The 106,767-nt window shown below is 39.9% G+C and overlaps 9 protein-coding genes across 15 annotated transcripts; 6 read left to right on the top strand and 3 right to left on the bottom strand.

The window, feature by feature from the left end:
• The first annotated feature begins 4,778 nt into the window (after positions 1-4,778).
• Positions 4,779-37,458, top strand: LOC141908190 (spectrin alpha chain-like). Its single transcript, XM_074798091.1, has 34 exons — positions 4,779-4,872; positions 9,337-9,609; positions 10,379-10,645; positions 11,304-11,492; positions 12,188-12,424; positions 13,483-13,773; positions 14,266-14,505; positions 15,615-15,803; positions 16,251-16,549; positions 16,900-17,387; positions 17,761-17,951; positions 18,308-18,457; positions 18,540-18,632; positions 18,719-18,853; positions 19,537-19,682; positions 20,972-21,086; positions 23,379-23,662; positions 24,600-24,861; positions 25,387-25,551; positions 27,643-27,791; positions 28,252-28,545; positions 29,073-29,320; positions 30,014-30,413; positions 30,560-30,658; positions 30,877-31,252; positions 32,095-32,193; positions 32,946-33,105; positions 33,636-33,849; positions 34,012-34,201; positions 34,714-35,156; positions 35,300-35,455; positions 35,768-35,914; positions 36,015-36,162; positions 36,811-37,458. The coding sequence occupies exons 2-34, from the start codon at positions 9,364-9,366 to the stop codon at positions 36,934-36,936; spliced, it is 7,236 nt and encodes a 2,411-aa protein (XP_074654192.1). The 5' UTR covers positions 4,779-4,872; positions 9,337-9,363; the 3' UTR covers positions 36,937-37,458.
• A 117-nt stretch (positions 37,459-37,575) lies between these two features.
• On the bottom strand, positions 37,576-41,311 carry LOC141908191 (uncharacterized). Of its 2 annotated transcripts, none has more exons than XM_074798092.1 (11): positions 41,195-41,311; positions 40,915-41,013; positions 40,690-40,808; positions 40,340-40,491; positions 40,104-40,262; positions 39,598-39,727; positions 38,996-39,121; positions 38,690-38,804; positions 38,530-38,601; positions 38,340-38,443; positions 37,576-38,263 (listed from the first exon to the last, which is right to left on the bottom strand). In XM_074798092.1, the coding sequence occupies exons 1-11, from the start codon at positions 41,297-41,299 to the stop codon at positions 38,140-38,142; spliced, it is 1,305 nt and encodes a 434-aa protein (XP_074654193.1). In that variant the 5' UTR covers positions 41,300-41,311; the 3' UTR covers positions 37,576-38,139. The 2 variants fall into 2 exon arrangements, with proteins under 2 accessions (XP_074654193.1, XP_074654194.1); XM_074798093.1 differs by having other exon boundaries at positions 38,180-38,279.
• A 74-nt stretch (positions 41,312-41,385) lies between these two features.
• Positions 41,386-46,060, top strand: LOC141908940 (uncharacterized). Of its 4 annotated transcripts, none has more exons than XM_074799238.1 (12): positions 41,418-41,478; positions 41,921-42,097; positions 42,553-42,672; positions 42,800-42,918; positions 43,109-43,260; positions 43,680-43,838; positions 43,925-44,054; positions 44,678-44,803; positions 44,902-45,016; positions 45,105-45,176; positions 45,270-45,373; positions 45,723-46,060. In XM_074799238.1, exons 3-12 carry the CDS (start codon positions 42,565-42,567, stop codon positions 45,844-45,846), a joined length of 1,209 nt encoding a protein of 402 aa, XP_074655339.1. In that variant the 5' UTR covers positions 41,418-41,478; positions 41,921-42,097; positions 42,553-42,564; the 3' UTR covers positions 45,847-46,060. The 4 variants fall into 4 exon arrangements, with proteins under 4 accessions (XP_074655340.1, XP_074655339.1, XP_074655341.1 ...); XM_074799240.1 differs by having other exon boundaries at positions 41,420-41,478; positions 41,940-42,097; XM_074799239.1 differs by lacking the exon at positions 41,921-42,097 and having other exon boundaries at positions 41,386-41,478.
• A 372-nt stretch (positions 46,061-46,432) lies between these two features.
• LOC141908941 (uncharacterized) lies at positions 46,433-50,151 on the top strand. Of its 2 annotated transcripts, none has more exons than XM_074799242.1 (11): positions 46,433-46,579; positions 46,892-47,002; positions 47,281-47,399; positions 47,632-47,783; positions 47,879-48,037; positions 48,320-48,449; positions 48,652-48,777; positions 48,871-48,985; positions 49,069-49,140; positions 49,302-49,405; positions 49,496-50,146. In XM_074799242.1, exons 2-11 carry the CDS (start codon positions 46,916-46,918, stop codon positions 49,620-49,622), a joined length of 1,191 nt encoding a protein of 396 aa, XP_074655343.1. In that variant the 5' UTR covers positions 46,433-46,579; positions 46,892-46,915; the 3' UTR covers positions 49,623-50,146. The 2 variants fall into 2 exon arrangements, with proteins under 2 accessions (XP_074655343.1, XP_074655344.1); XM_074799243.1 differs by lacking the exon at positions 46,433-46,579 and adding an exon at positions 46,631-46,753 and having other exon boundaries at positions 49,496-50,151.
• Positions 50,152-61,171: 11,020 nt separating this feature from the next.
• On the top strand, positions 61,172-63,999 carry LOC141908960 (uncharacterized). The gene is made up of 10 exons (XM_074799268.1): positions 61,172-61,338; positions 61,490-61,595; positions 61,679-61,743; positions 61,847-61,970; positions 62,056-62,091; positions 62,461-62,526; positions 62,695-62,787; positions 62,939-62,983; positions 63,060-63,116; positions 63,198-63,999. Exons 1-10 carry the CDS (start codon positions 61,261-61,263, stop codon positions 63,485-63,487), a joined length of 960 nt encoding a protein of 319 aa, XP_074655369.1. The 5' UTR covers positions 61,172-61,260; the 3' UTR covers positions 63,488-63,999.
• Positions 64,000-66,753: 2,754 nt separating this feature from the next.
• LOC141907984 (ciliogenesis and planar polarity effector 2-like) lies at positions 66,754-70,123 on the top strand. 2 transcript variants are annotated; one of them, XM_074797733.1, is made up of 5 exons: positions 66,754-66,945; positions 68,260-68,412; positions 68,871-68,995; positions 69,204-69,340; positions 69,748-70,123. In XM_074797733.1, the coding sequence occupies exons 1-5, from the start codon at positions 66,840-66,842 to the stop codon at positions 70,013-70,015; spliced, it is 789 nt and encodes a 262-aa protein (XP_074653834.1). In that variant the 5' UTR covers positions 66,754-66,839; the 3' UTR covers positions 70,016-70,123. The 2 variants fall into 2 exon arrangements, with proteins under 2 accessions (XP_074653834.1, XP_074653835.1); XM_074797734.1 differs by lacking the exon at positions 68,260-68,412.
• A 144-nt stretch (positions 70,124-70,267) lies between these two features.
• On the bottom strand, positions 70,268-83,046 carry LOC141907983 (nucleolar complex protein 2 homolog). The gene is made up of 16 exons (XM_074797732.1): positions 82,912-83,046; positions 80,867-81,067; positions 79,932-80,175; positions 79,212-79,349; positions 78,628-78,757; positions 77,823-77,992; positions 76,970-77,080; positions 76,769-76,882; positions 75,530-75,718; positions 73,886-74,025; positions 72,742-72,853; positions 72,549-72,662; positions 72,239-72,340; positions 71,274-71,531; positions 70,624-70,841; positions 70,268-70,519 (listed from the first exon to the last, which is right to left on the bottom strand). The coding sequence occupies exons 1-16, from the start codon at positions 82,932-82,934 to the stop codon at positions 70,291-70,293; spliced, it is 2,493 nt and encodes an 830-aa protein (XP_074653833.1). The 5' UTR covers positions 82,935-83,046; the 3' UTR covers positions 70,268-70,290.
• Positions 83,022-86,138, top strand: LOC141907982 (uncharacterized). Its single transcript, XM_074797731.1, has 2 exons — positions 83,022-83,106; positions 83,548-86,138. The coding sequence occupies exon 2, from the start codon at positions 83,557-83,559 to the stop codon at positions 86,080-86,082; it is 2,526 nt and encodes an 841-aa protein (XP_074653832.1). The 5' UTR covers positions 83,022-83,106; positions 83,548-83,556; the 3' UTR covers positions 86,083-86,138.
• A 2,182-nt stretch (positions 86,139-88,320) lies between these two features.
• On the bottom strand, positions 88,321-103,778 carry LOC141909070 (uncharacterized). The gene is made up of 35 exons (XM_074799410.1): positions 103,621-103,778; positions 101,961-102,189; positions 99,553-99,768; positions 98,915-99,131; positions 98,103-98,271; positions 97,638-97,745; positions 97,183-97,380; positions 97,022-97,093; positions 96,490-96,546; positions 96,201-96,416; positions 96,065-96,118; positions 95,876-95,974; positions 95,598-95,795; positions 95,459-95,503; positions 95,269-95,322; positions 95,039-95,191; positions 94,847-94,954; positions 94,665-94,763; positions 94,325-94,477; positions 94,084-94,245; positions 93,699-94,004; positions 93,557-93,610; positions 93,317-93,478; positions 93,066-93,227; positions 92,813-92,974; positions 92,145-92,684; positions 91,955-92,062; positions 91,772-91,825; positions 91,652-91,687; positions 91,528-91,563; positions 91,251-91,433; positions 90,748-90,883; positions 90,194-90,384; positions 89,420-89,626; positions 88,321-88,865 (listed from the first exon to the last, which is right to left on the bottom strand). The coding sequence occupies exons 2-35, from the start codon at positions 102,136-102,138 to the stop codon at positions 88,722-88,724; spliced, it is 5,037 nt and encodes a 1,678-aa protein (XP_074655511.1). The 5' UTR covers positions 102,139-102,189; positions 103,621-103,778; the 3' UTR covers positions 88,321-88,721.
• Between the last annotated feature and the right edge of the window lie 2,989 nt (positions 103,779-106,767).

Genomic DNA, 106,767 nt, shown 5'->3' with positions numbered 1-106,767 from the left:
TCATCCGCGCTAAGATTTATATTTCATTAATGACTTGGTTTATAGAATTGATATAATTCGACCAATAAAAAAGTGAATGTCTCTCCCCACAGTGATTTCCCCATACAGAGTGATTCCCTACAGGGTGATCCCGTATCAAGACCAGACAATTGTAGCAAAATCATCTGGAGACACTATTCACACGGTTATCTCAAGGATAGGACACTAGTAATACAAACGAAAAAATGTCAACATCGTAGAATGTTCGGCCACAACGATCCCACTTTAACCAGTCACGAAGTGTTGAACTCCAATCTGGAGATTTCTCGATAAGAATTGATAATAGAAGGATTACCTGAGGTCATCACTCTCAGCCACCATGGAACGACACCGCGTTACCAACCAGATCACCGCTACCATCGTACCACTGACGCCAACGCCATACCAATACCAACGCGGCGAACATAATTCTAGAAAAAAAAATTAAAACTCTCAATCGCAACGTCAATGACGTGAATTATATCGAAGAGATAAAACTAAAACATAACCGAAAAATTCATAGTACAGTGATACTGAGCACGAGAACCTAGTGTTTGTTCTCCGCAAGCTGCCAACACTTTCATTCTTATATCCAACCATTGAAAATCGGTCGACCCTTGTATAAAATATGCCCTTCAAAAAGCCAGTGTGGAAATTTTTTTCGATATTTGGATACAATTTTCATGTTTTTTTTATTGGAAAATGAAAAGTTATCAATTTTCACATGATTTATTCAGGTACCCAGGCACTTTATGTTTAAGATAGCTGCCCTCTTTAATAAGAAAGTGCCCCTTTTACGGTGAAAAGTGCCCTCATTCTTGAAATAGAATTGCCCCTCAAAAAAGCTTGGCACAGGCCTGAAATATACTGAGCTAATGTGATACACATGAATAAACAATAGATGCAGCCCCTTTAAAATTCCAGCATATGAAGAAGGAACATTGAAACCACATCAACCTACCCAAATCTAATAGCCAAACTTTAGTTAAACTGTGGCATTAGGCTATTTGACTTAGGACTTATTCACGAATTTGTGGGTTTAATTTGACTCTGGACTCAGTTCCACAGTTATACGTGGCCATCATTTGACTTTAGATCATCCAGTTCCACAGTGATGTGGGTTAGATTTGACTCCAAACCCAGTTCCGCAGTTGTGCCGACTTAATTTGAGTATGGATCCAGTTCCAAGGTAAATTGGGTTTAATTTCGCCTCAGCACCCAATTCTGCAGTGTAGGCTTAATTTGACTCTATTTAGATCCAGTTCCACATTTATGTGGGTTTAATTCAACTCTGTACCCAGTTCTACCTTTGAGTGGGTTTGATTTGACGCTAGTTCCAGTTCCACAGTTGTGTTGGTTAGATTTGAATCTGAACTCAGTTCCGCAGTTGTGTGGACTTAATTCGACTCTGGATCCAGTTCCACAGTTGTGTGGGTTTAATTTCGCCTCAGGAACAAGTTCCGCAGTGTAGGCTTTTGACTCTATTTAGATCCAGTTCCACAGTTAAGTGGGTTTATTTGATTTGACTCTGGATCCAGTCCCACTGGGTTTGTTTTGACTCCATAGATCCAGTTACACAGTTGTATGGGTCTAATTTGAAACTGGGTCGACAGTTCCACAGTTGTATGGGTTTAATTTGAATCTGCAGACCGATGAAAATTTCTAACGCTCAATTTCTGGTGGTGAACAATGAGTTCATAATTCCAGCTACTTGCACGTAGCTCCGCATAAAATGCACGCATTATTGAATTATTCAGTTATGACATTATTTAGATGTATATCGGTTAATTCGCTATGACAATTGAATTTAATTCAAATTCAACAGTTAATACTGCTGTGAAACGATTGCCGCAGACAATCAGTAATCTAGCGCGGTATAGATGAAAGCCGAAGCCAGGCCTTGATCGGTGTGCATGCATCAGCTGTCACAGATCATTGATTCACTGAACTAAATCTAGATGGCAGCAGCTACCAGTCAATATTTCTATTTGTATTCGAACTCAGGAACCCAACAGAGCTTCAGACCCCAGGCCCGCAGCCAGGGGGAGTTCGTCTGTTCGAAAAAACGCCCATTAAAAGTGCCATTCGTAATTTCATTGAATGATTTACTTTTATTCAAATCGTGAAATGTTCTGGTAACATTACAAAACGAGCGTCCTATCGCTTCTAGATAGTAATTGAAACACAATACGATGCCATTGACCCAAGTTTGAGTGTGAGTAAAATATTAACTAGATGCTTCCAGGAATAGTTTTTAAAAGATTTTCTGGGGGAGGTCCAAATAGGTCGAAAATACAGAACATGTCAAAAGTTAATTTACGCACGCCCCTTTAATTTACTGAATGACGTTTTTTCTACTTTGAATACCACGTTTTTTAAGAATATAAGTAAATTCGCCGCAGCATTTTTTAGAACCTGTCCAAATCAGTATTTGGCCGCAGAGATCAAAAATTGCTTCCAACGCACCTGCAGAGGGCAGTAGACCTACTCGACCTATCTATAGGCCTGCTAGGTACAGGTACTACGTACAACTTGAACATTTTTAGATAGGGTCTTGCCAACGGGTCGAACACCTCAATTTTCTTTCTACTCCCCTGCCCCCCCCCCCCAGGGGCGGATCTAGGATTTTTCAAAGGGGGGTGGCTGACAAGAATCGTAATGAAGAGACTGTGACCAGCGAGCCACCCAGCGGCGAATTCCTAGCGACTGAAGGTCGCGAGACGGGGGGAGCTCTAGGGGTGTCCCCCCCTCGACATTTAGAAAATTTTGAAAAATCCTCGGGGAAATGGTGCAATTTGACAGCATTTGTGCGATGTTTCAATGAAAATTATGACATCCTGTTGAGCCGTGGCCAGGATAAGGTGTTGATGATTTTAATGAGATTATTGGGGGAAGCATGTCATTTTTCAAGCATTTGTCATCATAATTTACAATTTGTCATGGTACTACTGGTTTTAGGAATTTTTTGACACAGGTTGGGAAAAAAATCAAATAGTTTTGATTGGGAAAATGACCGTTTACCGGATACAAATGGAATGGCTGAAGAGACACTAACTTACGAGCGATCATCTCAATGAGCGTAGCATACGAAGTCGCAACATTCGAGGCAGCTAACGTTAGCATTCTTATTTCATCTTCTTAGATTATTACACGAAATTTACATGAAAAATCCCCCTACAAAATTTTTTGGAAGGCATTTGAGGGGGTGGCTAGCCACCCTATTCACCCCCTAGATCCGCTCCTGCCCCCCTGGCACCAGTCTGGTTCAATAGGCCTAGGCCTATGTATCATTTTAATTTGCATGATCATGCAGCTGAACTCTCAAAATCTATAAGACACGTCCTAACTGAGAGATACAAAATATTTTGGAAACAAAAAATCCTCCAATTTAGCAAATTGAAATGCTACTGCCAAATTAAATCTGAATTCAGCATGGAACACTATCTATCAATGAGCATCAACAAAACCTATAAATCCGAAGTCACAAGAATGCGACTGAGTGCTCACCATCTGTTAATAGAAAGGGGTAGGCATTCTGGCCTCCCAAGGGAAAATAGGTTATGTGCCTCATGTAATATAGGCCTAATTGAAGACGAATTCCATTTTATTATGCAGTGTACCAAATTTGATAGCTACAGAGTTGAACTAATTAAATGTTTTGATACCCATTTTTCCGAACAGAAATTTACAACCCCTGAAAACAAATTTATCACCATTATGTCTTCACCCGGCCCTGATGGCTCATAACCTTGGCAAATATATTTGGCTTAGCAAAACAAACCCGCTGTAAATAAAGAAACAATACTTAACTATGCCAGATATGTATATAATTTCCTATCATGTACAAAATGTAAATACTGTTAAGGAATTTCTCATATTTTATACTGTTTTTCTTTTCTTTTTTTTCTCATCTTTATTGTGCAAAACCAATAATGTAAAGCATTACGGAATAATAAAGATATTTTGAATTGAATTTCATTGCATGATCTATGTTTGTTGTGAAGTAGTCGAGCAGTAGGCTCGGGCCAGGCAGCCCAGGGTCTGGAGAAGGGAATGCCCACCACCAAGGGCCCAAGCCCAAGGCAAGCAGCAGAGAATTCTAAGAATTGACAAGACTAAATCGAATTTTGATTTTCATAAGCTGGGAGCTGGCTGTCTGAAGATCTCCCGTGCTTCAAAATCAAAACCAAAACTTCTCGACTCAGTCCGAGTCAGTTCGCCCGGTGTGACCGGCCTCGGTCGATCGAACGCCGCTCCGGCTCCGGCCCCTCTGTCTCTCCCCCTCCAATTACCAACAACCCCCCATATTGAATATCATTGATGTTGAAATTAACAAGCAAGCAGACCTGACCTGGCGATATCAAATTCTGCGTGACCTTCTACACTCTCCTCGTTGTAGTCTGTGGCGCACGCGATGGGTTCCCAGTCAGTCCGCATCGACAAAATCAAATCATCCACCACATGTGCATGTTCTACACTCAATGACGTCATATATTTACATGTAAACAAATGTATGACCTAGTTAATAGAGGCGGATCACGTGACTCAGTCTACGGCTGTTATGCTGTTCGTTTGACTACTCACCCTCCCGTTCGGACGGCCAGGTTTTCACCCCTAATTGGCTAAAAATTCATATATACCTTAAAATTCACTTTTTTAAAACTTAAGTTAATGCCGATTAATTTCTATTTCATGAAAAAGTTCAAATGTATGTGATAGATTAGAAGTGATTAGCTAATCCGGTGAGCTCATTAGCGGGACGGGTACCTGTTTCGGGAAGCCATTACTGGTGGAGCGAAGTTGGGTGCTAGAAGAAATTCTGTAAATTACGCGTTAAATTAAACACTTTTTAAGGTAATTCAGATTTTGTTTAATACACGATTTTCAAGTCGATTATGCGAAGATTTAATTTCAAAGTTCAAATGGTTTTTAACGCCATGAATTTCAGTGTGAAATCGATATATATTTTATTTCCGGGTTTGATTCTGTTTGAGAGAATGCTCTACGGGGTCGGGTGGTGGGCGTGTCGCTACAAGAATTCCTGAATTTCAAGTATTCCCAAACACCAACAGTTTCTTTTAACGCTGTCAGCTATTTCTATAGATTGTTTTTATGAATGTAACCTATTGAACTATTTGAAGGCAGTGGGACTGGGAGGGATCGAATCTTGTGTGAGTCACAGGTTTGGTATTCTTGTCAAATTCAAATATATTGAATATCATCATGATATACTCATAATCATTCTTCATACCTCGTCTTGGCGTTAAAGTTTTAAAGGCTATGATTCAACAAACGTGCTTTGCTTCGGATCTGGGCAGGCACGAGATAACGGTTTTTTGGGTGCAGAACTAGGCCTACAAAAATTTCTTGTCATCTCGGATGTTGTTGTGAATTTCAGAAATGTGGAAGTAATAGAAAATTCTTTCCAAGTTATTTTCAAAATGTCAATTTCAACGAACGAAAGATAGAAATGTTGGGTTAATTTTATAGATTTCCTCTTGACACTGTTAATAACCTAATGATTTGTTTGACCCAATTAGCTACCAATCAGTCACAGCCATCGTCAGTCTAGAATGTGTAGATACAAGTGACTCATGTATCAGTTATTCAAACAAACCGTCCCTGGTTATGTTATCTGAATGTCTATATAAGGAGGTCAAGTGTTATATGTTTTATTTATGAGTTTGATTCATGAAATTATTGATTCTATTTGTCAAGGACAGACTGAACCTGTACCCTGGTATATTCCAGTACCCTGGGTACAACGATCCAGCGTAACCTGGTATAATCTAGCACCCTGGTACAATCTAGTACCCTGGTCGGTACAATTCAGTATCCTGGCACAATCCAGTGTAGGCCTACCCTTGTGTAATCTGTCAGCACCTTGGTGTAATCCAGTGCGCCTTGGTACAATCCAGTACCCTGTTACTATCTGAATGTACCCTAGTACAATCCAGTAGTTACCCTGTTACTATCTGAATGTACCCTAGAGTACAATCCAGTTCCCTGTTACTATCTGAATGTACCCTAAAGTACAATCCAGTGCACCTTGGTACAATCCAGTACCCTGTTACTATCTGAATATACCCTAGAGTACAATCCAGTACCCTGTTACTATCTGAATGTACCCTAGAGTACAATCCAGTGCACCTTGGTACAATCCAGTACCCTGTTACTATCTGAATGTACCCTAAAGTACAATCCAGTTCCCTGGTACAATCCAGTACCCTGTTACTATCTGAATGTACCCTAGAGTACAATCCAGTAGTTACCCTGTTACTATCTGAATGTACCCTAGAGTACAATCCAATTCCCTGTTACTATCTGAATGTACCCTAGTACAATCCAGTTCCCTGGTACAATCCAGTACCCTGTTACTATCTGAATGTACCCTAGAGTACAATCCAGTTCCCTGTTACTATCTGAATGTACCCTAGAGTACAATCCAGTTCCCTGGTATAATCCGGTACTGGCCTGTTACTATCTTGAGTGTACCCTAGACCTGGTACATTCCAGAACCCTGTTATACAAGTGTACTCAGTTACAATTCAGTGTACCCTTGTGTAATCTGTCAGCACTTTGGTGTAATCCAGTGTACCCTGGTACAATTCAGTGTACCCTGTTACAATCCAGTGTACCCTGGTACAAATCAGTACGCTGTTACAATTCAGTGTACCCTGTTAGAATTCAGTACCCTGTTACAATCCAGTATACCCTGGTACAATCCTGTATACCCTGGTACAATCCTGTATACCCTGGTATAATATATTGTACCCTGGTACAATCCAGGATCTGGTTTTATGAAATATTGAATTTTGAAATGGTCCAAGATTGAATTGTTGTCCTCATTCAAGGTCTAATCCGATGCCAACTAAACCAGACTTTTTCGTGAAACGGATTTGTTTTAGTTAGAAAATTGCGTTCGAAGAAATTTGTCAGTTTTTCGTTGAATTAAAACCCAGCCCGGTGTTGTTGTGCAGTTCACGGACGTTCCGAGTTAAAAACTATTCGAAACGTGAACCAGTCGAAATTTTCAATTTGTTTTAAAAAAAAATATGTTGAGATCTGCATTCTCCCCGATTGCCGCAGCGGTATGTCGTGTTTGATTAATATCGTTCATTGTTGCGTATCGTCACGGCGACTAGGATGAACGATGTTCTAGGCACGTCGGCCGACAGCGACGACTGAATAATCACGGTTGCCATGGTAACTATTATAGAATCGATAGCTGCTGTCTGGTTTATGAGGCGATACTGCGCCGGTGTGCGATGTGTGTATAGGGTACCACACGGTACTGCGGAGACAGTGGCTACAGCTTCGTCTGTCCGTCCGTCTGTCTGTCTATCTGTCCGTCTGCGCGCGTCGTCTCTGGTTTCATTTTACTGCTTCCGATTAGCCGAGTGAAGCCTGGATACTGCGACGATTCGTTGATGGATTAATTTGTTATTCAAGTGTTTCAAAATGAGAACAATAATTACCGATCTGTTGCTGGTTCCAGCGCATGTCGTCACTTGAGATGTTTGACTGTGATGAATGCATTCATCGGATTTAAACTGAACCGACCAATAAAGGGTCGAACCTCTTACAAGACTCCTCAGTTAGCTGTTGTATGTGATATACAGACAGGGACTCCTGAGTCAACACTTCTCACCCGGCTGTTTTATATGCTACACAGACAGGGACTCCTGAGTCAACACTTCTCACCTGGCTGTTTTATATGCTACACAGACAGGGACTCCTGAGTTAAGTCTTCTCTGGCTGTTTTATATGCTACACAGACAGAGACTCCTGAGTCGAGACTTCTTTGGCTGTTTTATATGCTACACAGACAGGGACTCCTGAGTCGAGACTTCTTTGGCTGTTTTATATGCTACACAGACAGGGACTCCTGAGTTAAGACTTCTTTGGCTGTTTTATATGCTACACAGACAGGGACTCCTGAGTCGAGACTTCTTTGGCTGTTTTATATGCTACACAGACAGGGACTCCTGAGTCCAGTCTTCTCTGGCTGTTTTATATGCTACATAGACAGGGACTCCTGAGTTAAGACTTCTTTGGCTGTTTTATGCTACACAGACAGGGACTCCTGAGTCAAGACTTCTTTGGCTGTTTTATATGCTACACAGACAGGGACTCCTGAGTCGAGACTTCTTTTGCTGTTTTATATGCTACACAGACAGGGACTCTTGAGTTAAGTCTTCTCTGGCTGTTTTATATGCTACACAGACAGGGACTCCTGAGTCGAGACTTCTTTGGCTGTTTTATATGCTACACAGACAGGGACTCCTGAGTCGAGACTTTTTTGGCTGTTTTATATGCTACACAGACAGGGACTCCTGAGTTAAGACTTCTCTGGCTGTTTTATATGCTACTCAGACAGGGACTCCTGAGTTGAGACTGCTGTTACTGTGATGCAGGCTCGCTGTGTCTACGAGCATCGTCTCAGCTCTCAGTACCTGCTGCTGCTGCTACGAGGAGTGAATATATTGATTTCTGATGCAAAGGTGTCCGTTCCTTGCTGATTATCCAGATGTATTCGCGGTTTTCATCCTGTTATTACTGTTCGGATATATCGTATTCTATATAGTCTACTGTGTAGTAGTTTATCTGATAGAGTTCAGTCTAGCAGGTAGGTGCGCTCCCCTTCCCCCTCTCCGGCTAGCGGTTATTATGAACATTAATTAGTCCACCGAGAATGCTAATTTGTTTGCAATAATAATTAGTTAGGTGAGGTTTGGATCTATGTAGGCTATTGCAGTAATGGGGTACCCGCAGTGCTACTGTTGCAAGTGAGGATTCCACGTATGGCAAGCGAGGATCCGCCAGGGTTCGCTAGTAGATAGTTGGTCGTCCGCGTTCAATTTCCTTCTACATTTCAATTAAATCTGAATGAACTTTTCTCTTAAATGAATCAATTATTTATGGAAAAAAAAACTATATCGATTTCTGATTAGAAGAATGAAAGTATTTCATATTTGGTGAGTCCTGTGAAAGTGTATGGATTCAGGATTCTAAAAATCCAGTTCAAAGTTTTTGACAACGAGGTAGCTCGGGATAGCTAGGGATAGCTGGTTTGCGGGTTCCCCATTTAACAGTGGGTTATTTGCAACAATCAGATCATGAAAGATTCTTCTCGAAATGTCTTTTTTTGCAATGTTTTTATTATCTTCTCACGATTTAAGTCTGAAAATCTTTGCGAATAATTTCTTGTTCGTCGGGAGTTAACGATATTGAAAAAATTCTTCTGACGTCGGTAGATTATTTCTATTCGCATTATCCGCCCGGCTGACCTTGAGCGCGTGTTTGTGTCTTTTTCAGTAAGAAGTAAATCTAAACGACGTAAAGATGGTGGAGATTCAGCCGAGAGAGATAAAGATACTGGAGACTCCCGAGGATATCCAGGAGCGACGTGATCAGGTGCTCGGGCGGTATTCGGCGTTCAAGACAGCAACCCACGAGCGACGGGAGAAACTCGAGGATGCTCGACGGTACATGTATTTCAAACGCGACGCCGACGAGTTGGAGAGTTGGATTCTGGAGAAATTGCAGACGGCTTCCGACGAGAGCTTCAGAGATCCGACGAACTTACAGGTAAGCTTAAAACTCTCCGTTGTGGGGGGGGGGGAGATTCAAGCCCTGGTAAAAGAAAATCGACAGTTTAAAATACCATGACACGGTTCCACAGTTCTGTGTTAAGATTTGACTCGGATTTAACTGATTGAAAATGAACTAATTTAACCTCCCCCAGTTACAGTGAACTTTCAATTATTGTCACTATGTCAACTATATCAATTGGTTAACTCCACTCAACTTTTGAGCAACCGCAGCCCCCAGATATTTTAGGAATAATGAAGGAACGAAAATGCGCTGACCCTGTTCCTAATATCAGGGGCGCCTTTTCCTCGAAAGTTGATACAAAGAAGATAACCAGCGGATAGATGTCGTAGTGATATTGAACTTCTAATTATCTATGTCACCTATCCACTGGTTGACTCTAACCAACTTTCAAGCAACTGCAGCCCCTGGTTCTACATTACAGTTACTCAGTTCCACAGTTATGAGTAAAGATTTGACTGCAACAGTTTGAGTTAACTAATTAAAAATGAACTCATTTCATCAAATAAAGAGTTTTAAACTTAGTTACGTTAGTAGAAACTGAGTGCTGAACTGTGGATGCGTCATACCTTCAGATTCATAATGATAATTCATTTTTCATTTAACTTACATTTGCATGAATATTGAAGCTCTGTTTACATAAATGCAACTTAAAATTTAAGTCTCAAAATCTACATGAATTGGATTTGTACTGAGAGTGAATATAGATGTCTCTCTACTATTAGATTGTGACGTTCTATTTCAGGCTAAGATCCAGAAGCACCAGGCGTTCGAAGCCGAAGTGCAGGCTCACGCCAACGCCATTGTCGAGTTGGACAACATCGGCTACGAGATGATCAACGAACAGCATTACGCGTCGGAGACCATTCAGAAAACGCTGGATGAGTTGCACCGATTGTGGGATCTGTTGATGTTGAAGCTCGGAGAGAAAGGACAGCGATTACAACAGGCTTTGAAACTAGTCCAGTTCCTGCGAGAATGCGAGGAGGTCATGTTCTGGATTAGAGACAAGGTATTTACTTCTGTTTCTGATTCGGTTACTCTTTGACTCGAAGCATTCGAAATGAACTGAGTTTAACTCGGAATCAACAACTGTAGAACTCACTGGGTCGTGATGCAAACTAAACTCATGGGTCTAGATTAAGAGTTAGGATTTTGTCATCGTAGTTAAACAAGCAGCATGAATGTTTCTCTATGAAAATAGTCAGTGTTAATTGTGTCACTGATTTATAAAACATAAATTGCTGATATTAAACTGAAATCTTTCTTGCAACATATTTACCGTGATTCATACTGTAGATATTACTTCACTGGAAGATACAAAGTTAACCGTGAAATTAGGTCCACACTGAAACAACTATTCCTGATCGATTCTAAATTTTAGGATTTCATCTCAGTTATAAACTAGAGGCATGAATGTTACTCTATGAAAATAGTCAGTGTTAATTGTGTTACTGATTTATAAAACATGAAATGCTGAAATTAGACTGAAATCTTTCTTGCAACATATTTACCGTGATTCATACTGTAGATATTACTTCACTGGAAGATACATGTAGAAATTGATAAAATAAGTTAGTAGGTAATTTGGTAAAATTTATCAAACAGTTTTCTGTGGTATTGTCGCGTCCGATTTCTGATCAGAGTTGTCTGCGGTTTTTCCGTTGCAGGAAGCTTTCGTAACGTCTGAAGAGCTAGGCCACGACCTCGAACACGTGGAGCTGTTGCAGAAGAAGTACGACGAGTTTCAGAAGGATTTATTGAGCCACGAGGAACGAGTGACCGAGGTGAACGAGTTGGGAGACAAACTGATCGGCGAGGAACATCCCGAAACTGAAACCATCGAGAAAAAGAAAGAGGTCAGTTTCATATGATATCGTAACCTTTTCGTTCCCAGGTAATTGTACATTGCCCTGTACCCAATAGCATTAGCTCAACCCTGTCAGTGCTGACGAATTAATACCCCATAGTGTGCTGAATAACGGAAATACCACTGTAGTGCGTCTACACCACAGCGCAATGTATCGTTATTTACTAGTATTTCACTATGTTTGACAGGTGCTGCCAACCTAAGACCAAATTAAGAATGAGATTTTACTATTAACTGAGAACTGATGGAAAACCATTCATAAAACACTACATCCGTGTTGTAACGATGAAAAAAAAGAGAATCCCACAATAATAACGAAAAAATATATAAACTTCGAAAATGTTTCCTCGAGCTAGTACCAGTAGTTTATTCGATGTTTCGACTTTCCTGATAGTCATCTTCAGGAATACTGAGTAGAGTAACAACGGAAAGATATACAGAATCCAGAATAAAAGACTAAACAAGTTACCAGAAGTAATACAAACTAAGGGTTGAAACTGAATCCTGAATAAAGGACTAAACAAGTTATCAGAAGTCATACAAACTAAGGGTTGAAACTGAATCCTCACTAAAACAGAGTCTATGTATCGGCCAACTTTGATATCGATCTCAAATCAGACAAGATTTAGAGCATCGCGTTGATAAATTGTGATTAAAGGGTTTATTTGTTTCCGTGCGTTGCAGGAATTAAACGAAGCTTGGATGCGATTGAAATCGTTGGCTCAACAGAGACAAGAGAAACTGTTCGGCGCTCGCGAAATACAACATTTCAACCGCGACTGCGACGAAACGATCGCTTGGATCAACGAGAAAGACGTCACTCTGTCCAGCGACGACTACGGCAGAGATTTACAGAGCGTTCAAGCTTTGCAGCGAAAACACGAGGTTATCGAACGAGATTTGGCCGCGCTCGGGGAAAAGGTACGTAGCATTGGGGTCAGGGTTAGTATGCTGGGCCTTGTCTACCTTCAACTTTAGGTTCCTCCGATCAACTACTTTCCTTGTGGTAGAATTGATTAGGGTTAGGGTTCTAATCAATCGATAACTTCGCGTAGAATGTTCAACAGTCTTTACTGTAAGCCGAGACTAAGAAAAGACAGAAAAAGTAAACTCAGGGGCCGGTTGCATAGTTATGGCTTAGACTTAAGACCAGTCTAAGACCAACTTAGTTCTATGGCTAATCTAACAACTTAAGACCAGTCTTAAGATATAAGGTCACTTTTGGACTTAAGTCACGACTGTGCAACTGGGCCCAGTTACTTAGACCATAAACATTAGTATCAAGGCCTCAAGTATCAAGTATCAGTAACCATCTTAATTAGACCATAATCTAATACCTATCTGAGTCAGAGATGGAGTCGAGTACACTGTACGTTCGAGAAACCATTAACTTATTCTAGGAGCCAGGTTATTTGTATGCTAGGTAACCAGCTTTAGCCAATCACGGGCTAGGTTTAGGGTTTGTGTTATGCAGTTTCAGCGACTAAAACTCATTTGTATATGAGGTGACCAGCTCCAGCCAGATCAGAAGCTAGGTTTAGGATTGGTAGAAATGTGCTAACCTTAGGTGGGGCTATTTGTTAGATATTGGGTGACCTGCTTTAAGCCGCTTGGGTTAGGTTTACTGTTATGTAGATTAACTGATCAGCTATAGACTTATTTGCATACTAGGTCACTAGCTTCAGCCAATCACAGGCTGGATTTGTTCACTCAACTACTGACTGATATAGATAAATACAAATGAATGATAATATAAAAAACATGTATCTCTATGATAATATCGTCAATATCAACAAATATGTTTTAATGATGCTGAAATTAACTGGTCTTTACAAATTAGACAGAGACTGAGTCTATTGTACCCTGACCCCTATCTGTATCTCAGGGACCAATTTTAATTAATTTTGGTGTAGAATTCATAAGTGCCTACACTTCCTTTGTATATGAAAAGTGACCGTAGTGCGATGATCTCTCGATAGGTGGAGTCGTTGGATACGGAGGCGGAACGTTTAGAAGACCTTCACCCAGAATGCGGCGATCAGATCCATAACAAGCGCAGCGAGATCGATTCGAATTGGGATAGTTTGAAGCGTAAGGCGGAGTCGCGTAAGGGCCGTCTCGACGCGGCGTACTATCTGCATCGATTCCTCGCCGACTTCCGCGAATTGATCACGTGGATCAATGACATGAAGGCCGTCATCTCGGCGGATGATCTGGCGAAAGACGTCACCGGCGCCGAGGCGTTACTCGAGCGTCACCACGAGCATAAGGTAAGCGCTTGAATACATTGATATAAACCGTAGGAGTCTGAGTGGAAGTTTTTCCGTAGAACTGTAATAATGATCGATGACGAATTGTCTTTAGAACTGAATCCATTGAAGTCTGTCGCTAAAACTGTCTATGGAGAGCTTTGAAATGTTATCTTAAAACTTACCTTTTTAGACAATAAAAATTCGGGGCTGGTTTTATCTACTGGTAATACCTTTAACCGGGGGCTCACTCAAGTGAAAAAGACCCCACCCCCCCTGGTTAAAGTTAATACCAGTCTATAAACCACGGTCCAATTTTATGGACTGGTATTATCTTTGACATGGGGGTTAACTCAATTCAAAATATATTGAGTTAACACCCTGAGTCAAACAAGACCCAGGCCTTGAAGTAAAATTATCTTCATAAGATATCTTAAGATAGAGTAAATCATTGTTGTTAATGGTATATGATTGTGTATATATGATTGTCAGTGATATGATTATTGTCGGCAGGGTGAAATCGACGCTCGTGAAGATAGTTTCCGCGCTACGGCTGAAGCCGGTCAAGCTCTCCTCGAGTCCGATCATTACGCCGTCGACGACGTTAAGGAGAAACTGGTGATGTTGGCGAATGATAAAACAAGTTTACTCGAACTGTGGGAGGAACGTCGAATCCTCTACGAGCAGTGCATGGATTTGCAGTTGTTCTATCGCGATACCGAACAGGCCGATACGTGGATGGGTAAACAAGAGGTATGTCTACTATATCATCCCCCCCTTTCCTATCCCTGTACACGGATGGCTGCACGGTCAATACAGGGATGAAAATCTTCCGACCATAGACGGATTTCCGACCTTTTCTAACATTTTCTTTATTCCTGAGAACAGTGTAAATCACCTCAATCGCGGACGTCACATCGGAGCGCTCCGTAGTTAGGAGTGCTCCTTAAGACGGTTTTCGGCAGTTGTTAGCACAACTGTGGAGTCGGAGAAACCATTATGGCGTCTCATTCAAAAAGCGGCTCTAATTCAGGCCCAACCTATTAACATTTTGACCAAAAGGAAGTAAGTTTTTTGGCTTAAAGTTACTGATTATTGTTCCCCAAAAAAATTCTTTTTTTTTGAAAATATTTTCCGACTTTTTCAATATGGGCCGTTTTCATCCCTGTCAATAGTACCTTCTTTAAGTCATCGCATTACTGACAGTATTCGCGATATGCTGGAATTCTAAGAGCGTTGTAGTCATTGTTAAGTGTGCTGCTGAAGTAACTTGATGCTTTTGGTGTGATCTTCTATTTTTCACATTAGCTCGATATGTTTCAAAGCATGGATAGAATATTGACATCCACTCTGGTAGTGGCTGATTTTTAGAGGGGTGGATGTAAAAATGAAAAAGGGTAGGCAGCCCCTCTAAAACCTGTTGTGGAGAACACTGACTGAAGTCATCTCTAGTTTTGATGCCCAATCTATATTTCAAATTCGATTTACTAAGTGTAAGTTGTATCGACATGGTGCCAAGTTGAGGTTGCGAATAATGGGATATACAGGCAACACCAGATGACGCAACAAAACACCGGGTCATTCGTTGTGAAAATCAGTTAATTTTCGATGAAATTCGAACTTGAATTTTTAGGCTGCCAAATCCAAAATTATCAAACGAGTCATCGAATAGATATAACTGAGTGTATGGTAATGATTTCACTGAAAATTTATTCATTCATCAGAAACGTTGACTCAAATTTAATTGAAATGTAGAAGAAATTTAAGCGCGATAACCCAGTATTATTGCTGAATCCTCACTTCCCTCAGTAGCCTTGCCGGTTTTCCTGTTCTGACGTGCGTTGTTGTTTTATCATTCGAAGGCGTTCCTGACGAACGAAGATTTAGGCGACTCTCTCGACAGCGTGGAAGCGTTGATTAAGAAACACGAGGATTTCGAGAAATCTCTCACCGCCCAGGAGGAGAAAGTTAAAGCTTTAGACGACTTCGCGACGAAGCTGATCGAAAGCGAGCACTACGCGGCCGACGACGTCGCTCAGAGGAGAGACGCTGTAAGAATCGCCAGCGGTTACCGCCGATAATCGTAGCGGTTGAAAATATTTAAATTATTAATTTCGACTTATCCTTAAACTCGACTGCCCGGGTTTCAATAATCACACCAGTTGAAAATGAGTAAAAAATCCCACAATGTGTGAACGAATCTGAAAAGTTTATTTAAGAATTAGGAATATTTTGTGTGTTCACTAACACCCTTCTTCTGTCTAGAATTATTTTAGACTGAAGAAGCGTGGTAGTGACCACGCGAAATATTTCTAATTTTTAAGTAAACTTTTTAGATTCGTTCAAACTTTGTGGGATTTTTTACTCACCGAGTCTTATCATGGATATTGTGTTTCTTAACTGATTCACCAGTTGAAAAAGCGTAACAAATGTATTAAACCGAGGTGAATTTTGAACCGTAATTTATAATGGTTTCAATTGTTATCGATTCTCTTCAGTTGCTACAGCGACGCACCGTCCTGATCGAACGTTCGACGACGAGGAAACACCTGCTGGAGGACTCGTACCGGCTGCAGATGTTCGAGAGAGACTGCGACGAAACTAAAGGATGGATCAACGAGAAACTGAAAGCGGCAACCGACGAGAACTATACCGACCCGACAAATCTCCAGGGTAAAGTTCAGAAACATCAGAATTTCGAGGCTGAAATGACCGCGAACGCGAGTCGCATTGAATCAGTGAACACAACAGGAACTGAGCTTATCGATAATCAACATTACGCAACGGACACTATCCAGTGAGTTACCTCTATCTCTCTCTCTCTGACCTCTCCCTCCCTTGCCTCTGCTTTACCTATTTTTCACCTCTCCTTCCCTTACCTCTTGCCTCGCCTCTCTCCATGACCTGTCCTTTCCTTACCTCTTCCATGACCTCTCCCTGACCTCTCTTCTTCACCTCCGTAACATCTCCCTACCTTACTTCTCCATGACCTCTCGTTACCTCTAACCTCACCTCTCCTGACCTCTCCCTCACCTCCATGACCTCATATCACATTGTTACAGTCAGCTCGTCCTGCCATTCAAATGTTAACTCAGTTTGTTTAGTTCAGTTTTCCATGTTTGTTCATGCGATGTTCGTTGTTTTCAGGGATCGTTTGGATGAGATCGACTCATTGTGGAAACAACTTCTCAATCAGAGCGAAAAGAAAGGAAAGAAATTGAACGAAGCGAGCGGACAACAGCAGTATAACCGAAACGTCGAAGATATCGAGATCTGGCTGTCGGAGGTCGAGGGTCAACTGATGTCCGAAGATTACGGCAAAGATTTATCGAACGTGCAGAACCTGCAGAAGAAGCACGCTCTGCTGGAGACCGACATCGGATCGCATCAGGATCGCATCGACGGTATCGCCGAGCAGGCGAAACAATTCTCCGAGGAGGGTCACTTCGACGTGGAGAACATCACGGCGAAACAGGCCGTCGTTTTAGAGCGGTATCAGACGCTGCAGGCTCCGATGACTAAACGTAGAGACCGGTTACAGGATGCCGTTCTGCTGCAGCAGTTCTACCGGGATGTCGAGGACGAGGAGGACTGGATTAAAGAGAAAGAACCAGTGGCTACATCTACTAATAGAGGTACTTATCACCCCTTCTCACCCCTCCCTTCAGTGGCCACGTCTATTAATAGAGGTACTTCTTCCCCCCTCCCCCTCCCCCTCCCCCCTTCAATAGCTACATCTAATTAAAAAGAAGTACATGTTCATGCCCCCTCTCATGCCCTCCCCGATCACATTTAACAAATCGATCATTCAATCTCTTAGATTAGAAATATGAGCTCTCAAATACAGTTTAACTCTTTTAGTGTCAGACTCGGTTAGTTTTGAACCCTGCTACTTTATGAGGAGGTTTATATATTTAATAAGTTGCAGACTCGATTAGTTTTGAACCCTGCTACTTTATGAGGAGGTTTATATATTTACTCAATAAACATTGGTATTTTTGTGTTTAGGACGTGATTTAATTGGAGTTCAGAACCTGATTAAGAAACACTCCGCTCTACAAGCCGAATTAAACGGTCATGATAACAGAATCGAAGAGGTTTACGACGAAGGAGAGAAAATGATCCTGAACGGACATTACGCATCCGATGATATCAGACGACAAATTGATGATTTGAAGGAAAAATGGAACGGACTCAACGTAAGTATAGCATTCTTTACTCTATCACACACGTAGTTCCACAGTTTCACATCCACCCAGTTCACTGTGGAACCGGGTTCAGTATTCGTACCGATTCTAAATAGCCGATTCAAAACTAGATCCATATCTGGTTAAGTTTTAAACTATTAAAGATTGAGTATGACATTCCTTACTCTATCTAGTTCCACACCCATCCAGTTCACCGTGGAACCGGGTTCAGTATTCGTACCGATTCTAAATAACCGATTCAAAACTGGATCGGCTTAGGGTTTTAAATAGTAAACTGTTAAAGATTTGAGTACGACTTACTTCACAGAACTATTTGCTTCATGTTAGTACGTTTGTCGTAATTACAGGATAAAGCTAATCAGCGTACGCAGGATTTGGACGACTCGATGCAGGCTCAGCAGTATTTCGCAGACGCCAACGAAGCCGAATCTTGGATGAAAGAGAAAGAGCCGATCGTCGGTAGTACGGATTACGGTAAAGACGAGGATTCTAGCGAGGTAAGCGTCTCACTCACCCCCTTGCTCTACTCCTGTCCCCTGTCACTCGTAATTCGGTAGCGTGTTATTGCGTGTATTTCAGGCGTTGTTGAAGAAACACGAAGCTCTAATGGCCGATATCGACGCGTATCGAGCTAGTATCGACGCGTTGCGAAATGAAGCCGAAAACTGTCGGGTAAGTATAATCTCTCGATTTCATCGATCGAACCCTTCCACGCTCCTGTCGAATAACTTAACGGATTTGTTAATTGACGATTTCAGCAACAGGAGGCGCCGCTGTTAGACGATCAGGGTAAAGAATACGTGTTCGCCCTGTACGATTACCAAGAGAAAAGCCCGCGTGAAGTTTCCATGAAGAAAGGAGACGTATTGGTTTTGCTGAACAGTGCGAACAAGGTACGTCGTCAACCGTTGAGTCGCACAGTCTCCCTTATTGAGGCTCCATCTATTGGTAAAACACCTTAAACTCCACCCTAAGGGGTTCAGTTATCAAAATTCCCAAGAAAAGGCTTTCAATACAGGCGCGTTGGAAGCAATTGCCAATTTTTGACAAGTTCTGATATGTAACCGCAGCCAATTCACCGGCACTTCAATTTCGTCAAAAATGTGATATTAAAAAAAAATGTCATTCAGTAAGTAATTGCCAAGGCCTTTGTCGCTGCACTTCCAGCACCGCTGCAGTGTTCTCCATATGCTGGAATTTTAAAGGGGCTACATTCATTGATAAGTGTATGACATCGGGGCTGCTGAAGTAGCAAGGCTTCCAATCCCCTAAAAAAAAAAACCCAGAAAATTAAGCTTAATTTTGGTGTGATATTTTGCACAATTAGCTCAATGTATTTCAAAGCATTTGTAGGCATCGATAGAATATTGATTTCCGCTCTGGTACGGGCAGCCGATATTTTATAAGGGGTGGCTGATTTTCAGAGGGGTGGATGTAAATATGAAAGGGGTGGCAGCCTTCAAAAAAACTGTTGTGGAGAACACTGCACTGCGATATTTGCCCATGAATGCCACTAACTCTGTTGACTCCCTCCCGTTTGTAGGCGTGCCCTGTATTGTATGTATATGTATTGTAGGATTGGTGGAAAGTGGAAGTAAACGACAGACAAGGTTTCGTACCGGCGGCTTACGTCAGACGTACAGAGGGCGCCCTTTCATCGAGTCAATCCAATCTCGCCGATGAGTACACCGTATCGACGAGACAGCGACAAATCGAAAATCAGTAAGTTTAAAATCGTCTTCGAATCGGGTTAACTGGGGAGATAGGAGCCCCTATAGCCCCCATATTGCCCGAACTGTCCAGGCTTCATTAGACCTGTCTGGGGCAGTAACTGAAACTGACCAGTAGCATGTATATTTCTATATATAAATAGTCAGTGTTAATTGTGTCACTGATTTATAAAACATAAAATGCTGATATTAAACTGAAATCTTTCTTGCAACATATTTACCGTGATTCATACTGTGAATATTACTTCACTGGAAGATACATGTAGAAATTGATGAAATTACAGTTAGCAGTAGGTCTAGATCAAGATACAATAAACAGATCGACTCCACAGTTATTTTGAGTCTAAACATTTGAAAATAACCAATTTGATCCCAAATCAACTACTGTAGAACTCACTGGGTCCTGATGGTCACCAAACTCTAAATCAAGAGTATGGATTTTGTCATCTCAGTAATAAACTGGAGGCATCAATGTTTCTATATGAAAATAGTCAGTGTTAATTGTGTCACTGATTTATAAAACATAAAATGCTGAAATTAAACTGAAATCTTTCTTGCAACATATTTACCGTGATTCATACTGTGAATATTACTTCATTGGAAGATACATATGAAAATTGATGAAATTACAGTTAGTAGTAGGCATGAATTAAGATCTGACAACATAACATACAGGTCCACAGTTATTTTGAGTCATAACATTTGAAATAAACTGATCGTATCTGCAAATGATGCTCACCAAACTCAAAATCAAGAGTACGGATTTTGTCATCTCAGTTATAAACTTGAAGCATCAATGTTTCTATATGAAAATAGTTAGTGTTAATTGTGTCACTGATTTATAAAACATAAAATGCTGAAATTAAACTGAAATCTTTCTTGCAACATATTTACCGTGATTCATACTGTAGATGTTACTTCATTGGAAGATACATGTAGAAATTGATAAAATTACAGTTTATAGTAGTTCGAAATTAGAGTATGTTATATTTCTGACAAAAAAATATACAGGTCCACAGGTTTAGAGTATGGATTTTGGGATTTCGTCATCTCAGTTATAAAGTAGAGGCATGAATGTTTCTAGAAATGGTTAGTGTTAATTGTGTCACTGATTTATAAAACATGAAATGCCGAAATTAAACTCAAAAATCTCTCTTGCAACATATTTACCGTGATTCATACTGTAAATGTTACTTCACTGGAAGATACAAAGTAAACCGTGAAATTAGGTGCATTCTGAAACAACGATCAAACCTATAGATTGTAATCGATTATTTGCAGATATGAGAATTTGCTCGATCTCGGTCAGCAGAGAACGAACAAATTGAAAGAGTCGAATCGTGCGTTCCAGTTAGTGCGTGAGGCTAGCGAATTAACTCAATGGATCTCAGAGAAGGTAAACTCTCTCTTCCTCTGTATCTCTCTCTCTCTCTGTCTCTTCTTATCTCGGCGCCGCAAGCTTTTATCATAAATGTTTTACATCGTAGTAGATTTTCTGTAGATTTTTGTCGTACGTAGAGCTTAAAAAAAAGTATCGATCGATCGTTCATTCATTCGCTCACCAGGTGTCGCTACGTGTCGCCGTGAATATTGTCTGTATTTAACACTAGGTCGTCCGCCCCTTCCCCGCCCGCGGGTCGGCCTGACCCCGGTTTTCATAATCGGTTATATTTTGTTGCGACCGCAGATTAACAGTTACGAGGACGAGTCGTACGATTGGTCGATTCTGTCGCCCTCGGTAACCATGGAACTGCATCCGACTCGACATTACGTTTCCGATAACGAGTATTACGTTACATATCATCGATCGACACCAGGTGTCGCCGGTGGTGAACTAACACCAGGTGTTGCCGGTGCGGAAGTAACACCAGGTGTCGCCGGTGGTGAACTAACACCAGGTGTCGCCGGTGCTGAAGTAATACCAGGTGTCGCCAGTGCAGAAGTAACACCAGGTGTCGCCGGTGCTGAAGTAACACCAGGTGTCGCCGGTGCCGAAGTAACACCAGGTGTCGCCGGTGGTATCGTCTCGTACAGTAGGATCATGTCGATCTCCGAACAGGTCGTGTGCGTTTATTACATCAGAGCTTGACGCCGATTGGTCGGATTTCGAATGCGTTCGACCAATCGGAAATCGTCCTCACAGCGATTTCACTCGTTACGAAGATTGTCAGTTCCCTCACTCCTCACCGGCAGTGACTCCGAGAGTCATTTGACTCTGTTTTCACACCACACACTGTTATTGTTTGTTGTTCATTGTTTTTAAATGTTTGATTTGTTTATTTATTTGCAGGAAGTTCAGGTCTCTAGTTGTTTTTATATTCTGTGTAGAAGTATTCATTACTATTTACGTTGTTGTCATTCTAGCTTTAGAAGAAAAAACTGTGTCAGATTTCCACGAATTTTGAGGGGAAAAAATCTAAAAAAATCGACTGAGATTTTGTTCTAATTTTTGATGGAAAATCTGGTGCGGTTTTTAGCTTATATTTAACAGAACTTTAGTAGTTGAAATAGACAAAAAAGAACCTGATTTTATCCCCAAAAAAAAATCTCGTCAAAATTGTCTATTTTTCGCGAAAAAAACTCGGTAGATTTCGACGTTTGTGCGAATTCAAATAACAGAAGAATTTTCACAATTGTTCGTATTTCTATCGAGTTTTTTCTGTGATGGAGTAATAAAAATCCTGTAGAATTTGTGTCCTATAGCTGCGCATCTTAAACTAAACATTACTACTGTGCTCTCTCTCTCTCTCTCTCTGCTCTCTCCCTCTCTCTCTCTCTTCTCTGAAAACATAAAGAAACGTGTGTGTTTCATGTTTATACATGTATCTGCTGAAATTACGGAAGCAACTATTGTTTTTCTGTGGATGTCTATAAAATCACTAGCTTCCAAAACTTTCAATATCAGATATGTATATATATCTATATATATGTTTATAAATACACATGTATGTATTACCTGAGAATCTTAAAAAGACAAAAAAAAAATTAACCCAAAGAGCTGACCGTTCAAATGACCATAAAACGGGTCTAAAATGACCCCTAAGTATTTTAAGATGCTTCTCCCTGAGTTGCACACGCTTACGTGATCTCTGAATCACTCAATAACAAATCACCGCAAACTGATTATATTATTGTTATCATTGTTTTAGACGTTTGAAATAGCTTTTATTTTGCACGCGCTCTAAGCATGAGATACATATTAATTATCGACGGTTATTTTTACCGAAGTTTATTACGAGAAATTTCCATCGTTTCAGGGTCTGGTTCTCTTCTTTTTTTTTTTTCGTTTAACGATCCCCTGCACAAATTCATCCGAATCAAATCGAAAATGATCATGATCGAATTAAATTACCCGCGGAGTTTAGTGCACATAGAATAGATTAGACCAATCAGAATTAATCGTTCCGTAAACTGCCCGGAATTGAGTTGATTTTTAGATTCATGGTTACCGGTTACTGTATGGTTATTTAGAATTGGATGATTGAATCCTTCGATTTGAATGGCGTGTTTATTCCGACTAAACGCATGGTTTTCGTGCAAAAAGATATTTTCGATAAAAACGAATTAGTAAATCTAAATGGAAAAGATTCCTTCGTAAAATCTTGATATTAAGTAAACGATATTTTGGGGTGCGTTTGAAATTCGAATTAGTAACTGATTTCGTGTTGTTATCGTCGCGGTATTTCAGGAGACGATCGCCGTTACCGAGGTCGTGCCGACCGATCTGGAGCACGTCGAACACCAGCAGCGCAAATTCGAAGATTTCCAGAAGGACCTGAAAACGAACGAAGCGCGATTGATGGAGATGAACACGATCGCCGAGACGCTGGAAGCCCTCGGTCAGGTCGAGTCGGCCGACAAGATGAGAGTGCACGTGCAGAACCTGAACGAACGTTGGACCGCGTTGGAACAGGTGACGCAAGAGAAAGCCGATAATCTGATGAGCTCGCACGAAGTACAACGATATCTCAGGTTCGTTTAGATGATGTCGTAGGGGGATTCAAGAACCGCCATTATTCTACTTACATGACTCGACTGTTTGATGATGTCATAGGGGGATTTTAAAGCGCCCACCATCTTAAATGGGAGGATAATCATTCGAGTTTGTGGTTAAGGACATCTTTTGTCCTCTAAAACAGCGTTATTTGATTGATGATGTCATAGGGGGATTCAAGAATGGCCGTTATTCTACTTAAATGACTCGGCGCTTTAATGATGTCATTTGGGGATTTTATAGCGGCCACCAACGGGAGGATAATCTATTGAGTTCATGGTTAAGGCCTTGTTTTATCCTCTAAAACAGCGCTATTTGATTAAGGATGTCATTGGGGGTTTCAAGAACGACCATTATTCTACTTCTAAATGATTCACCAGACTGGTTTCTTACAGATCGGAAAATCAGGGAATTTCAGAATTATTTTTCCTTGCAGGGAAAATCAGGGAATTCTGACTCCTGTAAAGTTAGGGAATTTTGATCCAGTTTCATCTATTTATCAGGGATGAGAATTTCCTGCTTTTAGGCGGTTCCCGCTTTTTTGTGATGAGAAACAAGCTTTCCAAATTGTCCAGATCCGTTGAGAAATTGATGGGGGAGGGGGGTGGAAGCTTTGCTGTGTCTAGCATTGTGTTTCGGCTCACAAGAATATTTAGCATGCGACGGTACTTCGCCCAAAGATTTTCGTTAGGTGCTGCCATCTGGTATCGCTAATATAAACTACTGTGAAAAAATAACCAGTTCGTGCTGCCATCTAGAATTGAAATGGGGCTGTTGAGGAAATCATGCTGGGAACCCCCACTTTGAGCTTAGTGCCTAATTAACAGAAACTTTCATCAAAAGTCCTGCTTTTTTCATAATCCCTGGTTCTCGTCCCTGATTTATTTATAGTATCAAATTTTGTTTTGATTGTAGAGACGTCGATGAAACGTTGGATTGGATCGAAGAGAAAGACCACGCGTTGAACACCGATAACGTCGGTAACGATCTGTCAACCGTGCAGCGTCTGCAGCGTAAACACGAGGGCGTCGAACGAGACCTCGCCGCGCTCGGCGATAAAGTACGCGTCCTCGACGAGACCGCTAACCGTCTGATGCAAACGCATCCCGATCAGGCCGAACAGATTTACCATCATCAAACTGATCTCAATGAGAAATGGAACAGTCTTACTGGCAAGGTGAGTACTACAACTACCCAGTTCCGCAGTTCACTACCCAGTTCTATAGTTTGTGGGCCAGTTCCGTAGTTCACAACCCAGTTCCGCAGTTTTTGGACCCAGTTCCACAGTTAGTAGGCCAGTTCCACAGTTAGTAGGCCAGTTCCACTGTTCACAACCCAGTCCCACAGTTTCTGGTCCATTTCCGCTGTTCGTGACCCAGTTCCATATTTTCTGATCCAGTTCCACTGTTCACAACCCAGTTGCACAGTTTCTGGTCCAGTTCCACTGTTCGCAACCCATTCTTCAACTATCGGGTAGTTGAAATATTTTGAAATTAAGCTTATTTTACGGCTAGAGTCAAACTTCAACAGTTAAGTTCGACTCTTGAGCCAAAATCAGTTCATTTCTGATGTTTCAACCCTAAAAATAAATCAAATTTTATGCATGAATTGTGGAACTGAGTTCAAGCAGTTGACTGTATTTCTCGATATTTTACTCAAACTGGACGTAGAGAATTTGAAGCCGTTAATGTTTTAATTTTAGGCCGATGCGAGGAAATCAAAGTTATTGGATTCGTACGATCTTCAACGATTCCTCAGCGATTTCAGAGATTTGATGTCGTGGATTAACAGCATGATGTCCGTCGTCTCCTCGGACGAACTCGCTAAAGACGTCACGGGAGCCGAGGCTCTGCTAGAGCGCCACCAGGTGAGCAAATCGCGTACATCGACTTTCCTCAAGATGAACTGAAAAATACTAACATTTAACATGTACCTACCTCTAGTAATTATACTAACTTTAGGAATTGTAATCGAAGAATTAATATCGAATTAACATCAATGAAACAATATTGATTTTAACGGCGAAATAAAATACTTCAATTTGAAATACGATGTGCTAAAATGACTCTCGGGCTAAAAAAACATGAAAAATGATCTTAATGAAGCATAATCTTTGGTAAAAGATTTAAATGTTGCTTTCGATGTTGTAAATGGAGAGACCTCTAATGGACTGTGCGATGAACTAGTTGACAGACAGAGTTGACCTATTTGCACCGGTGCCGTTTTAACCTCACGTTATTAAATGTTGAAAATATTTTTGCAGAATTTCTCTGTCGATCTCGACAGTCGTTCAATATTGGGTCAGGTAGAGATAATTGATTATAACGAGAAGCGTGGCATGATTCAGTTCATTAAACCCTACCCCCCTCCTCCCTCCCTCCCTTTCTCCGCCTTCCTTTACAGAATCATCGATCCGTGATAAAGATGGCTGCTCGTATCGATACCCAGGGTTTCCATGGGGCTGTTTTTTTTTCACCGTTGAACGTACATTTTGCCCCAGCCAAAAGTGGTCCCATTAACCCCAGATGCTGAAAAATTACTCCGAAGATTTGTGAAATGATTTTTTAACCATCACGGAAACCCTGGATATCCGAAATATACCTTTCGATTATTTACTCATTTCGATGATGTCATCAGGAGATATGGTAGTAGCAGCCTTCTTAATAATCGGCATCGTTTACGATTACGATCGTCACTGAATAGCCGCGAATGTTTCATTCGGAGAATGGACCGTTTCTCGACGCGAGGAATTCATCGGATTGAATTCATCATTTAAAATATTTTAAAGAAATATTTAGTTTTAAAATCGTGTTTCGTGTTAGATGTGTGTTATAAGATGCCACTGACTCTCGTTCTCTCGATCGACGCGTGTTGTTGTACGTTCATTTGTCGTGTCCTTTACTTTCTTGAAAAATCGAAAAATTATCGATCGTTGTTTTTGAGTTGCTGGTGTAATTAATTTGTGATGATGAATTAGTTAATGACAAACAGAAAAAACCACAGATAATGAAATTCCTTCTCAATACGAATTACCCTCGTCCCCGTTAAATAATAGATTTCAATGTTGTTCGTTTTCGTCGTCAGAAATACTAGAAATATTTAAACGTAACCTCAAAGTTTTTAAGATGAATGAAAATAAAATTGAAAATATAAAAAAAAGACTTGTAAATATCAGTACCAAGTTTCAGTTAAAGTTTAACTCTTAAATCAACTTAAATCGAATCAGATGTATGTAGAAATTAAATACCTAAAATACATTTAAATAGAATTAATGAGTCCGGGACCCAGTTGCACAGTTTCGAGTTAGATTAAGAGTCATTAACATTGGATATGAACAAATATCAACTCAAGAGTTAAATCTAAAGCTAAGCTCAGGTTGACTTACGAACTTTTAGTTAGGAACTGTTAGTAATAAACACGTGATTGCCGATTGGTTTGTCGCATCGTTGTAGGAGCACTCAGGTCAACTACAACTCGATCATCACACAGTTTAACCCTTTCAGTGCTAAGTAGTGCAGTGCTTAGTAACTAACGATACACTGCACCGCGGTGTAGACGCACTATACTGGTATTCCTGTTATTCAATACACTAGGGTGGAATTCTTTAAAATTTTCAAATTATCTTCTGCACTATAGGGTATTGATTAGTCAGCACTGAAAGGGTTAAGGTCATGTGACGCATTAATTGTCGCTGATTGGCTATGACGATCTGATTGGGTCGTAGAAAATAGTACTTGTTCTATCCTAGCGATTTGGCTTACGACGGGTCTGCGATCTATTCGTCGCGGTTGTAAGTAAACTCGTCGAAAAGTTTCCCGACGAGATGATCAGGTCTAAAGTCAACCTGAGCTTAGCATTACTCGAAACGGTGGAATTGGATCCAGTATCATACAGCTGGCCAGTTAGATGAGCTGAGATTGAGTCACGACTATAACGATGAATCGATGTTATATTTCAGGAGCACCGAACAGAGATTGACGCTCGCGCCGGAACGTTCCAGGCATTCGAGATGTTCGGTAATCAACTATTACAGAATAATCACTACGCCAGCGACGAGGTGAAAGATAAACTCGACGAACTCGCAAACGCTAGAGAGGACCTCGAAAAGTACGTTTATAAACATCGACGATTCATATAATCAACCCCTCAATTCGTTAGTTCCTAAGCCTAAATTGTAGTTATCAAAGCTACCGTAGCCTCCTAGTTTATAAACTTGGCTGAGTAAAGCTGATCTCAGGAGTTAAGCCAGGCTAGGGTAGTAAGAAGCTGTCCTCAGGGCCCAGTTTTATAGACTGGTATTGACTTAAACCCGGGGGTTTAACTCAATTGACAATCAATTGAGTTAGCCTCGGGTTGAAGTTGATACCAGTCTATAAAACCAGTCCCAGGAGCTAAGGGTAGTCTGGGGTAGTAAAAAGCTGACCTCAGGGGCCAGTTTTATAGACTGGTATCAACTTTAACCTGAGGATTAACTCAATTGGCTATGAATTGAGTTAGCCCCCAGGTTCAAGTTGATACCATTCTATGAATCCAGTTACAGGCAATTGATGTATCGATATATTTTCAGAGCGTGGGTCGCGCGTCGCGCTAAACTCGACCAGTGTTTAGAGATGCAGTTGTTCCTGAGAGATTGCGAACAGGCCGAGTTGTGGATGGCGACTCGCGAGACGTCGTTGAGCGGTGATAACACCGACGGCGAAAACGTGGATAGCATGATTAAGAAACACGAAGATTTCGACCGAGCGATCAACGTTCAGGAAGAGAAAATATCGGCGCTTCAGAATTTCGCCGATCAGCTTACCGCCGCCGATCACTACGACGGCGATAAGATTGACGCCAAGAAAGCAGAGGTTCTTGACAGGTAAGAGAAAGTAGGAGAGAAGGGTGGAGTGAGGCATGGGAATGGAGAGAGAGGTGAAGGAAAGAAGAGAGGTTAAAGGGCGGAAAGAGGAAGGAAGACTGAGACTGAGGGAGAAGGCAGAGAGACATATTGGGAGAGAGGGAAAGTGAGGGAAGGAGAGAGGGAGGTTAGGGAGAGAGGGACAGAGAAAGTTAGGGTGAGAGAGGGGCCAGATAGGGGGTGACGCAGAGGGAGAGAGGATTTAGGGAGTGGGCAGCAGAGAGAGGGGGGTCAGTCTCATGAAAAAGTTTAAGCTTAATTCAGTTAAGTTTGAATTGTTGTCCTCATTGAAAATATGACGTAACCAAATATAGCAATTACACCAAAAATTTTAGTTTAACATTTTTGTGACACTGGGCCCAGAAAGGGATGGAGGAGACAGAGAGGGAGAGGGATGAAAAAGGAGGGAGAGGGCAGGATGGAAGATAAAAGAAAGTTAAGATGTAAAATAAAACTGACGACCGAGCGTTATATTTATATTTGAATAGATGGAGTAACCTGAAAGAACAATTGATCGAGAACCGTAGCAAACTGAATGAAGCTCAGACGATGCAATCATTCTCTCGCGACGCCGATGAGATGGAAGCTTGGTTAACGGAACGTTTACAGATGGCGACCGAAGAGTCTTATCGAGATCCGACGAACGTCCAATCGAAACATCAAAAACATCAGGCGTTCGAAGCTGAGTTGGCGGCTAATTCCGATCGATTGAAACAAGTTCTGTCGGCCGGAGAAAGTAAGTTTATATTCCCCTCTAGCTTTCTAATAAAAATGATAAAGATGTGTCTTATATAGCGCTAAATCCAGCTAAGCTAGATAAATGAAGAAATCCCTCACTTTGAATTTAAATTTATACGATCCATTCCACCTGATGATGGCTGTTAGTCAACAGCCGAAACGTTGTGGTTTCATAATAATAAATTTGATCGTATAATTTTAAATTCGAAGTGTGGGATTTCTTCATTTATCTACAGTATACACGGATTATAGTGTTTATTCGACAACTAAGCTCTGAGTACTCAACTTTTCAGTAATATTGCCCCCGGCCTATAAACTCTTAACCATTTATCAGTCATCTCTTACTGGGGAGATGTAACATCTGAGCTGCTGCTGCTAGGCGCTCAGGAGTCATCTATCAGACCGGGTACTTATTTACTCGTGGGTGAAGAGAGGCAATGATAAGTGCTGTGCCCGAGGACACTACAGTAGTGTACGGGGTTCGTACCAATGACCTGGCTTCACAGAGTCGAACGCTCTTATCATTCCCCCACACCCCTCACTCTATATTTTCCATAGGTTTTACCGTGATACAACCACTCGATAAAGTTCTAGAAAAGATTGCTACATTTTCATCCTTTGAGATAAACGTGATTTCGCTGAGATCATTGAATCTTTAGTAACTGAGATTGTGTTTGTTTATCGTGTATAGAATTGATAGAACGTCAGCAATGTTTGGGTTCGGAGGACGCCGTGAATTCGCGTATCGTAAACCTGACCGAACAATGGGAGTATCTGATCACTAAATCCCGCGAGAAGAGCGAGAAACTGAAAGAGGCGAATCGTCAAGCCGTTTACAACGCCGCCGTCAAGGATATGGAATTCTGGCTCGGCGAGGCGGAACACATGCTCGAGAGCGAGGACTACGGCAAGGACCTGTCGTCCGTTCAACATCTACTGAAGAAACATCAGATCATTGAAGCCGAGGTCGAGGCGCACGAGGATCGATTGAACGATTTGAATAATCACGCCGATTTATTCATCGAATCCGGGGTCGGCGACGCGGACGCCATTCTCGAACGCAAGAAAACGATTAATGAACGTTACGAGACGTAAGTGTTCATTAATTCATATAGAAACGTTCACTCGGAGTTCATTAATTTCTATAGTAATGTTCACTCGGAGTTCGCGAAGAGTTGCACGTTCACTCAGAGTTCACGACGGGTTGAACTGAACAATGGTGGATTTGTATTTTCAGAGTAAAAGAGAGATGCGAGCACAGAAGAGTCAGATTGAATGAAGCGAATACTTTACATCAATTCTTCCGAGATGTTGATGATGAAGAAGCTTGGATCAGGTAAAGACTGAAAATAATTGATCTTCTACATTTAATGCTTTGCGTTCTGGGGAATCTTGAGTTGTTGATTGTTATTGATTAGATTGACTTACATTGATTAAATATGACTCTTGAACTTTCGAGCCACTGGGATCTAGGTTCTGAATGAAGCCTAGTTTAGATTAGGTTCAGCTTATAAAACAATGATATTGATGATGATATTATTTTAACGTTTGTAGAGAGAAGAAATTACTGGTCGGTTCGGATGATTTCGGTAAAGATTTAACCGGTGTTCAGAATCTACGTAAGAAACACAAACGCCTCGACGCGGAGATCACGAGCCACGAGCCGGCGATCACTCACGTTCAGGAGATGGGCCGCCAGTTGATGGAGGAGACGACACTCGGGTCGGAGGAGATCCAAACGCGTATCGACCAGCTGAGCGCAAACTGGGACGAGTTGAAAGAGATGACGACGACGCGCGGTCAGAAACTGGACGAGTCGCTCGCGTATCAGGAATTCTGTTCTGGTATTGAGGAAGAAGAGTCGTGGATCAACGAGAAACAACATCTGCTCTCCGGCGAAGATTACGGGGATACTCTTGCCGCAGTACAGGTATTCATCATCATCATCTTCAATTGACAGGTTCCAGTTCCACAGTTCTGAGTTAGATTTGATTCTAGAGTTAAAACATTGAAAATGAACTGATTTTAACTCTGATTTAACTTTAACTCACAACTGTGGAACCGGACCCTGATCTTTAGAAGGTTTTTCGAGTCCATTTTCATCTGCTTCGACGTCTCACTTTGTTTAATCTTGAAATATTTGCGTTGAAGAACAATTTTTCCTCGTTCTAAAGTACGTCGGTATAATAAGATAAAAACCCACTATGTACAAATTGAAAGAATTTTAAAATCGAGAATTTATTTATTCAAAAAATCTAAAATGAAGTACACGACGTTTCAATCTTACCCTAAAGATCAACGTTAGGTGTGATTTTATCACTAAAAACGGAGGGTGTATATATACAGAAGATAACATTATAAGAACATTAAACCGTATATATAAGAGCCTTTTCACTTGAACCCAGCTTTCTCGGTTAATCAGCAGGACCAAGTTCCACAGTTCCGTGTTAAGATTCGACTCAAGAATTAAATCATCGAAATGAACTAATCTCAACTCAGAGTTAACTCGAACTCACGACTGTGGAACCGGGTCCTGCACGATTTTAATCTAATTTTCGCTTTACAAAATGAGTGCGTACTTAACGAATAACTTGATCACAATTCTCAGATAGTCGGAATCTAAACTAACTAGCCCGAAGCATATTAAATGATTTTTCGAATATTCATGATTTACGAACCATTCGTTGTATTCCCGGTTTAATCCGTGAGTGAGTAATGAATCGGAATGATTATTTTACTGATGGAATATACATGTGTTTGCGTTTATTTTAGGGGTTGATTAAGAAACACGACGTTTTCGCTACTGATTTCCAAGTTCATCAAGATCGATGCACAGAAATCTACAAGGAAGGAGACAAACTGATCGAAGAGGTAACAAAATACAACGATTCCAACCGTCATAACCATGGCTACCGCGGTTGATCCATTGTTTGTAATATTGATGATGATTTATGTTTCATTAAACACATGAAGAAATACAAATTATAATAGTGAACATACTGTATAGCCGTTAAATAGAGGAGGCCATGAAAGCCTACTGTCTGTCACGCATGCTCTCCGTGCGACGTTTCGGTCCGTAATTTTGTTAATAATTGGTTTATCTCTAAATATTATGCATCAATTTGTTCAGTAAGGAATTTGCATTCAGAAATAAATCATGAAGTGGCATAGATTTGTTTGTATTTTCATCTATCAGCGATAGTTTCCCTAGCAAACGCTCGCATAATGCTTAAAAACGGCTTTTACAGCCCATCACGTGGCGCCACCCACTGTATTTTGATATGCTAATGAGCAGGTGATGACGTCACTGTAACATTTCCGAGCGTCTGCTGAGCGGATTTTTCAGCATTACGCGAGCGTATGCGGAGTAAACTATCACTTATAAATGAAAACAAAAACAACTTTAGTAAAAATTGTTGTTTATTTCTGAATGCAAATTCCACACTGAACAAATTGATGCGTAATAAAGGTAGATAAACTGTTTATTAATGAAATTACGGACCAAAACGTCGCATGGAGAGCAGGTGTGACTGACAGTAGGGGCTTTTGTCATGGCAAAGACAATTACAATACATATTGAAATTGAAAATGATATTAGTAAAGATGAATTGAATTTGTTTTAGGGTAATCATAACGCGGAGAGTATTTCGGCTCGTTGTTCGGCTCTCAGAGAGAAACTCGAGGATTTAATGGCCGCCGCTGACAGACGTAAAGCTAAACTCATCGATAATTCGGCGTTCCTTCAATTCATCTGGAAAACGGACGTAGTTGAAAGTTGGATCGGTAAGAGATAGATTTTACACTTGATTCCACTGTTCTGGGGAAGAATTTGACTTAACACTTTCAGTGCGTATACACCGCAGTGCAGTGTATGAATCAGTGATGGATTTTACTGGTACACCGCACTGCGGTGTATTGGTGTAATTAGTAATTAGTTTTTATCTCTATTGAAAGATGGCAGCACCTGTCAAACATAGTGAAATACTAGTAACTAACGATACACCGCGCCGCGGTGTAGACTCACTATAGTGGTATTCCCCTTATTCAACACACTAGGGGATTTTTCAAAATTTTCAAATTATCCCCAGCACTATAGGGTATTGATTAGTCAGCACTGAAAGGGTTAACACGTTAATCATTGGAAATGAACAAACAACTTTGTGACTAGGTTCACGTGTATTGTTGAATCGGGTTCACCTGTATCGTTGAACCGGTTTCATCTGTATTGTTGAATCGCGGTCACCTGTATTGTTGAATTCACTTATGTTGTTGAATCTCAAAAGATTGATAATGATTTTCTCCAATGTTTATAGCTGATAAGGAAACTCAAGTTCGCTCTGAAGACTATGGCCGCGATCTCTCGTCGGTTCAAACCCTTCTCACTAAACAGGAAACTTTCGACGCCGGTTTACAGGCGTTTGAGAAGGAAGGAATACAGACTATCACCGCTCTTAAAGATCAGCTCGTCGCTGCCGAACACGTTCAAACTGTCGCTATTGAGAAACGATACGATGACGTCATCCGAAGGTAAAACGGCCGCAAGATCTCATTTCTCGGAATTAAATTTTGATTACTATAGGGTATTTCAAAAGATCTTTTGATCTGTGAAGCGCTCTGTGCGAAGCCCGGTCTGAGCCTCATTTTTGTGTGGATCTAAATTAAATTTTCTATTTGAATTCGATTTTTCAGATGGCAGAAATTGTTGGCCGATTCCGAGTCTCGTAAACAGCGTTTACTGCGGTTACAGGATCAGTATCGTCAGGTGGAGGATCTGTATCTGACGTTCGCTAAGAGGGCTTCGGCGTTTAACAGCTGGTTCGAGAACGCCGAGGAAGATTTGACCGATCCAGTTCGTTGTAATTCGATCGAAGAGATCAGAGTGAGTTTATATATCGGGTTTTACCAAACCCGGCGGGGCGGTTACTTTATTTTAGGACCTGGGCCAGTTGCTCGAAAGTTGGTTAAAGTTAACCAGTGGCTAGATGACGCGGAGACAATTGAAAGTTCATTTTTACTATGGTATTTATCCACCGGTTATCTTAAACCAACTTTTGAGCAACTCGCCCCTGGTTTATAATGTAATCGGTGGCTGGTGTCTCAACAATCCACAATGGTTCCCAGGTTTGAATTCTTGTGATAGGAAAGAGTTCCCTTGGCGAATAGGTTCTTCTCTGGCCCCTCTTTCTCGCATAAAAAAGAAATTTTCTACTTAACTCATAATTCCTCTGGCGTGGAATACAGTGGTTTGAGGGATAGGAAAAACTTGGTTACTACTATCTTGAGTCAGTTTTCACAGAAAATGACTTAGAAATTTAATATTTTAAAGATTAACTTACTGCATCTGTATATTCACATAACAATGAACTGATCGATGTGGTTTTCGATTTCAAGGCTCTTCACGAAGCGCACGAACAGTTCAAAGCGTCGCTCGGAACGGCTCAGGCCGATTTCGACCGACTCGCCGAACTCGACAAACAGATCAAGAGTTTCAACGTCGGTCCGAATCCGTATACGTGGTTTACGATGGAAGCGCTCGACGACACGTGGAAAAACCTGCAGAAAATCATCAAAGAACGCGACCAGGAGTTGGAACGCGAGCGCGAGCGACAGGAGGAGAACGATCGTTTGAGGATACAGTTCGCTGACAAAGCCAATCACTTCCACTCGTGGCTGACGGATACGCGTACGGCGATGATGGAAGCGACCGGTTCGCTCGAGGAACAGCTCGAACAAACTAAACGCAAGTCGGCGGAGGTCAGAGCGCAGAAAGGTCAACTGAAACATATCGAGGATTTGGGAGCTTCGCTGGAGGAGAGACTGATCCTGGATAACAGGTACTGACGCCCTCTTCATTGCCCCCCTCTCTCGTCTTTGACACCCCTCCCCATCACTTACCCCTCTAGACCATCTCTGGCTCCGTTTAACCTTCATTGAGTTGTGAATGTAAAACTGATATGTTTGTATTGTTACGTTGTAGGTACACGGAACACAGTACGGTAGGATTAGCTCAACAATGGGATCAACTGGATCAGCTCGGAATGAGAATGCAGCATAACCTCGAACAACAAATACAAGCTAGAAACCAGAGTGGTGTATCGGAGGACTCATTGAAAGAGTTCAGCATGATGTTCAAGTGAGTTTCCTAATGTGGTATCTAAACTGAATGTTTCAACATTCCTACTGGTGTATCTAAACTGAATGTTTCAACATTCCTACTGGTGTATCTAAACTGAATGTTTCAACATTCCTACTGGTGTATCTAAACTAAACGTATCAACATTCCTACTGGGTGTATCTAAACTAAAAGTTTCAACATTCCTACTGGGGGTATCTAAACTAAACATTTCAACATTCCTACTGGTTGTATCTAAACTGAATGTTTCAGCATTCCTACTTGTGGTATCTAAACTGAATGTTACAACATGTAATTATTTGAATGTTTCAGACATTTCGACAAGGATAAATCCGGACGTTTGGACCATCACGAGTTTAAATCATGTCTCCGAGCTCTTGGTTACGATTTACCGATGGTGGAAGAAGGACAGACAGACCCAGAATTCCAGGCCATATTAGACTCAACCGATCCGAACAGGTCAGCATCTAACCCTTGCCCCTCCTCTGTTATTGCGACTTACAGCTGGTCGAGTTGAACGGTCAACGAACTGTAATTTACCGATTTATTTCCGATTCAGGGATGGTTATATATCGTTACAAGAATACATGGCGTTCATGATCAGTCGCGAGACGGAGAACGTACAAACGAGTCAAGAGATCATCGAGGCGTTCCGCGCTCTTACATCCGACGAGAAACCGTATATAACGACGAACGAGCTATACGCCGTAAGTATATGTGGCAAGCGGCGAGTCACCAGGTGTCGCCAGTGTGCCGGATTCCACTTCAGTCGACCTTGAAGGCGACTTTATCGAAACGTACTCGTAGCCGAGTACCCCGTCTGCGCAGTTATCGACGCATGTACTCGTTTTGGTATTCGGCACATTTATCTAAGGGTATACTCAATTTTGGGTACTGTACTTGCCATGCTCAAGAGCATGGTGAGGCTGAGTATACAGTGTGAGTATACAGTGTTTTCAATAAGAGCCAGGTCCCAGGTCCATGTTGTTTGTAAAGGACCCGCCTGTTTTTTCAAACCAGCTTTCATTTCCGGGACTGCGACATATTATGGGACCCTCCTGTTTTTCAAAGGGACCTGGCTTGTTAATTTCTTATTGAAAACACTGGTATACCCGAGAAAAGAAAATGGCGGCCACTCATTTAGTTTGTTGCAACGAAAATCAACAAAACGACTCCACTAAGAATACTCAGAATTGGGTACCCTATACTCGTCAAGTACCGTACCCAGAATTGGGTACGTTTCAATAAATTCGCCTTTGGTCGACATTAATGGGTTTGAAGACTGTAAACTGCGGAACTTGATGTTGAATATTATTTTCAGTTGTTTATACCATTGTCCGTTTCGTGTTTTTCAGAATCTGTCTAAAGAACAGGCCGATTATTGTTTGCGTCATATGAAGCCGTACACGGATAAGTCCGGTCACGAGCTGATGGATGCGTGGGACTACACCGATTTCACAAATTCATTATTCGCTAATTAATATTTATACACGCAATATTGAATAGCGAGTGTTTATCCGTAGATAACACTGCGTAGCTTTGATCTATTCTAGCTGTCTGGTACCGTGGTAGCTATCTAGTAGCTTTCTGGTAATATTTAATCATTGTCTTAGTGTTCGAATAAACCTTGCTATTTATGAAAACCCTAAATTCTCGGAGTTCGTGTGAAATTATTTCATTAAATTTTTAATTCTTCGTCGATGAATGGCGTCAGTAATAATTAGGGCTCACTTTTTGGGGAGCTATTCCACGTTTTGCGAAATTATAACGAATCAATATTATTGATTATTCTCTGTATGATAATCAATGCAATGCTATAGTCACTACCCGTAATTATAAACGGCATGCTTTCGATATATAGGATTCATATATACGCTAAAATGTATCAATAATAATGTGTAGTATCAGCTCTTCGTGAAATGTAACGATATAAAATCTGGATGTATTGGTGATTGGTGATATAATAATAAATTGTGGCTTTGCTTTCATATAACGTCTTATGACTTATGTACGTAGGTAATACGTCTAATGACTTATGTGGATTGCTGGTAAAGCCATTAAGAGGAATTGAAGTCAGAACTGAACCAAGCAATGACGAACGACGAAGATCGGATATAGCTGATAAAAATGGAATATATTTGATAAAGCATTCGTTTATGAAATACATAGAGATATTTTGTAAAATATACTCTTAGCAGTACCAGTAATTATGTAAGATTAACCACGGGGTCATTCATTTATTACGTACGCATGAAATTTAACTTTTTCAACCCTCCCTCCCTTCTGTGTGCAATATCTGCCATTTTTTCATACACATTAAGCACTACAGTACGCAATTTCACTGACCCTTCCCCTAATGCGTACGTAATAAATAAATGATCCTTACTTAAAATTAAAACCAAGTGAGAATCTTTCCTTGAGCAGTAGATCTCGCTTTATTTCGATCATTAGGATCAAGAAAATTCATCCAGTTTATGGGAAATGCAGATTAAAAGTCATTTTGTTGTATATTAATGAACAAATGGACTGGAAATAATATCCGGACCAAAATCCGGATTAAGGAGGTTTGACTGTATAGAGAACATAGCACCAAACAATTATAGATTATTAAAGCCTGTCGTACCGAGCCCGGAGCCAGTTAACCCTGATTTATAAAACGAGGTTCTCGTATTTCGATCGCTGGTTTAAACTTGTAAGAATTGTTTGATAGATTTACATAATCTCGTAGCACCGAGAACCAGATCATCGTAATCTAATTCAGCAATGGAAATTCTTAACTTGTTACTACACGCACCAGTCGACGAGAACCTACAAAAGGACAAAACTGTGGTTCACCGAAATAAGACTTCAGTATCAATGGAATCTAGATATCAATCAATCTTACTTCTTGCCAACGTGGAATGTGACATGAAATTTCTCTTCGGCAAATTTTAATAAATCCTCGGCATTTTTATCGTCTGGCAATTCCAACCAGATAAAATAACCTCCCTATAATTCAATATCGAATATCATTGATCATTCATTAAACATTCTAACACAGCAGACGATATTGAAAGAGCAGAGAATTTACTCACGTTCGGTTTCGTGAATGAAACAGTTTTAGGTACAAGTTCGTCAAGAATTTCTAGAGTTTTCGTCATTTTGCGCTGAAAGTGAAATATCGAATATGAAACTGTAGTTCAGGAGCAGCAGAAGGAGTAGGAGAATGGAGCTGAAAGAGGAAGATTATCAAACCTTGTATTCAACTCGAGCAATTTGAACTTGTTTTTGTACGAGTCCCATTTGTAAAGCACTAGTAATAATTGTCGACGTATATTGACACGTGTTTCCTCCGCTTTGCACCAAAGACCTGTCAAACAGATTCTCAATAATAGAAAAACAATTATCCGTGTTAAATTATCATATTAATTAAGATGTCGTTAGCGTTTTTAAAGACGCTTTAATGGCGCACGCGACTAGCAGTGAGAGGATAAATCGTAATCCACCATCAGAATTTGAGGATGAACATTTAAATCCGTTGTGGGTTGAATAGGTACGTACGAGTTAGAAATGAAATCGACGATTTCTGTTGAGGCTTCGATCCAACCGCATCTCATCGACGGAGCCAATAGTTTAGAAAACGTACAATTTGAGATAACATTTCCTTCTTTATATTCAGCACCGTGACTAGAAAGAGAAACGATTAGAATTGGATACTTCTCATGAGATATGAAATACAAGGGGTAGGAGGGGAGTGGGATACATGGGGAGGTGAGGGATACATGGGAGGGATACACGCAGAGTAGGATACACGGGGAGTAGGGGAATGGGATAAGTGGGGAGGAATACACGGGGAGGATGGGAGTGGGATACTTGGGGAGGATTGGAGTGGGATACATGGGGTGGGATACACGGGGAGGGATACACAGGGAGGAGGGGAGGGATACACGGGGAGGAGAGGAGGGATACATGGGGAGGAGAGGAGGGATACATGGGGAGGGATACACAGTGAGGAGTGGGATACACGGGGAGGATTGGAGTGGGATACATGGGGTGGGATACTAGGGGAGGAGGGGAGTGGGATACAAGGGGAGGGATATGGAGAGGAGGGATACATGGCGATGAGGGAGTTGGACACACTGGGAGGTGGTAAGGGGAATTACCTGGAATCAAATTCTATCAGTCGTTTCGGAGCTTGAGAACGATCATCAAAATAAAGTAAATTATAAACATCGTCTGAGACGATTAAACAATTCTGTTTACGGGTGAGTTGCAACAGTTCCTGACATCGATCTGTAAAATCGTAGCAATTCATAGATATAGACAACGCAAACCGAATTACCTTAAAACTGGATCTAATGAATAACCGTGTCTTCACAAGCTCGTTGAACCCGGGTTTCAATGTACCTCAGTTCGACGAAAACCTGCGTTCACTTTACAGTTAACGCAGTTTCGGTTGTAAGAATCGAGTTCAAGGTCAATTGTGGCACCCGAAACCTGCATTTAAACGTGGGTTTACCATCTACACTAGGGAATATGCAGAGTTTTACGTGAGCGCGGAGTGTCCCCTTTTTCAAAAAGAGTTTCTAAAGCGCGGTTTTTGTGGAAAACTCGTAACAACACATAACCCTGCTACAAGAAGCAAGTGTAGACGTAGCTTTACACTTACCATCCGTATAGGAAAATCCTCCAGGGTTGTTGAACACAGGAATCATGTAAATCATAGATTTAAAAAGTTTCTCCGTGGATTTCTGGAAATTCTGCGGGCAATGTTTGTTGATTAACTTCTCAAGTTCTTCGATGATCATTCCCTGACTGTCGCAGGGAACTGGAAATAATTACGCGTAAATTAAAAAGAGTTCCGATGTTAAATGATTGTATCAGGGCGAGTTACGGAGGTCTTACCCGGAACTGGTTTAAATCCCAGATCTGGAATGACTTGGGTCACGTAAAAATACGTCGGCTCTTCTATGAATACGACATCTCCGGGTCTGAACAGCAGCGACAGTATCAGGTGCAGCCCATGAGTGGCACCTGCACTAGCGAACAGATTATCACTGGAAATAAGGACGATAAATGCAGGGGCTTCGACAGGAGCACGAAGAAATTAAAAGGGCAAGTTAGTTAGCTGTCCATGTATTCAAAACGAGAATCTAGAAATTTCAGAGCATTTTCATACAATTTCTAGACACTTGAGGTATATTTAAGAGAATATAAGCCAGTTCTCTTAATAACAGGAACAGATTTTTACGAACCTCAAAACTTTAGTACCGTATTCAGTAGTCAGGAATTTTGCCAATTCTTCGAGAAATTCCAGATCTCCCTGTGATTCACCGTATTGGAACGACAATGTTTTATTCGCTATATCTCGAGGCTGAAAGTAAAACAGTGAACAGTGTATAAAAGATTTATCGATGAAAACTTTACCGGTAATCGATCTGTTTGTTGATCGAGGTTGAAATACAAAATTCGAACTTTACAATTCTGTGCTGTGTTGCTTTGAGGACGAGTTCAGCAGCTAAACCGCGCAGATAGCTATCGGGACATCCAGCACAAAGAGACAACATCATGATTTTACTCTAAAAGAGAACATTCGAGTGAGATTTTATTATTCGATCAACAACACACTGTCACAGTCAATCTCACTGACTGAGACACTGACGACATTGACAGCGGCCTGCACTTGTTGCAGTTGTGGTATACGAAGCCTGTAGGCTGTTACTAGTTCAAGGTATGAACGATATAAAGAATAACCAATACCTTACTACCACTTTCCACAAACACCTGACACACGATACAATAGATAAAGCTCAACTGACATATGCTTGAGGGTGGGTGAACTGTAAACGTCAAAACTATATTCATATCCGGGTTTTCCGAAATGACGTCATTAAGAGGCTATTGGTACAATACGGATTTAGCCTATTAGACTTATATTTGTAAAATCCGGAATCGGACTCATAGATATGTTATGTTCGAAGCGGGCGGGTCGACAGATCTCCAGATTGCCGACTACACGGAATCATTTCTAACTGTGAATTGAGGTAAGAACAATTGAATGAACATTTGAATAAGCATCATTGAACGTCGTGGCAGGGTCGGAAGTGTGGCCCGAGATAATTCGTGCACACGGCCTGCGCAGGTGACTCTAACGGGCGCCCCGCGGTTTACATAGACGAATTGAGTCTAAGACTAGTGACAGCCGTTCTTATCGGCCTATAAAACTAAGGCAATTGGGGACATTTATTTTCTCCCGTTATTACTGAAATATATTAACGATATATTATAGATACGAAAACATACAAATATGCACAAGTGGGACTATCAGGGGGTAGCATACAATTTCAGACCTTTGAAAACATTTTGCAACATTTGTCATTATTGTCTTATTAGTCTAGTATCCAAGAATAGTTTATAGTGAATAGTGAATAGTGAATTTTATGATGTTATATCTTTGCCAATAAAACTTCTGGGAATAATTCTCAGATCATGTCTGGGCTTACAGCTGAAACTAGGTGAGTTGGTCGGCGCCACTGTTTCTACACGGATTGGTGCCCAACGATCGGACTCTGCGTTTAACTTTATCTAGGCTAATCCAATAACTCGTTGATGGTCCGAAGACATTGAAATTTGGATATTGAACTCTCCGGGCTATTAGTTAAGGTTTGTATCTATCACACTAACACAAGTTCAAGACCAAAATCAATATTCTTATCGCTACAGTCGCGACGGTGCCTTTTAGGCACTGTGGATAAAAAAAATATGCTTACCAGTAGGTTATCAGTATCTAAACAGAAATGCTCTAGCTTGTCGTGTGACAAAACTGCGCCCTGCAAGTCGATCTGTTAATCTCAGGTAAATGAATGTCAATCTACGAAAAATGAATCTCATTCTCAGTTAGACGAATTTCTTCACGATCGGATACTATACGAATGTTATGAATTTTGGTATCACACAGTGTTTCTTGCCTCATATCCCATCGACCCCGTGGTGTCTCAAGTTGACCTACCATGCCTACGTCTTTGCAAACTTGTGGTCGCTCTCGCCAATTTGTTTTAAACGATTATAATTATTTCTATAACTTTTATTTGAAAACTTGTCGATATGACCACATGTAGGCAGTGACGACGATGGCGACCAACAACGATGGAATATTATCACTTTGTGAAGGATGCGCGGATCGTAACCTGCGCTGTCTCACTGCTGATCTTATGCTTAAAGCAACACAACATAGAATTGTAAGTTGCTTTAAGACATCACCGATGCTTTTTGAACAGATTTTGTTCGGGATTTTTCATAAAGCCGTTCATGATTTGAATGTAATCACTGAATATATCTGAGAGTATATAATATTGTGTATTATAGGCTCGTGATAAAGAGAATGGAGCGATCTCGTTTAAATACGGCGAAGATCAAGGAGATCCTGGATTTCTCGAAGAATTAGCAAAATTTCTGACAACTGAATACGGAACTAAAGTTGGCAGGTGCGTTTTATTTAGGGGGTCAGTTTTTAGCCCAGTGATTATATTCAGGGATAAAATCACGATGGGAACTGGATCACTTTAGATATAAAATGTTTATTCTATCATAAACTAAAGACCTATTCACATATGTCCATTTTGGTACAGCATCCTCCCGAAAATAAAAACCCAATTAGATTTTTTTCTATTCTAGTGACAATTTATTCGCTACTGCAGGTGCCACTCATGGGCTGCACCTGATACTGTCGCTGCTGTTCACTCGCGGAGATGTGGTATTTCTAGAAGAGCCGACGTATATACACACGATAAAAATATCACTGGAACTCGGCTTTAAAACGATCCCAGGTGAGTGCGCGCGTTATTTCACCCTCGTCACTTTATTGGTGGAGAATTGATCGCGGCACGTCATCCTGCATGGGCGACAGGATTTAAAATATATCTATACATGAATGATTGTGTAATCATGTTTTATAAATAATGATACAATTGATATAACGAATAATATATGTAATATGTACGCATATAAACGCATACCTGTATAATCACTGGCCAAGTGGACTAGTTCTATTGGTCTACATCGTGGCCCAAGTGGTTGATACTGCATAAAGCCCAGCCACTCAAACACCCGCATTATATTCATACCCGTTCTCGCATTCATAGTTTATTTAAAACATCAACTATACGACGTCTGTTTTAACATTAGTCAGTAAAATCGTGAATTTTATCCTGTTAAGTTGGAGTCTTTTTTGTGTTCACATTTCCAGTTCCCTGCGACAGTCAGGGAATGATCATCGAAGAACTAGAAAAGTTAATCAACGAACATTGTCCGCAGAATTTTCAGAAATCCAACAAAAAACTGTATAAATCGTTGATTTATTTGATTCCGGTATTCAACAATCCAAGAGGATTCATATATTCTGAAGGTGAGGACCAACACTCGCAGTTTCGACCCAGTTAGACACTGGGACAGAGTGACAGAATTCATACTGTTGTCGTATTGATCTCGCAGATCGATGTCAGGAACTGGTAAAACTTGCCCGTAAACAAAACTCGTTATTGATGGCTGATGACGTTTATAATATACTGAATTTTGATGGAAGTTCCCACGCTCCGAAACGACTTATAGAATTCGACTCCAGGTGATTCCAATAATATCAAAACAACCCCCCGAAAGGTCCACGCCTCCATCCAGCAGGATTCTAGCCCCGACCGTTGGATCGCCGACACTTGACCTCGATCCACCGGTATACGGACGGAAAAAATGCCACCGGAAGAAATGCCAGCCGTAAAATATCACTTTTTGCACAGTAGAAAAATTGCCACCAGTAGAAAATCGAGTTATCTCAATACATGGGTTAAACTGCTATAACTATATATCAAACATCTTATTGATGATCTCTTTCTTTTTGATATCTAACTTATATTCCACTGTAACGGTATTGTATTTTTTTGTTGGAAAAAAACATTGGTGGCATGTTTCCTACTGTCATTTTCGCTGTTTTTTCCAGTGGATTTTTTTCCGGTGGCATTTTTTCCTACCGATCCAACTATATCCGTAGAAGAAATAAAGTATGAAAAATGGATTTGTGTCGGGGAATATCTATTTCTGTCGGGACGGTATAAAATGATAGTATTCTTATGCAGTCTCGAGTAATTTCGTTACATTCAAAATTCATAATTCGTTAACCTATATGATTTATATCAAAAACACATAAAGAGGATTTTGTATTTTTGTTTATACTTATAATTGTTATTATTGTAGTGGCGATGTTGAATATACGGAAGGTAATGTAATTTCAAATTGTTCATTCTCTAAACTGTTGACTCCATCGATGAGATGTGGCTGGATCGAAGCGCCATCTGGTCTTATAAAACACCTTTCAAACACGTAAGTCGCGCCAATTCAGCGTCTCAATTACTCTAACAATCTGCAATTGTTTTTCTATGTATCATTAAGAATCCGTTTCCCGTCTATTCATTTGATAGGTCTTTGGTGCACAGTGCAGGAAATACGTGTCAATATACCTCGACAATTATTACTAGTGCTTTACAAATGGGACTCGTACAAAAACAAGTTCAAATTGCTCGAGATGAATACAAGGTTTGATAATCTTCCTCTTTCAGCTCCATTCTCCTACTCCTTCTGCTGCTCCTGAACTACAGTTTCATATTCAATATTTCACTTTCAGCGCAAAATGATGAAAACTCTAGATATTTTTGAGGAACTTTTACCTAAAACTGTTTCATTCACGAAACCAAACGTGAGTAAATCCTGAGTTAATCCTCTGCTCATTCAATATCGTCTGCGGTGTAAGAATGTTTACTGATCAATGATATTCGATATTGAATTATAGGGAGGTTATTTTATCTGGGTGGAATTGCCAAACGATAAGAATGCCGAGGATTTATTGAAATTTTCAAAAGAGAAATTTGGTGTGACATTCTACCTCGGAAACAGGTATAGTCCTGAAATAGATTGAAATTATTAACTGAAAAAAGCAAAACACAGAGCAACTAATATGATTTGATGATCATATTTGTAAGACTTGTTAATTTAAATGTTATGTCAAAGTGACTTGTAAGGCATACATGGCTCGGTACGCTGGATCGCCTTATACGTTAATTTATATGTATGTATACATGTCGTCCAATGTCACTATAATAAAAATAACAATACAACACAATACAAAATTACATTTGAAATCCTGATTTGTTTTGCTTCGCACCAAGTAAGATTGGTTGATATCTAGATTCTATTAATATTTGAATTTCTGTGAACCAGGAGTTTTTCCATTGATATTTTGTAGGTTCTCGTCGACTGGTGCGTGTAGTAACAAGTTAAGAATTTCCATTGCTGAATTAGTTTACGATGACCTGGTAGTTGGTGCTACGAGATTATGTAAATCTATCAAACAATTCTTACAAGTTTAAACTGCAACGATTGAAATGCCAGAGAGAACATGTCCTCTCTGTTTAAACATAGTCACACATTCTTACAGCACGGTTTATTGGATAATCGATATTACTTATCGATCGATATTATCTACCGCAAAATGTTTTCAAAAGTTTTAATACACAAAACTTTATTTAATCTACATTATTTGGTTATATCGAAATAATGAATTTGTGAATTCAAATAAACGAAATCGGTTTCTGGATAGAAAAATACACCCTGGCAGTTTCTGCTAGTCATTTTTTCTTTGCTTCATGTATGATCCGATCTCAATCAAACCACACGTATAAACTATAGTACAATCAAAGCTTGTTATAAAGCCAGCCATTGGAGAGTGGAAATATTGGCGGCAACGAATATGTGAAAATATGGCGGTATAACGAGCTTTGACTGTAGACTTATCCAATGATCAAACAGGATAAATAGAGCTTTTGATTCCAAGGTGCAGTTGCTGATAGGGTACGCGAACTCTGCAGCTAGACCGCGGGTCAATTTGCGATGAAAATTTGTCACACGAGAACGAACTTTGCTCTCTTCACAGCAGCGCCATTATCTAAAGGTTTGACCCTTTTGTACTTTACCCCCTAAATTCGATAAAGAAGTACTCGTGACGTAAAGAGAGAGAGACATACACACACGCGGAGATCGGGGCTGTTGTTGCGAGATCAGTACACAACCAGCCGCGTACAGTATTAGAGCTGTATTAAACAGGTAGGATTTTCATATAATTTATATAAACCAGGGCAAATCTATAATACATACATAGTAGCGAACCAGTACATCGACGTAGGGATATCTGATAACAGGCTTGCAGTGGACGCTGCTAAAAGGTTTCTGGTGACAGGGCATGGTAATCGGGGTCTGTACTAAATTAACTGTGATCTGGTAAGTCGTGCCAGTGACCGAATGCATTATTTCGGTCAGTAACAGTGAAAAATGATGGACTCGACAATAAAGGGTTTCAGTCGCGGTTTGAATTCACGCAGCTCTGATCCGTAAATTCTGTTTCATTATTCCTCATAGGTGTGGAAAACAATCAGCTTCATAATGTTGTCTTTACGAGACGGTTACCCGGACAGTTACCTGCGCACTTTATCAGCTGAAATAATGCTAAAAGCAACCCAACATCGAATCGTAAGTTACATCGACATCCAGAGGCGGATCCCCCAGCTTTGAAGGACTTGTCGGAAAAGGCACTTCGATGTCCATAAAGGCAATATGAAGTATATAATATACTCCTGTACTGAAATGCACCTACTATCTTCGTTGACAAAATGAAAAAGGCACTGAAAAAAAATTTGATGGACAGGTCTCACAAGTACCTCTGGATCCGACCTTGACGTCTCTAAATCTCGTAGCCTCTGCGAATCATCTTTATAATTGACGTCGTTATTGCTTCCGTTTTTTACTAGCCTTTGGATCTAACCAGAAAGGCATTGTCATTCAACTACGGCCCGAATCAGGGAGATCCGGAATTCCTCGAAGAATTGGCGAAATTCTTGACCACCGAATATGGTACTAAAGTTGTCAGGTTCGTGTAGACATTTCTTGCCGCGTCCGTTGAATTTAGAATTTAGAGGACGCCCTTTTTAGAAATCGATTTCAATTGAATGAAACCCAATGAAACTGCTCAAATCGTGGAACATTTTGTAGTAACGATAAATATCTTGACGACTTGCACTTAGTTAGTTGAATTGTTATGATTGCAAATACTCAGAAATAGAGTACTGTTTGACCGTCTTCATATTTTCTCTTTCACGCAGTGATAATTTGTTGGCTACTGCCGGTAGCACTCACGGCATTCACATGCTGTTATCTCTGCTGTTCCGGCAAGATGTACCCATATTTGTAGAAGAACCAACCTATTTTCTGATCATTGAAATGTTGGCCGAATTGGGATACACAGTCATACCGGGTATGATATCCCCACGCCCTCCACGCACCTGCAATTTCTAGAAACTTCGAATTTAAATTTCGTGCATTATTTCATTTGTTGGTTTCTTTTTTCAGTTCCCTGCGACAGCCAGGGAATGATCATTGACGAACTTGAGAAGTTAATCAACAAACATTGTCCGCAGAATTTCCAGAAATCCGCGAAGAAACTTTATAAATCTTTGATTTATATGATTCCCGTGTTTAATAATCCTGCCGGATTCTCATATTCAGAAGGTAAGTATTATGTGCCTACGTCCATCAGTGCATCCAGTTTCGCTAATCTTATAACAATAATCCTGATGACATCATCAATCAATGGCTGCCACCATAGATCACTATGACGTCATATCCAAATTGCCTAACACTTATTCTATCTATGGACTCTGTAGAAAAAACGATGGCCGCCTTCTACCTCTCGTTATGACATCATGAAATCCACTAGTGATTTTTTCTTAGTGCTGTAGGTAATTTGATGACGTCATAGGGGGATTCAACTGTTGTTGTATGATATTTCAGATCGGTGCCGGGAACTGGTAAAACTCGCCCGTAAACAAAACTCTTTGTTACTCGGTGATGATATTTACAATTTGCTATATTTTGATGGCAGTTCGCGGGCTCCGAAACGACTCATAGAATTTGATTCCAGGTAATTTTTTCTTAAAGATATAAAATGAAAAAAGAGTATAAATCAATCATTGCTCGCGTTTACTTTAACCGGGTGACTGAGAGACTGGTTGCTTCGTCAGGACGTCTGCGTCTGCTGGGGAAACAGAACCAGTGATGGCGATGACTGAGGTTCGGTGCTGATATAATCTAATTACTGATATTGATAATGACGTTCATTTCAGTCCGGGAGTTGAATACAGCGAAGGCAACGTTGTCTCGTGCGGTTCGTTTTCTAAACTGTTGGCTCCGTCAGTACGATGCGGCTGGATCGAGGCTCCGACCGAGATCGTTAAATTCATCGCTGCCACGTGTGTTTCGAATCGGAATTTGAATTGAGAGATTTAGTTCAAATTGTTTCAAAACATTCTGATAAATATTGATTCATATTTTCTCTATATAAGGTCTTTATGTTGGAGCGGAGGAAATACGTGTCAATATACGTCGACAATTATTACTAGCGCTTTACAAATGGGACTCGTACAAAAACAAGTTCAAATTGCTCGAGATGAATACAAGGTTTGAATATCTTCCTCCTTCGGCTTCAGTTCATTCTGTTGCTCCTTAACTATATAGTTTTGTATCCAATATTTTATTTTCAGCGCAAAATGGCGAAAACTCTAGAAATTCTTGACGAACTTTTACCTAAAACTGTTTCATATACGAGACCAAACGTGAGTTAATCCTCTGGGTCCAGTTCCGCAGTTCCGAGTTAAGATTTGACTCATCGAAAATGAACTAACCTTAATTCAGAGTTAATTCTACCTCACAACTGTGGAACGGTCTGCTGTGTAAGAATGTTTAATGATCAATGATATTCGATGTTGAATTATAGGGAGGTTATTTTATCTGGTTGGAATTGCCAAAAGACAGAAATGCGGAGGATTTACTGAAATTAGCGAATGAAGAATTCGGTGTGACATTCTACGCTGGTCGCAGGTAATTCTAAAACAGATTATCGTAATTCTTATATAACTGATATTGAGATTTTGTAATGAAATTCGATGAATGATTTGTTTTTTCCGTCAGGTTCTCCTCGACTGGTGTGTGTCTGAATAAATTCCGGATTTCTATCGCTGGTTTGGTTTATGACGAACAAGTTGTGGCTATGAAAAAAATATGCGAATGCGTCCGAAAATTCATGAATGTTGAATAAACGCAACTCGAGTTCTAAAGTACCTAGTCTATTAAACTGACTGACCCCCAGCGAGCTTCTTTAAAACAATTTAACGATGTATTATCATTATGTCATGTGTTGTTTTTGAATATAAAGTTTTTGACTAAGAATCAACCGTGTTGTCTGGTGAACACTAGTCTAGATAAGATACTATTTAACCGACTGATGATAAGATACTGATTGAACTGAAGTGTGCCTCGGTGTACACAAACTAAAATTAAGTGTCAATATTCTTTTCTAGTTACGATAATCATAAAGTGTAGGACTTCTGGCTAACTAGATTTCACCACTGTATGTATTATCATTTACCGAAAATAGTTCATATATGTATAATTGAAAATGATGGACATAAGAAAAAACTATAAAAATTCACTCGTTTATTTACACAAAATATTTCGACAGCTTTTGTGCCGTCAGCCCAAAACTTGCTGCATTTTTGTCTATGGTCCCGGCACCCGCATCCAGCGATGTCTGGTATTGACCGTTCAGTGCTGCGACTAGAAATAACATAAGCGGTGAATATGAACTAACTAATTCCTACTGCGGTATGCGAGCAATACGTTAGTGCACAAATTTACCAATTCAATTCAATAAATGTATTGTTCCTTAATGTTACATAACATCATCGGTAGAAGAAGTACAATAAAGCAATACACAGTACAAAAATATAGAAAGTGTAATAAAAAGAACACAAAACACAAACAAACAAAAACGAGCACAAGAAGAGACCGGTAGGGTATATACATACAATACAATTGGCTCGTCCTCGCTTGCCACAGTCCGACGACCTAGCCGAATGAATGAATGGGCTTCGGCGGGAGAGACGGTCAGGTGAGGATAAGAGGTTAAACGTGGCATACAGTATACGATACAGTCATACGAACACAATCCAAAAAGAAAAAAAAACAAAAACAAAAACAAAGAAAAACCAAATAGAGCAAAAAACAGCCGAATGATAATATCGAATTGATAGACCCGGGAATCTACGTGGATTTCAAAATACAAAATCCCGTTCCGAAATTAAAGAATTTACTAGATCACAAACTATGCTCCCTATTTCGCTGTCGTTTGAATTATATGACGACAGGAAGCTAAATTGTTGCGCAGATGAGAGAGCGTCGAAATCAACAAACTCCCGGATTTTATCATAAAAAAGAACTCTCTCGAATTTAGCGTGGAACAGTCTAAAATAAAGTGTTTTTCTTCCACCTGACCATTAGTACTGGAGACAGATTTACACAGTAAACAGAATCTATTTGACACATGGATTTTGGGTCGTGCATATCTGTATGATTCAATTTGTAGGTGGTGAGAACTGATTCTGAATTTGGTAAATTCTTTCCTCTTAACAAAAGGTACAGAAACGATGTAATTTTCTAAACAAAAACGCTCCTTGAAAAGTTTGTAGGAGCGGAGCTTTGGAATTGATGAGTCATTTATGTGGTCTAACCAATGAATTGAGGATATTGACGCGAAGGGATTTAAGGGACCTGTTTAATTAACGATTCGAGCCTTGGTTAAACCACAGTTTCGTCATATTTAAGTTCTCCAGGATCAGTTACCGCTATGTAAATAAAGAGGGGCAGCACTTGACGGTCAACATCTAGCACTGTGACCGGTACTCTCAGTGGAACCTAGTTATAAATAACTTCAAGGGGCCAAGAAATCTGTTCGTTATAATAAACTAACAGTTGTCTATATCCAGATCATTTAAATCATCCTGGGATGAAATTCTAAGATTTTAAAAACCGATAAATCTTCATTTCCGAGGTCCCACTGTAGACTCACGCCTTTGGTCTCAAATAGGAGGAACCTGCTTTTAGGAGGAGCTAGGGCTTAAGAGAACTTCTGCATGCCAAGTACAAACTGATATATGGGACGATGTCTATTATGAAGTTGCCCTTTCGCAGATCAGGTCTTCTGTGTGGCGGGGATCACTTTTTCTTTTTGGACCCCCATATCCCCGATTTCCCAGTATTCGATCTGGATCCCCAAAACACGACCGAATGCTGTGTACCAAGTCTCTAAAACACCTCCATGCTCGGGTCGATTCCATACCGATTATCGACCCGACACTGTGTACACTGTTTACTCGTTATCGTTGGAATGTGTTTGATTTTTCGAATAAATTGTTTATTTTATAGAAAATACTGTATTTACACTGATAGCTGAAGCGGAATTGATATCGAATATATAAACATCCTATACACAATAGCGAGTCCAGTGAGTTTGATTAGGACAGATAGGAGTAAACTATATCAGGTAAACTACATCATCTATTCAAATCGTCTCCGATCAAAAAAGCAGGCCCTAGTTCTACAGTTCAGGACACAATTCATCCACACATCTGAATTAAGTTTAACTCCGCTAACTGCTAATTTAGGCTCAGTTCTTCGACCAAATCTAGTCAAAGATTCTTGAATTTTAACTCAGAACTGTGGAACTGGGTCCAGAACTGTGGAACTAGGTCCAGAACTGTGGAACTGGTTCCGGAATTGTGGAACTGGGTCCAGAAAGTGTGGAACTGGGTTCCCGAACTGTGGATGTGGATACAGAACTGACTGTGGAACAGACTGGTGGAACTGGATTAAAAACTGTGGAACCTGGCCCCGACACTTATAGAAAACGTTGCCAATTATTTTTACAGAATGATAGGTATCCCGCGTACAGTTATTCTAGTCTGGTTGATGGCGGTGCTGCTGGCCGTCACTGGTACGGCACGAGGTGACGGTGGCTGCAACTACAAAGTAAAAGGAAAAGAGATTTACTATGCGTGCCGACCTGCTGATGGCTGTGATCACGATGAAGTTGTTGTGCCAAACGACAGTTGTCCCGAATTATGCTGCAAATGCGACAAAGAAACGAATCCAGCAACAAAATGCGGGTGAGCAACTTGTTGGAATCATATGCGAAAATTATCAAATTCTATCATAAATTTAATTATCAAACATTATTTAAGAAACTCGAGTAATTTCAACCTAGTTTTAACCTTGTTTAAACCTTGTTATCGACTGTAGATTCGAACCTGGGATTATTCTACTGCACTTGATGGGGCAGTGTTTGTTTGTTTATTTGGCTTTACGTCGTTTGGATCTTGGTTTCCCAGGACTAACCCTGATTAAGCTTTCTCTTTTATTGCAGATATGTAAAACATTTGAAGGAAGCCTAAATATGTTTTATGATTGAATTCAAACTTCTGTGGAATTGATGTTTACCATAAAAATAAATGACCCGATTCTTGCCGTTCGATTTATTGATTATCTCAACGTATCTTCATTATTCGTGTACGAATACGATTACAAATGTTAATCGCATTCCCATAGACGTCCCCAGGAATTTTCATAGGTGGTTCAAATAAGCATCAATCCAGTATCCATGCACAATGTCGGATGTTTGGTGGGTCTCCCCCCAAAAAACTTTTTGAAAATTGGAGTCTTTAGAGACGTTTTCCAGGCTCTGATCTAAATGAATCTTTTAGAGTTAAAAGACTAGTCAAATTGGCAAGAAAAATCTTGAACATTGATTACATAGTAACTTGAGAAGTAAGCTATCTTGAAAAGTTCGCTATCCCTGCGCCCCCTAGGGGACGCCTATGATTCCAACCATTTCCATGGTATGTGGAGGAAAAAGAGTAATTTATGGTTTCTATCAGAATGATTTTCAAGGAACCGCAGTACATCTTTGGTAGTAGCACGTTTCACGTTTGCAATCAACTGAAACTACGAACCAACAGGGCGACCGTGCTCAAATCTACATAGATCGCAAAAAGTCGATTAACTTCGATAACTGATGCTTGACCTGACACCGATCTCTTTGTCCGACTACATTCTGACTGCTGCTGCAGCAGCTGGTAACTCGTAGCCAGTGAACGGTATCATAGAATAATGTCAGATAAAATTGTGCGGCTAACAGTGTGATTCGAAACTAACTGAGAGCATCGATTGGTCCGGTGCCTTAATCCGACACCGCATATCCCCGTGGGTAAAATTACTATTCATAGTGAAAGTGGAGAAATTCCCTGTTTTTAAAAAATTCCGCGATATGACAACACCGCTGAATCAGCCACGAAAAATAAAAGACTTAATACGGCAGCGTTGGAATAAAGTCAATCACGAACAGATGGATTTTCAGCGATCTACTATATGCCTACTGTTGATCGATCGGTACATGTAAATCTGAATCTACATAGTCGTGTGGATTTCACAAACGCTCTGACAGTATTCTAAACTAACTCGGGGTAGTATTTCACTTGTTCCTTCTGAGTATTTGATACCATGCACATGGGCCCGTATTTGAAGTTTGGGAGTGAACTGTAGCTTAGATCATCCAATATCCCTGGTACTATATATATAATAAGAAATATCTTCTTTTTATATATATATAGTACCAGGGATACTGGATGATCTAAGCTACAGTTCACTCCCAAACTTCAAATACGAGCTCCTGTGATAACATGGGGTAGAATTTAATGGGGTAATACGAGCCCCTGTGATACCATGGGGTAGAATTTTACCAGGCTTAACTTGTTGTTACCGCTGTAAAAGACACAGAATCTCTCGCAGAATCTACTGTATTTCACCATGGAGTCCATGATTTCACAAACTCTGTTATTTCACAAGCTCAGTGACACCAATTCGGGGTGAATTTAACAAGTCTCAGCTTTACCGCAGTAAGAGACAGAGTCTAGAGCCGCGTTCACTCGACAACTTGTTAGACCGGTATAAATGGGTCTGTACCTGGTCCGGTCCAAATCTAGACCATCTGCTAAAATAATTAATTGCGCCTGGACGAAGTCTTGCTTCCAGATTCCAAGTAGAGCAAGACATTCTTCATTTGACCAATTCGGTCCTCTGTCCTCGGTCTAATTTGGAACGGCATTTTCCCCGTGTGAACGCTTGGTCCAGTCTAAACTGGACCGGACCAAATTTGGACCGGTCTAAATTTCGTCGTGTGAACGCGCCTTAGGCCTACTGGTTCACAAACTCTTACTCAGTATTTGTACCAACTTGATGATAGCCTGATAGTCTACGGGGCCCAGTTCCACAGTTGGGAGTTCATTTTAAATGAGTTAACTCGCAACAAATCTGAACTCACAAGTGTTGTCAGGCAGCGCATAGATATACATTTCGAATCAATAGTTTTGACGTGACAGAGAGGATCGGATTTTCAACAAGATATCCATTTGATATGCGAAAGCTACCAGCAGGTGTATACGCGCAATTTCGCTTTTGATGCCTCGATTATACAGTGCATACAACAATTAGAATATATCACGTATAAGAGAATGATTTTAATAAAGATCGCGCATAACCCAGTCACTCAGAGCTAGCAAAAGTCTTGAGAGATTTTTTAGTCAAACCAGCCAAACACTCAGGCAAAATAATCATTGATATTCATATGACGGGCCCTCGAAACTCCCCTGACTATATTTTGTTTTTTCTATGTATGGCAAGTCTCCTGCAATGGTTGAAAAACTGAGATCTTTTTTTCATTCATCATGACCAAGTTGGGTGGCAATGACAAACGAAGATAAAAACAAAAAGAGTCAACAGAAGACAATATTCTCCATAACACAGTTACGTGTTTATAGCCGGTTTATGGACTCCCCACCTATTTTCTACCGTTATATCGTGAGATAAGTTGAACACAGTTTATCCATCCTCCCCCGGCAGGGATTCGAACCTGATGGCATCGAGATTGCCACGGCACGAAACCCTGCCATAATCGACCGTGTGCGCAGATACATGCGCAGTTCAGATGATGTGATTTTTAGCCAATCAGATATCCCGTTTTATTTTAGCCCGGGTTTTCCCATTTATAGTTCTTCCCATCTTCACCCGTCAAGGGATTCGAACCCACTACGCTAAAGCTGTTCCCCGAACCCCTTGACCTCACGAGTCGTTGGAGTCGTTACTAGCCGACCAGAATCCGGTCGTTCCAATCACAGTGCTTGTAACAAACCGTCAGTAGACTTCTGTTGGTTTCCCGTTAAATTGACCAATCAGCGAACGTATTACCGAACAAGGAAGTATTTCGCAAATCGATATATGACGTCATGCGCAACAGCGCCAGTATTGAAATCACGCTTCGTGAGGCCAGGTGGCTGGTGGAAGCGAGTTCGGGAGTGATACCGGACCCCTGGCAAGCGAGGATGAGTTCTTCCTTGAAATTTGCCTCAACGATTATACAACGAGCAATCTGATTGGTGCCGCCAGTTTTCGTTCGGAAAGCTGCGCATGTACCTGTGCACCCGGTCTACTGATGCAGGGGTTCGTGCCGTGGCTGAGTGTAGCGATGCCATCAGGTTCGAGTCCCTGCAGAGGGAGGATGGGTTTATCAAGCTCACCCGCCCTTCAACCGATTTTCCTGATGCACATGGCTGTATGAAATAAAAAGATAATTTGCTATGAAGCTTCTTTGATAATCTATTCTTTGTTATTAAAATTCCTGACTTGAATTTGATTTCATTACTGATATAACAAGCTTTGTTATACATGAAGGCAGTAACTAATTATTAAAATCATTATTGTTTCCAACCCTATACATATCAAAGAAACTCTAATATACTATAAGAACTGCTTACAGGTGTGATTGATGACAGCTGGATCACCAAAAAGGGGTAATAAAAGTGATTAATTCGAAACGCCAAGATAATTCGGCAGATTCTTAAATGTATTTCTTACTTACGAGTTAATGATACTGGGAATATAAGTAATTTCGGTTAGCAATCGTAATAATCTATAGAATAAAAATGATAACCCAGACACCTGAACCGGACATATGTAATAGGCTGACGCATTTAGTAGTTGCTTCATTATACAAAGATATGCATTTTAGTCAGTTCAAAAATATATCTCGGGCAATTAACATTTGAACAAGGAACCGTTAGAGCTATCTTTCAAGCTTCATTAGATATACACTCTTAAGACTGATGGTTCTTTTGCTTTGCCTCTGTGGAGGAACCTCTTAAGGTCGGTAACAGCACTGCTGCCGAGGAAGTTCTTCGAAGAACCCCATAGTAAGGTTACCCGAAGAACCCATCTCGTTGAGTGCTCCTTGAAATCATCAGAGATGACACACATATTGAAATGAAAGGGAGTGGGATTCATCTCATATGACAAGGGCACTTAACTACACCTCGCGCGATACTCATGCAGGGGATCTGGGTCTATTTTGAAAAATAAGTTGGATTTTTATGCAATTTTATTGCATATTCCCGCTTTAAGAAGTACTGTGGACTTTCGTCATAGATCGGGTGGATTTTTTGACATGGTGATTTTAATTCGAAAGGGTTTTTGGTTAGAAGGGGGGACTATGATATTCTTTCAAGCTTTATTGGATATAGAACAAGTGGTTCCTAAAGTTTCTTCAAAGCAACTGTCAGGGGGGGGGGGTTCTTTGAAGCACCCAATAGAAAGGTTCCCTATTGCTTTTTCAAATCTTCCTACTTAACGGCTCTTTAACGAGAAGCCTAAATGATTAGCACATACATGGGCGACTGATGCTGATTTTGTGACCTTCAACATTCTAATTTCTAAGCACCGCATAAAGCTTAAATATCAACCTATTCAGAGCTCATTTGGTGAAGGAGCCAACCTCAATTTCTAAGCAACTGAACGCGAGTGCGAATTAAATACTAGAATCCGTGGAGTCCAATTGGTGCAGTTCAACAGTGTCGATTTGACACTTGCCATTAACGATTTCATTTCGCGAATGCCAATATCACGAACAGGTGGATTTCTGCTGACAAACAGGTGACTTTTAACTCGAAGGAATAAAAGATGGGTAGAATTCACTGTGGTTATAGCTGTGATCTCCGATCTACAAACTGACGTCGATATTTTCTCGCTTGAAAATTATAAACGCGTAAGTAAAATCTACTGTTTAATGTTTACGATGTTTGAAATTATCCGCAGAAATGTGATGTTCGGTTAGTTGAAATGTTGCAGGGACCCCATAAACCCACATGGACGGCGTTCATAACATAACGTTCATGAGCATGAATAAGTCGTTTAAATCAGCCAAGCGTCAGAGTGTAACAATTGTCGCTTTTATATAAGATAGCTTCATTACATTCAATTACATTCGCTGAATATACGAATATAATGGGAAGAACGGATCCAAGAATATCGAAAAACTATGCCTTCCTAATAATACATTTACAATTCACCATTTTTTGCATTAGGATCGTTAACACTTTCTAATTCGTTTTTCTTTCAAAATATGCACAGACTTTCAATCTTACATAAGTTGATTTGGAGGTCGAATTGTAGGAAAGAGTATAGCAAAATTTTCACCCCAAATATGCTTGAAATTGCACTTGTTGCATCTCATTTTCAAAGGTTTTCTGCGCGAGAACTCCCACGACCCGACATCAGCGTGTACACGCTAAAAAGTTACAAAAAGTTTTACTATTTAGAAAAAAAAGAAGTACCACTTACATGAAAAAAGTTCCACTTTCACGAAGAGATTTTCAAATTCAAAGATTTTGTAGTTGGGCAAATTTTGTAGGAATACCGGTAAACTATTTACGCATGATGATTCCTTCATTCTAATCGGTGTTATCGGCGATTTTTCGCTAAATTAATTCAAGGCTAATATACTATACAGATATGTATGTGTTCAGGTCAGATCGTTAACTTTCTGTCAGCGTTTGTAATATGTTTTGTGGACATTTAGATGTCGAATTCTATACAAGACGAATTTTATGAACGAAGAAATATCGAAAAAAATAACAACTAGAGTTTCGCGTTACCTGCCTCGGACATCCCCAATTCCACCTCCTAAATCCAGGTCCGGCATCAAAATTATTTTCGGTTGAAAATGTCTATGGAGTTATTTCGTATCTCGGTAGTTATTTTCGCAATTATGTGCACGCCGTGTACAAACTGATATAAAACATGTCTTGCTTAAAATCCGTTTTCATCTCAGTAACCCGCTCAGTGATCTCTCTTTGCGTCGCCTATTAACTCGATTCAAGGATCGATTCAACAAATTTCCATACTCCAACTATCAATACCGTAGTCAGGGCGGAGCTAGGAGAGGGCCTTGGGGGGTCCTATAACTTCTCGGAGTCAGGTGATTCCAATTTTCCAGTCTGGACCGTGGTGTCTCCGAAAAAGGAGAACGTTTTCCCATTTTGGATGCTGCCTCCTGATGCGTATGGGGACCAGTGCACCATTTTGGGCGATGTCTTCTATGCGGTTGCCTTTTTGCATCGGGTCTCGGCGAGGATTTCATTGCCTTTTCTTATGGACGCTGTATTTCCGATTTCCAGTCTTAAAAGCATCTGCTCTGTTTTCACTCTCTCGGGTCGATTTAACACCGATTATCGACCCGATAGTGTGTACACTGTTAGTAATTATAAATGTCTTGTTCTATACAAGAGGTATAAAGGTCGAGCTCATAAAAAATGAAAAATGAATTCGCGCACACTCGAATTTATTTTCATTTTTTATTCACTCAACCTTACTATTTCAACAGTCTAACAATTTAATATTTTAACAGTCTAATAATTTACTATTCAAACAGTCTAACAATTTGATAGTTTAACAGTCTAACAATTTAACATTTTAACAGTCTAACAATTTAACATTTCAACAGTCTAACAATTTAACATATCAACAGTCTTACAATTTAACATTTTAACAATTTAACAGTTATTCATTAACTTATTTCACAATATTTAGCTATCATATATTTGAAACATACAGCTTAATCTTATTTCAATATTGAATTATAATTCTTTCCATAATTGATATGTTTAATTGTTTGATAATGCTTTGATTTATGTGATCTTAAATATTTACCACCACAATAACAATACACTTTTTCATTAGGATTAAACTTTTTAAATTCATTATCAAAATCACATTAGAGTATTGAGTGAATAAAAATAAAAATAAATTCGAGCGTGCGAGAATTTATTTTCAATTTTTTATGAGCTCGACCTTTCGACCTCTGGTATAGAACAAGACATTTATAATTACTTTACTCGTTATCGTTGGAATGTGTTAGATTTTTCGAATAAATGTTATTTTATATAAAATACAGTATCTACACTGAAAGCGGAATTGATATCGAATGTATAAACATCCTATACACAGTAAGCGAGTCCAGTGAGTCTGATTAGGGCAAATATGAGTAAACTATAACAGATATAACTATATCATCAACTCCGATATCAGATAGGCAGGCCCCAGTCTACAGTTCAGGATCCAGTTCATAACTCCAATAACTTCTTTAGGCTGATCAGTTCTTGGACAATCTATCAAATAACTCTTAAATTTTAACTCACAATTGTGGAACTGGGTTCAGAACTGTGGAAGTGGTTCCAGAACTGTGAAACTGGGTTCAGAACTGTGGAACCTCACCCCACACTTATAGAAAACGTTGACATTTTTTACAGAATGATAGGTATCCCGCGTACAGTTATTCTAGTCTGGTTGATGGCGTTGCTGCTGGCCGTCACTGGTACGGCACGAGGTGACAGTGACTGCAACTACAAAGTAAAAGGAGAAGAGATTTACTTTGCGTGCCGACCTGGTGAAGGGTGTGATCACGATGAAGTTGTTGTGCCAAACGGCGTTTGTAACGGCTCAACATGCTGCAAATGCGACAAAGTAGCGAATTCAGCAACAAAATGCGGGTGAGCAACATATTGGAATCATATGCGAAAATTATTAAATTTTATCATTAATTTAATTATTAGATTTTATTTGAGAAACTCGAGGCATTTCAACCTGGTTTTAACCGTGTTTAAACCTTGTTATCGACTGTAGATTCGAACCCGGGACCCATCAATCTGCCAATAGTAGAATCATGATAGCAACGTTTGATTAAGCTTTCTCTTTCATTGCAGATATGTGGCACATTTAGCGGAAGCCTAAATATGTTTTATGCTTGAATTTACACTTCCGTGGGAAATTGATTGTTTACCAATTATAAATAAATGACCCGATTACAACTTGACCGTTCGATTTATTGATTATCTCAACGTATCTCGATTTTTCATGTACTTTTAAACCGCCAAGTGCTGCCCCTGTATTAACCATTAGCGGTCAAAATGCGAACCAACTATTAGTTACTTGCCACAGTACGAATACCAGCTGACTAGTTCACTCATCGCTAACGTAAGGGCAGAACGGTAACTGTCTGTCACTAATGGTTGCGGGCAGCGGGGTCAGAAATTCTAAGATAAGATGAATAAAACTACAAAATCTTCTGCCAGATTTAAATGATTTTATGTGAACGTGACTATTTTGTCATTTTGTTTCATTATTGATTATCTATTCGATTTAGGCCGCGTGGGTTGCGCTAATTTACTATCAATCTAAAAAAAATCGTGCGTTTAATAAAACGTTTTAGCGATTTAATAGAACATAATTCCCCAATATGGATATTATTCGGTGATGTTCCCTGGATTTGAGATCACTGCCCAAAAAAAACAAACTGCCGCGATATGGATAACCTGACTTGGATATTCTCGGAGCTACTCATTTCTCGGTGAAATCGTCTCAAACGGGTACAGGCATGTGGAGGCAATTCATTGGGCGAACTAAAAGAGGAATTGATAACCGTTTTTAAAAACACAATCGCCATCAAGAGTGTCAAGTCAATGGGAAACTGGAGGTTGAGGACCGTCAAACACTCAAAGCAGCTAGATTCATCATCATGTGGAGTCTTTGTTCTCAAGGTATATGAAAGGACTTTATATACAGGGATATTATTGATATTAACAAGTTTAATTATGGTATACCCTGTATCTAAATAACTTGCAGGAGACCGTGTTTGTTAATCAAATAGGCCTCACACTATAATTGATTATATTCTGCGATATTCTGTAGTTTGCAGAGAGTATTTTGGCAAATGAAACCCTTGAGTTTGACAATACTAGTTCTGCGATCGATCAGTACCGATTTGAGATAGCCATGTGGCTCATGGGATCGATAGGTAAGAAAGGTGAACAGTACGCTATAAAGATATACACATTCCTTTACCTGAAATTGAAATTACAGTGTATTTTCATTCAATAGCTACAGATCCTTCAAAGATGTGCTGTCTATGTTGTCATGCAAGCTCAATTCATGTTACCGATTGGGTAAGTTTCCGTTGACACTAATTGATATTATACAATTTTTCTTCTATTCGTGGTGAATGTTTAGAAATGTTCCCAGTTTATTTGATTTATCATTTTCAATCAGATTGGCTGTGATAGATGCTTTAGGTGGTTTCACCTAGCTTGCTACAACAGACAAATACCCCTGATAGGCAGCAACATTGCAAGCAGTGTGATGTTTTTTTGCAAGTACTGCAAAGCTATTGACAGTAAGCAAAGATCAGTCTCGCGAATATCTTTTCTATCTATTATATTAATTCTTTAATGAATATATTTGCATTCATTTTTATTCAGGCGAACAAGAAAATCAAGGAAATCCTATAGGAAATGGTGAGTTATAATGAATTGCTGTTGCATAACAATGTATCAAACTTTGAGGAAGACTGGGAAGACTCCAATCGGTTGGCTGGCATGATTCATTTGGTCGACCTGGTTTACCCAGAATGATTCCATTTATAACATTATATTATTATAGGAGTTATTAAAGTCTTAGGATAATTTGATGAAAAATCTTACGAAAGAAAATCAATGATAATTTTTTCACAGTGTACTTAGTTAAGACTAAGGAGAAATAATTAAGTTGGTTCTAGCTCCGAGGTATCTACTCACTACACATGTCGCGCGCACAATCCTAATTTTAAAGTAAGAGTAAAAGACCAACGGAGAATGAGGATAAATTGAATAGAAACTTTTCTTCAGGTAACCTTCCTGATGCGTCCCTCGTCCAAAATGAAAATGAGCTTCATGATGCAGAGTTCGTTACTAGTAAGTTCAATATGTCAGGATACCGGGAATGTCCATAATTTATTGCAAGATGGATTACAGATGGAGACAAACATTCGCCAAGGAATCATTATGATAGGCCTACTGTAGTAGAAAGTTAGTACTATGAAATAGAGTCGTCCTAAAGTACCCTGTTTTTCTATATTACAGATAATGAATTACCAGACATAGTTCCACCAAAACGAAGAAAAACGAGTGATTTTGAGTTCGAGAATACCACTGCATGTGACAACAAAACTGCAGGTCTGTTAATTCTGCATTTCTTAATTCTATTCAATCAGATTACTAATTTGATGTAGCGCATTTGTGACCACGAACATAATTATGTTCGTATATAACGAATTAAGTAGGAGAGGTATGGTCTTGTATATACATATATGTGTACAATTAGTAGGTACGAAAATGCGAAAAGCTGTAAAAAAGAAGAAAAAAGAAACAGGTATACTTTTCACAGATTTGAATTTAGTTATTACATCTGTATCGGTTATTTTTGACAATTACATTGACTTTTCTAGGCGGAAAGATGGAGTTACCGAAAAAGGAAAGAACTAGTAAACAAGAAAAAGATATAGGTAATTTGAAAATAACGACATGAAAGCTGTAACACGTCTCATTTTAGCGCTTTAACATATCAATAATGTATTATTTTTCAGCGCCATTTTACATGAAGGAAAGATCGACGAGAATAAAGCGATGCCAAGGCTGCCCTACGGATCTTAAATCGAGACTGGTTGTGGCTTCATATGGAAATTATCAATTCTTTGATAAAAGATCTGCCAGCAAGAGGGATTCCTGGAGAGTTGGTTATTTCCACCCTAACGCCACTTGTATTTTGAGAAAATACCCTGAATTTGATGGAAATATCTTTATGCCATCAGATGTTGTTATATCTGATGAAGAATGTATTGAAATTTTGCAAAAGGGCTTAAAACCAACGTACTAATGCTTCGTCATTTTACAAAATGTATCTTCGTAAGAATCCAAAGATTATCATAGTTGATTTTTTTATTTTGCAGTTATGAATTCTAATAATTAGTTGTGATATCATTTTGAGCTATACTATCGTCAGGTCAGGTAGTTTGACAGTAAAAAATGTCCTTTATGTTTTGATATCATTTTATCTGTCATTCTATAATGCGATACCTCTAAAACTGTCAGCTGGTACAGTATAACATCCCTTTAAAGTCATGAGTAATGGTTAATCAGAATGTATTTTATTCAAAATATCATGTTTTATTTTGGATTTTGAAGTTATTAATTGCCCTGGTTGTTTTAATATCAATCTATTAGGGGGTAGCTCTAATACTGTCAGCTAGTACGGTATAACATGCATCCCCCTTTTAAGTCATAAGTAATGGTTAATCAGAATGTATCTTATTCAAAATATCATTAATATCATGTTTTATTATAGATTTTGAAGTTATTAATTGCAATAGTTGTTTTAATATCAATCTATTAGGGGGTAGCTCTAATACTGTCAGCTAGTACGGTATAACATGCATCCCCCTTTTAAGTCATAAGTAATGGTTAATCAGAATGTATCTTATTCAAAATATCATTAATATCATGTTTTATTATAGATTTTGAAGTTATTAATTGCAATAGTTGTTTTAATATCAATCTGTTAGGGGGTAGCTCTAATACTGTCAGCTGATACGGTATTACATGCATCCCCTCCTTTAAAGTAATAAGTAATGGTTAATCAGAATGTATCTTATTAAAAATATCATTAATATCATGTTTTATTTTGGATTATGAAGTTATTAATTGCCCTGGTTGTTTTAATATCAATCTATTAGGGGGTAGCTCTAATACTGTCAGCTAGTACGGTATTACATGCATCCCCTCCTTTAAAGTAATAAGTAATGGTTAATCAGAATGTATCTTATTAAAAATATCATTAATATCATGTTTTATTTTGGATTATGAAGTTATTAATTGCCCTGGTTGTTTTAATATCAATCTATTAGGGGGTAGCTATAATACTGTCAGCTGGTACGGTATTACATGCATCCCCTCCTTTTAAGTCATAAGTAATGGTTAATCAGAATGTATCTTATTCAAAATATCATTAATATCATGTTTTATTATAGATTTTGAAGTTATTAATTGCAATAGTTGTTTTAATATCAATCTATTAGGGGGTAGCTCTAATACTGTCAGCTAGTACGGTATTACATGCATCCCCTCCTTTAAAGTAATAAGTAATGGTTAATCAGAATGTATCTTATTAAAAATATCATTAATATCATGTTTTATTTTGGATTATGAAGTTATTAATTGCCCTGGTTGTTTTAATATCAATCTATTAGGGGGTAGCTATAATACTGTCAGCTGGTACGGTATTACATGCATCCCCTCCTTTTAAGTCATAAGTAATGGTTAATCACAATGTATCTTATTCAAAATATCATTAATATCATGTTTTATTATAGATTTTGAAGTTATTAATTGCAATAGTTGTTTTAATATCAATCTATTAGGGGGTAGCTCTAATACTGTCAGCTAGTACGGTATTACATGCATCCCCTCCTTTAAAGTAATAAGTAATGGTTAATCAGAATGTATCTTATTAAAAATATCATTAATATCATGTTTTATTTTGGATTATGAAGTTATTAATTGCCCTGGTTGTTTTAATATCAATCTATTAGGGGGTAGCTATAATACTGTCAGCTGGTACGGTATTACATGCATCCCCTCCTTTTAAGTCATAAGTAATGGTTAATCAGAATGTATCTTATTCAAAATATCATTAATATCATGTTTTATTATAGATTTTGAAGTTATTAATTGCAATAGTTGTTTTAATATCAATCTATTAGGGGGTAGCTCAAATACTGTCAGCTGGTACGGTATTACATGCATCCCCTCCTTTTAAGTCATAAGTAATGGTTAATCAGAATGTATCTTATTCAAAATATCATTAATATCATGTTTTATTATAGATTTTGAAGTTATTAATTGCAATAGTTGTTTTAATATCAATCTATTAGGGGGTAGCTCTAATACTGTCAGCTAGTACGGTATTACATGCATCCCCTCCTTTAAAGTAATAAGTAATGGTTAATCAGAATGTATCTTATTAAAAATATCATTAATATCATGTTTTATTTTGGATTATGAAGTTATTAATTGCCCTGGTTGTTTTAATATCAATCTATTAGGGGGTAGCTATAATACTGTCAGCTGGTACGGTATTACATGCATCCCCTCCTTTTAAGTCATAAGTAATGGTTAATCAGAATGTATCTTATTCAAAATATCATTAATATCATGTTTTATTATAGATTTTGAAGTTATTAATTGCAATAGTTGTTTTAATATCAATCTGTTAGGGGGTAGCTCTAATACTGTCAGATGGTACGGTATTACATGCATCCCCTCCTTTTAAGTCATAAGTAATGGTTAATCAGAATGTATCTTATTAAAAATATCATTAATATCATGTTTTATTATAGATTTTGAAGTTATTAATTGCAATAGTTGTTTTAATATCAATCTATTAGGGGGTAGCTCAAATACTGTCAGCTGGTACGGTATTACATGCATCCCCTCCTTTTAAGTCATAAGTAATGGTTAATCAGAATGTATCTTATTCAAAATATCATTAATATCATGTTTTATTATAGATTTTGAAGTTAATAATTGCAATAGTTGTTTTAATATCAATCTGTTAGGGGGTAGCTCTAATACTGTCAGATGGTACGGTATTACATGCATCCCCTCCTTTTAAGTCATAAGTAATGGTTAATCAGAATGTATCTTATTCAAAATATCATTAATATCATGTTTTATAGATACTAATAGATACTATCATTTATGTTATCATGTTTATATGCGTTATTCTTATGTTTTACTGGATATGTAAATATCGTTAAATATTGAAAATAAAATATATTTTAGTATTTGAAAAAACGGAATGGTCTGATTACTTTTTAAATTTACGGTTTTGATGCTTATAAAATGCAACTGCCGAAGCATTCATTACTGAATGCATTGTTACGTAGTATTTTTTTCATTGCGAGTGATTTTATTCAAAAACAAACAGTAAATAATTGGTAATTGTTTGATGAATCAAAGCATCAATAAATTGAATTGAATTGGTACAAAAGAAGGGGATGCCTCTAGTACGGGGATGGCTTTTACTCGTTTGCGGTAAACAAGCAGTGGAATCCCACGCGCATGCGCAATCAGGGGGTGCCTGTATTGAGTGGGATACCACTTGTACTGTGACACCGGGTAAACATTATTGAAGAAGGGTTCCGCGATCTGATTTCGATAAATAAGTAACGATGTTAATTCCCGGCAGTTACATCGATCACAACTGGTATAAAACATCTGAAGCTAAAGATGTCATGCAGGCGACAATTAAGGATCAACAAAACAGGAAATACTTCGGTAAAAAAACATAAAATCGAGTTAAAATCCTCTTCGATTCGACGTATCAGTCTTTTTTGCAGTTCTCTCTCTCACTCTCGGGTGTACTGTCAGCTGATGTTTATTGGCCGTGTTGACAGAGTGCAATAGTTGCGGTTACAGAACTCCAGTTAGCACGTGCACAATTCTGACTTGTAGTGTTGGGATCCGAAATCAAGAAATGAAAAAATATCTCTAGTGTTAACCACAGCACAGTGGTCTGCAATGAATATAGTCAGTAACCTGTCTGTGGTTTAGTTTCACAATCGGATATTTTCACAAACCACAGTCAGGAATGGGAAGGTCATTTTTGTATGAAATCTTCGTCAGCCAATTTGACTGACGAGTAATTTGCCTGGCATTTCATTGCCTCTTAAGATATCCGTCTAATTTTTGTTGTAATCGACGCACAACAGATTCGTAGTTTGTCTGATACCTATAACACCTCACCTGACGATCTTAATCCATGTGCAAATCGGCCGTAAAGTGAGAGTAAATTTCCGTCGGGTCAACAGCTGCCATTTTGAAAATTACTTGAGGTGCTGGCACCTGTGGACTGAGGCCAGGACAACAGCACAAACTAACGAAGCGAAACGACGAAATTGAAAAAAATTAAGAAATCAACACTTATTCACATTTTTCTTTTACCAGAATTTATTATTTCATAATTTAATATGGAAAACCTGAAGATTTGAAATATAAGTTGGAAAACCATCAAAAATAAAAATTGTCGTTTCGTCTTGGAAGTTTTATATAAATCCTTGTAGGTCCCCTTGTCTTATCATGCCACATGTGCAATACAGAGAAATGGCGGCCAATGGCGAAATTGGTGGAGAAATTAATTAATTTCTCAAAATAATGTTGATTAACCACTCGAAACATACATAAAATTGGATTATTTCGAAAGGTACCTATGTTAGATTGTGAATTAAGCCATTAATTTTGGACTGAAGTGAATATAAAGTATATTTTTGAAGTGTTACTTTTTCAACCGTGTTTTGGTCCTTGTCATCCCTAACGTTGGTATAAGCCCATCCGATTATAAAAAGCTTACCACCAACGATTAGGTAACTAACTACAATGAATACCAATCGTTACTGTTCCGGCTAGGTACTAATTAGACTTTAGCCACAGAACACTACTGGAGGATTAATAAAAAACGAAATTTAATTCATTTATAACCCAACCCTGACCCTATTCTTTCACCCATGCTATATACAGTGAAGACTCCCGTACCCGTAGACAGTTAGGCCTAGTTATTTTTTTGATGCGTTCCTCATCGGTTTTTACGTGTAGGTCTATTGGAGAGACCAAGCGTCCATTCACAGCCAGACATTGATGAATACAAATATAAGGTATTCGTATGCGGAAAAACAGCAGTGGGAAAAACGAGCCTGATCGCAAAACTAGCCGGATTAGAAATACCATCAACTCACAGTGAAACACCGGGTAATCTCGAATAAATAAAATCCGTCTTACTCGATAATCTTGCTTTACAGTAGAGTCTAAGGTCTAAATGCAGTTTAGTTCACCGTTTTCACTATATGGGGCTAGTGTTATTTACGGTTAGTAACGTGATAAAACAACGCGATAAATCGCGAGAGACAAAGATGAATTTTAAGTCCCACAATCACAGGATGGTTCTAAAACGATTTTAAAATTTATTGAAATCAAATCACTCTTGAAAATGGTTTTTTAGTGTAAAACTGAAAATTTGAGGTTTTCATAAATTTTGATAGTTTTGATGTTTTAAAATCTTTTTCGATCCTGTGATTGTGGGACTCATATTTCATGAACGGTTAGCGTTTTGTACATAGCCATCGGGACGACGCCTAAACTGAGGTCGCTAAGAGTCTACTGTAATCAAAATAAATATATTTTGTTGTAATACATGTATTCAATTGAAGGTATTCAAGCTACCGATGTATTTTGGCCGGCGTTCGTGAAACAGTGCAATAAACCGGTGATGTTTCAGCTACAGTTCTGGGACGCCGGAGCTCAGGCTATAAAAAAATATGACCACATTTTACCCGTAAGATTTAAATCTAATTTTAATAAAAAATTTTAGTCGGTTCCACGGTTGTGAGTTATATCAGAGTTAAAATCATTTCATTTTCACTGAGGTAACTGCGAGTCGAATCTTAACTCACAAATGTTGAACTGGATCCAGGAGTCCACGTCACCAGTTCCGAGAAGAAATGAGACACTAGTTGTAAATGTTTATGTGTTGCGTATTTCAGGCTTGTAAAGACCGTTTAGATTGCGTGCTCTTTCTGTTCTCGTACGTCGATAAATCGAGTTGCGAAGATTTAAAGAAACAAATGTCACGGATAACGGAACCTAAAGATAACATGTGTAAAATCATTATCGGAACTAAGTATCCTTTTAATCAAATACCTTCCACCCAGTTCAACAGTTCAGTCCCCACCCAGTTCCACAGTACAGTCTCTGCCTAGTTCCACATAGTTCAGTCTCCACCCAGTTCCACATAGTTAAGTCTCCACCCAGTTCCACAGTTTCAGTCTCCACCCAAGTCCACAGTTCATCCAGTTCCACAGTTCAAAGTCCATCCAGTTCCACAGTTCAGAGTCCACTCAGTTTCACAATTCAGTTCTAAATAAAACAGGGTTAATTAATCATGGAAAAAAACCTGACCATTTCCAAGATATTAAACTTGAAGCTCTCGGTCCCTCTACACGAGTAAGAAGCAGTTAACCGTTTTTTAGAAATGAACTTGAATTAAATTGGGTTGATATTGTTACGAATCCTTAATTCGAACGACAGATTCGACCAGCACGCTCACAGCGAGGTGTCACTTCGCGAACTGAAACAGTTCGAAGACACGTGGAAACTTCCGGTTTTACGAGTGAAGAACGTTCCGGTGTTTCATCCGAGCGAAACTCGCTCCGAACTTGGCGAGGTCGCCCCCATTCTGAATCTACTGTGCGAATATCTATGGGAGAGAGATTTAATCTTGGCAGACGGATCACGAATCGAGGATACCGAGAACGACGATACTTCTAGTTTAAGAGATCCATCGTTTTACGTCTAAATCATCCGCCCTCCAGAAATTAGTTACAATCATATCTAGCTCTAAAAATGTTTATATTTATATCATTTCTAAAATAAACTTTTCATCTTTTTCAATCCTGACATCGAAGTGAGAGGTTATTTTTGTTAATTCGTGAAGTGGATGGACTCGAGGACTCTTTTCTACAAACGGATCAGAATACTTGCTGGGGTCATTTCTCCTCAAATCCTTAAACCTGATCAAGATACAGGATGACAGTTGAGAACATAGTTGTGTATTAAATATTAAAATACTGTTTATTTTTTCAAACACGAAGAATCATCATCATCTGTGAATTGAAAATCTTCAACTACATCTTCCATTTCAGGAATATCGGACATTTCATCTTCACTTTCATCATCATCATCATCGTTATCACTAAGTTCTTCCTCTTCATCACCACTTCCTTCCTCCTCACCACCACTACTACCTTCCTCTTCACTAGCTGAACCAGCCAGTTGATCCAAATCGCCTTCGTCGAAATCACTGAAAAAAAATAAACAAATTACAACTGCGGCAAGTGTGGATCCACCAGACGGCTCTGACCATCAAAACGTCCCTTGGTCAATTAATGTGCAAATAATGAATACCTGTAACTGTCAGCATCACCGTCACTGTCGCTATTGGTGAGTGTTTTATGTTTTTTAGTTGTGGGTCGTTCAGATTTCAGTAAGAATCTAGTTTCATCGTCGCCGTCCTCGTCACTTGATGCGTCGAAAATCTCGGAGAATTCTTTCCTCTCTTCGGGCGTCGCTCGTAGCGGACCATTCGGGCGTACAATCACCGGTAGATTATCGCTTCCTACAATCTGTTCAAATACATAAACATTCAGTGTCACCATATTTGTAAGTAGACTGTGGCTGTGGCGGTTACCTCTGATCTACAGTCGACAGTGGCAGTTGCCTCTGAACTACAGTAGACTGTGGAGGTTGCCTCTGATCTAAAGTAGACAGTGTGGCCTCTGATCTACAATAGACTGTGGAGGTTGCCTCAGATCTACAGTACAGATAATTTTCAGATTTGGCGGCCTAAAAGTCAAGTTCAAATTTAATTGAAAATTAACTGATGCTCACAACATATAACCCAGCGTTTTGTTGCGCCATCTTGGAGGAGTTGGAAAATTTATAACTTATTGTCGATGGGCAATCGACTCAGGGGGGTAAACACAGTCTACTGTATGATAGAAGTCTGGTTTTAAACCTCTCATCAATCCCCAGCTCGAGTAAATTACGAGTTTTACCTGGTCTTTTCCGGCTGCTTCCATCTGTTTTTCTCGATCTCTCAATTTACGCCAACTGGAATAGAATTTACCGAGCGGCGTTCCCTCCTGTTTCATCGCGATTTCCCAATTGTCGACCGCAGACGAGTCGGTGATGTCGATCGAACTGGATTTTCGGCGTTGCTGAATCGTTTTGCTCGATTCTTGCACCTTGTCGACGATCTGTTTGATCTGCTTCGTAAAACTAGCGACTTTGCATTGTTTGATGAACGTCTTCAACTGAAAAACAATTTCGACAAACCAAATTCTTAAGACGTATTCTCTTAAATTTACACAAAGGTACTAAACCCTTTCAGTGCTGACTACCCTATAGCGCTGGAGATAATTTGAAAAATTCCACCCTAGTGTGTTGAATAATGGGAATACCGCTATATTGCGTCTACACCGCGACGCAGTGTATCGTTAGTTACTCATATTTCACTATGTTTGACAGGTGCTGCCATCTTTCAATAGAGATAAAAACTAATTACATCAATACACTGCAATGCGGTGTACTAGCAAAATCCATCATCGATTCATACACCGCACTGCGGTGATGCGGTGTAGACGCACTGAAAGGGTTAAGCAAGGAGATAATAATGAACAACTATGTGGAGTTGTATTGGTTTTTGTAACAATGACATTGACATGTTTTAGAATGTTCGACTGTGAGAAGCCAGGTCATGGGTTCGAATCCCGGGTAAGATATGTATCCTCATTGCCTCTCTCCATGATTGATACATGAAATGTATGATGAGGCTGGGGGTGATAACACCAAATTTGGAGCGCATCTGAACTCACTAAGGTCAGGATACCTGCGCTATATAAATTTCAATCATTACCATCATTACCACATTACGAAAATTGTCAAGTGAAAGTCGAGAGAGTCCATAAAAATCTTCAATCAGCAATCAGCGGAGACTGGATTTCACTATTTAATGGCTTACCTGCAAGACTGCGGGAAACACTAATTCAGGGAAACCGATACTGTGTGAATGTAGGTTAAAATGCTCCATCAATAAATCGTAAACTTGTTCGATCACACAATCCTACAAATACAGATTACACAATTACAGATCTTCCCCACAACTTCTACCGGTTGATTTCAGCTTATAGAATAACAAACAGAAATAGCCGGGTTCAGTTGCTGAAAAGTTGGTTTAAGATAACCGGCGGATAAATGCGAATAAACTATCCACTGGTTTACTCTAACCAACTTTCGAGCAACTGCAGCCCCTGATTTTTTTTTCAACTTACTTTGAATTTTTTTTCTTGTAGTTGAGTTTTGGACAGTTTCAGCACGCAGTCGAAGTTAAACGTTTTCAAACTGGCTTTAGTGTGCTTCTTGTTGAAATCGCTCAATTCAAAAACCTGTAAAATAATCATCAAATTTAATTAACGAGTCCTACTGGCACCACCTGGTGGAGGTCGACTCAGGAGTAGTACGTACCTCTAGTATATGCGGCAGGACCGGGATGTAGAATCTCGTCTTATCCGATATTGTGTTTAAAGTTCGGATGCAATGAAATCTCAGCGGGTAGTATTTAGCAGCGGGCACCAACCTATAAAACACAATGTTCTTATTTTTTCATTTTTTATTTGGATCTTGAAATAGGGATTGACCCTGTTATCTATTCAATTGGTAGACTTCGCTTGATTTTTGATTCGGTGTCCCTCACAAACCCACCACACCTGCCGGGAGCAAAACAAGGAGTTTGATTTTGAAATTGGAAATTGAAGTACAGATATAGCTTTGTGATCGGCAGTCGAAATTACAGCATTTTTTGTTTAAATCAAAGTACATAATTGGGAAATTTTGTTCCGGTTCATTCAAACAATTTCTCAACCACTCTGAAACAGCTGGTGACTGATTGGGGGTAACTTCATTGGCTGCCGAAGTTAATACATCGAGATTCTGGCGTTATTAGCAGACGAGAGGTTTATGCAGGCAAGTTGTGTTTAGGATTATTGTGAGCCCTTATCAAACTTCCGTCCAGTTACTTCAATCAATCACACTCGACGAGAAGTTGATAAGGGACCATAATAACCACCGTCAGATCTCCGACTTCAGATGACAGTTTTTAGTTCTTGTAATATTCGCTGCCATTACAAGCAATTAAAGCTCAATCAAAACCGATGGGGAACTCGCAACTCCGGGGTCTCTCCCACCAGATGATAACAATAGGTCCATAAATCATATCCATATATTATCACAGCAACCACAGAAAAAAACAAATTTTTTTTCACTCAGATATCGGTATAATAAGTGGGGTACCCGCAAAACCAGTAGATGGTGTGACAAGCAATAAGTCTTACGTTATCAAATTTCAATGAACTGAATTTTTTGACTCCCGAATCCATATATAATCACAGTACCCAACAAATATACGACGCTTTCCTTTTTCTAACTAAGATATCAGTATAGTTTTCATAAATGATCGATTCATGCAGAAAAGTCCATCAGGATTTAATTGAATAGTAGAAGAAATCGAACACGGACGACTGACAATCGACTGGCGACACTAGGTGGACCCTCGCCTGCAACATGTGGAATCCTCGAATGCCACAAGTAGCACAGGGTGTAGGACACTTACTTGATCGTTCCAATGATCGTCTGTGTAAGTGGATAGATGAGTGGATCTAACGTGTCGTTCGGGTGTAACGTCGTCAGGAATCTCGTCCAGAAATTTATACAATGAATAAACTGCCAGTTATAAACAGCTTGAATCGATTCCTACAACAACAAAACACAACATTAAAACATCACAGATTTCATTATCAATCTACAGCCTCAAACAGTCAAAACTTGGCAAGCTTTGGGTTCATATAGAAGAAACTTGTCAGAAGAAAGATCTCTAGATTGAACGAAATGGGGGGCCTCTCTCATCTCTGTCGGGTAAATGAACTCCAGCCCTTATCAGTTTTCCGTCCAGTCGTTTTTTCTTTTCTTAAACTCGACGAAAAAGTGACAAGGACCAGAAATCCATCACATTCAACAATGTTTACAGTTCCTGTTGCCAGTTACAACCACAAGCCCTTATCAAACTTCCGTCCAGTATTGATTTCAAACTCGACGTGAAGTTGACAAGGGTTCATAGCATTTAGTATCCGTTTACAGCGGTAGATTGTGCCAATTCTGTGTCGTCAGTGAAGATGGATCCACTACAGCCATGTCTGTTTGTCAGTATAGAGGGAGCCATGTCCATCTTCTTATGGATACAGTCACTGCAGTCTGTCTGTTGGTATAGATGGAGCCACTGCAGCCATGTCCATCTGTCGGTATAGAGGGAGCCACTGCAGCCATGTCCATCTGTCGGTAAAGAGGGAGCCACTGCAGCCACGTCCGTCTGCTGGTCGAGTCGATACAATCAGACCTTATCAGACTTCCGTCCAGTAACGATTTCAAACTCGACGAGAAGTTGATAAGGATTGATCATAGACAGCTCTCTTAACCCCAGTACCTAGAGCTGAGCTTCACATTTCAATCAAGACAACACCAGCCTAACTTTGTTCTATGACAAAGGAATCAGTTGCACCAATCTTAGAGTGTTTATTAGAGTATTTAAGGACTAGAACGGATGTCAGATTTCAGATTTCTGTTAAACTCGGCAAAAGCCAGGAAGGGTGGTAGAAGTTAGTTCATTTTCTGCCCTTATCAGTTTTCCGTCCAGCTTTTGAATTCAACACGCGGGATGAAAAAGTCATAAGGGTAAAAACGTTGAACATTTCAAATCAATATCAACCAATCGGTGAATAGTATTGAGATTGAACCCTTATCAGTCTTCCGTCCTGTCGTTTCATGAATTTAGAACACGACGAAAAAGTGACAAGGATACAAAACACAACCGACATCGTTTTTACAAGGTCACCGCGCGGAGAGGTGAAGTAGTTGCCGACCAAAAGCCCTTATCAATCTTCCGTCCAGCTTCATTATATAGACAAACGGCTCGATGGAAAAATGACAAGGATTCTTAGCAAACTGAGTCACTCAAGCATCCAGCACGAAAATAGGTTCAATCAGAGAGGATGACTAATTCATTGAAATAACAGCTATCGCTAGCTCAATGAAAAATTTTCACAATCATTCTCCGTTCATATTTGACTCACTCTAGATTTAAACATTGGACTCAGGTATCCAGTTCCACAGTTGTACATTAGTTAACTCATGACTGTGGAACAGGGCCGGGGTCAAAAATTTTTTTAAACTCTTAAAAAACTCGACTATTGTTCACACTGACCTTTTTCTTAGTGTTGATAGCGTTACGTAGGTGTATAGCTAATTGCCTGATATACACGAACGCCAGTTGATAGGCCGAATCGATATCCAATGAAAATACTTCAACGAGAGATCGTTGCATGAAGTTGATCTGCGGTAGTGACGTAGGTGAAGTGAATTTACAATTCTTTACGAATGACATATACATTTGCTGAAACGAGAAGATATTCACATGTTAAAGGGGAACTGCAGTGAAAAATTGTTTGTATCTATGTGTTAGAAACCTTTATAAATACATTTTCAAAACAGCAGAAAACATTTCATCTAATACTTTATCCAAAAAAGTGGGTTTCGTAGAGAGTGCCTGGCCGTCGCCATTTTCTCCACGTAGCAGACACCTTTTCTCTCAGCTGTGACGTAGTTCGGCCCACTTCGATACATGTTACTGCTGCTATTCATTGTGTTTTCATCACAGTCCAATAACAGTTCTAAACTGCAGCAATATGCCACACAATTATTTGCAATTATTATGCAATTATTTGGATATGTTTCACACAGTAAGTGGATAAATAAAAGTAAAGACCCCGCTGGCAGCTCAGCAGGAGTATTTTAATCGCAATTTTTCAACTGAGATCTTCAATGAGTGTATCTATTTGTGTGTGATGGGCCAGGATACGTCATCAATGTTTACATGCCTCACTTTGGAATTCAATTAAATATGGCGGCTCTCATCTGCCGTAAATTCTGCTGATAACAGTATCAAAATCGTTGTATACAAGTTAATCAGGGAGAATTGGAAATTTCAACTAGTGTTATGCTAAACAACAACAAGAATAGAATGAATGGCCAATTATAATTTTTTGACAACAGTTCCCCCTTAATTACGATCAAAATTCAGCCTGCTTTTAACAGCAACTCTGGATAATTCTAAATTCGGCACCCAGTTTCAATCACAGTACCTCAGTTAAATCAGTCCTATTTTTCAATATCTTGAATTTTCGAATAGCGGAATAGTCAAATTTAACCCACAACTTTGAAATGGGGCCCGATTTTCACATTATTTATTTTACAGATAACAGGGTTACAGATAAATAGCCTGGTACCAAAGTAACGATGAACTTTTAACTGTCATTATCCACGACTGGTTAACTCCAGCAACCAGCCCCTGATTTTCATACCAATAATTATTAGCACGGAACAGGCCCTGTTCTTTCCCATCTAATCTAGAAGATTAACTTAAAACTTGCTATAGTGAACTTACTTTCATGAAATTCGTCAGATTATCGGCTGCCTGTGTCCGAGCTAATCGCATTAAACAGAGAAAAGCTAAAACACGGCTGGTCTCATCAGCGGTACTCCACGTCGTAATCAAATGCTGTGAGAAAATATAGAAATATAACAATTTCAAATCAACGTCGAAATTAAATCGTAATTTACTTCTCGAGTTTCGTCATTCGCTCACCTTTAACATGGATTTGGAACTTTTCGGAAAACAAGCAACGTACGGAATCAACTGATAAACATGTCGTAATACGACATTAACGATCGACACCTCGGCGACATCGGATAATAACTGGAAATACAATACAATCTTACAGTCGACTGATCATCACCTTTTTAGACAAACAACCTAATTGCTGTAGTCTTTTACTGATGCTGCACTGCACTATATCATGTGCTATATATTGTATCTCAATTGTACTGCTTTTACTTTCTGTAAAACACCGTAGAGCATGATCATTGGAATAAGGCGCTGTATAAGTTTTATATAATGATCATAATAATAATATCTCACAATCCTCATTATTAACAGTTCACGATCCGGTCCTGCCGTTCTCCGTTTTGACATTTGAAAGTGAACTAATTTTCATATTTCAGTTATCAAGTATAATTTGACAGCAGAATCAGGCATGTATAAATTCTAGTATTTGGTATTTGACATTGTCGTCACTCCAACACAGTAAAACTAATCAATGAACTGCAGAATCACAAACAGTAGCAGCAAATGTTTTCTGTAACGAGATTTATCCCTTTCAATGCATCTACACCGCAGTGCAGTGTATAAATCAGTGATGAATTTTGCTTGTACACCGCAATGCATTGTATTGATGTAATTAGTCTTTATCTCTATTAAAGATGGCAGCACCTGTCAAACATAGTGAAATATTAGTAACTAACCATACACCGCACCACGGTGTAGACGCAATATTGTGGTATTCCTGTTATTCAACACACTAGGGTGGAATTTTTCAAAATGTTCAAATCATCTCCAGCACTATTGGGTATTGATTAGTCAGCACTGAAGGGGTTAATACCTTGATGATAGCCGTAATATACCCTCGGACGTCGATCCGGAGTTTCTTCCAGCGCGATGAATTCGACGGAACGAAGTTTCGATTCTGGACGGTCGGTTGTTTTACGTTCAACGCGGCGTTCAACGTCGGAATCATATCGGTCATACACAACCTTACAATAGCGTTGAATACTGTAAATATAAATACAAGTCAGTCGCATTATTGTATCATCTAATTACCCCTAGTTTAATATTGTATATTACACCTAGTTTGTATCACATTCTTAATTAGTCTCCCTCAATTAGTTCTGGATTATGCTTACTTCTTCAGGGTAGCCACTTTCAGCCCATCTACAAATCCCCTGGGGCCAGTTCCATAGTCATGGTTAACAGAAAAGACCGGTTTAAGACCATCTTTATATAGTCAATAAGACCACTTTTGGAGTAAGTCTTGACTACGGAATTGGCTCAAGAGTTTTCCCTAATTTTTTCCATGTTTACACAAATTCCCTGAGTGAATGAATCACAATTTCTAGGTTTAAAATGTTACAATCTATTCATTTTTCAGTGAATCACTTGCTGATAAGGAAACAAGCGCCCGATAGCATAGTATTTTCCAGGTTTTTTGGTAAGAATTGTTGTTGAAAGCGTTTTTCCTGAAATTTTTCTAGATTTTTCTAATTCTTTGACTTTTCCAAGTTAAAGGTTACAATATCTTTACTTCCGAGTGATCCATCAATTCAACAGCCATTTGAATATCTAAACGGCAGTTTCTGATGTATCAGACTCATCAAGACACCCGAGATACTAAATTCAAAATTCCTTACCTGTGCTGCCCTCTACTTTAAAGTTAATAGGCGCCTCCTCTACGTCCTCCTCACTTTTAGCCGCGATACTCTGAACGGCTGCTTTTAACGCTTGAACTAAATTATGAATCGAAGCAATCGTTTTTTGCTCCTACAAAAAAAAATTGCAACAATTTTTCATCTAAAATTTACAGGGATGATAACAGGGCATCATTAAAAAGGCGGAAAATTTTAAATCTCATATTAACTTAGAAATAACGAATGCCGTAGGCGTGAAGTTACTGGCAGCGTCAGCTGCCAGAATAAAAGGGGGTCTGGGGGTCCTCCCCCAGAAAATTCTGATTTTTCAGATCGTTTTTCAGCAGTTTTAACATTGAAATTTCACTCGGAGAATTAAACAACCTCATCCGATGATTTACAGTTAACACACCGCTAGTTCCAAGACGAGTCAAGATGCTCATCATCTATTCATTTGCATAAGAAAAACAATGTAGGCGGCGCCCCGTTACGGGCCGCAAAAGCCGTTTTTCAGCACTACACGCGAGCAACTCAGTAAAAAAATCAATGATGTAGATATATATACAAGGATATCTTTTTTTTCTTACCCGCAGATTTTTTGTCCATTCTTTCAACATTTTCAGCGTGATCAACGTTTTACCGCCGGATTTCTTTTTCTTGCGTTTTTGTTCCGAGTCCGCTCCTTCGTCCTCATCTGTAGTGCTACCCTCGCTGTCGCTAGCAACCTGTGCAACAGTTAAACATAGAAGTATTAAGAATTCGAGTCATTGAAAAGGGAAAACCAAATTTTTAGATTGAAGATAATTCTAATTTTCAATTTACTCTTTCAGAGAGTTTTTAATGAAGAACTCTCAGTCTAATACCATTCGCAGCTTCAGAAATCAGAATCAAAATTTATGATCAGTGTTGAACTGCGTAACTGAACTGGGCCAAACTTTTAAAAATTACATACTTGAATAACCATTGATGAAACACTATGTGCGTGTCATAACAATTAATTCATAATTTTGTTAAAATTAGTATTCCTGAAATTGACAGCGGAACCTTGTTACAGCGAAATTCACGGGACCAGGAAATATGTTCGTTATGACCGATAGTTTGTTATATCCAGTATGAAATTAATCAAATTATCTTACTTGGGACAAAATTCTATATTTGTAATATCCATTTTGAGTTCGTTGTAACGAGGCTCCACTAAATTAGGTTTTGATCGAAATTTCGAATTAATAAATAAATTATCAGCTAAAAGGAAACTTTTGTATGTCAACTTTCTCGTATTAATGCGGGATTCTCTCTATCAAACTTACTTCAAGTTTATCGGGAGGTCTGTATCCTTCCTCTTCACTTTCATCTTCGCTACTGGTACTATCATCGATCCCTTCATCATTCCCCTTATCGTCGACATCACTGCCGCCGCTGTCATCGTCGTCAGACTCGCCGAATTTCAACAGATCCTTGTTTTGAGTTTGTAGAAACTGATAAAATTCCGGATCTTTATCTTTGAGGCGTTCAAGTTGAGCTTTGTGTCCCGAAACGGACGGCAGAGCATCGCTACAACATACACAAACAACATGTGCGGTGAAACTGTATCTCAATCCGGCAATGCGGCACCAAATATAGAAATATCCGACCAATAAGATTCACACCGCCCTCTCCCAGTGTGTCTGTCTGACTGTATACTTTTACTTACATAGTCTAGTGCCCCCCTGCGGCTGACACTAACTTCTAAATTAACATATAATCCAAGCGTTCAGATCAGTCTAATAATCCGCCCTATTCATTAAATCAATGAGTTATGATTGTTTTATACTTTATTTGTAACAGTCTGTAGATGATTAGTGCAGCACAGACAGGGGAAGAGACACAGTTTGCGCAAACAATCACCCTGGCTAGCTAGTGGGGGTCCGGACAGTGCAAGCTGAGTTTATTGTTGAATAAACTCTTTGATCAGTTCCATTGTTTAATATTTAAGGGGTCTAGAGAATATAAATATTATGATACAAACATAATCTCAACAGATAATAATTATAATAATTATCTTACTTATTATTATAATGCTTCTATTTATTATTTTCAAGGCCATGAATCGTTTCTGTTTCTTAAATAATTTAATACAGCAAGGGGGGGCAATTTGGGCTATGAATATCTATTCAATATCTCAAGGGGTTTCGATGAAACATCTGATTCTGAAATAGGCCTAAATCTTTTTATCTAATTTCCTGGAGGAGACGGAAATTCTTACTCTTCTTCCGCTGCTTTGTTCTTCTTTTTCTTTTTCCTACTGGAATCTGGGATATCGTTTTGATTTTTGCGTTTTTTTGCCCCGGTTACAGATACCGCCGCCGCCGGTGGTGGTCCATCGTCGGACTGGTCGTCATCTTCACTAGAGTCTGTCCCACCGAATCCATTATTCATAAATTCATCAACGCTCATATCACCCAAACTTAAAATATAACAACCGCGTTAATTTCATAGGGAGAAAGGGGTAAGGGGTATATGGTAAAAATGTCCCGGAAAATATATTCCTGGAAAAAGTGTCCCAGGGAAAAAGTGTCTCCGGAAAAAATGTCCCAGTCTATCATTACTAACTTGGTAATGTAGTTAATTTCACATTACAATAACACCAGAGACCAAACTTGCTGATACATTTTGATAACAATTCTAACATTTGATAACAAATAATGGCTCTTCTTTGATTTAATTATTTGTAGTATAAATGTAACATCTTGAATTTGAAGAATCATGTAATGAGTTCAACTGTTCTCAATAGGAAAATTCAATTTATGCCAACATTCCAGGCCTATAATTCTCATGGTCACTCAATGAATTCTTTTTTTATGGTTAGTGTGCAATTTACACTATTAACAAGTTTGTTCCCTGGTGTTATTTTGATGTGAAATTAACTAAATATGTAATGAGACATTTGTTTCTATCTTATCGGACATTTTTTCCAGGCGTTTCCTTTTTTGGAGGGGAAGAGGTTGAGGGAGGAAGAGAGATGGGTTAGTAGTAAAGAATCAGCAGTAAAAATCCCCAATTCTTCAAAAGAGGCAAAAATGGTTGTAGGTTAAAATCCCCAAATCTTCAGAGAAGGCAAAAAATCCCAATTCGACAATTTTTCAAGATAATTTCAAGGTAAGATTTCAATAAAACTGCAATATATTTAAGCTGTGCAATAAACTCTTTTGTAACGAAAAATTCTTAGAATTAATTAACTTTATATTTGTGATATTCTTAAAAATTCGAACTGGAATATTTTCGAAATATGAACTCTTCTTTATTTGTGGAATATTTTGCCGTGCAATGCGATAAATTATTGGGAATAACGAAGTTTTTATTTGAAAAATCTTAAATTCAAGTTCACGGTCATTAATTCTCAGAATTTATCGCAACGAAAAAGTTCATCGCACTCAGTTCAAATATGGCAGTGGATATTTTGCAAATGCAATAAAATCATTAAAACTTTATATGGTTTAGGGTTAGGGTTTCGAGGGTTAGGATTAGGTAAGGGTGAGGTTTAGGGTCCGTTTTTACCCCTAGGGCTAAGATTAGGGTAAGGTCAGGGTATAGGCTACGTAGTGAAAACCTGTGAGCCCAGTACGTTAGGCTAGCAATCTGCTGGTCCGAGTTCGAATCCCGCTCCATGCTCCTATTTTCTTTCTTTAACTCTGTTCTCGACACTTTCCTTAAATTTTCTAAGTTGCCCACCTCAATGCCCCTGTGCGGTGTCAATTAGCCAATCAGAACACGCCATTGGCCAAATTGCGTTTACAGGAATAATGCCGAATTGGCAAAATATCCACTGCCTTCACAAATAGGCTATATCGCAGTTTTATTGTAAATGAATAGAATTGGAGAAATATCTTGGGTCGCTTTGAAATGTTCTTGAAAAATAGCAGAGTGGGGATTCTTAACAATATTCAGAACTATGAACTGACCCTAAACAGACAAACAGACTCCGGCTCAAGAGAGATAGCTCAGCCAAAAAAAGGGGAGCAGCCTGAATGGGAACATGTCTGAGACACACAGTTCACAATATCAAAATATATCTATGATATTCGAGGTAACAACTTAAGCAGAAGGGAGTTTTTAAAACCAGTCTCGTACAGGGCGGGGAGATTAGATCGGCGGGGGAGGAAAAGGAGGGGCGAGGAGGGAGCGTATCACATCACACAGAGGCCGACAGATGTCTCTATTCTCTCGCTGTTTTCGCGCCCTTCATCAATCAACGATGTTCAATTAACAATTTAATTAATACTGTTTGTAATAGACAGTCTCTACACTCACGCTGTCGGCGTTTTTGACTTCATCTTGCTGTCTAATTCTGTCTATTCTCCTCTCTATCTTCTAACTGCATCAGCCACGCGACTCGACGAGTCAGTACAGCGCCGTCTAGCGGGACTTACTCTCGCCCTCGCCTCAGACAGGACAGCGTCTTATACGTTACTAATACTCCCTTCCCGGATTGTATTTACCGCCGATGTAAGTTAAACTAGGTATAGACGGAATTAGGCTTTCCAATGAGACCAGATTGAGCCCGATTCGAGCCCGGGAACCCCGTTAACGGCGAACCTGAACTTAAAATGTCCCATCCGAGCCTCGCTTGCCGCAGTATGACTCGGCGTCGGGTTTTTGTAAAATTATCGCATTTTCGTTGTTCAACGAATATTTCAATGAATTAACAATCAAAAGGGCGCGGTTTTCCCTAATAACATTATTTTAGATGATAGAGTATTGGTAAAAATCGTTTGATTTTAGCCTAAAACTGGTCTCAAAATGATTAATGTTTCCATAATCCATTGTTCCACCCTGGTCCGGCCAGTCCCTCCCACTCCATCACACCCCTCCTCAATTCAATAATCTATTTTATCATCAATCAGTAAAATCAGTTTCTAAGGTGGATACTTTTCTCTGATTTGTCAGGTTGTTGTTATGGCGACGGATGGGGGCTGTGTCGATGATTATTCATTGTTGCGTTGCCCGGTCGACACTAGCGTACGCAGTATGATTGACTATCTAGAATGCGCTGTCACCGCGACGGATGAGGTACGAGGTTACCTCGCGAGGGACGTCAACGTGATCCTCGAATGTCGCTCGTGTCGCGGTTTATTTCGATCATTGCCGAATTTAATCGCGCATAAGCGCGTTTATTGTCGCAGCAATTCGAATAATAGTAACCATGACGACAACCGCGATCGAACCGAACCTAAGATGGCCGCCGCGTCGTCGTCGCCGACGGAAACGTTAATTCTCGAACCGACGAATCCGGATTCGACGGAGAGTAAATTACGTAAACGCGTCTCGAAGAACGCAGAGATTCCGGCGTCGATCGCGGAGCGAGTTCTCAACGGGACGTACAACGGGAAATCCCCGGAATATCGGATATTTACGGACGCGAAAGAAAAACGAGATCGAGATAATCGCGATTCAGCAGTCGAGATCGAGTTACTACCGATCGACGGAAATTCTAACGCGGTGTTTCAATCGGTCGTAACCGATGACCTCGACGACCCGGCCCCGTCGGAGAGTTCAAGGTCGTCTAAACGTAGCAGACGTTCAGGCGGCGATAATACGGAAAACGGAAATAAGTCACGGGCTGAGAAGAAAGCGATGAAATTATCGCAACAAGCCGATCTGAAAGAACTTTCCTGCCGCACGTGTGGAATGCAGTTTAATGCGAAGAAACTATTGTTGAGTCATATTTCATTGTTGCATTGTGGGAGTCGTACTATTTACCCGTGTTTATATTGCGAGTGTAAATTCTCGGCGTTGACCGACGTCTCGCGACATCTAGAACAAAAACATAACAAACCGGCTACTCATTTCGACCGGATCCGAGAAACAGTCCGACAACAATCGTTTGTAGTTAACATCGACGCGCCGCCGGTGACCGACGAGAGCGGTGCCGAGTCGGAGTCCGACGAGGTCACGTCGGAGAAGTCGTCGAATTGTTGTAAAACGAGGAAACCGCGAGCGTCTCGCGCGAAATCTCCGAAAGGCGAAAAAACCGAGGCGGCAAACGAGGCCGGCAAATCGTCATCGGATAGAGCGAAAAAATCATCGTCTGCGAAGAGCGAAGAGAAAATCGAAGTAGGAAAAGCAGAGAAGAGTCAGGTGGGAAGAGCGGAAAGAGGAGAGAAGAGCGACGAAGGAAAACCAGAGAAGAGCGCCGTCGATAAACCGGCGAAGAAAACTCTGTTGAAACGAAACGCGCAAAGAAACGCCGAAAAAAAAACGCCGAAAGATTCGACGAAACAAGAACAAACTGATTCGGAAGCGGTCGCCGCGGAGACCGCCGATTCTTTGTACGCCAAGCGACGTCGGTTGTATTCGAATATCGAATGCATCGTCGTGCAACGAGGTTCAGGGAAAGCGTTTAAATGTCCGATCTGCGAACGACTTTACGATAAACGCAACACGCTGCGTAAACACATCTGGCGCGGGAACTGTTCGAACTTCAAAACATCGACGCCGACGAATTCGACTAGAAACGCGAAACGAGACAATGATACCGCCGTCGTCGTTGCGGGCGATGAGAGCGCTGTCGTGGCGGGGAACGAATTCGATCGGGTTTGGATCGACATTTACGGTTTGACGATCGAACAGATTCGTAAAGTCGAAACGATCATCGACCGCGATCAAAATAAATGCGTCAAGTGTCAGCGATGTTTCGGTATTTTGAGTAATTTACGACATCACGCCGTGCGACATCTCGGAATTCAGAGGTATAAATGTAACCTGTGCGATTATAAAGCGTTCATGCAGGCGACGATTCGCACGCATTTGAAACGCACTCACAATAAACACATCCTCGACGGACATCCCGACATGCATAAATACATCGAGATGCTGATCGGGGAGGAGGTCACCGCCGATACGAATACCGGCAACAGACGCATATCGTCGCGGTTACAGTCGGCGGAGGATCGTCGCGCAGCGGCGGCCGCGGCTATCGCTAAGGTTACGACGCAGCTGACGAGACCTGTGGTCGCGGAGACACTGGAGCAGATGGATAGGAGACCGGTTGTCGCGCAGACGGAGCAGCAGAAGGAAAGGAGACCGGTGGTCGCGCAGACGGATAGGAGATCGTCTCCGATTCGCGCCGGAGCGATGGTCGTACTGCAGGATATCGTTAAAGAGTACGATCAAATAACATCTAAAATCAATCAGAGCTGTACAGAAGAGAGAGCGGAGATAATGGAGGAGGAGGGAGAGGAAAAGTCGAAGGAGGGAGAGGAAAGAGTGGAAGAAAAAGAAGGAATGGAAGAGGGGAGAGAAGGAGGAGTAAAAGAGAGAGTAGAGAAGAATGAAGAGGTGACTTCTTGTCACTCTAGTAATGATTCTACTGCAAATGAATTAAAACAACATGATGATGATGATATCATAAACACCAGTACTGCAACACCTACCACAGCAACACCTACTACTAGTCTTCTGCTGAACAATGAAAATCATTGATAGAAAAAATGAATCAAATCTCGTCAATCCAGTCTTTAAAAACTGTACTTTATATTATAAAATCATTTTATTGTCATATCATTGATGATATTGGTGGGGGGTCAGGGGAGTGAGTAAAGGGGAGAGGGGGTTCTATGTATTGTTAGTAGTTGTCAGGTATGTTAGATATTGTGTTGATGATTGTATTTTGTTTATCTATGTAAAAGTCTTTACTATTCCAGGCTACAAGTACAATAGAATTAAACAAAACGAATGAAAAGACGACTATTAGACAATGATTATGGATGAAATCAAAACATCAAAATGACCTATAACAGCTCACAGGAATATTTCATACTCGTTTTCAGTTTGGATTGTGGAATTTTGTCATATATTGTTACAACTCGGACTCAAGAGTTTGTTATCTACATTTATCTTAGCTACATAGCTAGGAACCAGGGGCCAGTTGCATAGTCATGGCTTAGACTCAATCAAGACCAGTCTAAGACCAACTTATTTCATTAGTCAATGCAACAATTTGAGACCAGTCTTAAGATTTAAGACCACTTTTGGATTAAGCCACAGCTGTGCAACCGGGTCCTGTGGCTGCAGTTACTCAGCGGTTGGTTTAAGATAACCGGTGGATAATTGAACTTTTAAACTGTCACTATCGTATCCACTGGTTAACTCCACCCAACTTTTGAGCAACTGACCCCCGATGTATATTTCAACTTCGTTTGAAATGACACCATAACTCAGTAAATACCTGATAGAGGTTTTGAAATGTCCAGCGCAGATAGAGGCAGCTGAACGTAAACATTGATTTTCAATCTGTTTTATACTGCCTGTTGAAGTGTTGCTAAACAAACTAAGATCATTTGACAACATGATTTGAATGTTTAAGCCCGCCGCACACAATCTTTCCTCATGGAAAAAACGTTTTTTCATGTTTTTTTTTTATGCCTTGTGCGGGGGAGTCAAAACACAAAACGCCGAAAAACGTTTTTCATGATTCAAGCTCTGCTGGATTTGCGAAAAACGTTTTGTGTAGTTGAAAACATTCTGCACGTTTTCGTTATGCCTTATGCGTTGAACGTTTTATCGTTTGCGGGCAAAACGTTTTACGAAAAACATTTTCTGAAAAACATATTTTCTGTTATGGCGAAACAAATGTTATGCCGTGTGCGCCGGGCTTTAACTTCGTGTTTCCTATGTTTCCATGCCCACAAACTGAAGGTTTTTTAAAATCGTCAAATATGATGGTTTGTAGGCATGGAAACATAGTAAAACATACTGTTAAACATTCACGAAGTAACAAACACCAAATGTTGAAAACATTAAAATATTTGTAATCTATTCTTAGTGATGATTGTAGATTATATTCTTGGGGCCTCTTGATCAAGAAATATGCGTACACTGTGCGCGTGGCATACAGGGGGTTCGAACCCACCCCTCTACTCTATATTCAGCCAGTAATTGTGAATCTGTGCCCGAGGCTGATACATTGGGTGGGTTCCGTGGGTTCGAACCAGTAATTGTGAATCCGTGTCTGTTCTTGTAATGTTGACTATTTTTTGTTATGAATGACTTTCATTGAAGTCGTTTTGTTTTCTTTTCAAAAATCTTCCATTTGAATCTTTCACCAACTGATTACTGAAAAATGACTTAAAATGACTAAAAAACAAAAATTAAAATTGTGATTACTTTTTACTCTATTTTGTTCATGTAATGCGAATGTACTTTTACGGTAGTATAGGAATCATTGTTGTGTTGCCCTAGTAATGTCTGTACAATTATTAATGGAAATTGCATTTGTTTCATCTACAGTAAATAGAATGATTATTGATTATGCAAATTGTATTATTTCAAGATTCCTTGCGATATCCTCGGACTGTTTCAGCCTTTGTCTTTCACAGAGATCCTCAACTCAGCCTCTAGATCCTCCGGCGTGGGCAATGTCTACTGCAGTAAGTCCAGTTCAACAGTTGTGAGTTAAGATTTGGATTTGATTAAACTCATTGGAAATGAGCTATTTCAATTTAAGAGTTTCACAACTGTGGAACTGGTGCCTGTAGATTCCTCATTAGCGCCTACCTCATGGCAAAATTCAATCCACAAATCATGGGGGGAAGTGTCCAAAACCAACTTGGAAATATGAAAGTCACCTTGAAGAAAAGAGAAAGAGGAACTGAAACCCAACATCCAGTCAATCTCTAAAACTGAAGAGAAAACCAAAAAGACTTGAGAAAATACAGAACGTTTTAGATATTAATAATTTATTCAGCAAATGTCGTATAAAACCCCATAAAAAATGATGAAATCCTGAACTTTATTGATGAGATGATGAATTAACACAGATACAAGACAAAGACAGGACAGACAGACAGACGGACAATTTGAAATAACAAAGACAATTAAAACAGTTGTGAAAATATCGTTATCTCCGTGTGGCAACCGGAAAATAAATTGACTTAAAACTTCGCAGAAAATTAGATGTACATATAAAATGAATAATCTTTAACGGATGATGATATTTCACTACAAACACACTTCCACGCACGCACTAGTAGTTTTAGATCTTAGTTTTTTTGGCCCAGAATTCTATGAAGAGTCGAAAATCAGTGATTGAAACGTTCTATCGATGATGGTTTCATTCATCGTTAACTGAAACAAACGGGACCCATCTCGAAACCGAATTTCTGCCATGTTTGTCCGTAATCGCGAGGCGCAAAGTCAATGATCGGTAACTGGGCAACTCTTTTAGTCTTGATCTCGAAGACTGTGTACGCATTCGAAATACGATTCTGAAAATGAATATGAGAATTCCGGATTAGACGAGAGATTTAGTCTGACAGTTTTACAGTTGAAATCTGTGTCCGTTGCTCGGGACCAGTTCCATATTCATTTAAACAGTATTTGACGCAGGCGTTGAGAACATTGAAAATTAACCGATTTTAATTCATCTAGTCAAACTTATTATTGAGGAGGACTGTGGAAATTACTGGCCCAGAACAAGTATTCAGGATTTCCCCAGTACACAAGTTAAGCCCAACGCTCACGGCACCGAAAAAACGTTTTCGATGTTTTTTGTCATGCCGTTTGCGGGGGTGGCAAAACAAAAACGATTAACTGAAAAACGTTTTTCACGAGCAAAAAAACGTTTTCTGAAAAACGTGTTTTCTGTTTCGGCCAAACAAATGTTTTGCCGTGTGCATTGGGCTTTATATACATGTAGAGCAAGATCCCCCCTCCCAGTACAATAAATACATGAGAATGCCCTCCCTCTGGACAGTAAACATTCAACCTGCACCCATTGTAGAGCACAGCCCTTCCCTCCCCCAGACAGTAAAACACTCACCCTGCACCCGTCGTAGAGCACATCTCTTTGTTTAATTCTCTTGAACTCGTGTTCGTTCGCTCCCATTATACGCAATGATTGTTTATAGTCATCTTTCTCTTGATTGTACCAGGCGACTGCATTCATACAGAAATACGTGAACCTCTGTTCAGCTCTCGTACTCAGCAGTTTCAGGAACGCTAGTTGAGTTTCTGACGGATATTTGATCTAGAAACACAGAGAGAGAAAGATGAATAATCTAATAAAACAAAACCGTTAATACTTTGAATAAACCAATAAAATAGAGATTTCTCAGGCTGAAGTCCTTTTGGTTCTTTAACACCTGAAGAGCTGCCCATAGACTCAAGTCTACTGTGCTCAATTGCTGTTAAAAGTTCCATTTGGAGTTGCAACTTTAGATAAACTATCATCCATGTATACCATGCAGTTTTAATTGTAACTATGTCAACTAGGGTAACCAAGGTACAACTTCGGAGCAACTGCAGCGCCCCCCTTCCCTGTACTTTGGTAGAATCAGGTATGAAGTACCACTTCCAGTATGTAACTATGTGTTATTCACCAAAACTATTCCAATGAATTCGACCCTCGGCTACCAGGACTATACTGGACCCAGTTTCACAGTTGTGAGTTGAGATTTGACTCTATAGAGTTAACTCATTGAAAATGCACTAATTTCAACTCCTAAACTCGTGACTGTGGAACTGGATCCTGGTACTTTCATTTCTTATACTAAACCTATTGAATTCTGATACAAATGAACCCTCTTTAACTCACCTTGAATCCTCCGTAGAACCCACTGAACCAAGCATCTCCCTTTGCGGCAGTTTCTTTCGGCCAATGTCGCGGTATTACGACTTGAGTATTTCTGTCAGGATGGATACACGATTGTCCTTTAGCCGTCATGTTGCACCAGGCTTGAATTGCATCCTTGATCGAACCAAGATTGGGATCAATCCAGTAAAGACCTACAAATACCAGTCAGTTTAACATCCATTATCTGATAAATTGACGGGACACAGGACAGTTACATAAGTCTAACACAAACTTAGTTTTATAGCTGAATATAACAACAACTTAAACACCAGGGGTAGTGTTTTATAATCTAGCATTACCTTTAATCCAGGGGTTAATTCAATTGAAAATGAACTGAGTTAGACCTCGAGTTAAATGTTATACCAGTCAATAAAACTTGCTTCAACGATTTGATTTAAAACCGCTTTTTGACTTGTACACTGTACAGCTGGGCTCCAGGACTCGGTTGTACAGTTGCTGGATAGATTGGACTCTAAACCTAGAACTGTGGAGCTGGGTGGAGGGTAGAGTCTTACCGTCAGGCATATCAGGGAATGAAAGCCATAGATCTTTACACGAGCGAGCCGGATTCTCACGAGTTCCGTCTGGAGTTTGGAGTTTCTCGATTTCAGCTCGGAGTTCATCGATATCAGTGAAAATACTATCAACGACCTACAGAGTAATGAATAGATCTAAGTTCAGGAATAGATATTGTGGGTAGATCAGAGACTTCAAATTCAAACTCTGAGTGTTCCCTCTCTTAAGTGCAGAAAATATCCAGTCTAAAATCAACGAAGATTAAGTTCAGCCTGTCTAAATGTAAGATCAAGTTAAGCCTGTTTAAACCATGTAGAATCAAGTAAAGCCATCTAAGCCATGTAGGATTATTTCTTTTCCAGTCACAGATCAAATTAAGTCTGTTGAATTTAGTGGGCCTAAGCGTAGTACCCAGGTATATGTAGATCTAAAAGCTACACAAGATCATTTCATTTCATTAAGTCTAAGTTAAGCTTGTTATCCATTGCTGAATAATTCTAACCTGGCTCAGAGGAACAAGTTTTCCTTTGTTTGTGACTTTTCGTTCGCTAGTATCTCCCTTCTCCTCGTCTCCGCTGCTGGCTTCATCGGCTTGGTAAACGGTAGCGCGACGGTTCCTCACTCCTCCCAGGTACGAATCGGATATCTTGAAATCACGTGGGTCACCGGGTGGTCCTGGGGGTCCCTGGAATTATATAATCAAAGAGTTTTACAAACTTGCAAGAATGAATTGAAGAATCAAGTCAGTTCGGATGTGAAGGGATGAACTAATAACTTACTAATGCTCCAATTGGCCCAGGAGGTCCATCTTGACCCTGAGATAAACAAATGCAACTTTTGATTATAATACAGTACAAAAATTTCAGGAAAATTGATATAAACCACAATTAGCTAGATACTTACAGCATTACCCTTAGGTCCAACTGGTCCATCAGGTCCCTAAAAATACACCATCAACATCGTATTACACTTCAAAACTGCATGATTTTACCTTAGAATATTTCAATAACCGTCTAAACTTACGGGTAAACCTTGCATTCCTGGTTCTCCAGAAGGTCCTGGTTCTCCAATTTGACCCTGAAATTTGCAAAAAAACATAGATCTTACTAAAATCCAAAGATAATGATTATTTCAGATATACATGTATTGAAGTTATGAGGGGAAAATGTACACCCAATGCTTCAATGGATTATGGTAGATACTTACTTGTTCACCTTTGGTTCCTGGTGGACCTTCAGGACCCGGAGGTCCTCGGTCTCCACGCGTTCCCATGGCGCCACGTACTCCCATAACACCAATATCACCTCGATGACCCTGAAATTAATCAGATTCAAATATTTGAACCACTGCAGAAATGAAAGAAGAAAATGTTCATCTGTCTGTTAATGATAAATACCTTGTCTCCCTTAGGACCTTCTGGTCCTTTGGTACCTTTAGGTCCGGGGTGTCCAGTTGGACCAGTTTCACCGGCTTTACCAGGAGGTCCGGGGGCTCCAACCTGCCCGGCAGGTCCAGGCTGTCCAGGAGCTCCCACTGAGCCAGGGGCACCGGCCGGTCCCACCTGTCCTACAGGGCCACCTGGTCCCCCTGGACCCGGAGAACCGGGTTCTCCCTTCTCTCCGATATCTCCAACTACTCCAGGATGTCCCGTGGGTCCGGTTGGTCCTCTCTTACCCCGCGGTCCAGGAATGCCAGGCATACCGACCTCACCAGGAGGTCCGGGCGGGCCTTCATCTCCTTTCTTTCCATCACGCCCAGCGACACCCACATCTCCTTTAGGACCAGTTTTACCGATTGCACCTTGTGGTCCGGGCACACCTGGGGCACCATTCTCGCCTTTCGGTCCGCGGATACCTGGTGGTCCACGTGGGCCAAATACTCCCTGTGGGCCGGCTTTGCCTTCGTCACCTTTAGCACCCGGGCGACCGGTTGGGCCCTAAATAAAACAATCAATGCAATTAATACAACTCAGTTAAACAGTATGTTTGCTTCAGATCTCACAGAGGACAGTGAGGATAAGTAAATTTTGAGGTAGACAGGAGCGATGATCGAAGTGAATCTTACCTGTTCACCGTCTTTTCCAGGTGGTCCAGGTGGACCTTGAACACCGACGTCTCCTTTCAGACCGTTGCGACCAGGAGGCCCAAGGGCTCCTGGAGGACCTACATCACCAACGATACCTGCCGGGCCAGGGTCACCAATATTTCCAGGTGCTCCTGGTAGACCCTAAAAATGAATTTGAAAAAAAAATCTAAATTTACATTTGAATTCTTTTAAAACTTTTCACTAAAATTTTAAAAGGATATCAACAACTTACCACTTTACCAACATCTCCTTTAGGTCCAGGAGTTCCGATTGAACCGGGTAAGCCTTGAGGGCCTGGGGCACCGGTCAGACCGTTGAGTCCACGAGGTCCTTCATCTCCCTTGTGTCCTGGGACACCAGCCTCACCGGGGGGTCCTGGTTCACCTACAGGTCCCTGGAAAATCATCAAATACAGAAATTACAAATCAAAACTATTTCTAGCTTTATGTATTCAATAATGGTGATACTTCTTTTGATACTTACAGTTGTTCCAGGAGCTCCGATAATGCCAGATGGTCCGGGCGGACCTGCTGGACCAGGGTTACCTGTATCTCCCTTCGGGCCACGTTCTCCAGCTGGTCCAGGATTTCCGGTTTGGCCTTGATCTCCGGTGGGTCCTTCTGGGCCTGGTGGACCTGGTAGACCCTGAAATATTCAGAGCATTATTGTAGTTGTTACCTTGAAGCAAAAAATATGCTTTTTGACTGTACAGATAGTACTTACTCTGAGGCCAACCGGTCCGTTGGGTCCTTGTGGTCCGGGCAGCCCAAATGGTCCCTAAAATGATATGATATAGTATTAAGCAAATCACTTAAATGATTAGAAATATTTTATTGAATGTTTTTTCTCCAAGAATTTTACTCACAGCATCTCCTTTCTCTCCGACATCTCCAGGGTAACCAACAGGTCCGGGCTGTCCTTGCATGCCCCGTGGTCCAGGTGGTCCAAGTTCACCATTCTGTCCCTTCTCACCACGGGCACCAGGTGGTCCCGGTGGTCCAGCATCACCCTTAAATCCGGGCATACCTTCAGGACCAGGTAAGCCTCTGGTTCCTCGGTAGCCGATAAGTCCAGGTGGTCCGGGCGGACCGAGTGGTCCAGGGGGACCCTTTTCTCCTTGTTTTCCTTCAGGACCAGTATCACCAGAACTACCAGGCTCACCTGGTGGACCCTTGAAAACATTAACAAATTCAAATAAGTTTTCACAGTGAAGAAGAAATAGAATAATGATGCGATATTGGCATACTTACTCGGGCACCTTGTACGCCTCGTTCACCAGCCGGGCCAGGGTCACCTCTTAGACCCGCAGCTCCGATAGTACCGGGATGACCGACATTACCGGGTAGACCTCTCTCACCCTGCATACCACGCTCTCCGGGTAAACCGGGGTTGCCAACTTTACCTTGAGGACCCTAGAAATTATCGCAAGAAACAAACCATCAATAGTAGCAGAAGTAGCGAGATATTTTCTAGCATCGCCGAACTACTTACAGCCGGGCCCGGGGACCCTTGGAATCCAACAGGACCTGGTATGCCAGCAACTCCAGAAGGGCCGGGTGGTCCGGGCGGGCCAGGATCGCCGCGATCACCTTTCTTTCCTACGTTTCCACCTCGACCATCAGGGCCACGTTCTCCGCGGAGACCCTGAAATAAAATCATTAACATTCAAATATTTCTCTACATAGAAACTGTGCAAAGTTCAAAACATTTGCAGGGATTAACGGATCTTAAGTTCCTTAAGATTTCTTTTCTTCAGTGTTATCGAAACACTATTTTTGTCCGTGTTAAATTACAGAAGCTAACACTATCCCGTCGACTCCGGATGACTTACCCTGGGGCCCGGTTCACCTCTGTCTCCAGCAGGACCTGGAGGACCTTCATCTCCCTTTACTCCATCTCTACCTAATGTACCAACGTGGCCTCGATTACCCTAAAATATAAACCAACTAAATATAAACACGCACGCGAAACACAGAACTTCCGTTATTTATCGTTAGTCGTGTTACAACTTACTTTAGCTCCTGGTGGGCCGGGATAACCAGGGTAACCAGGAATACCGAGGGCACCTTTAGGTCCACGGAGTCCTTGAGGTCCGTACTCCCCGCGAGGTCCAACGGATCCCTTAAATTCAACAAATCACATGTTTTGAACATTCATCAAAAATTCAACGGAATTGTTTTTCAGATTTTTAACGGATGAACTTACTTTTGGACCGACTTGTCCTTCCTCTCCGCGGATGCCAGACGGGCCCGCTAAACCTTTATCTCCTTTGTAACCGATGGAACCACGTCGCCCGTGAGGCCCACGCTGTCCAGGTTCGCCTTTCAGTCCAACTGTACCACGACCTCCTTGATCTCCCTACAGAAACAATAGAACATCATTAATTCCACAAAATTCTAAATCCAATAGATACCGGTGAAGAATTGAGTTTTTACCTTGGATCCTCTTGGTCCGGGATACCCAGTGATTCCAACCGGGCCATGAACTCCCTATGAAATACAACAAACTCACTTTAATTACCAGGTGTGATGATAAAATAATGGTGTGATGATAAAATAATAAACGCAGTTTAACAGTTTTGGGCTGGATTCAGAACTGAGTCCAAGCGTCAAATACACTACTTACCAAGTCTCCTTTCTCACCGACAGTGCCGGGAGGTCCGGGTAGACCCTGAAATACACAACGCATCGTTTATGATTAACCAATCAATTTATAAGCAGAAAAATATCTTAATCCGATTTGTGCAATGATAAGAATAACTTACAGGAGAACCATCAGCACCAGGGACTCCGGGTAATCCAGGCTTTCCAATCGGTCCAGCAACCCCTGATGGTCCGAGGGGTCCTTGCGGTCCGGGTGGGCCACGAGGTCCTGGGGCACCTGCTGAACCTACTGAGCCAGCGCGTCCTACTCCGCCTATTTCACCTTTCTGCCCTGCTGGACCTTCTTTGCCTGGTAAACCCTAAAAATAATTCATATTCTATTATATATAAGCAGTTTCATTTCTATATCAAGTGAAATGTATAGTTTAGTAAAACTTACTGGTGGGCCTGATGGGCCGGAGTTACCACGGGGCCCGATGAAACCTCTAGGGCCTTGGTCTCCGGGTACACCAATGTGTCCGGGCGGACCGGGCTCTCCCTGGAAATAGCCATCAAAACATATCACATACAAATATATCAATCAAACGAACAAAAATCAGATTTAAACATGAATGATTACGACACGTACTAGATCTCCATCGCCCCCTATTGGGCCTCGAGGTCCAGGCATTCCGGATGATCCCTAAAATCATACATAATCATCAATTATCCTTTCAAAAAAAAAAAAATGTTTTAAACAACTGAGTACAGGGAACACTACTCACCCTTTCACCTTTATGTCCAGGAAGACCGGGCATTCCACCGTACCCTCGTTCTCCTTTAGGGCCGGCAACTCCGCCAGGGCCACGGGGTCCGTCTAAACCGGGTCGTCCACGTTTACCCATTCGACCCGGAGGGCCTAACGGTCCACGAGGCCCCATTATTCCGGCCTCACCCGTGTCGCCCTCGGGCCCTTTCTGACCTTCCAAACCAGGCGGACCCTAGTTATAGAAAATCTGGGATTTATAGCATTGAACATTGAATGAATAATGGTTTAAATCGGTTGATACTTACAGGTGGTCCGGGAAGACCACTCATTCCTTGTGCACCTATTTGACCTCTCATTGTCATCTGTAATAATCGAATTGCATTATTTTATCATGTGGGGCAGCAAAGAAAATTCACCCCAATCAGTCGCTTGCCGGTTCAGACTGAATGGAAGATTGTTTGAATGAACCGGAACCGAATTTCCCAATTAAGTACTACAATTTAAACAAAAATTCTGTAAACTCGACCGATGATCACACAACTATATCTGTACTTCGATTTCCGATTTCAAAATCAAACCCCTTGTTTCGCTTCGGGCAGGTGTAGTGGGTTTGTAAGGGGCACTCAATCGAAAAATCAAACGAAATTTCCCACCCAAATAAATAACAGGGACAACCCCTATTTTAAGATCAAAAGAGTTCTCGACCTAGGGTCTGATTTAATGAAAAAACAACTCAACAATCCTAGCTCTAGATTAGATAAGTTATAGAGTCACATTTCAACATTGACTTCGTGGAACTTGATCCAATTTCTTACACCAAATTGCTTAATCACTTACCATATGTTGTGTGAGTAATTGTCTGAATTGCATGGCTTCATTGGCGCCATTTTTATCGACTCCAGCAGGAAGCTAGAAATAAAGATAAAGAAACCATACAGAAATACCCGCAAAAACAAACTCAAATAATTGCGGTTTATTTAGTTTTTTTTTTAACTTACGGGAATCAGGAAGACATGTCCAGGAGGTCCTGGTAAACCACTAGCTCCCGGGATTCCATCTCTTCCCGGGTACCCCGTCGTACCCGGGTCACCAGGCGGGCCGGGCGCTCCCGGCGAACCAGGAGGTCCGGGCATCGGTTGTCCGAGCCCGTAGTATTCGACGCCTCCGAAAGCTCCTCCCAATCGGTAATCATGACCCTGAAATTAACAGATTCAAAATAAATTTGATAACTATAATATTTGAAGACTGGAATGGAGAATTGATAATAGTTGAAACGGCCGAGTCCAAAAGTGATCTAAGACTGATCTGATATAAAATCAAGTCCAAATTAAAGTCATGATTGTGCGAGAATGGCTCAAAATAAATAATGCCAAGACACTGAAAAACTGATGACATACTCTGAGCAAACTCCAACTGTCTTCTCCAAGCGGAGCAGAGCAGATTCAATACTAACCTCTGTGTATGAGATGTTGAATGCTTTGTCACAGTTTGGCGTAAAGTAAGAAGTATGATAGTAAGCTTCTCCTGGGTCTGGTATTATCAGAATGTCTTGAATATCTCCCTATAATAGATTCATTACAACGCATTTCAATATAAATACAACATAGATACAATATATCTCTTCAAGAGATGGAAGGTTGGAAGATGGTCAGAAGATGAGAGAAATGGAGGTCAGAAGATCTCCTCAGAGATGGATAATGATAATAATAATATATTTTCTTATATAGCGTGGATGAATGGCCAGGAGATCTCAGAGATGGATCTACCTTAAATTGACGAAAACACCAACATTTCGACTCAATTCCATAAGCTAATTTCAAGATGTTTTTAAGATGGCTCATTGAATCGAGTAAAAACGTAGCTATTCTCATCGTTTTTTCTTTCTAAACGTTGGGCATTTCTTCAATGTTTCTCTAACCTGAAAATGATTATTCTCTTGTTCGATTTGCTGCCCGACAAATAGCACGCCCTGAGTATCAATATGACCAGTACTACTGCGATTCAGCTGTTTAGTTTCTCCATACACTTCGCCCTCCTTTAGTAACGTTATTTGGGATCCTTTGACGCTGAAGGCTACTCGATGCCATCTGCAAAAACGAAATTACACAATTTTAGCCGTTTATGAAGATACAAGATGAATTGAGTAGATACAGCTGGAATAATTGATCATCACAAGTTGCCATTTTTCACACTTGAGCATAGTTAAGAATGAAATCATGCCAGATATGTTTGCAAATCTAGGGATAGAAGTTATAAGAATGCTATTTGAGATGATTTGAGTAGAGTCTGCTGTATTAAACACCACTTGTTTTAACAATGATGAAATCAGACAATGAGAGGAGAGGGGACCGAACATTTTTTTTTTCTGTCAAATTTTGAATCATGAAAATGAATATTTCTACAAAGTGGAAAACTTAGACCATCCCTCCACAAGACGTTGATAATATGTCGCCAACAAACATTTTTTATGGACATATACTCGATCAAAAGGGTGAAATTGAATGATTCAAAATTGAATTGAAAATAACTAAGAATGTCACTGGAAAGGTGGCAGTGATTCCGAAATATAGTTATCTAAATAACTATACTTTAGCGATATACCCCAATGGCTACTGACTTAGGTCAGTAAAATGAGTCGACAGTCGTATTGGATCAACTCTTCTATTTTCATAATCGGACCTACGGGACATCCTGAAGTTCGTAATAAATTCTGTGAATCGCGAAACTTACTTCCCGTCGGCGATGTTCAGATCCCACTGAATCGGTTTCGAAATTCCGGGGCGCCCCTGATCGTCTTCGTAGAGGAACTCGAGTTTCTTGTCAACAATGCGAACGCCGAGAGCGATTTCGGCCGTCGTCGCGCTGTATATCGTCAACAGATTGCCGTCTTTATTCTGTTCGGGACGAACGGTGAAAACCAACGAGAAATCGGTCGGGAAATTGTTATCTGAAAAACGAACGAACGCAAAATTTAAGAAAACGAATCTGGGATTCCTAGACTCCGCGACTGTGCGTCGAGGGTTGATTGTGGTCTTCTGCGAACTAAATCTGGACTGCGTTACAGGCCAGACCTTTCTTGACTCAAGTGTGGACTGCTTACTGCTTACCAGGGAGTCAGTGTGAACTGTGGACCCGAGGGTCACTGTGAACTGTGGACCCGAGGGTCAGTATTGACTGCTTACCCGTGGGTCATTATGGACTGCTTACCTGGGGGTCAGTGTGGACCGCTTACCCATGGGTCACTATGGACTGCTTACTCAGGGGTCAGTGAACCCAGGGGGTCGATGTGCACTGTGAACCCGGGGGGGGGGGGGGGGGCGTAGGTCACTATGAACTGCTTACCCGGGGTGTGGGAGTTAGAAACTTACCGCCGGTAAAATATTGATTGACAGGAAACGTCAGAGTTGAAAACTCGTAGATCTTGTAAGCTTGATCGGGTTGAAGTTTGCGTTTATCTTTCTCTTTCCCTTCATCTTCCACGGTGGCGGGACGCTCGGGACATAACCCGTCGGTAAGAGCGACGCCTTCATTGTCTCGTGTCGGTGTCGATGGAAGATTAAAGGCGAGCATTAAATCTAAAGAACCTGTAACGAAAAAAAAAACCTTATCAAAACACTGCCATCATGTTTCCTAGATTCTGATTTCTAGAGTTCAAAATTTCCTATGAAAATGAGCTGGCTTTGGGGCAAACCTGGCTAGAAGAAATCTTATCTTTAGGCCCTTTTTTCAATAGCTTGGTTTACAGGACAGACCTATTGAAATATCATTTCGGGAGAAAATAAAAATTTTTTGTGACGATATCCAACTCGGAAACTACATCCAACTACAAAACTAACTAAATTATGAAATGTGAGATTTTTCAGAGATTTCATAATTAATTCTGTATAAACTCCATGTATTTCTTTTCAAATGCTTCGCATGTATGAACAACTGGAAACTGATACCGGTTATTTACAATTGTAAAAAAAAACCTGTCAAGAGATTATATTGTGGATGATTATTTTTGCTGTTTTACGTGGCTGCAGACAGTCAGTGAGGTCATCGAGGTCAGGAGACTCACGAGGTTCAAGGGTTTGTGACCTCGGCGTTCATGAGAACTGTGTCAGATCTCTTCTCTACAGCTGTTTCTACTCAATACGCGAACCGGCTCTTTGTTTAGACTAACGTTTTTTTCACGGAAAAAAAAACCTTATCTCTTGTTTGAAGTTTGTGACCCTAAAACTTCAAGCAGTTCCATCTCTTTCAGACTTCAAAGTATATCCTGCACATGATTCAAATATACGACAGAAATCGTTCTCAAGTAAAATGATTTCTGCAAACTTCGCACAAAAAGAAACCAATTTCTTTATTCCAGTTCAAATATTCTCATGAAACAGGCGCGTTGGAAGCAATTTTTGATTGCTGCGGCCAAATACCGATTTTGGACAGGTTCTAAATATTGCCGTGACGAATTTACTTAATTTCTTCAAAAACTTGGTATTCAAAGAAAAAAAAACATCATTCAGTAAATTATTGCCGTAACAGTCGCTGCACTTCCAACGCCACTGTGAAATAAACTTTTAGATAACCATAGAAATATCAATTCTGAATCAGTTTCGTCTAAAATTTCATATCAAACCTTAAATGTTTTGATATACGTTTGAAACCTGGGTCTTATCTAAAAACAAGGTTCCTTCGCATCATTTATCAGTAGCGCAAAAAAACCTGTCGTAAACCATCAGGAAATGATCAACCTCTGATTACAATAAGCTGTAATTATCTAGGGCATTTAACCTTTTTTTGTGAAGAGGTTTATCATAATTAAAAAATCAATCTTCCCTAATTACTAATGAATTAATTAACAGTCTGATTGATTAGGTAATTAAACGGGACTGTAGCGTAACTAACGAAGTTGCATGCGCGTGTTGGAATGTAGACAGCGTTGTTGCTTCATAAAACAACATCGTTGGTCGTCTCAGTTTTATTATTCATAGGGAAAAAAATATCAACAACAAAACCTTAAAATCACTGACCTAATAATAATTACACATCAGACTATAACAACAATTCAGTCATAATCTATTCACAGGAAATTCTTCACACTGCCGAAATATTCTTTTTGTCGTTCATAAACTAATGGGGTATTTTTCGTAACAAAAATTGACTAAACTTGATTTACAAATCATTCAGGGAATTGTTAGTCGCCATTTGATTAACTATTCTCTATAAACCTGGGGACAGTCGCTCAGAAGTTGAATAAAGTTGACCAGTGGTTAGTCGACATAAAGACAATTAAAAGTTCATTGTTACAATGGCATTTATCCACCGGCGGTTATCTTAACCAAACTTTTGAGCAACTGGCCCCAGTTGTTCAGTTCTGGGGGTTTAAATTTGAGATTACAAAAAGTTTGACTTCGTAGAAATGAACTTATAACTAGAATCAAAGAAGAACTGTTAAACTAACGGTGCTATATTTAGCTAGGTTAGAATTCCATGCATTTACGAGTTTAAACTAATTGAACAATAAATATAAAACTGATTAACTGGGAAACTGGTTCCTTTGTTCAGATGTGAAAAGAAAACTTAAACCTAAGGAAAAATTCTGGTACACAATTGTCAAAGACAGTCATACCCATGATTTCATGTCAAACAACCATTTGAAGGATGAATATTTGCTGTACCTGAAGTATGAAGTTTGATTCTCAAAGAATCATCTAAACTAACCCTAACCGAAAAAACCTTTTAGTGAAAAATAGCTAAAAGAATCGTAAATCTGATGAAAGTGTTTTTAACTTACCGGGTGGTAACTGCACTTTTGCCTGGTCTGTGCCTGATACGAATATCAGCACCACCAACAAAATGCCGTACACGGCTTTTAGCCATAACCTCGCCGCGGGATCGGTGGTCGTTGAGTATTGTTGTCGTCGTTGTCGTGGTAACGTGGGCCGCCACAAGGCTGCGTTCACTATCTGCATAACGTGCCTCACCTCAAATCAATCCGTACTTTGTGCCGTCTCAACCAAAATCTGCAAAAAACAATCAGAGAAATTCATAAATCAGAAAAATCAGCAAAAATGTATTGCTATTCTAAATGGAAAAGTTACCGATATCTAAAAATGATTTTATCTAACCATTAAAACAATTAAAAACGTAATGAGGAGTCAAACAGTAAATAGTTAGTTGAACAAGGCTCAGACAAATCGATTAAAAATTAGTATCTGCTTAAAAAGAATTCATTTTGTAGAAAATGAAAAACGATCCAAATTGAATGAAAGGTAATAACATCGAAAGCCACTTAGAAGTCAACGAATGAAAAGTTTCTATTTTAAGAATAGATTTTCAGAGGTGCGAAAAAAAATGAACCACCTACAGCGACTGCCACTACCACATCTGAACCTGCTCAACTCGAGCGAGCAGGTTTTAAACTGCTTGTGATATGATTATCATCGGTTTTATGAGTTTATTATGATTTCCCGAGTGTTTTTCATCCAATAGGAAAGTAACAGACGAATCTTAGTCGCGCGATTTCACTTCTAAGAAATCAGAATTTTTATGGTCGAAAAAAGTCATCCGAACTTTTAGGTTTGATCTCGATGGATCTTTAGAATTCGCTATAATAAACGCATTTCTTAAGAATTTGTTCTTTTCGATCGCAGGAACTTGTGACCATGATTTTGAAGAATATAGTAAAATGGATTTAGAAAAAGACATTATTTCGCAAAAGAGAGATCAGAATTTTAAAGAATAAAATCTAATGACGTCGAACAGAATTTTGAGATTTGAGACTAACATAACTCAATGTTCAGAAATTGCTTGAAAGTAGAAACATTTTTACAGGACGTGAAATTGACTATAAAATCGATCAGAAAAGTTTGTTTTATCATTTTAGGAATGAAATTTGAAACTTCCGGTCAAAAGTTGTTTAAAGTTAACCAGTGGATTTCCGACTTCAAAACTTCTATGAACTATCTATTCACTCAAAACCCTAAACTCAAACTTTTAGAGCAACTGGACCCACTCTGTATAGCTATCGTTGACGAACAAAAAATATTATCAAAAAGAACCGTGACCCGACGTTTCTTCCAAACGAAGAATTGAGATAATCAGACAAAATAACGAGAAAAAATGCTAATAATAAACAACGAAAATTTGTTTCATTTAAAAAACTGTTCCCGAGCGCTTAAAGATTAGTGTGAAAACTGCACCTACAGTCCATACGTTTTACAGGAAAGCAGGGGTCAGAAGTTGCTTAAAAGTTGTTAAGAGTTAACCAGTGGATAATTGACATAATGACGATTAAAAGTTCTATGGTATTTATACGCCGGTTATCTTTAGCCAACTTTTAAGCAACTGACCGTTTCGGATGTTTCACACTGTACAGTGTTCAGATCATCAATTTTCCTGAATCTAAAATCGCGATGAAAATAATGAACGAAAACGGGAGAAAATGAACTTACGTTATTTGACGTCGCACATACGGCGCCATATAGGACCCAGCAAAGTGCTGGCCCTATCAGGTTGGCATCTGGATTGAACAAACACAGCACCAATGATTCCAACCGCGGCCTGAGTTGGAATGAGGCGAATTCACTTCTGACGCTTGCAAGATAAAGACAGCAACAGCAGCAACGAAAAAAATACATCGACGCTTGTCATTCATTATGAGTCATGAGGGTTGCCATGGGGGGAACACAGGTCGTACGAGGATCATCGTCTCAGGCTGTCGATGGCTCTGTTTGTAAAAAAATGAAAATTATGATACATTTCCATATTTTTGGTGTGGCAACTATGAATTTGTTAAACAAAAATAAGAGAAAAAATGATTTTATTTTGAACCTGCATAAATTACTTAAATATACAGACTTTACATTTCTTATAAAGTTAATATTCATTTCTTCACATATCTTAAACAGTGGCCAATCCCCCTATTTTTTGCCAAGCCCCACTATATACCGGTACATGTATATATAAATGAAAACTAGTTTGCTTGATGGCAGCCGCAAATTTAAATTGCATTGGAGGATTGACCAAATCTTCTTCACCAAATGAATTATTTTCAATTTTATTGCAAAAGTACGCTCAAAATGTAACCTCATTGCGTCTATTTTTACGTAATTTTTTGGGGGAGGGCCCCCAGTCCCCCTTCGCCCTAAAACGGCTTCGCCGTCGTCTTGCTTTCATTCGTGCCCCTTTTTCAGAACGCCGGATCCGCCTTTTTAAATGCGAGTAAAACATTCGAAACTCTTGTTTTAGTAAAATTTTGCAGCAGAGAGCGCCCATCGCAGGACTCAATTCCCAAGCTTGATACTCCGATAAAAACTAGACATTACCGCAGACGCAGTCAACACAAAATCAAAACCACATGTTGTTCGAGGTAACCCACGTTGCCGACTGAAACATAAGTTTTTTCTTCGGTGTCTCCTGCAAAAAAAGAGTCGAATCACGTATCTGACCTCAGCACGTACTACAACTCAGCTATATGTGGATGTGGCCATGAAAAAGATGATTTCAGCACCCTACCAGAAAAAATAAGGGTGAGAGCTGGATGTACTTTTCACGACTAGTTTTTTCCCCCAGTCAAGAAAAACGGAAAACCACAAACAACGAAGACGACGACATTCTTTCTTATAATATTCGGAAGTCGTGCGGGTTTTTTTTTCTCCATCGCAAACCGCAACAAAAATACTCGTCAACGGAATAGAACATGTTTTCATTAAATTCCGATTCAAATTTTCCCCGTGAATTTCATAAAATTAAGAGACATTGGTTTCAGGGTGTTTGAACTCCAGCCTGAATCAACAAATCGCCAAATTCAAAAAACAATGTATTAAGTCCAGCCGGGAGAATCTTTCAGTCAGGGGCGGATTTAACGGGAGTTCTCTGGGGTCCGGACCCCTGCCTTCCCATTGAGCTTGCCCTTTTCGCCAAGTCAAAGCTCGTTAAAACCTGCTTGTCTGAAACTCATCCATTCAGAAATGTCATATTTCCGCATGCATTTCTTCAATAATATCTAATACCGGTAACGAGGATGGCAACACATTAGCAGCCTATGAAATGGCTGCTTTATCCGAGAAATGCCTTCAATTTTCTTCTGGACCCTTCCAAATTTCCTAAATCCGCCTCTGGTTTAGTCTTCCATAAATCAAGAGATTACTTAGACTGGACTAATCACCGCTAATACACCGTCAATCATTACGTCGTATCTATAGTTTTAAAAGTCCGATCGTCCATCTATCTCAATTGCAAATTCATATTTCGCATTTATTTGACTACTACATTAAGAAAGTGGGCTATATGTATTGATCGAATTCCACACGCCTTCGGTTTCATAGCGAGGATTCTCAGTCGACGTTAGAACCATCGGAACCGTCAGAACAATCACGGCGTAGAAAATCGAATATTTCCGTTAATAGACTCTAAAACATAATTCCCGGTCTTAATATCTTCAGTTCCCCTGATAATTACCGGTTCGAAAAAATGTCCAACGTGACATTTTATCAGCGGTGGAAAAAACTTCCGGAGATAAACAAAATGAAGGGAAACACTACTGACTCTCAGCAGGGTACTTCATAAATATAATCATAACTGTGCGTCTCCTCCTCAGTATCGGCGTGGCCCCATTTCCCACGACTCAAACAGAAACGCACTTCTCCGTCTTTTTTTTCTAACGCGAGATCTGAAATCCCGGATTCGGTGCATAGTTTACTGTCCGATCTAGGATTTTTTTAAAGGAGACTTTATTTGGAAAAGGCAAATTTGACAATGTAAGCAATGGAGGGTCTGGGTGCTCGCTTTAGCGGCCTTTTGGGCTTTGCTTGGCCCTCATAGATTACACACACGTAATATTCATTTCTTCTAGCATATTTATATACACCTATTAAAAAATCAAACTTCTCTCAATCCTGTCAAACTTTTCTCAAATGTTGTACATGTTCTTTTCTGTGAAATAAATGAACTCGAACTTGGGAACCCGGGGAACTTTTTGTGAAAATTTAGGGTGAAAAGATGCTTTTCAGTGCGGAGGCCTATTTGGATTTATTTTCTATTTTTTCTATCTAAAATTTTTGAAAACTTTGCAGGAGAAAAATTCACGGCGGGCGCATTCGAAATCTGAAGGAGATGGACTAGTCTAGTTCCCCTAAATCTGTCTGGTTTTCGCGAATTTTTAGTCTCGTAGAAATTTTCGAAACATATTTCATTACGACTTACCCAAAGGCAATCATCGAGGTGGTCAAGATGTTGTGAATTCAAGTAATTCATCTCATCGATTCTTTTTTAACTGAAAAGACAGACAAAATAACGTTGAAATTTTTACTCGCTGAAATAAGAATTCTCCCTAAGTAGCTGCAGATTGATAAATGACATGGCAGAATTTTTATCCCCCGCAGAGAACTATTTAGGCTACTAGGTCTGCTGCTGGTGGATGGTGCCCTGGAGTTAAGATTTACACACTTAACAAAATTCCTTTCATTGTCGCTGCTGCTATTATAGGTTAATACACTAACAGAGACTGTGCAACAGTAAATCTAATCTTTCTAATTGACGTAATTCATAATCTATGTTTGGACGTGGAAAAAATGCGGTTAACCGCAGAATAATTGATT

Source organism: Tubulanus polymorphus, chromosome 7 (assembly GCF_964204645.1).
Source record: "Tubulanus polymorphus chromosome 7, tnTubPoly1.2, whole genome shotgun sequence".
Classification (NCBI taxonomy): Eukaryota; Metazoa; Nemertea; class Palaeonemertea; order Tubulaniformes; family Tubulanidae; genus Tubulanus; species Tubulanus polymorphus.
This window is presented reverse-complemented; position numbering and strand designations above follow the sequence as displayed.

Bases quoted from the DNA above. Each gene is read 5' to 3' on its own strand.
- LOC141908190 (XM_074798091.1), top strand. From the start codon at position 9,364: ATGGTGGAGATTCAGCCGAGAGAGATAAAGATACTGGAGACTCCCGAG. The intron at 11,493-12,187 runs GTCAGTTTCATA...CGTGCGTTGCAG, and splicing joins CCATCGAGAAAAAGAAAGAG to GAATTAAACGAAGCTTGGAT. The intron at 12,425-13,482 runs GTACGTAGCATT...ATCTCTCGATAG, and splicing joins TGGCCGCGCTCGGGGAAAAG to GTGGAGTCGTTGGATACGGA.
- LOC141908191 (XM_074798092.1), bottom strand. From the start codon at position 41,299: ATGAATATAGTTTTGACGTTTACAGTTCACCCACCCTCAAGCATATGT. The intron at 39,122-39,597 runs GTAATTCCCCTT...TTCTCTTTCTAG, and splicing joins CTGATAGAATTTGATTCCAG to TCACGGTGCTGAATATAAAG. The intron at 38,805-38,995 runs GTACGTACCTAT...TCTGTTTGACAG, and splicing joins GTCGATTTCATTTCTAACTC to GTCTTTGGTGCAAAGCGGAG.
- LOC141908940 (XM_074799239.1), top strand. From the start codon at position 42,565: ATGGCGACCAACAACGATGGAATATTATCACTTTGTGAAGGATGCGCG. The intron at 42,673-42,799 runs GTAAGTTGCTTT...TGTGTATTATAG, and splicing joins AAGCAACACAACATAGAATT to GCTCGTGATAAAGAGAATGG. The intron at 45,177-45,269 runs GTGAGTAAATCC...ATTGAATTATAG, and splicing joins TTTCATTCACGAAACCAAAC to GGAGGTTATTTTATCTGGGT.
- LOC141908941 (XM_074799243.1), top strand. From the start codon at position 46,916: ATGTTGTCTTTACGAGACGGTTACCCGGACAGTTACCTGCGCACTTTA. The intron at 48,986-49,068 runs GTTTGAATATCT...TTTTATTTTCAG, and splicing joins TTGCTCGAGATGAATACAAG to CGCAAAATGGCGAAAACTCT. The intron at 49,406-49,495 runs GTAATTCTAAAA...TTTTTCCGTCAG, and splicing joins ACATTCTACGCTGGTCGCAG to GTTCTCCTCGACTGGTGTGT.
- LOC141908960 (XM_074799268.1), top strand. From the start codon at position 61,261: ATGGGAAACTGGAGGTTGAGGACCGTCAAACACTCAAAGCAGCTAGAT. The intron at 61,744-61,846 runs GTAAGTTTCCGT...ATTTTCAATCAG, and splicing joins CAATTCATGTTACCGATTGG to ATTGGCTGTGATAGATGCTT. The intron at 61,971-62,055 runs GTAAGCAAAGAT...ATTTTTATTCAG, and splicing joins GTACTGCAAAGCTATTGACA to GCGAACAAGAAAATCAAGGA.
- LOC141907984 (XM_074797733.1), top strand. From the start codon at position 66,840: ATGTTAATTCCCGGCAGTTACATCGATCACAACTGGTATAAAACATCT. The intron at 66,946-68,259 runs GTAAAAAAACAT...TTTTACGTGTAG, and splicing joins ACAAAACAGGAAATACTTCG to GTCTATTGGAGAGACCAAGC. The intron at 68,996-69,203 runs GTAAGATTTAAA...TGCGTATTTCAG, and splicing joins AATATGACCACATTTTACCC to GCTTGTAAAGACCGTTTAGA.
- LOC141907983 (XM_074797732.1), bottom strand. From the start codon at position 82,934: ATGAAGTCAAAAACGCCGACAGC. The intron at 75,719-76,768 runs GTAAGTTCACTA...TTCTCGTTTCAG, and splicing joins ATCTGACGAATTTCATGAAA to CAAATGTATATGTCATTCGT. The intron at 74,026-75,529 runs GTCAGTGTGAAC...TTGTTGTTGTAG, and splicing joins CTATCAACACTAAGAAAAAG to GAATCGATTCAAGCTGTTTA.
- LOC141907982 (XM_074797731.1), top strand. From the start codon at position 83,557: ATGGCGACGGATGGGGGCTGTGTCGATGATTATTCATTGTTGCGTTGC.
- LOC141909070 (XM_074799410.1), bottom strand. From the start codon at position 102,138: ATGCAGATAGTGAACGCAGCCTTGTGGCGGCCCACGTTACCACGACAA. The intron at 92,685-92,812 runs GTAAGATTCACT...TGTTTTATTTAG, and splicing joins CTGGAAAAGACGGTGAACAG to GGCCCAACCGGTCGCCCGGG. The intron at 90,884-91,250 runs GTTAGAATTATT...ATTACTCTGTAG, and splicing joins AACTTGTTCCTCTGAGCCAG to GTCGTTGATAGTATTTTCAC.